Consider the following 144,179-nt stretch of genomic DNA (forward strand, 5'->3'; position numbering starts at 1 on the left):
GTCTATCAATGACCTCGGTGTAATTCTGGATGGCACGGCAAGGTCACGGATGCTGTCATTGATAGTGGTGTAATGGGCCCTCTGCGCCCTTAGTACCTGTCTGGTGTACCATTCCATATGTGCCTGTGCCTGCATTACAGCCCAGAACATACTGGAGGTTGTAATACCTCTGGGGGCACGTCTGCCAAGGGCAATACAACCAGTGGTGCTCCCCCGAGAACCCCTGGACATCCGCCTATGTGGTACCATTCCAGGAATCCGGCTATGGCTGCTGTGAGGGGATGCAAGTGCCATGGGTACCATGCTCTCCTGGTCAATGCCAACTGTATGCTGTCCCTCAGCTAAGGCCATTGGTGATGAGGGATGTATTGGCAGTATGAGTGTGCGCATAGATGGGGTTGAACGCTGTGTACTGTCAGCTGGTGGACCAATGACAGACCCTGTCAAACCTTCCTGTGCCAGAATACATGTCTCATCATCTCCACTGTTAGTGGCAGTGACTTCAGGTTCCCTGCTGCTTTCAGCTACCCCAAACTCAGCACCTGTGAGAGGAAGACAGGAAACACACTTTACAATCTGTACATGATGTTAGCACACATGCACACATGAACACATGCACACATGCACACAAATACACTCCTCACTACAGCACATACACACACACACACACACACACACACACCAGCAATCCAACACATACGCAATAGTGGGTGAAGGTGGGTGCCAGTATCACAAGGCAAACAGTCACCTCACACATGTCAGCAAGCAGAATATGTGTTACTCAAGACCATGCAGTGCAAGTGTAGATGGCCCTATTTAATGACATTATACATGGCTTTGATGCATGTGTGTAGTTGTTCAGTGATTGGCTACACCCTGGAACACAATGTGTACATGGACACAACATTGCTGTGCATGTATTATCAGCTCTGCAATGTCCTGTGCACCATCACTCACAGGTATACATACCATGGCTGCATGTGTTATCTGTGTGACACATAGATTGCCATGTGTGATTACAGTGTCTGTGTCCATAGCAGATAATAGAGGGCACAGGTATTGCACATGCATGCTATGTACACACATGGGATGAGTGGTGCATGTAGATGTGAAGGAATCCCAATGCTCAACATGGCACTTGTACAGTGGTTATGGTGAGTGTGGGACATATTGCAGATATGTCGGTACCAGCCATGACATGGCATGCTACATGACTGCAACATTAAACACCACACATACCCAATGCATGTCATGTGACCTATACACCCAATAGCATTCCAGGACATATATGTGACACTTTGTACAGATGGCGACTGCTGTGCATATTGTGTATACTGGCATATGTAAGCACACACACAACATGCTATGCATATTGTGTATAGGTGCATATGTTTGTACACACACAACATTGAGGTGCAAAGCAATGACTGCTATGTGTAGTACTGTGGTCACTGGAACTGGATGGGGTGTAGTACCATGTGCCATCATCATCATGCATCTTGTGGTCACTCATGGCTACTAATGTGTGACAGACCACCGCCTAGCATGCTGTACCTGAACTGCAGTGCCGTGGCTATGTTCACAATTACACAGCCACTTTGTACATGGGTGTGTGAGGTGCCCAATATGGAGCATTGCCTAACACGACTTTGTTATATGGTGAAGAGTGTTGCACAGCCCCATGATAGGCCTCTACCCCTGAGGTACATCATGTGTGTGTGGATGACATGTGGGATACTGAAGTGTGACCTTACAGCGGGTGTGTGGTAACGCCATATGTAGCATGTTTTTGTGTACTGCGTATGATAAACGTGTTATGTTGTGTACAGCTGTAGCAATTATGCATATCCAATGTGCAGTACGGTGTTGCCACAACTGTGTCTGATGCTCTGTGTATTGCATGTCATTGAGGCAGCTACTGACATTACTGAGCTGTGCAACGTCTTACAGCAAACATGCATGGCATGCATTATGTGTAGGTGTGTTACGTGTACATGGCCTACACCTCACCTATGACATGCACATTTCATTACTAACCCAACATTGTAGTTATACCACACTCACCAGCATGGATCGTCTGCCCTGCTGTCACACCAGAGGGACCTATGAGAATATGAGAGAGTTCATCAGTGGCCACAACTGTGGCATTGCTACAGTGGGTTTGCTAAACTACAGTGGAACAACAGTCAACAGTCACAGGTGTAGAGATAATATTCCAAATATCAGTATTGCATAACACTAGGCAGCACAACTGCTAAACACACAGTACACATCTCACTTAGAAATAATCTAACAATACAGTTAACTGTAGTCTACAGATAGGGTATGTTACCTGCTCGCTCCATGTGAACATGCTGGGTGGCTCCGGCCTCCATGACAACACATGTCACAGGTTGTTGCTGCTGTTGTCCAGGAGCCACCACGCTTAGGAGCAGCTCCTCCACTCTGGTGAGGGAGGGATGAATGGCCACCCCACCACCTGTGGCAAGCTATTGTCTTCGGATATCAGACGCACGCCGCCGGACATGTCTAATTAAATCACTGCAGTGATGGCGTACCTGCTCATATGTCCGGTTATGCATGCCTATGTCATTTACCCGACAAACAAGATCCTGCCATAGTGCAGTCCACTCCTGCTGGTGCTGGCTGCTTCGGGAAAACAGCATTGTGTACTGCTGCACCAGGCTTTGGACAATCTTATATTCCTCTGCTGCTGTGTATGATGGGTTGCATTGGTGGGCCATCTGGCTGAAAAAGATATGAACAATATTTGTGAGCGAGTCCTGTGGCACACTTTAAACCTTTAACCAAAGATATCACTTTACTGACATATATACCATCCATTTGTCTGTCAGAGGTTACACACGTTCACTACCACTTATTGGTTCTCAGGCCACAACTGACTAACAGTGCCTGGCACAGTCTATATATCACACCACTATACAACAGTACCCGGCACACTGTTTGTGACACAATGCACAACCTCGACACAGGGGTATATATCACGCCAATGCACAAACAGAGATGTCATCCATTGCAAAGAATGTAAAGTAGTTACAGTAGTACCAGTCAACCACCCTAGTCATTGATGCCATAGCCCTGCCTAACATATGTGTACAGTTGTTACTATAGGTAGCATACTGCTGTAACAGAGTACATATGTTGCTGGATACACATGTATACCCTGTAACACACATATGATTGCAGCCATGGTACACGTCAGACAAACATACAAAGCACCACTGTATGCCAACACAGATGAGCATTACCTGTGTACCATACAGTACTGTGTGCCACTACTTACAAACCCTTATGCCTGAGTTTTGTCTTCTGTGCAGATTACAGGAAACACACAAGACAATGTTTCCAAGCAATGTGAACACACAACCATACTGTGCTGTTTAGGCCTACAGCTTCAGGTAGTACTACAGTTCCTATGGGAGTTGGATTCACCAGCAGTACCACTCACTAAGCATACATGTATTGCTTTAGCCTACAATAAGACACCACGGTCATCAACAAGGAACTACGTCACATCATATGCCATACTACTATGTCTGCCTAACAGTACAATACACATCTTTTCCTGGCATCACAGCTAGGATAGACACTACCATGTCAGAGACAACTTCACACTAACCTATCACACCTTTACAGACCTTGCACACATTCAGCGTTACACTTATTCAGCCTCACATAGCAGGTATAGCATTGAGTACATGTGTGAGTGCATAGTGTCATAGGTAGGTAATATGCTATTGGCCCTAGGGCCTACAGCAGCCTAGCCATATGCTACCCTGGCCTTTGACACACATGTACTTTGATTTCACTTGCCCCTGCCAACCAGAACCACAGAGGGGGTTCCTGGGGTGTATTACCAATCTCCCAAACAATCAACAGGGGTATTTATGACAACTGCTAATGAGGAGCCATGTTTGCTATTGCTAGGTGGTCTATTCCAGTTGTATGGCATATCTCTGAGATAGGAACCTATCCCTCCAGCATGTGCTGTTTAGTGAGCTGACGAGGTTTAGGGCCCTAGAGCATGTATCCCGGAGGGATAGTGATATGTTGCCATGGTGGTTGTCACCCAGCTATGGGTGTGACATACCTATGTATGTCCGGCAGAGGTCACCTCTGTGTGGCCAGTATGCAATACAGTCTAGATGTGGTTTTGTGAGTCAGTCTGCATAGGGCATCTGTTTGTGGCCAGTATTACCCTTTGTGAGGTATGTCTGTGGCCTTTCCACCTGTTGTAGTTGTCATGTGAGGTACATACCACACAGGGCATTGTGATGAGTAGAGGGGAACACTGACCTATATTTCCCTAGATGACACACCTGTTGTCATGACACATACCACACAGACAGATTACAAGTCTAGTGTGGCACTGTCTTTATCAAAGAGGTGGCTACTGTCCACCTGTGTCCCATGTTCCCTTTTCACACCTTTGGTGTTGGGTAGATCTCTACCTATGTGGTAGTTAATGGGTACAGTATTTTGGAAAGGAGGAATGGCACTGCAGTATCAACACTTGTCTACAGTCCATGCCTTGGTCACCACACACCTGTTGCAGTACATATGGCCCCATGTCTCTCTCTCTATATATGTGTGTGTGTGTGTGTGTGTGTGTGTGTGTGTGTGTGTGTATATATATATATATATATATATATATATATATATATATATATATATATATATATATATATATATACATATCTATACACATACATGTACACATCCATTGCTGTACACATAGATGTACATATAGGCACATGTACAGTCCACCTTTCATGGTGGGGATGTCAGTTATGCAACAGTTGTGGGCTGTACAGTTATGTGATTATTTTGCACAGTGTTGTGCAGAATGCATGTGGGTGTCCTTGGCCCATGTAGCTTTAGCAGGCCTCACTGGCTGTAACACAGCAGATCTGACAAATCAGTCCCACAGCATTTAACCAGCACATGACATATATCAGCACTGCATGCTGTTTTCTATGCCACACACTACAACCTACATAGATATATGCACATAACAACCTTCAACGACAGATATCTGTCCACCCTTCACTAACAGTTGCAGTATGTCCCTTGCCCTATGCACATTTGCAGATACAGATAGATACATACTGCTGCCACACATGGATGATTTGCAGTGTGTAGAGTACTCTTCAGGAACATCTACTACATGCCAACACATACATATGAGTTACATACCTTACCTTTGTATTTCCCTGCTCCATCTGTTACAGTTTTGTAGGTTTTTTTTTTTTGGTTGGTTGTTTTGGGTTTTCTCCCTCTGTTTCTGTTTCTGTCTCTGTTTTTCTCTCTGTTGTCTGTGTCTCTGTCTGTGTCTCTCTCTCGCTGTCGATCTCTATCTCCCTGTACCTGCAATGATATTGCATGTGTGGACAGCAGGTACAGCCTGCTTTTCTAGGTATCTGCACTTGTGCATGTGACAGCCTCTGCACCAATTGCTGCCCACCATTCAGTAATTGCATGCAGCCTGCTGTGTGCTGATTGCATTACTCACTGTGATTGCAGCCCACTGCTATAAAATGCTAAGTTAGGTAGGCATAGCCCTTTCAGATTTTCAAGGTGGGGCCCATGCTTGTTTGCTCTGGACACCGTTGTGTCAATCAGAAGGTTGGTATATGTCTCTTATCTTAAGCTAGGGTTGTAGCCAGTGATATGCAAGTTGTACTCAAACCTGAATGTTGCTGCTTCCAGTACACACTTCTCAGTGTAGACATGTACTCATCCCTCCAAATGCTAACACAAGATACATGGGAGTATGTACTTTCTTTCTGAATTAGACATTTAACTGCCATACAAATGTGGTTAGTGCACTGTATTCCTGAGGCACATGCAGTGTTTGTGAACTGCTATACTGTAATTATTACGTTACTCACCTCTGAACAATTTGTGGTTTGTTTGTGTTAACATTAGCACAGGCTGCTCAACCCAACTGGAGATATTTCAGTACTGTGTATGCCTACCTACACCCTGGTTTTTGCCTGAATACACAGGTGTGTTGTACCTTTGGGTAGGGGTGCAGAACTGCAAAGAGCATTTTTTATTATCATGTGAGGTTTATCTTGCTGAACATATAGGATTGCTGTGTACCTGTTAGTCTATCAAGGCAAGTTGTCTGTCTGTGTAGCTCCCACCTGTTGACATATCCAGATGGTAGCTAGAGGTTAGCCTATTATACTTTGTCTGTGCACCACACCAGTCTTTTCAGCACTGGCACACTGACATTGTCACAGTTGGTTGCTAGCAGTACATGGCTACATCCTGTGATATTTCTGTGTTGTACTCTTACATAAGGGCATGCTTGTGGAACTCCTTCCAAAGCTATTTGCAGAGTGTGTAACAGCAGTAATGCTGATATGCCTGTGTGTTTCTGCCTCTGCCAGGCCACAGATATTCTCAGATATATATTTGAACGGCCTCAGTGAAAGGTACATATACGTTAGATACACCTGCAATATATTACAGACATATTGCAGTTGAGACTTTCTTGGGAATCAGAGCATATGTTACCTACACCTTTTCTGACGTGCAAGCAGTGTCTACTCTCACCTATTGAGATTATTCATTACGTGTGATTCCACACTTGTCTGCCTAAAGTTAGTACTTTCCAGAGTGATTCAGTGGGGCACAGCTAACATTTGTTTACAAATCAGGGACATCGCTGTAACAGTCACAGTTGGGGTGTCTGGCCTCTGCCCTAATCAACTTTGTCAGTATTTATCCTGGTCTGATACTGTGTGGTGTTTGTAAGGTGCTACTGTAACATTATTCCCTGCTTGGATGGCTGGTTCTCTTTTCACAGTCATGTCATGCAATTCCACAACAACTGCTGGTAAAGACCCACAGAACAGGATTTGTGTTATACCATTCCTAATTTCCATTTACATTCCCTCATTGTAATGCATGATATATTTACGTCAGCACCAAGTTATTTGTATATCTGCTGTGGCTTAGTGGTAATTCATGCAGTCTATTGTGTCAATGGTCTAGGGTTCGAGACTGGCAGAGGTCTTTTCTTTTGCTGCTGAGCAGAACAAGGGCCCTTCCATAGAGTGACTAAGGCTCTTTTAAGCGGGTTTGCACAGGTTTGTGTGATGCTTAGCGATGCTTTACTAAGCGCACACATGCGCACACTCGCTTAAACCCGCTTACTCCCGCTAACTCCCGTGCTAATTTCTTTTAAAGAAAAGAAAATGGGGAGATAGAAAAGTGGTGAAAAAGGGGGCACAAAGAGGAATAGACAGTAGGTAAACAAGCTTGGGATGTGCAGGACGGGTGTAGGGAAGGTCCATAGCTGCCCATTTCTTTACCAGCAACAGTTGTGCATATGCAATAAATTTGGAGTGAAATTTGAAACCTTTCACCCCTGGGAGAGGGGTGAGGACAACAAAGTATGTTGTACTGCCAATTATAATTATCAGTTTACATGTCCAGTGGACGTGTGCAAAATGGGCAGCTATGTATGGGGCATCATTTTTTGTGGGTACAGATTGCCCTTATTATTTTTTTTTTTTCAGGTGAGAGTGGAAAGTGAGGTAGAGGAAGTAGGTATGTTTGGGGAGGTAGGTTGGGGAGGTAAACAGACAAGACGCATACAAGGGCAGTGTATGACACATGGGGTGGGTGAACACAATTGACGGGGATGGATGTTTGGAAATTGCAAGCCCATGAGCCCACAGATGATAACAGTGGAACTGAGATCCCCACCCATGGGCAGTCACCACTGCACCTTCACAGCCCCGAGGGTGGCTGTGCTGGGGGCTGTGTAGGATGGGCAGGCTCACCCATGAGACGCCCCACTCTCGCCTCAAGCTGGCGTTGGGGATCAGTGACTGAATGCTGGATCTCCCTATGCACCACAGCCCGGACCCTTCGTAGGGTGACAGGTGGCCCTTCTCCACCCACGCTTACACGGGGGGACGAGCCCCATCCCCTGCAGCGCTTCCACCTGAAGGTGACACAGGACCAACGGAGGAGGGGAGCCCGGGCTGGGCACTGGACCTGTTGGTGCCAGGTGCACTCTTCAGCTGAGGAGGGACAGGTGGGTCCACTGGGACCGGCCTTCCCATACATTCTGTGATTAGGTGTGTTTAATTACAACATAAATAACAGCATTCCAGATTAGTTGTAACAGCATGCAGTAATATTCCCATTAACCTAACACACCAAGGTTCCAACAGTTGAACAGCAAGCATAACACATGCATATATTGAATGACAGTGGATATTCCAACAGCATGCAGGGATGTTTGGTAGCAACAGGCCACCATGATTGTGGTGTTTGAACAGGGCACATGCATCAACGTGAATGCAAATATTTATAGAACAATAGGACATATGTCCCAACAAATATTTAAGATTACACATACCCATTGAGGTGTGGAATTGCATGGTTTATGCACATACAGTAGGGTGTAGAAAAAAAACCTTGATTAACATCTTATAATTACTTTTAGTCTACACTACATTCCTACTGACTGCAAGTGTATATCCCCTACATGTATTATTACAATTGCCACCATGCATTAGGTTGTGTAATGGGTTTGGCTAGTTCAATATATGCCTGACCTATATCTGACATACTAACTGTCCAAGATGCAGATGTTACTGTTACATATTCCTTGATTGCATTTATATTTCTGTATTTATATATCTGGATGTTTTTACATGACATTTTCACTTCTATTTGTACAGAACCCTGCATTTCTTGACACACACTCACATTTCTGGGGAACAAATTAACATGCTACTCGTGTGCCAGATTTACTTATGCATGCAAGCCAGTAACTGACTGTTGAGGACTGTATATATGCTTCACAGCTACTAGCACTTCCATCACCCACTTTATATGGGACTGCACAACTCTGGGTTGCCAGCACTTTTTAAAACAGTACTATTTGTATAATGCAAGGGTACAACAACATTTCAGACTAAGTGACACAGACACACTCCGGGTTTTAGACCTTTATTAATGACATTACACACTTTTCCACAGGCTCACTCCTTTATTTGTTATAACGGTGCATATGGAAGACATATTCAAGACATATTATACCTTTATTAATAGGTTAGAACACTCTTTTTCAGGCTCACTCACTTATTTTATATGACAGTACCTGCAGAAATATTATTCCAGACATATGTTACCTTTCTTAATGGGTTACTACACTCTTTTTCTGGCTCTCTGACTTTTTTATCTGACAGTACATGCAGAGGACTTATTCAGGCCATTTATGGCTGTATTATTGAACTACAACTCTTCATTTCATGCTCTCTCCCCTATTTTATATAGCAATACATGCAGAATAATCACTAACCTGCCTGGTGGCGAAGCCTTAGCAGCCTATCTGCATAGGCTTGCTGATTCGCAGCACGGTCACCTGCAGCTGTAAAGTAAATAAAGGGATATTGAGACATACCTATCTGTTATACAGAATCAATTATCAATTCCTACATACTGCATTCCATGGCTACCTACTCAGTTGTGGGGCATCCTGCATCCCTTGGGCCTCCTGTATCCATTGGTTCAGGCGGTCCTGCTTCCATCTCTTCAGGTCTGCATGGTGGTGATGGACCTGCTCACCAGTCCGAGGAATGCCTGTGACACTGGTGAGGTCATGAGCTAAGCAGTTCCAAGCCTCTGCTTTGTACTCCATTCCTTGGAACTGGCCCTGCAGGAGTCTTGACTCATGACGGTGGACAAGGAGCCAAACCATGTATTTCGACTCCTCAATGCCCCAACGTTGTGCTCGGAAGAGTGTACCCTCTCCAGCACCAGCCATTCTAACTGCAGATGTGAGCTACAATCAGTTATGGCGAGTATTCCCGCCTATGGGGCTCAAATATGCCGCATTTCCCGCATTTTTTTGTGATTGGCCATTTTTGAAAATTCTCGGCTGACTGCAGACCTGCTTAGTAATGGTTAATCTACCATTACTAAGTATATGTATGTTAACAGTGGCTGTTTCTCCTAAGTTGTCATGGCTTAGTAGTTCTGTACTTTGATTATGATGTACAGAGTCCTGGGTTCAAACCTTGTCATTCATTTTATTTTCATACTGTCCAGACAGGCTAGGGGGTGTGGCTATGTGTAAGCAACTTTGCTCTACGTTGCTCCATGGTGCCTTACGGTGTCCTGGTTGGCGCGGCGCGCATGTCCATGCAAACACATTGTGCTGGTTAAAGTGCTATTTCGATATGAGCACCTCTATTGTGCTGGGTAAAGCACCCTTACACTTTGGGCAACTCTATTGTGCTGGGTAAAGTGCTATTATAGTATGGGCACCTCTATTGCACTGGGTAAAGCGCTCTTAAACTTTAAGCACCTCTATTGCACTGGGTAAAGCACTATTAAACTATGGGCAACTCTATTGCGCTGGGTAAAGCGCTGCTTAACTGCAAGCAATTATATATAAGGATCCTTGAAAAATATATTTTGTTCACTGATACATTGGCCATTTCACTGCTTTTTACTGATATTTTAATCATATTTGTCCGGTATTATTCCATGTACTGATTTAAAACATAAATAAGAAGGGGAGTGGTGAGACTCGAACCGTGAATGCCTCTTCTTTGTGTGAACGCTCTACCATTACGCTATTGCTATTTGGTGTGATTTGCATAAACATTCTTTCTTATGCTTTTCCATGTCAGAATTGCTAACTACAGCTAAGCAATGGGCAAACCCGTGCACACACACAAGGAAATGCGGTCAGCTATTTCGGGAATTAGAAAAAAATAAAATAAATTTTTTACTTTTTATAACTGTGATGGGGGTTTACAATGTCAGGGAGTGTGGTGTTGGGGGCAAGGACATTTGAGCAGACACGATCTTGTGTACTTTCATTTTACTTTTCCAAACCTTGCAGGGGCATGGACATTTAGACTGCTCGGCAGTCGGACACGCCCCCTGCTTTCCTACCCGGTCCGTGTAAGACTTACGGTTGAGTCAGTGTGCCCTCATGAATATTCATGGCATGTTGACATCATACCATTCAACTGCAGCCTCCGAGTAAGACTTATTAAGTCTTACATGGAGGATTCGTGAATCCGGGGGAATAACTTCAAATAATTAATCTTTTTTTTAACATCTTTAATAAATCACAGTATATACAGTGACAAGGGTGCACATGCATTAAGAGACAAAGAAGCAAACCACAGTGACATTTTCATTATTTTTATGCAGTATACATATGTTTCTTTTTAACAATTATCATTCACTTCAACATTACATAAAATGTTAATTTTTTACCTTCCTTTAAACTTCACTCCTCCTCCTGAACATTATTTTGTATGCATTGTTCCTACAAATTCTGTTTCTATGCAATTTGCTCCTTATCTTTTTTAAAGATCTTACTTTTTTCTCCTTTACAATATTCAAAACTTCAATTACAGTTGGTTTAGATTTTGATTTGGATTTTCAAGTAATTGATTTTTGGCAGTCAATAGAAATAAACTTAGTAAGGCCTTATTATATTTAGGCAATTCAGATATTATGTCCCAGCTCAAAAGAAAAAAATTCTGTAGATACAATCATTTGCTCACCTAACATTTCTGACAAAGTACTTTGTTGGAAATTTTTTAAAATCTGCCAACTCATTACACACCCAAAGACATGTGCCCAGTTGCCTCTTTCTTTCACCCTCACACCTCCACCACTTGCTAAGTACCTGAGCAAAATTTTTTGACGTCTACTTGGGCTTTTAAACAACTTGTGTAAACACTTCCAGATGAAAATCCTAAACCTTCTGTGCTATGATGCATTATACGGAGCCATACAGTTGTCCCCAAACTGTTCTTTTGGAAATTGTCTTTCCATTCCTGTTTCACAATATTTTCTAACTTCTTCTGATTAATTCTTATAGTTTTCATCTTTTCTAACTTCTTCTCATTGATTCTTAAAGTTATCCTGCAATATGTTATTCGCCCTAGAAATTATCCATTTTTTAACAGCACCTTCAACTCTAAACTCAACTAAAAATTCCACTAGAGCTGACCTTTCACTTAGCAATCCATTAGCCCTTTCTTTTTGCCTATACTTAGATATCAATCCTTGGTAGGGAAAGCAGTCCCTAACCTGCAGTCCAAACTTATGGTTAATCTCATCCCATTCTATTATCTTTCATTCTTAAGTTATTTGCTCCCAGTACATTGCTTCCTTTGCCAATTGTCTACAGTAAATTCCAGTCTCCTGTTACCTCTTTTCTATACCCCTACTTGCAGTCATCCCTGGTGGCAAAATATCCCTTCTCTATTCCCTTGTTCACTTAGGTCTTTCTGCTACTTTATAAATACTATATTCTGTATGATCGTTGCTGCTGTTATTGTTGTTATTCTCCTTAAGGACCTGCATCTGAAGTCCTACTCTGTCCTTATTTCTCAATCCAACCACCCCCAGTTTCATCATCATCATCATCTATTTCCACTTTAATTTCTTCTTTCTGTGTAATATATAGGAACCTTAATTGTGTGGCTCTAACAGTATCCATTCAAATCAGGTAATATCAAACCATCTTGTTCTATATGGAGGATCAATGTATCCCACTTACTGCTGGCCCTCTTCCAGTTTTAAATACATTATTTCAACTCTTTATTAATTATCTTCCACAATTTCCCTTGATAAAAAATATACTTGACCTGCATATATTTAATAAATTGATTAATTAGATAAATACATTTTGTTTACTGGGATAAACTATGAATCAAATTTGACCATTAGTAGCTCAGCCAAAAATAATTTCACTGTTTGCATCTTACTATCCATATCCATAATTAAGGGATTTCAGTTTTTCATGTTTTTTTATTATCTTTTGTTTAGTGCCCTTCTACATAGCCTTATTTGCCATAACAGAATCCTTTTTAAATCCATATTCCTAAATATTTAATCTTATTATGTCACTGTAAACAGGAGCATTCCTGGGTGGGTACATAGTGCTCTTTTATTTTCATTAATTTTATATCCCAAAAAGACTTGAAACAGTCTCAAAATGTTTTATAGCACTGAAGTGCACTTTTCTGGATTTTTCATGTACCAAATAATATCATCTGCAAATAAAGCTAGCTTATCTTGATTAAGGAGCTACAGCTAAAACCCAAACAGAGAACCGCATGATGTGAGCTGGCAGTGCAACTCATTGCATCACTATTACAGTGATTAATTGCTTTCAAACACAAATCCTGTCTAGACCAAACAGAAAAGCCACTTATTGTGCACAAAGTTGATGCTTCATTGGGATGGAAAGTGAAAGAAATTATAGTCAATTTCTTATTCTTAAGTTCACTGCAACCACACACACACACACACACACACACACACACACACACACACACACACACACACACACACACACCATAACATTTATCATTTAGTAAAATTCTGCAACAGAACTCTGACCATTTATCTATGAGCAAAGAACATCATGGATAAGTCACTTTTTTGCACAGACCACTTCTACACCCATCAGTTATTGACACTTTATTAACTGTGTATACCTGTAATGTTTGCTTATGATTACAAATGACCATGGTAAAATATTCCAGCTTGCTTCCCACAAAATTGTTTCATATCAGTTCACGAATGGGAATCGCAGTGTATGCAAGTATCATATTAATATCACTGAAAACTGCTTTCCCTGATAAAGATGCAAGTTTTTTTTTCAGATGCAACCCCTCTGAGCCCCACATGTGGGAGAAGACTACCCAGCATCCCTAAGTTAAATATACTAACCCCATTGACACACAACAATTGGGAAAAAAGCAACCTCAATGATTGCTTAAGCTGTTTTAATTGATATTGATTTACAGTTTCTACACTCACAGGGACTGCTATCAGTAAATAAGTGGCTTTATCAGTAAATAGAAATAGTCCCCACAAATGCAAAGACTGACTAACTTGATCAAACAACACCAGAGACAGTAATTTTCATCCATAAGCAGCCCCCATACACATTTATAACAATTTTCTTGATTGTGCATTCCTCAGATGTCTGTGCTAAAATAATAGTAGTCACACTAATGTATTTCAACTTTGTTTCATAAAAACACATGTTAACCTCAAGAAAGTATGCCAATTTGCTTCACACAAATGTATAGTTATCTGCAAAGTCAGATTAATGATGGTTTAATTTGTTCAAATAGCATGGTTAGTTAGTTACTTTCATCTAAACTGATAGCCCCTGTACCCAACAAGTATAACTACCTTATTGACTGTTGATTGTGATTTTAAAACATGGTCACAGTAATGTGTTTATTTACCTTTAGGTAAATACAACCATACAGTATCTCTGCCAACTCTAGCACCACTAATAATGTATTTCAACTTTGTTTTACACACATGTACAGTAGACCAAAGTTTGCCAAGCCTAGAACCACACAGAAACAAGCATAGTACATATCCATGTTTTAAAAATAATGTCTAATTATAATTTTCTTTTTTCATTCCAGTAACTTACTTTATCCTTTGCAGAATTGCAAGACAACCAGTTTTCATATCAGGAACTCCAGTGTGGAAATATATTCAAACTCTGGAAACCTTCATGCTAAAGCTTCTGAAGTAATCAAAAGCTCAGGCAGTTTTAAGAAAGTTGATTTACTGTAACTGGTCTTTGGTCTTTTCTGGCTACCCACTTTATTCTTAGAACTCTAAGAAGCCTGATTTGTATATGCTAATAATTTATTTATTTCTATTAAATTGGGGCTTAAACTATTTGAGCACTTACATAGCTGTATGGACCCAGCAATACCTGACAGGACCACATCATCTTCCTAAAGGAAGAGTACACCTGTCTGGTGGACAGCAGCAATAAACAAACTCTATAACAGAAGGAAAAAAATGCTGTCCAGGGCCAAGAAGGAGCAGGTGCCAAGTTGGAAGCAATCTCTCCTTTGTCTGAATAAGCAAATAAGGTCACTGGTGAAATCCTCTAAGGCTAACTTTGAGCCCAAATTGGCCACTTCCACCAAGGACAATCACAAGGCCTTCTACACATATGTTCGCAGTCTCAAAGGCAACATCCAAATCTGCTCTGAACTGGTGGTCAATAACATCACATACACAAATGCCACAGATATAGCCAACCTGCTGGCAGACATGTTCAGTGAAAACTTCACCTCCATGTCCCATCAGTAAACCAGGACATCCCCAGCACCTGCCCCACTCCCCTCATCACCAGGGAGAAGGTCCTTAATGCCCTCTTAAAGGCAAAAAATACAGTCTCCATGGGACCCGATAACATCCCTGACTGTATCCTATGTGTACTCAGGCATGAGCTCTCAGCTCCATTAGACACCCTATTCAACCAAAGCCTGAGTGCTAGCTTCATCCCAGCTGAATGGAGGAGAGCTACTGTCATCCCTCTACACAAAGGTGGTGTGTCCACTGACCCAGGAAATTATAGGCCCATCAGCCTAACTAGCCTGATCTGCAAGGCCATGGAATGTATTCTCATGCACCATATAAACAAAGACATTGGCAACCTCCAAACACTTAACCCCACACAGTTTGGTTTTGTCAAATGGAGATTATGCCTGTTAAACTTGGTTGACTTCTTTGAAACAGTCACCAAAGCCATGGATGAGGGGAAGATGGTGCACACCACTTACCCTGACCTAGTCAAAGCCTTTGACACTATTCCCCACTGGGGCATAACAGATAAACTCTCCCAGCTCGGCATCAACCTGTATGTTACCAGATCGGTAGCTTACCTTCTCACTGATAGAACCCACTCAGTCAAAGTAGGGGAAGCCACCTCTAGTAGTATACCCATAACGAGCGGTGTACCCCAAGGATTGGTCTTGGGGCCTCTACTGTTTGGGATATACTATTCTGAGGTGCAAGCCAAAACCAGAGGTCTGTGGCTGACCAAGTTTGCAGATGACTGCAGGTTGGGCACTATCTTAAATTACCCTAGTGATGTGAACATCCTCCAGTAGGGCCTTATCCAAACTAATAACTGTTGCCAGAAGCATGGCTTCAAACTGAATGCCAAGAAATGCATCATTACCCCCTTTGGGGAAAATGTCATCCCCACTAATTATCACATTAATAACAATGTACTGAGCATGCAGTCAGTTGTGAGGGACTTCTTCACCCAGGTTGATAACAACCTGTCTTTTGACCAGCACGTTGTCTCCATTGTACAGAAGGCTCACCTCATAAATAAGGGTATTTCATCGAAGAACAAGGAAGTCATAACATCCCTGTACTCCTCCCTTATCAGACCCATTATTGAGTACAATGCCCCCTTCAGCATGTACCTTGCCAAGCACATGCAGCAGTTGGAGAGACCACAGAGGTTCCTGACCTGGAAAATCCAGTGTCTCAAACAACTATCCTATATAGATAGGCTAAAAGCCCTGTCCTTCTACTTAGTCTCATACAGACTGCTCAGAGGTGACCTGTGACTGTCATACAAGGCCATTTCAGACCCAGCCTTGATGGAGTTGCTGCATATCCATAAGGGAAACTCCACAAGAACAACCCTCATGCAAGGCCTTAACCTGCTCTATGACATTAATAGAACTTCTTGGTGGGATAGATTTGTGTCCCAAAGACTCCCCCATCTGTGGAATAGACTCCATCTCCATGTCAAGCACAGTACCTCTCTAGCCACCTTTAAGAGGAACCTGGACAAATGGATGGAAAACAGAAAATATACCCCATGGGATCCCACCTGAGTCCCTGCTGGACAGGGGAAACAGGTTCTGACTTTGAGAGAACATGGGTGAAATTCTTGGCTAGGCTTATAAGGACCTACGGGCCAAAAGCCTAGTATCATCTTATGAACCTATAAGAATGCAGAAGCCCTGGATATTTGCCCAGTGTACTCACCAGTGCTACTTCTTCCTTTTCCAAGTATATCTGTTTTGTGCATTTATAAATACTCTTGATCCATAAGCAATTGATTAGTTTTCTTTTAGAATCACAGCTTCTATGCCATTCTGACTGGCATCTACTTACAACACAATTTGATTATTCATGTCACAGTAATGGAAATATTTGTAATTAGTTTCTTGAGCATTTTTCAACTTTTATGTTTTTCATGTCTCCATTACAAGGCTGTATGTTTCTGTATCATCTTTTATTATTGTTTTATTTATTTATTGACATTTGATTACCAGGAAAGTCCTACCAGGTAGGAGACAATTTTCACTGGAAGTTCAGAGAGAGAAAAGCTCCAAAGTATTATAAAACATTTTAAGAACAGTAATTTACAGTCTTTAAAAATAATACAAAAAGAAAAAAAACACAGTTTAAACAATTACACCAAATTCAGCATAAATCCAAAAGATAAAAACAATATCAAACATACAACACACCACGATTTCCAGATCTGAGGAAAGAATATCACAAATATGAGTATCAGATGAGTGCTTTTGTTCCCTTTATTATTTACAATGGAACTTTTTCAGATAAAGTAGATTTGTTAAGTAATTATGAGATTTAAAGTGTTTTTTTTTTTCAATAGTATTTTTTATTGTTTTACTTTCTCTATTACAAACATTCACAAAGGAAAACATAGGTGATGCTCATACAGTATTTGTAGCAGTGTTTTTTAAAACATATTTACACTATTTACATGAATGCTTCCATATTCTCTCTTAAAAGTAGAAGATGAGGTTGTTTTCTCCAGGGTTCATATCTTAAAGTAGTATAGTTCCAAAGAATGTTATGTTTTGTTGTGTATCTTGTTGATTTATTACAGATTCAGGGTTTTATGCCAGTATAATATTGAAAAAGTGTTCCCATAATTTCAGGTTATATGGATTCTTGTTTTGTTTATTTATTATGTACTTGTGGGCTAATATATGTTTTATCACTAAGATCTTAAAATTTCCCCATGAAGTTTTGGATGGGGTCAACCAGTTAGTAGCTATGTAAAGTTTCATTAGTAGAAAAATATTGATGAGGATGATTATTTGGGTTTTGGATAGATTATTTGGGGGGATATGTAATATTGTAAATTCCCAAGTAAGTGTTGATGTCTGATAACCCATTTTTTGTAGTTGTAGTTTCAGGGAGTTCCAAAGTTTAAATATACATTTGCAGCTCCAGAACATATGCAAAAGGTCAGCAATTTCATCTTTACAATGTGGGCATTTGGGAGAATTTTTAGGATTGAATTTATGCAAGCTAAGGCGAGTATAGTAAGCATTATTGTATATCATAAGTTGGGTAAATGTTAATTTTTGGAGGGAAATGGATTTTACCGTTAAGTTAAATGCTTGTGTTATTTTATTTTCCTCAATCAATGGTATTTTTTTTTCCAATAATTAGATAGGAGTAAATGGTTTTGATATTGCATGTCTTTTATCAATTTGTATGAGCATGTTATAAATTTGCTACTTTGTAGAAGGGCTTGAGTTAGTGAGGTACATTTCAATAAATCATCTTTATTAATGTATATATTTTGAAGGTAGCTTGTAGAGATTTCCTTAATTTGTTTTAAGATCAGTAGATATGATTTGGGAAGGCCCAGTTGATGTCTTATTTCATGAGCGGAGGAGTTTAGATATGGATATATATCTTGTATTGTTAAGTTAATTATAAGTGGGAATCTACTCAGGTCTATTAGCTGGTTATTAATTTTCAAGTTAGGATTTTTGTGGAAGGGTTGTAAGATCATCATGTGTTGGAAGAGATTTTACTGATCTAAAAAGATTTTGTGTTAGTGTTATCTGATTTCTGATGGATTCCATTAATGTTTTATAGTTGTCTCTATTTAAAAAGGGTAGTGATTTGGGATTTATATTCAGGCTTTCAATGTGTTTAAAGCCTAATCTTAACCAGTGTGGGGACCAATTATTACTTTGTGCATCATAATTTGCAATTCTTAGAGTTCTGTTGGCATTTATGATTAAGTAGTAGTTTTCAAAGTTAGGTAGATCTAACCCACCTTTGCTTTTCAGGTCATCAGTTTATCATATGATAGTCTACTTTTTTTGGTTTCCATATAAATTTTGCGAGTTCAGTGTGAATTTGTTTAAAAAAATTTGGGGGTATTAACACCTGTGAAGACATAAAAATGTATAATAATCTGGGCAAGATATTCATTTTAATGATCGACACTTTTGCTAGTGGTGGTAATTTCAGATTTACCCATCTCATTAGGTCACATACAATGTGTTCCCAATTTTGTTTAATATTATTAAGATAAAAGTTTTTGTTATCTGTAGAAAATATAATTCCTAAGTATTTGATTTTTTCCTCTGCTTTTAGATGTCCTATCAATGGTAAAAGTGAGAAAGATTTCGGAGTTCTCAGAGGAAAGATGTTGTTTTTTTAAGGTTTATTTTATAGTTTAATATTGCTGCAAAGTCTTCAATAGTAGATAGTATTTTTTTGGTGTCTGAGATTGGTGTAGTACAACATATGTTAAGGTCATCAGCAAAAGCTGACATAGATATTCTTGTGTCATAAATTTTTGGGGCATTATGATATATATTTTGCTTAATGTTTAAGAATAGGGGTTCTAGATATAGGTTAGATAATAGAGGAGATAGAGGACATCCTTTTCGGGTACCATTTCTGATTTGAATTCTGTTAGACCATGTTTTATTTATATATAATGTTGTATAAGGGTTTGTGTATAATGTTTTTAAAGTTAGGATAAATTCTTGAGGTATATTAAAGTAGGGTAAGATGTGAAATAAGAATTTTATATTGACTCTATCAAAGGCCTTCTGTGCATCTATAATGAGTGCATACATGTTTAGATTCTTTTGACTAGCATATGATATTAATGTGTGTATCACTGGATTGCCTAGATGTTAAAAAGCCAGCTTGTTCATTAGATATAATTATATTAGAAATTTTCTTCAGTCTGTTGGCCAAAATAGATGTCAGAATTTTTGTGTCAATATTTAGGAGTGATATAGGTCTATAGTTATCTGGGTTCAGAGGATCTGTCTTTTCTTTGGGTATGAAAATTGTTTTGGATGCATTAAAATGAACATCGTTAATTTTATTGTTTATTATATAATTTAATATGTGCGATAGAATTTGTGCAATAATGCTGTAGAACATTTTGTAAAACTCTGCGGTAAGACCATCTGGGCCAGGAGATTTGTGTGATTTCAGTTTTTTAATTGTTGATATTATTTCTTCAATGGATATAGGTTTTATTAGGTCTTTCTGTAATTTCTCATTCATTTTTGGAAAGTTAAGTTTTTGTAGGAAGTCATTAATATTTTCATTTGTGGGTGTTTTTTTTTTTTGTTCTCCATAAATTTGTGAGTATATCAATTCAAAGGTGTTGATAATATCTTCAGTTTTCGTATAAGTTTTATTCTTATAGGATATTTCGGGAATTTGAGAGGGTGTCTTCGACTGATTGATGATTCTTGCTAATGCCTGAGATGGCGTTTGTATATGATTAGCATATTTAGCAAGTAATTTAGTTTCATGGAATGATAATTTATTATTTTAAATCAAGAAAAAGGTCTTTTTGGCATTTCAATAGATCTGTTTCAGTTTGTGTGTTATGATTTTTTATTAAGTCCTGTTCTAATGATTTTAGCCTCTAGTAGCTGTTCTTCTCTGATTTGGATTTTTTTATAATAAGAAGCTTTCTGGAGAAAGATACCTCTTATTTGGGCTTTAGTTGCCACCCATTCAATATCAGGGGGGTGTTGCTGTTTTATTAACTTAACTAGTGAGGATTTAAGTATATCCTGTATTTCATGAACAATTTATTTTTTATTTAACAGGTTGGGGTTTAAGGACCAGTTATATCCCAAATAAGGTGTGTTGTTTCTTGTATCTTTAATGATGTTTAGGGTAATTTTAGAGTGGTCAGACAAGTAGCGGGCATGAAGTGTTTTTTTTTTTAATACAGCTTTAAGGGGTTTGATTAATTAATTGATCAATTAATTAATCAATCAATCAATTAATTAATTAATTACATTATGTGATTGGGTTGTTCTAGTATAAAAATGTAGGATGAGGTACACCATTTTATCTGAAGAAGATCTGTTGTAAATAATAAAGGGAACAAAAGTGCTCATCTGATATTTGTGTTCGTAGTATTCTTTCCACAGAGCTGGGAATCATAGTGTGCCAAATTAGACATAATATGAAAACACTGGTAAAGAATAGATACAAGTTGTATGACAATGATTTAATAGAGAAAATTCAGGTAGCTTATAGAGAAATTGAAGATAAGTTAATATAATACAAACAGGAACTGCAATGCAAAGTGAGAGAAAAGCAGGCTTATGGTATATTTAGAGAAAAAACAGAGGAGATAAATTGACAGGAGTAATGAAGTGAGTGAAGAACAGTTACAGTTTATCCTGGTGTTGAGCAAGAACAGAGACAGATTTTGGCTAGGAAGTCATTTGGAAAGTTTCTGAAGGATGGAAGGGAGGTTATTGACCTGATGGATAGAGATAAGGAGTGTCAGGGATTAACAACATGGTAGGAGTACAGACAATGCCCAGCAGATTTGATAGGTTTGTGGACAGACAAGAATTTTCGGTCATTAGATTGTAATGACTAACTAGGAACATAGCTGCGTGGAATGTTATTTAGTGTTTGACAGACAGATGGATTCTAAATTATTTTATAGGTGGTAAGAAGCTGTGTATATGTTAGTTGATGGGGGCAGTCTAACCAATCTAGGCTTTTTAGTGTTATGCATTGGTGGGTTCTGAAATGGGTATTTGCTGCAAATATGACATTGTTCAAGTTTTTTTTTTTTTTTTTTTTTGTGATGCCTGAAGTTCAGTAAGGATGAGAGCACCATAAAGAAGTGTGGGGAGGAGATAAGTAGTGGCAAGTGTATCTTTAGCTGTGTCAGTGAGAAAGTTGTTGGCTCTATAAAACATCCCTAGTTTTTGATAAGTTTTTCTTATGCAATTTTGTATATGCAGGCTGAATTTAATATTATCATCTACTATCATCCCTAATAATTTGCTAGGTCAAGTGACTTCAATGGTTGTATTAGCAATAGAGAGGGCTTTAAATTTAATTTTTTCATGGGAGAGGGATTTGGGGAAAAATGTAGCAATTTGTTTTTTTTTTTAGGGTTGAGCACAAGTTGCGAGTTACAAAGCCAAGTTCCACTTGCTGTTAAAGCTTCCAGAATAATTTTTTAGAGGTGGGCCACATTGTCAGATGTGCAAATGAGTGTGGAGTCATCTGCGTACTGTGTTAGGGGGGGCCTGTGTGTGGATGTTTGGAGGGTGTGGGTGAGAATGTTAAAGAGGAGGGGACCAAGGATAGGGCATTGTGGTACACCAGTAGTGACAGGGAGGTATGGAGTTAGGGTGGATTGCCATTTTACTGACTGATGCCTATTGGATAAGTAGCTTTTGAACCATAGAAGGGTGGTTGGACAAAGACCTAATGTGGACACTTGAAGAAGAAGTTTGCTGTGATAAATTGTGTTGAAAGCTTTAGACAAGTCTCGAAATAAGTAAGAGACTATTTTGCTATCTTTAGCTTTATTGACAGTATTTATATAGGTTAAAAATGCAGTGTTAATACTATAGGAAGAAGGGAAGCTATGTTGTGTGGTAGATAAGAATTCTTCCTGCAAGAGATAGTTTACAATTGTTTTTGAATAACATTTTTGAATTATTTTGGAGAGGATGGGGATAATGTTATAGGTCTAAAGTTATTAATGTCTGTTGAATGTCCTCCTTTGTGTAGAGGTATAATATGTGATGTTTTCCAGAGAGAGGGAATGTGGGATTCCTGGATTGACCTATTTATAAGGAGTGATACAGGGTAGGCAATGCTATCGGCTTCTATTGTAAGGTATTCGCTTGGAAATTCATTAGCTGAAGTGGAGCATGGTTTGAATTTTTTTAAGAGTAGTTTTATATAGTATGTGGGCAAAGGGCTGAAGGTGAAAATGGATGTGGCTGCTGAAAGGGTTAGGATTAGATGATGGGGAATTTTTGGTTAGAGATGCTATACTATATAAGAAATAGGAGTTGGAATTGTATTGCAGTTTCGAGTAATGAATTATTGAGAAAGGGGTTAGGGGTGAATTTACAGTCGGGATGCAAGATTTCTTTGATGGCTGTCCAGAGTTTTTTAGGGTTGTGTTTACTATTATTATGCAAGTTATTATAGTATAGCTTTTTGTCTTCATTAATTTGCTTTTTAGTATGATTCCAAAGCATTCTGAAGTTTTCAAGATACTGTGGTTTACATTTTAGCCACTTTTTCTATGCTTTTTCTCTATTCTGCTTTAGTATTATACTCTTTTTGGATAGCACATTGCATTATTTGCTTTTATTATCTTCCTTTTAAGAGGTGTAGTGCTATTTAGGATATTCAGAAAGGTTTTACAGAAATCGTTTACAGCATTATCTAAGAAGGGATTTTTAAGAAGTTCCATTTAATAGATGACAAGTTAGTAATGAACATTTCTGAGTTAAACTTGGAAATGTTGTGTGTTGTTTTATAAACCTGCAGTTTAAGTGGATGTGTTACATGTCTGGTTGTATAGAGTGGGAGATGATCTTAGAGACTGCTTTATCTCAGACATGTTAATTACAAGCTTTACAAGACAATGCAGTTCTCAGAAACTTCTGTAGTTACTGCTCGTTGTCTGGTATTGGCATTTGACTTAATCTTTTCCAGATCAAATTTCAACCTCTCTGATGCTGTTATATGCCCCACATATTGTTATCAAGCAGCACACCACCTCCAGCAAGAGTCACCATGAAGTGTTGAATTCTAACAGCACACCACCTCCAGCAAGAGTCACCATGAAGTGTTGAATTCTAACAGCACACCACCTCCAGCAAGAGTCACAATGAAGTGTTGAATTCTAACAGCACACTACCTCCAGCATGACAGCCACCATGAAGTGTTGAATTCTAACAGCACACTACCCCCAGCATGACAGTCACCATGAAGTGCTGAATTCTAACAGCACACTATCCTCAGCATGACAGTCACCATGAAGTGTTGAATTCTAACAGCACACTACCTCCAGCATGACAGTCACCATGAAGTGTTGAATTCTAACAGCACACTACCCCCAGCATGACAGTCACCATGAAGTGTTGAATTCTAACAGCACACTACCCCCAGCATGACAGTCACCATGAAGTGTTGAATTCTAACAGCACACTACCCCCAGCATGACAGTCACCATGAAGTGTTGAATTCTAACAGCACACTACCCCCAGCATGACAGTCACCATGAAGTGCTGAATTTGAACAGCACACTACCCCCAGCATGACAGTCACCATGAAGTGTTTAATTCTAACAGCACACTACCCCCAGCATGACAGTCACCATGAAGTGTTGAATTCTAACAGCACACTACCCCCAGCATGACAGTCACCATGAAGTGTTGAATTCTAACAGCACACTACCCCCAGCATGACAGTCACCATGAAGAGTTGAATTCTAACAGCACACTACCTCCAGCATGACAGCCACCATGAAGTGTTGAATTCTAACAGCACACTACCCCCAGCATGACAGTCACCATGAAGTGTTGAATTCTAACAGCACACTACCTCCAGCATGACAGTCACCATGAAGTGTTTAGTTCTAACAGCACACTACCTCCAGCATGACAGTCACCATGAAGTGTTGAATTCTAACAGCACACTACCCCCAGCATGACAGTCACCATGAAGTGTTGAATTCTAACAGAACACTACCCCCAGCATGACAGTCACCATGAAGTGTTTAATTCTAACAGCACACTACCCCCAGCATGACAGTCACCATGAAGTGTTGAATTCTAACAGCACACTACCCCCAGCATGACAGTCACCATGAAGTGTTGAATTCTAACAGCACACTACCCCCAGCATGACAGTCACCATGAAGTGCTGAATTCTAACAGCACACTACCCTCAGCATGACAGTCACCATGAAGTGTTGAATTCTAGCAGCACACTACCCCCAGCATGACAGTCACCATGAAGTGTTGAATTCTAACAGCACACTACCCCCAGCATGACAGTCACCATGAAGTGTTGAATTCTAACAGCACACTACCCCCAGCATGACAGTCACCATGAAGTGCTGAATTCTAACAGCACACTACCCTCAGCATGACAGTCACCATGAAGTGTTGAATTCTAACAGCACACTACCCCCAGCATGACAGTCACCATGAAGTGTTGAATTCTAACAGCACACTACCCCCAGCATGACAGTCACCATGAAGTGTTGAATTCTAACAGCACACTACCCCCAGCATGACAGTCACCATGAAGTGTTGAATTCTAACAGCACACTACCCCCAGCATGACAGTCACCATGAAGTGTTGAATTCTAACAGCACACTACCTCCAGCATGACTGTCACCATGAAGTGTTGAATTCTAACAGCACACTACCCCCAGCATGACAGTCACCATGAAGTGTTGAATTCTAACAGCACACTACCCCCAGCATGACAGTCACCATGAAGTGTTGAATTCTAACAGCACACTACCTCCAGCATGACAGTCACCATGAAGTGTTGAATTCTAACAGCACACTAGCCCCAGCATGACAGTCACCATGAAGTGTTGAATTCTAACAGCACACTACCTCCAGCATGACAGTCACCATGAAGTGTTTAATTCTAACAGCACACTACCCCCAGCATGACAGTCACCATGAAGTGTTGAATTCTAACAGCACACTACCTCCAGCATGACAGTCACCATGAAGTGTTGAATTCTAACAGCACACTACCCCAGCATGACAGTCACCATGAAGTGTTGAATTCTAACAGCACACTACCTCCAGCATGACAGTCACCATGAAGTGTTGAATTCTAACAGCACACTACCCCAGCATGACAGTCACCATGAAGTGTTGAATTCTAACAGCACACTACCCCAGCATGACAGTCACCATGAAGTGTTGAATTCTAACAGCACACTACCCCCAGCATGACAGTCACCATGAAGTGTTGAATTCTAACAGCACACTACCTCCAGCATGACAGTCACCATGAAGTGTTTAATTCTAACAGCACACTACCCCCAGCATGACAGTCACCATGAAGTGTTGAATTCTAACAGCACACTACCTCCAGCATGACAGTCACCATGAAGTGTTGAATTCTAACAGCACACTACCCCCAGCATGACAGTCACCATGAAGTGTTGAATTCTAACAGCACACTACCCCCAGCATGACAGTCACCATGAAGTGTTGAATTCTAACAGCACACTACCCCCAGCATGACAGTCGCCATAAAGTGTTGAATTCTAACAGCACACTACCCCCAGCATGACAGTCACCATGAAGTGTTTAATTCTAACTGCACACTACCCCCAGCATGACAGTCACCATGAAGTGTTGAATTCTAACAGCACACTACCCCCAGCATGACAGTCACCATGAAGTGTTTAATTCTAACAGCACACTACCCCCAGCATGACAGTCGCCATAAAGTGTTGAATTCTAACAGCACACTACCCCCAGCATGACAGTCACCATGAAGTGTTTAATTCTAACAGCACACTACCCCCAGCATGACAGTCACCATGAAGTGTTGAATTCTAACAGCACACTACCCCCAGCATGACAGTCACCATGAAGTGTTTAATTCTAACAGCACACTACCCCCAGCATGACAGTCACCATGAAGTGTTGAATTCTAACAGCACACTACCCCCAGCATGACAGTCACCATAAAGTGTTGAATTCTAACAGCACACTACCCCCAGCATGACAGTCACCATGAAGTGTTTAATTCTAACAGCACACTACCTCCAGCATGACAGTCACCATGAAGTGTTGAATTCTAACAGCACACTACCCCCAGCATGACAGTCACCATGAAGTGTTGAATTCTAACAGCACACTACCTCCAGCATGACAGTCACCATGAAGTGTTTAATTCTAACAGCACACTACCCCCAGCATGACAGTCACCATGAAGTGTTTAATTCTAACAGCACACTACCCCCAGCATGACAGTCACCATGAAGTGTTGAATTCTAACAGCACACTACCCCCAGCATGACAGTCACCATGAAGTGTTTAATTCTAACAGCACACTACCCCCAGCATGACAGTCACCATGAAGTGTTTAATTCTAACAGCACACTACCTCCAGCATGACAGTCACCATGAAGTGTTGAATTCTAACAGCACACTACCCCCAGCATGACAGTCACCATGAAGTGTTGAATTCTAACAGCACACTACCCCCAGCATGACAGTCACCATGAAGTGTTGAATTCTAACAGCACACTACCTCCAGCATGACAGTCACCATGAAGTGTTGAATTCTAACAGCACACTACCCCCAGCATGACAGTCACCATGAAGTGTTGAATTCTAACAGCACACTACCCTCAGCATGACAGTCACCATGAAGTGTTGAATTCTAACAGCACACTACCCCCAGCATGACAGTCACCATGAAGTGTTTAATTCTAACAGCACACTACCCCCAGCATGACAGTCACCATGAAGTGTTGAATTCTAACAGCACACTACCTCCAGCATGACAGTCACCATGAAGTGTTGAATTCTAACAGCACACTACCTCCAGCATGACAGTCACCATGAAGTGTTGAATTCTAACAGCACACTACCCTCAGCATGACAGTCACCATGAAGTGTTGAATTCTAACAGCACACTACCCCCAGCATGACAGTCACCATGAAGTGTTGAATTCTAACAGCACACTACCTCCAGCATGACAGTCACCATGAAGTGTTGAATTCTAACAGCACACTACCCCCAGCATGACAGTCACCATGAAGTGTTGAATTCTAACAGCACACTACCCCCAGCATGACAGTCACCATGAAGTGTTGAATTCTAACAGCACACTACCCCAGCATGACAGTCACCATGAAGTGTTGAATTCTAACAGCACACTACCCTCAGCATGACAGTCACCATGAAGTGTTGAATTCTAACAGCACACTACCCCCAGCATGACAGTCACCATGAAGTGTTGAATTCTAACAGCACACTACCTCCAGCATGACAGTCACCATGAAGTGTTGAATTCTAACAGCACACTACCCCCAGCATGACAGTCACCATGAAGTGTTGAATTCTAACAGCACACTACCCCCAGCATGACAGTCACCATGAAGTGTTTAATTCTAACAGCACACTACCCCCAGCATGACAGTCACCATGAAGTGTTGAATTCTAACAGCACACTACCTCCAGCATGACAGTCTTTCCCTGCTTGTTATCCTAAGTGTTATCCTGCTTTTCTTCTGAAATGTTGGATTTCAAAATGGACTGTATGTATATACTCTAAATACTGTATTATTGTAAATATTGTAAACAACTATGTTAGTCAATCTCTGCAAAGTTTCTCTGTACATAAGACTGTGTATCAGGCATAAGGATCTGCAATAGTCATATGTTTGTTCCAAGAACATTTACAAACTGATTTTACATTTGTTTTTATATATATCATATGCTTCTTGACTATTCATGTTGTTTGCTTTTGTTTCTGTACCTTTGGGTGAATGTTGAAGAGGATATTCAGACCAGCCTCTTGCCTGCTTACTTAACAGCAAATTAACTAGTTGGTTAATAATAAATATTTAGATATACCACTCTTAGTTTATAGTGTTGCCATCTAGCTTGAAATTATACTGTGTTGATCTAATTAGCAAGTCCTTTTCTTTCTCATTATGTTCTTCTCATGTCTGACTCCACACAAACAGATAATGATTTCAACCATTGTAAAAGTTGTTGACAGCATTCTTCAGCCCAAATAACATTTTGATGAACTCATGTAAAACAAAGTAAAAAAGGTTGAATACCTCTTACTGTGGGGGTCAAAAATACCTTCTTGAACACATTAAGTTAGCAGTAGCCAGGAGTTTAGCATTTGATCCGTCTCTGCAATTGGAGCTACTTGTGCTTTTGCTCTGATGTCCTCCTTTCTTCGTCTGTCCCACAGTGCGCAACCTACTACTCATCTCAGGCACTTCATCTCCATCACCTCTAGTTTCCACCACTGCTCTGCCTTAACTGTCCATGTTTCTGTACCATGCAGTAGTACTGGTCGCTCCACTGTTTTTTACACCTTACTTTACAGCTTCTTTGGCATTCTTCTGTAATACTCCCCCACTGACACTCTGTGCCAGTTGGCTGCAGCCCCTCTGATTCTAGCTTTGCCTTCCTCAATCAGACTTCCAGTCTCCTCAACCACCTCTCCCAGATACTTGAAGTTGTTAATTTGTTCCACTATATTCCCTTCTGTCTCAATTCTCAGCTCTTCTAATTCCCCCATTTGCAGTCATTACAACTGTCTTAGCTGTACTCAGTTTTATTTCATGTGCCTTAAGTTTTGCATTCCATTTGTCTATATTTTGCTGAAATTCTTGCTCAGATTCTGCCTGTAATGCCACATCGCCTGTTTACAGCAACTTTGTTGATCTGCCCCCCCACCACACACACACACACACACACACACACACACACACACACACACACACACAAACACATCTCTTTGCTGAATGTAGTCCATCATTAGTATGAACAGCTCAGAGCTGAACCCTGATGCACACCATACCTCTCAACCTGGAAACATCAAAAATATGTACAAAGGTCCATGAAAATAGGTACAAATCTGTATGCTGATTAACATAAAATTTGCATACATAATTATGTGACCCCGCCCACTCCAACAGAATTGTGGGATATCAACTTTCAAATGCAAACTGAAGAACAGATGACCAAAATATGGCCTCAGAGTCCCCTTACAGTCATTCCGATGTCCCATTTCCTGGCTATTTCGCCCCATTTACAATAAACACTGTAATGTGCATATTGCTTTACTTCCACAATGATTACTTGGATGGATTTCTTTAAAGCTTTTATTTTACATTTTATAGTATAAACACTAATAACCATCTGCTAAACAAAGCAACACAGCCTCACAATGAAAATAGACACCCTTAAAACTTCTCTGCCCTTGAAACTCACATTCATTGAAACAGCATTGAAACCTACATTCAAAGAAAATGCATCTGGCCAGTGGCGGATAAAGATTACCTGTGGGTTGTTTTCAAATCATAAGCCCCTTGCACATGAAGTATACATGTGTTCTTTCATACACCTTCCTGACTGTATTAAATTATGTTCCTTGTATAATGCAGCACACTTGTTAGAGCATGTTTTAAATTTATTGTTTTGAACATTGTTCTACTAAGCAGTGAAACAAAATGCATGAACCAATAATAACAAAACTGCCCAATTCAGAACATTTCCATCACAAAAGTCTGCTCAAACTTTTACAATCCACCAGTATCAGTAAATATGCACACTTTCTGCGGAAGTAAAAGTCATCTAAATAATTCCACATTAAAGAGATCTGTAACTAATGAAGAGGTTGCTGCTAGCAAACAACTTTATATTTTGTTGCTTCATCTACAGATAAAATGCCTGAGGAGTAAATTGCCTATGTTACACTAAAAATTATAAGCTAGGAATATTGCAATAGGGAATGGATGGCAAACTGATAACAGGTTCATAGTTACTAGGTATCTACACTAAAGAGGACATTCTCAGGACTGCAGCATCCACCCCCTTTAAAAATACAACACAGTACAGTATCAGCAATCTATCTACGTACTGTGGGAGTAGAACACACAGCCTTCTGCATCAAAAGCAAGAATTCAATTACCTGTTATGCCAAGTCTGTTTGTGTTGTTAGTAGCACAAGCAGTACTAAACTTCTCTTCCCCTGAAGAACTATGCAGCACAAGTAATCTGGAAAAGCCAAAATTTATTGGAGGAGGATGGGGCAAAGACCCAAAACTAGGGACACATTTTTAAACATTGCTTGTATAATCTTAGAAAAGTTGCTGGAATAAAATGTTTTGCATTACCATGCCTTTCCTGAAAGATAGAAAGACTGAAACTTAAATGGCTATCATTATTTAGTGAATTCAGTTCTCACTGATTTGCCAGAACATTTTAAGAGGAACAGACAAAAAGTACATTTCAGACATTCTGTAAAACAATCACAAGTGTTGGGTTATGGGTAGAGAAGTTAGGCTCTTGCTCCTTGTACTTAAGGCTCAGAGCTTGAGTTTCAGTAACCCTAACCATCCGTTACACCTAACTGGGGCATTACACACACACACACACACACGCACGCACGCGCGCGCGCACACACACACACACACACACACACACACACACACACACACACACACACACACACACACACACACACTCTCCATCAAATAAAATATGAAAGGAGCTGCCATCAAATAAACACACATAGCTGCCATCAAATAAAATATGAAAGGAGCTGCCATCAAATAAAATATGAAAGGAGCTGCCATCAAATAAAATATGAACCACACACACTGACAAGTGTAACATTTGAATTAGTAATCTGCTTAATACACAAACCACTCTGCTCAAATAAAATAATGAACCTTAGCACATTGCTTAATACACCGGAGTGGAGCTGGCTGCCAATAATGAACCCCTCATCTGTGAATAATAACCAGTCTGTTTAAAATAAAATAATAAACACACACCATGACACCAAAAATGCTTAGCAGTACATTGCTTAAATAAAATAGCTGCTGCCACCAATAACGAAAGACGCACATTTGAATTATCTTCTTAAATAACGAACCACTTTGCTGCCAATGACCACTCTGCGAGTCTGCTTAAAATAAAATAAACACACACAGTGCACAGTTCTATTCCGAATAATGTTCCTGCAAGCACATTTCAAATTTCAATAATGAGTGCTGTTAAAGTAAAAAAGATGGCACATTTCAATAACAAGCGCCATTAAAGTAAATAAGTTGAAGTTGGCCAGTCTGTTAACTTAATGCAGGATTATGTAGCACAGTTACACACCATTAAAGTAAAAGACAGCTCTTCTCAATTAACATAATGCAGCGGCAGCAGCGCTGATTTCTGAATAAAGTTCCTGCAAGGCAAGCACCATTAAAGTAAATAACACGTTTATGCAGCACAGTTTGCGTTAAAGTAAAAGACAGCACTTCTCATTAATTAACTTAATACAGCACCGTTGGTCTTACTGGGAATGCTGATTTCTCATTCTGAATAATTTTCCAAAATGTCGTTAAAGTAAAAAAGACAGCACTTTTCAATAAAAAGTTCCTGCAAGATGCTAACTTAATGCAACACAGTTTGTCTTACCGGGAAAGCTGATTTCTGCTGAGGCTGGCTGGCCGTTGCTTCTAAGTGCATTAAAATGTGCCCTGGCCCCCGTTAGAATAAAAGACAGCATAGTGCACACAGTTTGTCTTACCTGGAGTAGCCGAGCTGAGCAGTAACCGCGAAATTCTAATGTTGCTTTAGGGAACTGCACGCATGCTATGGCCCAGAATTACATAAACAAAGTTCAGTGAATCCCTCAATTCCGACAGGCTGATAGGCTGTTCATGGAGTTGATGTCACCACATACATCTCTGCATGTGATGACGTCAGCTGAAAAACAAAAACATTTAAAAAAAGCCCAGAAATTCAGAAATTAAGGGGTGCCACTTGGGAATCGTGGCACCCCATTATTTGGACCTCAAAACCGGTAAAAAACAAGAAATTTGGTACAGTTGAGAAGTATGATGCACACCCACTCACACTAGGGCCCCCTATGTGAGACCAAACAATGTTTGCATTTGAGTGATTGGGTCCTTGTACATAGTCTGTACTAATTCTACTAGTGTTTCTGGAACTTCAAATTATTGCAGGACTGCCCAAATCAGTTTTCTTGGGATTTTGTCACATGCTTTCTCCAAGTATAGGAATTCCCAGTTGGACTCTTTCATCATCTCTAGTTTCTTCTCAGCTATCTGTATTACTGCAAACATCAGGTTGGTTGTGCTGCATCTTGATCTGACATGAACTGCTCATCTCCTATCTTGCTTTCTACTACTCTTGTATACATTTATCAATCACCGTCTCCAAAACTTTTATGTAGCATGACAGGAGCTTGATATCTCTGTACTGCCCACAGTTGTGGAAGTCCCATTTGTTCTTGGCACTAGTATGTTTATTCTCCAATCATCTGGGATACATCTTTCTCTCCATACTGCTATGAGTACCCTCAGGAGCCATTTCTCCCGTGACTCATCCAACATATTCATCATATTTGCTGTGACATCATCTGAACCTGCTGCTTTCCCCAAATTCATTTTCTTTAGTGTTGTTCTTACTTCTTCAAGGTTGGGTTCCTCCTCTTCTTTCATTACAGGCTTTGTCTGGGGCAGTATAGCTTCTATGGGATTTTCTTCATTCAGAAGCTGCTGTGGATTGGTGAGCGGGTTGTTGCTGGCATCCCTTATGAAGGGTGACTGTTTTCTTTATCTTTCTGTCTTTGTCTTGCAACCTAATAGAGTTTCTTTGTGCCATCTACAGAGTCACTTTGCACAAACCAGTAGAGTGCCTCTAGTGCCTTGTTAACCAAAAATGTATTCCTCCTTAAAAGTGCAGCTTTGCAAATCATATTTCCAGTGTGGTAGTTATTTTTAGTACTTCCCTTCCCATCTTCTTGGAAAGAATATAGATATTTGTGGAGGTCTTTCTCTTGCTTTTCTGCGTTATTTCAAGCTCCAGTAACGTTTAGCTTCTTATCCATTTTTACTCACAATTTATTCTGATTGTCCTTGGCTTTTCTGACTGCAGAAAAAGAAGAAAAAACATTTTCTTACAACAAGTTGCTAATTTTTCTTGGGACCAGTAAATACCACTTTATCTTGGGCTGTCATTCACTAGTTGTCCTATAATCTTAGATATATGTGTGTACAATTGCTTTTATCCATATTGTGCACCTGTAGCCTGACAGTCATGTAAAGCTCAATCTTGGTTTCTAAGTTTTTAGCAGTACATTTCCTGCATACCAGACAGGCCCTAATAATGTTAGGCAGTGGTGGTGACAACTGGATTCCCTATTATAAGATCTGTTATAGAGTCACGTATGGAAGCTTGTAACTCACTTAACCAACTAATGCTCATTTTAACTACCAGACCAATGTAATTATCCTCTGACTTTGGTAGTTTTCATGAATATTTTTTTTTTTTTTTTTAACCACAGGTATCTGTTATGAGACTTTTAGATGACAATTTACTTTGTATGCTACTGCTACTATTTAATGATGATTTCACACTTATTGAAATGCCCAGAAAATTTGTCAAAATCATCTCTATCTTTTTGCCAAAGTAATACTTTGGTACAGACTTTGCATTTTCATCTAAATTACTCATAAATAAGCACCTCTTTTCTTATGCTCGTGATAAATTTTATGTTGACTTTTCCTCACCTTTTATGAAAACCTCATGCTTGTAGGATCTACTACAAGACTTTGCATGCTAGTAGCTCTCTACACATTTGCTAACTGCTAGTTTTTCAAAATGGCAAGTGCCCTAACTCCTAGTAACCTGATCCGACTTAAGTACCTAGAACTATATCTAGCTCAATTGGTGCACCCCCTGCAGATCCCTAAACCAGAATTCCCCTCAACACAAAGTTGAGGAACAAAAACAAAACCCCTCTCAAGGCTGAAAAAAAGCTATTATCTGCTCCTACAACTATAACAAGATTGATTGGTAAAAGTGTAAACAAGCAGCTTGCTATAGACACAGACACACACTCAACTCACATATTGAGTGCTTTAATGAGCTGCAGTAAATGAAGTATTGTCTTCATAAATCAGTACCAGTACTGCAATGCCACACCATTTGCACCTAACAATCATGCATCCTGGTAGCTTGTGTCTGTCCTTTTTGACCTGTCCTTGTTACAGCTCTATAATCACCCAGCCTTTCCAAAACCGGACCCTACTAAACTGTACAGCTTTTCAAGAGCCCTAACTCTATCCATAAAACTTCTGTCCAGTCCCCAATCCTTAGTCCACAACACTAAACGTAAAACTCTTCTCCCCTCCTAAACTAGAAGTCTCCGTTCCCTCTTTAAACCTAAAACTCCAGTCTGCCTCCCTAAAGTCCCATCCCACTCCCTAAACCTAAACAAACTCAAGTACCCCTCCCTAAAGTCTCCTACCACTACTAAACATTAAACTCCCCCACTCCTTTAACTAACCCTCCTTCCAATCACAGCCTGAAATCCTAAGCTGTGATTTCACTTCCTTCACTTCCTCTCCATTGCTGCAAGGGTGTAGCTAGGCATACTCAGTGTGCTGAAATGAGTAAACGTTTTCTGAGCATCTCTTGCAAATGTCAACACTCAAAGCACGGAATGTTTAGAACTGTGTAAATGAATATTTTCAGTATAGCGGTACACAAAGAATTCTTGTGCAAAAGAAATACACCTCCAAAACTAGCTTTTTATGGAAATAAATTGTAACAGTTGAAAGTAACATGCTTCTTCCCATGTATCTGGGGGTAGCATTTTGAGGGCTGAGTATATTTTTAAACTGACAAGTGGGTAGTGAGGGCAGCAACATTAGGTTTGAGTACAAAATGCAAATCTCTGGCTACACCCCTGCATGGCTGCTGCTCCAGACAGCTACCTCACTCTGTCCAAGTACATATTCCACCAGTAGCCCATGTGAGCCCAAAGACGCTCAGGTCCTTGGCTGTGAAATGGTGCTCGTTGACTTGTTGAAGTAGATCCAGGCTTGTACTGTCTTTTCTGTGTGTGCTTTTCTTATCTCATCTTGTTCAGGTTTATGGTTCCTCAGGCTATAACATTCTTTTCAATCTTTCTTCATGTTACTATAGTATGTAAAGTTCTATGCTCCAATGCAGTTATCCTCATCCTAAAGTCATTGATTCTTCCTACAGTATCAGTGGGTGTAGTTTACCAAGAAACCCTTCATTACATTCATTTCTTTGCTTTCATTTCCATTTTTCCTGAATACAAATCATGGGGGACCCACCATCTCTTTTTTCCCTGTTTATATATTATGCTCTGCAAGAGTGAAATGTGCCCCACCTTCCATGCCACAAAGGGGACAATATTATTCCTGTAGTTTTCACTATTACTCACCACACAAAATATTACATTGCAAGTCTGTGCCAGTAGAGTGCTATAAAGCACACATAAACCATTCTCCATAGAAACAGTCATTGAAGAAACCTTTATGTGAAGGACAGGAATCAGTTGCACAACATAAACAGACTGCTAAATACTCTCATTTTCTGGTCAGTGAAGTGCTACTGCTGTCTTTGTAAATGTATACAATTAAAAATACTATTACAGAATACTAAAAGCTGCCTGAATCTGCTTTAGCAGGTCTACGAAGTGTCAGCTGTTAGTCATGGATAACGGAGCAGAGATGCTCTTAACATATGGTTAAAACATTACTTACAATGTGTGCAATCTTGCTAGAACTACAGCTTTGATCACTTATAAAATGAAGTTTAGTTGTTTTGCATGCAATGCGAGGCAAAAGCACTATGAAATATCGGCAATGTACATGCAGCACAATTCAGATTAAGTCAGTAAACAAAAACAATACTGACAATGGGAAAGATCCAGAGATGTGGAAGATGGGTCTATATTATATTCTTGAAGAGGCGTTCCATCAAACGTCTCTTCACTGACACGTAAACAACAAAAGCAGAAAATGCCGAATGTTCACATCAACGATTTCTATCCTTGGGAAAGAAATCGCTTGCCTCAAAACAAAAACACATCACTACAGACGTAAAGTGGGAGGCTGTGCCCCCCCACACCCTCTAACTAAATATACCAACTCCAAGATCACACTACAGTGGGGAAAACAGAAAGCTAACAGGGGTGGCCAACCAATTTTTTTCCTAGGGGAAAGAAATCACTGATGTGAATGTTCAGCGTTTTCTGCTGTCACTGTTTAAGTTTCAATGAAGATTCATTCGATGGAACTCCTCTTTGAGGATATAATATAGACCCGTGGAAGACACTGTGCTGTGCCTGGAAGTAAGCAATGTAATTTTGTGCACAATGGCCAGTATGTTTCTGTGCAATAAAGTCTGCCTTGGCCTGATCAGATGATGTGCAAATGAGACTACAAAAATTAATATATCTCTATGTACAATACAAACACCAGTCTCTTACACATGCAAAAGCATGCTGAACTGGCAGCAATATTGTTCCAAAGATCAGGGCTATTATCCAAAACCATAGCTCTGATCAATGCCACATGAAGCCATTGAAAGGTGACTGTGACCAGTGTTGACACAGATTCCCAGGCAGTCTACATTGCTAAAGTGGTACACTCTACCAAGTTTGATGAACATTATTACACAATGTTAACATGCACATGTATGCAGATGCACTTCTATGCACACATAGATAACCATTTTAAGCCTTATATGAGTCCAGAATAAGATATAAATGACATATACTACAACAATGAAACATGAATCTTGCCCATGCCAGTGTACCACCAACCTTCATAAAACTGTCACTGCTATAAAATGCATTTGCACTGCAGAACATTGCTCTACACTTACGTCATTACTAGAGTATGGTAAATAATTATACTCAAAATTAATGTTCTACAGCAATAAAAATGAATACATGCAAATAAATATTCACTTCTGTAAGCAGTGAATGAAGCAACAGTGCAGTGACATGATTATAGTGCAGCATATATATATTTAGGGTGTGTGTGGGGGGCACAGCCCCCCACAATGGGGAGTGTGGGGGGCATAGGCCACCACATAGTTTATGTAAATATTGTTTTCTCCATACAGTTATTCATTGTAGTTATAAGTATCCATGTGTAGGGTTTAAAATGTATGAAGCATGTGAGGGGCTACGCCCCCCCCCCAACTATATATACTAACTCCAAGATCGCACTACCGTGGGGAAAAGGGCATATAGCATTTTCAGTGTTTTGAGTTTCAGTCAAATGAGTTTTCAATGTTTTGAGCTTTCTATGTTTTGGTTTCAGCTACATGATTTTCCATCAAATGAGTTTTCTATCATTTGATAGGGACCCGCAGAAACATTTGTACACATACAGAGTTTGCATGCATGTGTGAGACTCCCTTTGCCTGTACATATGTCTGAGTATATATGTAAGTGAAAGTGTGTGTGTGTGTAGATATTATTAATCATCTCTAAGGTCACCATTACTCCAACCTTGCTACACACAAAATAAAAAAGAAAGAAAGAAAAGGCAATTACTTTTTTTTTTCATAAAAAAAAAGCATGTACTTGCGTTTCTTCTTTCTTAGCAACTTCAAAACTGGAGAACACAATTTTCAAACTACTGTGCTTGAGAGTCTCTTATTCGTATGCTTGTGTTTTGGAAAAAGTAATGTGTCCCAGAGGACTGTTCATATTATTGTCCAATCTACATAACAGAAATGTGTTTTTCAAATTTCCCTCCATTATTTATTTTAACTATTTCTATCATATAAAATTAACAAAAATTAAAAAAAAATATTAAAGTCTTCTACCAAAATGCATTAACATCCAATCATTTCATTGTTTTTAATACTGTAATGCCTTCAACTATATTGTTTTCATCTTATATTCCCTGATGTAAACAACTGAAGTTTCAGATAAATGATTAAACAAGAGCTACCGTATTAAAATTCACAAACTGTGTGTTAAGTGTGTCCAGTAATGCAGGCTATATAAATTATTCTCTTTCCAAAAGTACTAAATACTAGTCTTTATAAGTATTTTATTATTATACTAATGCCTTCTGCCAATAAAAGCCACACTGGGTGTATTGTCCTTAATCTCTTCTGTCTCTAATAATTTGCCTTGCAGTTGTGAATATACAAGTGGTCTTACAGTGTTTATTATTGTCATTGGTTACCATACCGCCATAAAATATATATTTGTATGATAAAGGGACTGTATAATGTATTTACCCCTCTTGTATCCACTGTTAGCATTCATCCTTAGAAGTTGTCATTTCTGTTGTTGGCTCATACAGATGTTTCTTTTCATTACTGCTCTGTTGTTTTAATCATAGCTTTCAAACATGAACAGATCACTCATGGCTTTATGTACCAGGCAAACCTCTCCTCTCAGAAGTCTATAGGATTTTTAATTTTTTTATTAATTTAAATGGTTAAGCCCACACACGTGACTTGGAAGAATTGCCTTGTTAAGTGGCTTGTTCGGAATAATAAAGAGTAATACAGTGAGTAAAGGGAGGAAAAGGAATTAAATATTGTACCCCTTGGACTACATAAAGCAACTCCAACCGCTCAAAGTTTTAATCATTTGCACTACCGGACATACAGGATACAAAGTGTATATACAATTCTTGAAGTCTTTCTGAATATTTCATGCTTTCCAATCTTGTGGTTTTCTTGTTAAGGATTATATTTTTATAGCTGTCTCATTTAAAGATTATAGAATGCAGTATTACATTCAACAATGTGATAAATTAACAAGCTATACAAGGGAAAGCAGAACTGTCTGATCATAACCCTCAAAATAGTGAATGTTCACATACAAGATCATAGCTGCAGTATTATTTAGAATGCTTGGGAATTTACCTCAGGTAGTCAAATGTTCATTAGATCGGACTTCCAGAAGTTTGGATTTCTCCAGAGCAGAGCTGCCCCTCCCAAGCTAATGACATTAGGTGAACATTTAACAGAAAAGAAGCAGCAGCCATCATCCATTTTATTTGTGTGGTGCTTAATCACTAACATGTTTGCCTATCCACCCTGCCAAGTAGTGGTTCACTTAGTCAGATTAAGATACAATATACTTCCCTAAAGGGATGAGATCAGAAGAAAAAAAAATAGGAGGGTTCTCTTGTCTAAAAAATCTCTTTTGTATGACTTGCAGGCAAACAGAAGATGTCCTAAGGAGATATCATAGTTAGTGGTACCTAGTTTAAAAACTAAATTAGTGAATTCTAGAGTTGATTCTGTACAACATAGTGGCTGACTAGGTAATATTACAGGGAAAAAACCTTGTGGCACCTGCAAAGTATGCAATATGGTGGCTAGAGGGACTATTTGACATTTCCCTAAAGGGACCTTTCATGTTCATGGATGTTTTTTTTTTTTGTAAAACTGGCATGGTTATCTATGAGGTTACTTGATCTTGTAATTTGCTTTATATAGGAAAGGCATCCAGAATGGTGAAAGTCAGAATCATGGAACACCTAAAAGACTGTAGGAATAAAAATTTTGAGAATTCTATTGGTGACCATTTTTGGAGAAAACATAGTGGGGGTATTAAAGTTTTAATTTTTTTTGTCACGAGACAGGTATGAGTTGCTTCAGAATGTAGTCAGCAATATTTCCTAATTATGTTACACAAAATGGAAGTGATACTCATTTTACTATTTGACACACTACAGCCTATAGGAATTAATACTGAGCTTCGATGGAGAGTTGTATATCTTTAAATGAGAGTGGGATTTTTTTTTAATTTCCATATGTTGATGTGATTGGCTGATATGTCTTAATTGGTCTACTAGAGTTGTTATTTATATTTGACTGTTTCTTGGTTACTTTAACCTTGAAGCATATTTTCATCTGAGGAGCTAGTTCATTTTAATAAAGATTGCAGCATATTGTTTATTTTTGTTTATCTTATCGTTTATGGTATGGTTATTAAGAGGAGCCTGTACTGCAGAGATAATCCTTGTTTTCAAACATTTGCTATTGTGGTGGATATGCTCACATAACTGTCCTAACTTCATCATAAGGAATACTACTGTAATATAATTTATAATGCTTAGGAAAAGTACTAAAGCAGTGGGTAATCTGCCTACCAACCAAGCCCTGAAAGAGTATCGTAATAAACCCTGCTCTGCTTATAATACCTAGAAAAGATATGGATAAAAGTTGAAATGGCTTCCTCATAGATGCTCAGTGCTGACACATGTATGAAGAAGGCAACTGAGTTAGCTACAGCTCTAATAGTATTAATGTTAACTTCCTCTTCCATTTTTATTTTGTCATGAAAGTCATAACGGAAGGCAACAAAATCTGCCATTCAATTAAAGGGAATTTGTTTGAATATAGTCTCTCCCTGCTTTCCAGCATAAATGAAACAAAAAGCTGATCTGTATGCCTGAAGTCCTCTGTCCTTTCTAAACAATATGTCAATTGCATGTGTATACTCATTATATGCAGGTACTTTTGCACTTATTTTGAGCTTGTGGTTAGAATACTATTAAACTGATGGTTTTGTTCAAAGTCAGTTATAGCTCAACAACCCACCACAAGATGAACAATACCACCACAGGATCAACAAAACTTATTGGTGTGACAACTAGTGCATTGTCTGTTTTCATAATAAACTCACTTTACATGCCAGGAAAAGTAACACTCTATTTACTTTCAAAACTAGACTTGACAATTGGATGGAGGACAGTAAATTACTACCTAGGGTATGTGAAAATATCCTCTTATCAGGAATAACTAATACACTGTCAATACTAGGACATATTTCAGTTCAGCTAAGCTTCTTGATGGCCCCTCAGCCATATGCTTAGTATGAACTTATGAACCTGTCACCCTGTCTTTCTGGAAGTCTGTGTAGGTTTTCAACATATTAAGGTCTGCAGCTCTGAGATTGCTGTTACTAAATGCCACCAAAACAAGGTATGCCAGGACAGGAATTTAATTTAAGTGTGAGGTTCATTTACAAAGTTATGGTTCCAAGGAGTGAGCAATAGCTTCCTTGGGGACTGAAACAAAGAACCCCCTTTAAAACTGTCTGATTTTACGGTCAGAAGTCAATGGGAGCTCCAAGGGCAGGCAAGCTGAGACAGTTAAAAGGTGCAGTTTAACTGAGGCACATGCAAAGGGCTTTGACAGAAGCACTGTTGCAGCATGATGATCATAGGAAAGGTAGTTATCTACCCATGTTCCAAGGCCCCTCTTAACATCCTCATTTTGGAGTGGGGTGATGTCTGTACTGTAAGTTGGGTTTGGGGGATTGTTTACCAAATGTGACAATACTGCATTTTTTCACTCTTACTTTTAGACCAATTTCTGTGCATCATATATTAAGATGTGTAAGTTCAAATTGTAGCTTCTGCATGTCAGAAGATGATTTGATGATGACACACAATTTACAGTCATCTGTAAACTTGGATAACCAGAGATCCCCATTTCTGATTTGGAGATGAGAGAAATATATGCTGAATAGTGGAGGTCCTAGTACAGATCATAGAGGAACTCCACTGGTTACCTTCATGCTCTCTGTAGATGCACCTACTGCACTCAGTGTCATTGAATAAAAGTAAATGAGAGACAGATATTATATTCAAGAAGAAGAAGGGCAATTGAAACTAGACATAGTCTAATAATATCATAGGAATCATAAGAATGCTTGCAATATTTGTAATTTAAATACATAAGCTGGGAGACCTAGGGTCCTATTAGGATGTTTGCCCTCCCTTCTTTTTGCTTTAGAAGGCTCCCTGAGAGTAAGGGGAAGGAGGGGAACTTGTAAAAGAATCCTCTGTTTGTATTATTTGCCCCTGCTCCTCTGTATGAGTAGCTGGAGAAGAATTGGTTAACCTGGTGACTGAGATACCAAATGAACAACAGGTAAGGCCAGTATTTTAGAGTCAGCTTGCCAAAGAAATTGGAGTATACCTTTCATTTATGAAGACTGGTGGTAGACCTTTTTAGCTGGTTTGCCAACAAGTCATGGGTTGATGGCGTAATAAAGGCCTGCTGTTGTAGGCTCTGATGGACTGCTGAATCCATGGTTATCACTATTAGTCTACACAGTTGATAGCAATAAGTTTTTCCTTTGTATGTTAATGTATCACATAACCGTGGTGATGCCTGTGACTATTTTTCAGAGCACCTGGTTTCCAAGTCACACTGAATATTTACAGTCCATATGCTATGACTAGCAGGTCATTAACAGTGATGTATGTCTTACCTTCTCTGAACCCTCAGAGCTCCTGGCTCATTCTCTCATGTAAAGTCTGATGCATGTGTAGTCAGGATGTAGAACCAATAGAGGGTAATAAACAGCATGACTGATTGTCTTAAATCTGAGATACACACCAATTGATACTTCCTTTGGGCTCAAGGTATAAGTGGGCAAGACCATTTCTAGGTTTAGGAAGAATTGCTGCTATAAGTTCCTGGTGTAGCTCTTGGTAATTTGCAAGCTGGCTGGGAGGACCATGAGGATTGAGACTGACATGAATTCAAATGTTTTGATGAAGACCTTACTGTCATCTGAAAGAAAAAAAAAATCAACAGGGAGCTAATTTCTGATGAGATGAACAATCTGCTTGACTTAGTTCCAGCACTTCTCTCAAGAACATGTTCATGTGGGATAGCAAAAAATGGATTTTAAGTAACTTCAGCAGATCATACCAGCACTCTCCTGTTATCAGGAGAAATCTTGACCAATGGATGGGAGATCGCAGATATACCCCAGGGATTACCTCAGTGTCACTGCTCGACAGAGGCACAGCAAAATAATGGGTATAGTTCCCCATACTAAAGGGGTGGCGTAAGCCACAAAACTATGGGCTAGGCTTGTAAATGCCCTCGGGCAGATAGCCTAGTATGAACCTATGAACCTATGAACCTAATCAGTATTTTCTTCATCTAAAATGACAAGACTCAAGACTTAACATTTTTAAATACCCTGGAAGCAGTAGATAGTCAAAAAGGCAAGGAGAGGAATTGTAAATGTTCCATCCCTGCCAGAAGTTTTAAGAAACTTCTGTGTTTCCTGTCAGTGAGGATATGAAGATGGGCATCCTTTATGACCAAACTATCCATAAGTACATCAAAAAACAAAACAAATATGACTCCAAAAGTAAATGGTTCACTCAACAATTCAAAAGTAACAGAAAATGCAAAGAGTGAGACCAACACATGTTCCAGGGCTAAAAACTATTTAATAAACTAGAATAAAAAATAATAAAAGTTGGTGAGTGCTTTCACAACATAAACAGTTGCTTCATCAGATCGATTTAATATTATACTTTAGTGAAACATTTAAATAAGGCAGTGTCAACATCATAGGAGACATAAGAAAGCACTATAACTAATCATATTACACATTTACTATGGGTCTACATTAGATGAATGAAATGCCACTTACCTGAAACCCATTTCACTGAGAAGAGAAGACCAACATTACCACAACACAAATGTCCCGGAACACATACTATTCACTCTGGCTAAGTAACCGCTCGGCCATCCTGTTGAACTTTGCCCCATACCCCCATGGTAGTGTGATTTCAGAGTTGGTATATTTAGTAAGGGGGGGGGTGCAGCCCCCCACATGGGTGGGTGGGTTTGGTTTTCTTCCGTTTACATGTTTGTTTCGGATGGCCGAGCAGTTACTTAACTGGAGTGAATAGTTGGTGTTTCTGGACGTTGGTGTTGTGGTGCTGTCAGTGGCAGTTTTCACCAAACATTTATAAGATATTTAGAAGAGATACTTGGATGATTGCTAGTTGGTTTGGAGATCGGATGTTGAATATCTATTGGAGTTCATTAGTTATTTAAATGAGAATAAATGGGGAATAGAATTCACGGTTAATTATCACAAAGATAGGATCACCTTCTTGGATGTTCTAGTTATTAGGGCTCCGGATCATATTTTGACCACTGAAGTCTATTGTAAATTCCCCAAACACAACTCCCTTCTCCATGCCACCAGTTTTCATCCCTCCCATATCTGCAAGAACATTTCTAAGTCCCAATTTATGAGGATGAAGCACATCTATTCTGATGAAAGCACATATGGGCATTTTAGGGATGAGATGGTATCTAGATTCAGGGACAGGGGGTACAAAATGGGACAAGTTCTACATATTAAAAACAGTGTGGAAAATATGAAAAGGGAGAACCTCCTTCAATATAAAGAAAAACCCAAAAATGGGGGATTCCCCTTAAGATTTGTGACTACTTATGGTCATAATACTGGGGTATTGATGGACAGTGTCCAACACCACTGGAATATCTTGTTGGCTAACAACAGACTAAGAGAATTTTTGGGAAGTAAATGTTATTCTTACTTCAGGAAAGGAAAAAATTTGGTGGCACACTTTAATTATTATAAACACCATCATGACAGGGATAAACATTATTCCCAAGTCACACTCTCTGGAGATCTCTTAATTGATTGCTTCCCATGTGGACACTGTGTCCATTGTCCCAGAATTCTTAAGACAAAAAGTTTTAGTAGCAAAAACACTGCTCAGGTCTTTGACATTTCTTTTTTCGCAAACTGCCATACAGACTGGGTAATATATCTTGCTAGCTGTAGCTGTTCAGCTTTCTATATTGGACAAACATCAAGGCCATTGACATTTAGAATGTCCGAACACCTTAGTGATATCAAACACCATAAATTAACCAATGCCCTATATAAACATACCATACTGCATAAAAATGCTGTGTTCAGCTTAACAGTGATTTGACAGAATAGGGGGGTCCAGATCCCACAAATCTGGTTGGCATGAAATATTAAATGCAAAGCAGAAAAATGGATCATTTTGTTAGGGGTTTATTTAAACCTAGATTAAATGTGCACCTTTAATTGGTCACATGTTTAATTTTCAATTATATACAATGAGTAAAATGTAATGTATTCACATTGATGAAGGCTAAGTAACAATACAGCCGGAACCGGTCTGATTTTTACTCTATATGTGCTTTTGCACAATGAAATAAAAAGTTTGGTGAAAATTGCCACTGTTTGCTGGTTTTGTGCTTTTTGAACTGTCTATGTTTGGATTGAGACCTTGCAGCTGCCGTACATGTGGAGTTTACTTCACTTTGTGCTGTCAGTCTTCTCATCTCAGTGAAATGGGTTTAAGGTAAGTAGCATTTCGCTTATCTAAAGTAGATTCTTTACTATTCATCTGATGGCCATTCAAATTTCACGAGATGTAACAATAAGACCAATCAGAGAAAACTTAGAAGAAAACATTACCACCAATGATAGGTTGCTTAATGTAACATTGTAACTAATCACACTACACATTTTTTAACCATTCAGTGGTTTAGAGCATAGTAATATAGCCACTCAGATTCCACTTAGTGTAATACGATAACCGATTGTATAGATACCTTACAATGAATTTTCTACCAATCATAAATTCACGGGAAAAACAATATAACCAATCATACTGCAAAGATACTAACCAAAATATAGCCATTCAGGCTTTACTTAATATAGACTTGCAGCCAGTCAGGTTCCACAGTTAAAAACACATAATATAGTGGCCAAAATCAGACAATGCAAATTAAAATAATTTAGTTAATAACAATTGCAATTTAACTATGGAACATGACTGGCTATACATCAGCCCTGTGGTATTTACTTTACTAGTAAAATTTGAATGGCCATCAGATGGATAGTAAACGTGTAATATGATTTGTTATAGTGCTTTGTTATGCCTCCTATAATTGGTGACACTGCCTTATTTAAATGTTTCACTAAAGTGTAATATTAAATCAGTCTGATGAAGCAACTGTTTTTGTTGTGAAAGCACTCAGCAGCATTTATTATTTTTATATTTTAGTTTACTAAATAATTTTAGCCACGGACCATGTGTTAGTCTCACTCTTTGTATTTTTTGTTATCCGTAAGTACATACTGAAAGCAAATTGAAAGAATAAACATCAGTGTTAACAATTTTATTTTTTTTTTTTTACATTGAGAAATTTGTTTTGTTTTGTTTTGTTTTCCTAAGTTCAAAAAGGATCTCCAAGGATTATATTTCCTGCAACCTGGAAGAATCATAGAGATCTGTTCCCTACTATGAGGGACTCTCTTGACTGATTCTGAAGAAAAGAATTGGTCTCAGGTGGATTCCACTAAGGACACCAAGTCTAGGAGTAGAGGAGGCATCACCATGGAGAGTTGGAAAGTTCTAAATTAAATTTTGTAGCCCCAAAAAATAATTTCTCTTACCCATATGTATGTGGTCGGCCTGACCATCTCTCTGTGAAAAGAGACAGTCTTCCTCCTAGGAGGTAAGAGGGACCTGGGTCCAAAGGTTAGGGGCAGATTGTCATGGATGGAAGGAGGACTTTCTCCCTGTCTCTGCCTTGTTAACTAACTTGGTACTTCTTTATTTTTCACTATCCTTTTTCAAATTTAAGAGTGGAACAACTGCTTTACCACTTATAGTCTTGTCTGTTTCTTGGAATCATTTGAACATTTCCTGGGGTGGGGGAATAAACAAAACATCCTGACTAAAGAAACATTAAGAAGCTGTCCTTTTATGCCGTTTGTTATGAAATCAAAACTGCATTAACAATGTCCTTGCTGACTTTGATGACAATCTGAGACAGTTTGAGGAACATTTGTTTCAATGCTCCATCTTGGATCTCCTTTATCATCTTTCATTTGTCTGAGAATACCAGCTTCATATAGATCGATGCATATAGTTAATATACACATTTTGGTCCCAAAACTTGTACAGAATTTGACTGTTCTTGATGTTGAGAAGATAATTATTACCTAGCACCACTTTACAACCATCAGAGCATCCAGTGAAGTTACAAGACATCTTTATAAATATATTTAAATGTTATCTCAGTCCTGTAAAGACTGTCTGGCTTCTAGGGTGTGAGTGACAGTGAGTCCCGTTCCAGCAAAGGCATCCTGAATGCTTGAAACATTAGAAAAATGGATGTTGAGTTATGAAATTCTTTCACTACCCAAATTAAATGTTCTCACATTAGACTAAGGGTCTGCAAAGGAAATCTCAGGGTGAAAACCAGAAAAGAGGGAGTCTTCTTCATTTGTATAATATCGTAGGGAGGACTAGATTTAGTAATCCTCGGTGGATCATCAGTCCATCCCTAGTCTTACCAGTTCTCAGGGGCTATATACAGACACACACACACACACACACACACATACACAGGGAGATTAGCTTTACGCTGAGGATGTAAAAAACTTTGAAAGTCAAGCCGGAAGAATGGATATCTACCTGTAAGCATCTAATTCCCAATCACTGCAAATAATACAGCTGCAGAATTCCATAAGATGGAATATCAATAATTTCCTGGCAGCAGCTTGACATGCCCTTTATTGATAAATATACTAATGACAATGGTTTTCAGACAGTAGCCAAAACAATCAAGTCAAAGCTTGACGTGTCATTAACTGTAGTATTCTATTTAAATATGGTGTTAATTCTTAATGGCTTGTCCAGTCATTTTATTGTAAAACTTTACATTCATTCTTGAAATTTCACAATGCTACATTTGCTGACATAACATCAGATCAGTAGGTGTTATTATGTCCTGGAATCTAGGGTCAGAGAAAACAGCTGAGGATGGTGGGAGTAAAAGGTCAATGATAACACTCCCATTTGGGGGAGGCAGACTGGACAACTACAATACTGACACCTACAGAAGGATGAGCATTGCACAAAAACTTTATGAAGAGCCAAAGCCTTGCTCCAACCAAGCAGGACATATCTTTGCTATATGTAGCATTGTTGCATATGTGGAAGTGTACAGCTGATTTTGTGGGAACCTAGCTTGCCCAGGTTGCTGAAGAGCAGTGAAAGCTAGGTTAGATAAAAATTCCAAACTTACCAAGGATAACACTACAGTAAGAGCTGACTTTATAGTTTCTTAGTCTGTGGACAGTTAGGTACCATCACTCTTCCACTTGTGGAGGGTAGCCCCTGATCTTTGGGAAAGCGGGACCTCCAGAGTTAAGTGAGAAGGGGTCTCCATTTTGCTGGCTAATGGCCAGAGTAAGCTGATGGAGAAAAAGATTAATTAAAAAAAGAAGAGGAACTACTACATCTGTCATTCCCCTTTGGGGACCTTATCAAATGTCATATCAAGGTCCAGATATGCAGCTTGTATCACAGGTCACTCATCTTATGCTGATCTTACTTTCTTAAAAAACATCCAAAGGACTAAGAAGGCATGATGTCTCTTTTTCAAACCCATACTGATCTACGTCTATAAGTCTAGATCTCCCACACCCTTTCAAGTAAGTTCCATTATGGCTCTTTTCTAATAGACCTAAAATTCTTAGAATCAGAATAACCCTCCTTACATATAGGTAATATAATTGCTCATCAGCACAATTCAGGAACACATTTTGGTTATAAAAATGTATTTAGTATAATGGAAAATTATTTGGTTAAGTTATCATAAATCTTATGTATGATGTTGCTTTATATATTGTTGGGTTTCATTGGGCTATTTATTCATGCATTTATTCTTTTTCTAATACTTTTTTTCCATTTCAGGATCCTTACAAGCAATAAGCATTAAGCAGAGAAACAATCTTGGATGGGATGCCAGTCCATCACTGCATGTAGACCCCTGCGAGTGATTTAGATTATATACAGTTTTCCTATTAACATATTTTTGGAAGACCAGATGAAACTGGAGATACCAGTGAAAATTCACACAGACAAATGGAAGACATTGCAGACTCCATATAGAATGTACCTCAGCTGGGAACTGAAACAGAGAAAACAACTACTCTGAAGCCATAGTGCAAACCCTTAACCAAATGTGCTGCTTCAACAGGGCTAGTATTTCTAATTGAATTTGTTGTTGCTATGATAATGTAATTTCTAATATATGAAACTTCACTCTCCATGTTTAATAGGGTCTTACTTTTTTTTCTTTAAAAAAGCAGAGAGATTGATTGCTAATACGTCTGGTATGTGCTGTGACTGGGAAATCATGCCATTGTTTACTGATGGCATACTACACTTACTGTTTTGATCCTGAAGCTTTATAAAATTGTTAAATAATGCCATTTTATTTCTTTCTTGTTTAATGAAAAGGTCCTTTCATGGTTTGATCTTGAGGACTTAAACTTAGTAGCATTTTTGTTCTTCTTTAGTCTGGGTTTGGTTCTGGGGTAAGGATAATTTTTCTAATCTATGTAGTACCTTTGGACAAGATTCACTAATACTACAGAACTAATGTATAGTAAAATAATGCAAACAAACCCTGCTCATTTCATAAATAATGCTAGACTTAGGGATAAGACATTTTATGTGGTCTCATCCCACTGTTTAGCCACAGAATACAAAGCAACATCGTACATAAGATTTATGATAACAGTCCCCTTTAGAACTGCATACCTAGCAGCTGGCACAGAGGGTTAAGGCTGTAAGCTATAGTTCCTGTGGTACAGGGCTGAATTCCATCTGCCCTCATTCATGACTTTGAACACTTTGCTTAACCAGACATTGTTCCCGGGTTGCCCCTGAAAAAAGACAGTGGTCCTACCTGGTTAACAAATGGATATTATCATCATCTACAGTTGGTATAGTGCATCTGACTGCATTAATCTTGCTCCCTGCTAATGTAGCATGCATACAAATGATCCTCGTATGATCATATATAATTTAGAGATCATAGATAGCACACACATGCTGTATGGGCTGATACCAAATACACGAGTTATGGGGAAAGAAAGTACAGTTGTGTAAAACTTATGATGACAGTAAATGTTCTACTTATCACTGTTGCAGTATTCCTTACAATAGGGGCAGGATAGCCATACATCTGGCCAGCACTCCAAAGCCTTGGGCCCTTACAAGTGCTGTACATGAGATGTATGTCCTACATCTGAAGCATAAGGTACGTAAGTAATGTATGAGCACCAAATCTTTAGAAATGAATTGCCCCAGGAGAACAAGTGCAGCAAAAGAGGAAGAAAAGAAAGATGGTACATGTATATCCTGAATGGAGGAAAAAGAGACCCCCTCAGTTAGCAGGAGAAGAAAAACCCAGCATAGGGAAGGAGGACTGGAAAACTGCAGCAGTGATAAGTAGGCCATTTACTCTTATAAGTCCTTACACAACTGTACTGTGCCCTGACTGACACCACTGTTGCAGTATTCTTTGCAATAGGATGAGCACTAGAGCTACTGTAAATGATGAGAAAAGGAAGAGGGAATTGAAGAACCCTCAAAAAACCCAAGGATGGGCATTACAAAACCTGTTATGGCCCTAGAAATCACATCAAACTTATAGTCCTTAGTAAAACTATATGCAGAAGACAAAGTAGCAGCTTACAAAATAAACACTACAACCTGCGAGAGATGCACTTACATAGCCAAACTGGAAGCAAAGCTCTCTCCGGCCAAGATTGTGCTAGACAGTCAAGAGGAGAAGGTTAACACCTGCATCACACCTCAAGCAACTCATAGCCCTTCAAAACACACACCATCAACACCCACACAGAGCAACACTAAACCCACATATGCAGAGGCCCTTAACATTAACCTGCCCAAGCAACAAGGACATCCGAAGCCAAAACGCAAACAAACACCAGTCACAACCAAAGTGACACATAGCTCACAACACCAGTGTGCCACCCAACAACAGCTCCTAAAGCAAGACAATGTACCCAACACTTTAGTCATAGGTGACTCTATGGTCAGGCACACTGATGTCCCACTCACCAGACTGAACAAGGAGATAATTACAGTCAACTGCATGTCGGGTGCCAGGATCCACCACATAACGCATGCACTCAAGTCACTCCACAACAAGTACAAATACGGCTCTGTCATTGTCCATGCTGGAGTGAATGACTTAAGACGTACCTTCCTGGACTACATGAAAAGAGACATGGAAGAGCTCTTGGATCATGTGACCCAGGTAGGTATGACCCTAGCCCTGAGTAGCATCCTGCCTTCACCCAGAATGATACCACAGTATAAGGACAAAATGATTGACTTCAACAATTGGCTAAGCATCTGGTGTCATTCAAAGGGGATCCAGTATTTGTCTGCCTGGGAAGACATGATCAACAAACCACGATGCTTTGCCAGAGATGGTCTGCACCTGTCACCCCTGGGATTCAGGTTACTGGCTAAAGCTCTTGCCACCCCTATAGTGCCTTTTTTAGCAAGGTTCAAAGGATAAAACCACCACCATAACAGATAGAAGCATGCAAAATCTGAAAGTAATGCTACTCAATGCTAGAAGTCTAAACCTCAAAATGCACTCTCTCGAGGCACTCCTAAAAATGGAGAACATCGATATCTGTGCAGTAACTGAGACCTGGTTCAAGGCTCCAGAGATCACCCCTGCAATACCAGGCTACAATTCTTACCACACTTTTCAGCCACAAAACCAGGACCAAAACACTAAAGGTGGAGGAGTGTTCATATTCACCAAGGCTATTCACACCTCCAGGCTAGTTGCCCAACACAATGCATCTGAAATTCTCCAGGTGCAACTAACACTAGGTAAGACTGCAATCCAAATTGTAGCTTGCTACAGATCCCCCACCATGCCCCAAGATTCTCACTACACCTTTCTAAACATACTGGAAAATATTAAGATACAACCAAGCACCCTAATACTGGGTGATTTCAACTACCCTGCCATTAATTGGGAAAACTACTCAGGTACCAACTCCTTTTCCCAACGGTTCTTGGAATTCATAAATTCCAACGCCCTGGATCAACTAATCCATTGTCCCACCAGGGGCTCCAATATCCTAGACCTGGTCATTACCAACATGGGAGATAGATGCTCCACACCAGTGGTCACCCCCTCATTGGTCAGGTCTGATCATAAGCAAATCACCCCTGACATCCACATACCACCCCCACCCCACATTAAGGAAACCTCCTTAAAAAACTTCTCCAAAGCCAACTTCAAGCTACTGAAGTCAGAAGTGACAAACTTCATAACACCCACGCAGACAGGATCTGGAAGTTTGACTGCAGAATCCTACACTAAGGCACTGTACGAGCACATCCACTCGTACATGAATCGTGCCATCCCAAATAGAACCAAGATGCTCTTCTCCAAAAAAAGGAAGTCAATCTGGTGGTCCCCTGCTATAAACAAACTATACAACAGAAGGAAGAAACTGTTGCAAAAAAAGAGGAAAATCCCAGGATGCAAAAAACTCCCTCACCAGCCTCAGTAAGAAGCTGAGATCCCTCATAAAATCCTCAAAAGCTAGTTACGAAAATAAAATTGCCAAAGATTCCAAAGACAACCACAAGGAATTCTATAGTTATGTCAAGAATCTAAATGGCAATGCTCAGATCTGCTCTGAGTTGCAACAGAATGGCATTAAATATACTGATCCCAAGGATATTGCCAATATCCTGGCAGATCGATTTAGTGCCAACTTCACCCCCCTCTCACCCCCTAAAGGGCCCATCTCAATACCAAAAGATTGCCAAATTCTGATAATCACGGCCACACAGGTAGAATCTGCACTCTCCAAAGCAAAGAATACAGCATCCATGGGACCAGATGACATCCCAGGCTGTGTACTACATGAACTACAAAATGAACTGGCACTTTACCTAAGTGTCATGTTTAATCATAGCCTCACCTCAGGCTTTGTGCCCACTGAGTGGCGCATAGCTACAGTTATCCCGCTCCACAAGGGAGGATCCGCCTTGGATCCCAGGAACTACCGTCTCATCAGTCTGACAAGCCTGATCTGCAAGGGCATGGAACGCATTATCATGGAACTTATAAACAAAGACATTGGCAACCTTCAAACACTGGACCCCACCCAGTTTGGGTTTGTGAAGGGCCGATCTTGTCTTCTGAATCTGATTGACTTCTTCAAATCAGTCTCCAGAGCTGTGGACGAGGGTCAGGTGGTCCACACAGCCTATCTGGACCTCACCAAGTCCTTCAACACCATCCCCCACTCTGGAATCATAGATAAACTTACTAAGCTGGGCATAAATCCCTACGTCACTCAATGGGTTGCCAACTGGCTTACTGACAGAACCCAGACTGTAAAAGTAGCCGACTCCAAATCCAGCTCCAGACAAGTGACAAGTGGAGTACCTCAGGGTTCAGTCCTGGGACCACTCTTGTTTGGCATCTACTTCTCTGTAGTAAAGGCCAACATTAAGGGACTCTGGCTAAGAAAGTTTGCAGATGACTGCAAATTGGGAGCCATTACTGAATCCCCAAATGATGTGGATATTCTACAAAAGGGCCTTACAGTAACAGATGCCTGGTGCCAGAGCCATGGGCTCAAGATCAATGCCAAGAAATGTATAGTTATCCCCTTTGGAAAAAAACATGTACCCGTGAATTACCACATACGTGGCAGGACCCTAAACATCGAAAGTGTGATGAGAGATTTAGGGACACAGGTGGACAGTGGTCTCACATTCGATAACCACATCGCCACAACAGTCAGGAAATCCTTCTATGTGGCACACCTCATCACTAAAGGCTTTTCATCCAGAAAAAAGGAGGTCATTGTCCCACTGTACTCATCCCTCATTAGACCCATTATAGAGTATAATGACCTGTTTGGTATGTACCTCACAAGACATCTGCAACAGCTGGAAAGGCCACAGAAACACCTCACTAAAAGAATCACAGGCCTAAAGCAGATGCCATATGCTGACCATCTAAAAAAACTCCAGCTATACTCTGTGGCATATCGTCTACTCAGAGGCGATCTCTGCTTAACATACAAGACCATGTCAAACCCTGAGTTGTTGGACTTACTCCACTTAAAGAAATTCCAATCCCTCAGAGCCACACAGTCCAGGGATCTAAACCTTGTCATCACAATGAACAAAACATGCTGGAGGGATAGGTTCCTGACCCAGAGACTTCCCATACTCTGGAATAGACTGCCCATACATGTCAAGCAGAGCGCCTCATTGGCCCTCTTCAAAAGGAACCTTGATGATTGGATGGAGATAGGATATTCACCCTGGGGATCATGTCAGTCGCCCTGCTAGACAGGGGTCCAGAGAAGTAAATATTGTGTAAATATAGTGTTATACAAAGAGATTGTAACAATGTGAGTAAGCATACATTTTCTACCATAGCAGGGCAATAACTAGGAAAATAAAATAAAAATAAAAGGAGAAGAAGGATTAACTACTATCCTAAACACCTAGGGTTGCTATACCAAAACATAAACTTTAAGGAAAGATAGTAATAAAGAGGGCCCCCTTATAATAACTAATGTGAGATACAATAAGATATAATTATCCTTAATTAACCAGAGGATAAATAATGGTTAGAGGAAAATATATATGTCTGATTTATGAGTAAAATGAGAGGAAAGGGGGTATATTGGTAGAATAATAATATTTACAATGATTTAGAACTTGGATGCCTTGACAAGTGTATAAAGGGAATCTCACTAATGTGATTAACAATAGAGTATCATTAGTATTTATTTGTTATGAGACTAGAAAATTCACACACAAAGGTCTTCACAGATTATGTTTATAGTAATGAATGCTGTACGATTACATTGTTTGAACATCAAAGAGACTGCACCAGTAGTTTTGGAAATAGTCTTTTTTCTTTTTACTGCTAGAGCAAAGTTTATGTGCAGATATTTACTTAATTGCCATTGTTTTAACATTCTCCCAAGAGATTCCTGAGGGGTTTACCTAGTTCTTAGCTGAAAAGTATTTGAGAAGAGCACACAGAGTCATTAGGATGCATCTCTAGACTCCTGTTAAAGGTTTAGTAATTATATACATGATCGTGGTTTGCCAGGAGAAGGTAGTCTTCTCGTAGCCAATTTTTTCCAGTTAAGCTCTAAGGGAGCACCATAAGCAATGTATGTTTTTACAACTCCAGAAGATGTGGAGTATATCTGCATGCTGGAGGAAGAGAAAGGACATGCTAGATTTTTATTGTACCCAAATTTTCATAGGAGTGTAGTATGAGTTATTATTGATTATAAGATAAGTATAAATTAAATTATTAAAAAGGGGTTAGATTTAGGGTGTTCTGAATTGCTTCATATTTGGATAATAAATATTATTTATTTAATACTAATTGCTACTTTTGAAGCATGCAGGAATGCAATTGTTTTATGACTTCCAGCATCTGCCCAAGATCTAAGGAAAATCCCTGGTCTATAAATGTTTACAGGTAGATGCTAAATGCTGCCAGCTTCAAGCAGTTGGGGGTTTTGGCCTGGGAACTAGAAGTCAGATGTCCAGAAATTACGTCATTCTGCAAGTTATCCCAGCAGTAATAGTTTAGATATTAATTTGAGAAGTCTCTTAGTGAGACAGAGCATTCTGCATTCTGTCTTGGATCTGGCGACAACTAGAAGATCCATTTACCACATCTGCCTTGCTGTATTAGTAAGTTCTTAGGTTATAGTATAATTCTCTTAGATTCAGACAGGAATATAGTGAAGCTTAGTTTAGACATTTTTCTTTATTTATTTGAGACTGTCCTGCAATGTTGCTTTAAATATTTCCTGTTGTTTTGAACTCTGATGTCACTGTGAATATATATCTAGTATTGTCCTGTTCTTTTATTATTCAATATTAAATATATTTAAACATTTCATTGTGGCTGATCTGTGTAGCAATATTTAAGTTTTGAGAGTACTTGCATATTTATTTGATAACACTATGTAGGCTGCTCCTAATAGCCTTGCTCTTGGTCAAACTACCATTTGTATTATTATTAATCACAGTATGACATTGTCCTGTTCGATTCTCAGCTAAAGCGTCTTCTGCATGGAGACATGCGTGAATGGGCGTACCTTCATTGAAGGTTGTGCGTCAGAGCTGGCAACTCAGTATGTAAAAATCTACTGCCAATCATTAGTGGACCGGAGTTCCGCTGTGGCTACCCCTAACCAGGAAAAGCTGAAAGATACAACAACACAGTAAAATTGGACACCCTTTGTTAAGGGCCCTAAAGTAGCTGATAAGGAATGACTGGTGGCAGTGATAACTACCTTATAGTCTGGGCAGAAGGGGGCATAGCTAGTTAACCTGTACCAGCCTCTCCCAGGTGTGTGTGTGTGTGTGTGTGTGTGTGTGTGTGTGTGTGTGTGTGTGTGTGTGTGTGTGTGTGTGTGTAAATCAAACCTCAAAGAGTGTATGTGTGTCAGCTACTTGAGCAGAGACATGAAGCACTGGTTGGACAGAGAGGGTGCTGGAGGTCTTGGCTTGGTTACTCAGCTGAGTTCTCAACTCTATAGCTGTGCCACTGGGGAGTCTTATTTTGGATTTGGAGCAAGAGGGAAGAAACCAGCCTTGGAATGACTGTGGTCTCTGTGTGCCCTTAAGGGAAATTGTAATTGATGCAGAGAGCTGCATCTGGAAATACTGTGGGTGTATTTGTTATCCTCTCAGTGAATGTCCCCCACTGTTGCCAGTGGTGAGGATTGAGGCTCCGTGATTACTGGTCCAGTGGAGAGTCATCACATCATTAATGTTTGAAAAGTGCTATGGGAAGGGGAAGAGGAGGGAAAAAGTTAACTGTAAGTAAAGATTTTGTGGCATGTGGTTTTCTTTACATGCTATAAAGTAACATTTCCAGTTATTTTTAAGTGCAATGGGGACTGTAAACAAATACTGCTGTTCTTTTCTTTCTTTTTTTCTCCTTTCTCTCTCTCTCTCTCAGTTTTAGGGAATGTAGGCAGTACAATGTACAAAAAAAAAAAAAGCCTGGTTAAAAAGCATGATAAAAAAAGAAAATACTGCGCTTTTTCTTATTCTTGCATGAGGAAGTGACTGGATTAAAGGCCTTAGATTGATGTAATAACACATTTTAAGACTGAACAAGTAAATGAAAAAGAACACTGAATATTATGAGGCCTTTTTCAAGCAACTGCATGTATGCTAAGTAACAATTCTGCAGCTGATCTTCATGTTTCCATGGAAACAACCTGATAAAGAGAAACTGGATGCCTGGCTGTCATGTCTCCATGGTGACAATCTGATAAAGGGAAACTGGCTACAGTCTAGTGGAGAGTGATTGGCTGAGAAAAAAAGAGGAGAAATTGGCAAGGAGAGCATGTTCTCAGAGCATCTGAGGGCTTTCTCAAGTTAAATAATATTCTCTGAAAACATTCATGGGTTTTCACAGCTGGGAGAGCTATAAATATAAGACAAAACCAATCCACACTCAGTAGAGCACAGGCTGCACCGTGCATCTTAGCTTGGATAACCTTTCTTTTAGGTTAACTCAAGTCTACCAATCTGGCTGTTAGTTTGGGACTTTTGTTCCTATTAGGAGAGTAAAACTTCAATATTTGAAGGTGTACATAGTTTTGTGTGTTAGCATTAATTTAATAGGATTTAGTGGGGTATTGGGGGTGTGTTTGTTTTATTGTTTGAGGACTTTCAATAAAACAAAGTTTTATAAGATGTGGCATAGGTTCAAATGTATATGACAAGAAACAACTGTATAAAAGTTCAACCTGCCAAATAGTGTATGCATGTAACACAAAAGCTGGAACTAGACATTTAACAAAAAAGGTGTTATACATAAAAGATGGGAATAATAGCTTTTTAATACAATGAAGATTTATTTAATGTCTTTAAATGTAAATGTCCTCACTGTTAAATACAAAAGAAAAAGAATAGTGAACTCTATTAAAAACGTAGAGTGCAAATAGCTGTGCTACAGGAGACATACTTAGAAAGGACTTAACATGTGAATTTGATAAAGAAAGTTTTTCAGGATGGTTATTCAGTGGAATACCTGGGACAAAGGAAAAGATGAGTACTTATATTAATTGCAAGAGGAGCTCCAATAGTGATAGAAGATAAAAAGATAATAATGTCAGATTTGTAGTACAAAGGGGTTACTGGTAAGGGGAGGAAGATTACACTGGCATGTATTTGCATTCCATCTAAACTGCTATAATATAGCTTAAGAAAATTCTGGGAGAAATAATCAGTTTTCAGCAAGGAATATTACTTATAGGTGGGGACTGAAATTTGATTTACAGCAGTGAAGATGTATCTGGGGGGTCCAAAAGGGAAAATATAATAAATGAGGGTAGATTTTTGAAGAAATTTATAAAAATATTTGGTATGGAAGATGTGAATTCAGAAACAGGAGTTCAGAGTGAATTTACACATTATTCCCCAAGATATAAAAACTGGCTAGGCTAGACAGAATTTATATTTCGCAAGGATATGTGCATTTAATTGAAAGTCTTGATACCCAACCAATAACTATTTCAGATGATGTGCCAATAATAGCTAAAATAAAAAAACAGAGTTGGTGCTTTCCCACCTATCTGTTGAAAAGAGAGGAATTTAAGGAATGGGTAATTGAGATTATTCAGGAGCTATTAGAAATTATAGAAATTTCTTCTGAAAATATAGCTAGGGAGTGGAATAAAATTAAGGTGGAGTTTAAAAATAGGGTGGAAATAAAAGAAAGAGAGCTATGGTTAAGAAGTAACAAGAATTATTTAGCAGGACTGACAAATATTGCAGAATAGGGGAAATATCACAGAATAAGAAGATCATCAACTGCAGAATGCTAGGCAGAAAATAAGGGATTCGCTTGCTAATCTGCATGAGCTTAGAAAGATTGCTGTTAAGCAACTGTTTTTTTGATAACACTAGTGCACAAAAACTTTTACCACAATGAGTCAGGCAACAGAAGCCAAACTAAGGGAGACTATAACAAAGAAGGTAACAAGAAATCCTGTAGTGGTATTAGAAATACTTTGGAAATTCTATGAGTCTCTATAAAGCAGAGAAATATGAAAATCAAGAAAATATGCAAATGGAAATGTTTATGGAAGAATTAAATATGCCAAAGTTAGAGGTAGATGAGGCTCAATTACTAACAGGACAGGAGGAGATGAGATAAAAATTGTGATGTATAACCAATCTCCAGGAAAGCACCCAGGAATAGATGGTATTCCTATGGAAGTTTGGAAGCTAGGAAGAAAAAAAAACTGATAAAGATCATGAAAGTTTTGCTTAACAGTATCTTAAGAAGATGAGAAGTGCCACCATCCTGGAAGAAAGCAGTGGTAGCCGTAATACCTAAAGAGGGTAAAGATCCATCAGATCCAGCTTCATACAGGCCCATTTCAATATTAAACCATGATTATAAAGTGTTCATGTCTATAATGGCTAAAAGAATTGCAAAAGTAATTCCAAAACTGATGGATATGAATGAATGTGGTTTTGTGAAAGGAAGGCAAACATATGACAACATTAACAAAACACTGATGATCCAGGGGTAAGCAGAATGTAAGAAAATACCATTGTTGGTGGGTCTTGATACAGAGAAAGCATTTTACAGAGTAAGCTGGGACTTTATGAGCAGGAAAGATAAACTCCTGCAACACCAACACAGCTATATATCAAGCATTTTTAATAGACAAAAATAACAAATAAAAATAAGCAAATGGTAAGCACTTTCAAGGTTAACACAACTGCTTCATCAGACCATCATTGATGGTCTGATGAACTGATCATGTTAACTGCTAAAGCGCTTACCAATTAGCTGTTATTTTTAATTTATTTTGTCTGCTATTAAAAATACTTGATATACAGCCATGTTGGTCGCAGGAGTTTTTCTTTTCTGCTTAATTTTTTTGGTGTCTTTGCGACCTTTGCTCTGCAGGGTAGCATTTTATCTGTCTGTTACTTTATGAGCAGGGCAATGGAAGGATTTGCACTTCCTGAAAAAAATATAAGGTTGATTAGGAGAATATATGAGAGATCAGAGGCAAAAATTAAAGTGGGTGGGGTCCTCTCTGATAATTTCTGCTGGAGCAGTGGAACCAGGCAGGGGTGCCCTTTTTCCCCTTTATTATTTGCATTACATTTAGAAGCACTGGCAAAAAATAAGAGACTCAGAAATTCAAGGATATGATTGGTATGGTAGTCAAGAAAGGTTGGCTTTATTTGCAGATGATATTCTTTTGTACCTGACAAAACCAGAAGAAGACATTACAGTGTTCTGGAAGATTTTTACACTATCATATCTTTTCAGGATAAAAAATGAATGAGGTTAAATCAAAGGCAATAGTGGTAAGTTATGTACCTACTACACATTAACTGGTTCAGGAATACCCATATTTATGGGGGCATGATAAAATTAAATATTTAGGAGGATGGATTAAAATTGATTCTAGTGTGGCAGCTAAGGATATGTGGGAATAGACTAAACAAAAGATAATGCAAAAACTGAAAAAATGGAAGCTTTGTTATATGGATATGGGTAGTAAGATACAAGCAGTTAAAATGTTTTTAGTCCCTTTAGTCTTATACACAAGGCAAGCATATTTTTATCAATCAGAGGAGACGTTCTGGGTAGCAATTAATAAAGAGCTGAAGTACTTTATCTGGGAGGAGATGATAGCAAGAGCGAAGTGGGATAAGCTGATTCTTCCAGTAGATTAGGATGGCTTGGTATTACCCAATTTGCAGGGGTATTTCAGAGCTATAAAAATAGAACTCAAAGGCCAAGCAGGACAACAGAGCCAAATCTTTAATCCAAAATAAAGTTGTAGTACATCGGATAAATAATTCCACAACAAGACACAAGTAAAAGGATAGTTCCACAGCAATACACAGGTTAAGCGCTTTCACCGGGATCCACCAGACTTCATCAGAACTGATTATGATGAAGCCTGGTGGATCTGGGTGAAAGCACTTAACCTGTGGATTGCTGTGGAACTATCCTTTTAGTTGTGTCTTGTGGAATTATTTATCCGATGTACTACAAGTTCGTTTTGGATTAAAGATCTGGCTCTGTTGTCCTGCTTGGCCTTTGAGTACTATTTTTATTGCTTCATGGATTTGCCTGGTATTTCAGATCTAGACAGTTAAGACACCTATACATAGTACAAACAAAAACCTTTAATTCAAAGTGAAAAGGGATGATTAAGAAACAAGGAGAGACTGGAATTTTGGATGCAGGCCTTTAAGGAGAATAAAAATTATTTGGAATATTATATCCATAAAGTAGCAAAAAGTATTCTCAGAACTAAACCAACATAAGAATGGAGAAATGAGATTCTGCCAATAGGGATGACTGCCATTAGGGATACAGACAGTAGGCAAGAGGGGACCAGAATTTATTGGAGAAAACTGGCAAAATAACCAAGGTATTGAGAGCAAATAACTAGAGAGGGAAAGATGATAGAATGGGAAGACACCAAGAATTTAATTGGACTCCAGTTTAGAGACTGCCTTCCCTATCAGGGATTGATATCAGAGTATAGGAAAAGAGAAAGAAGTAGTGGGGTCCTAAATGAAAGATCAGCACTGGTAGAGTTTTTAACAGAATCTAGAACAGAAGCTGCCATTAAAAAAAGGGATAATTAGTACAGATATAAAATATTACATAATACTTATGTGTCAACCAGTGGAGGTTAGAAAGGACTGGGAAGAGAGACTGAATGAGCAATTCAAAAAGAAACAATGGGAGGATATATGTATGTCTCCCAAATATGCAACAAAATGTAGAAGATTTAGGATTTTTGCCTGGAAATGTTTACATAGATATTTTTGCACCTCAAGTAGACTCCAGAGAATTTTTCCTCAGGCAGACAGTAAGTGTTGGAGGTGTGAAGGGGAAGAAAGAGTAATTGGGGACATACTTTCTGGGAATGCGATGAGTTTGTGGACTTTAAGAATTCCCTGCGGAATGCACTGTCAGTGATGCTGGGTGGGCAGATTGGTCTGACGAGGGAGATGATTTTTCTGAGCTATGATACAGAATCAGAATTGCCTAGACGTGGTAAGGCCTTACTGTGTCTAATAATGGTGGCTGCCAAAAAGCAATTACTAGAAAATGGAAATCAAAATCTAAACCATCTATACTAGAAGTAGCGAATATAGTAACAGAGATAAAACAACTGGAATTGAGATCTTTAGAAAAGGGCAGGAGTAAACTACAAAGGAAAAACTGGAATTGTAGGAACAAAACATACAAGAGAGGAATGAGGTCTAAAAGTTGACACGACTTAAATAAGGTATGGAATGTCTGAGTGAGAAAGATTGGGTAGATTATAAGTGATGTATAATGTCTGCAACTGGGAGTGCGTCAGTATTGTTTGTGATGTAAAATGCTTGCAACTAGGATTGTGGCTGTGTGATTTATTTTCATTTATCAAAAACGAAAAAAGAAAAAAGACCAACTCCAGCTGAAGAGTCCTCAGTAAAAGATAAAATAAATAGTAAAACAAAACTTCGGACTCACCACGATAGTTAATTAAAATAGTGGACTTTAATAAACAAAAGGTAAGCGCTTTCGCGTATTTAAAAATACGCTTCTTCAGACCATAACATATGAGTAGGCCAGGGTCAAAATCAGTAATTGATTTGATAAAATAGTTTGTTCCTATGAGGGGCTAGAAAATAAACATTACAAATAAATCAGATGTTGGGCTATTAAGTAGATTATATCACTCTAAGAAAGGAGGTGGCAAACTAAAATATGCATAAAACTCAATATAATAGGGTATGTCTTCTGAAAATAAATGTGATTTTCAAAAAAATGAAGACAACTGGCAATTAGGGAAAAGATTTCTTAGGTATAATTACTGATCAAATTTGTTTTTTGTATAACTGGCACAAGGGGGCAAAAAATACTCAAGATGTATTGCTGGTAGAAGTTAAACTGGAGTTTAAACTTTTGGTGATAAGCCAGTTATTTACCACTCATCTTAAAAAATGCATTTCCTTGTAACTCGCTTTATAATTTACAGGGTAACACATATATCACAGCCTATCCAGGCAGCTAATGAACACAAAGCTTTGAAACATGTTATGGGCATGGCACAAGTCTATCACAGAATGCATACTCAAGTCATTCACAAACTACACACAACATGTATGTGCAGTTTGAAGAATTGCAAGTCACCTATTGCATGTTTTTGGGAGGTAGGAGAAAGCTAAAACTCCCAAAGAAATACCTAATGAACACAGGATGGCTGTGCAGACTCCACACAGAAGACACCCCATCTGGGAATTGAACCACACAACCTCTTGATGTAAGGTGGCAGTCCAAAATCATTTACTGTAAATTCAAGTGTTAGAATTATGAATGTTGCAGCAGTAACACACAATATCTCCTTAGTACAAATGAAAGGGTTTCTGATGCTCTGAAAATAAATAAAAATAAAAAAGCAGTTCACAAGGCAAATAGATTACCATGATATTTGCTTGGTTGAGGGAGAATTCAGTCACTACTTTTAGCAGAATGATAAGATTGGTTCTAAGTCTGATACTGCCCCTATTGACAACTGGAAAATTTTTCTTTGCATGAGAGCCTATAGTTCTGAAGGTCTACTAGCTGAAGTAAAATCAAGCAATATAACAGTTTTCCAAGTAAGATATTTGGAAGTCTGAGACAGCACGTTTAATAGCAGCCTATGTCAACCATTTCAGGATATAATTTAAGTCCTCTGGAGTAGCAATACTTTAGTAGGCAGACTCAAATGTAGGACTCCCATGAAAAAGTATTTCAGCAGGCTGTAGAGAAATAAGGGGACGATCTGTAGTCATGCAGATAGAAAAGGCAACAATGTATCTTTGCAGAGGCATATTCCAAGCTTGAGTTGAACAGTTCATTAAGTATTGCAGAATCAAGGACACCAGTGACATGACTGGGTCCTCATTCTTTTTATGGTACAAGAGACAGCCTCTTCCATTTGGTTAAGTACGATTTTCCTTATAGCAGGGTTCTTAGTCTTATTAATGATAGCATGCCCTCAGCGAGCTGGTGCTTAAAGGGCAAGAGATTCAAATCATCTAGGCAGTGATCAACAGAATCTTTAAGTGTGGGTGTATTAGGGACATTTGTAAAGGCAAAATATGAGTTTTTTTCTGGACATCTGAATGGAGGAGGAGAACCAGGGTTGTCTGGAGCAAAAGGGTGCTATTAGCAGCACCTTTGGTCTCTATTCCCTTATTTTTTTGGATCACCCCAGAGAGATGTAGGATCAGTGGAAAATATACAGAAAGTGACATCTCGGTTTGAAGGAGACAGTGTCCACTGTCCACATTTCTACATATGGAGCTTTGGAACACCTCATCCATGAGGAATCTGAAGGAAAACATTCCTGTATAAAAACACATTTGGGGCTCTGCAGCTGATCCTTTTAGTTGTTCCATCACTGAGTTCAAATGGGATGGGATACAGATTCCCTTTAGGATGCCTGGGACAAAAGAGCTCTCTTTCAGGTGGTCATGGCTAGCCTAAACAAGGGATTAGAATAAGTCCTTCTTATCTTGTTGGTATACCAAGCAAGACAGGCTTTGAGTGTCTGAATAAAAATCATCATCTCTTTTACATAGGTATGCTTATTTCTTTGAGCTGTACTCCAAATACTTCGTGACTTCCAGCCTCCTGAATGCTCCCCAATCTAGGTCTAAGCATCCATGGCTAGGTTGTGATTGTGGGGTTCCTGTATGAAGGATACCCCTTGATTCTGTCTGTTCTGGTTGGATCACCACTTCAGTTTCTCTGCACTACAACACTGCATAGGGATTGTCTCTTCCAGGAACTGTAAGTGCTAGTTCCAAGTACTTTTTAGATACTACTGAATCTTTCACATGTGCATCTTTCTTAGGAGGGACCATTAAAATTCGGGAAACCATGAATCCTAGTGTTATCAGGATTTTTCTGGCAGTGATCACCACTTTCTGATGATTTAAAAGCACTGTGCAAAACATTCTACTTTGTCTTGAGGGAGGTAGGACCTCTGGTTGTTGGAATCAAGTAAACACATAAGGTACATCACTCTTTTGGAAACAGTGATACTTGACTTATGGACTTGGAAGCAAAGTCCCAGATTTGGGAACAACCCATGGTGAATTGCAGACCCCTACTTATATTCTCCTGAGATAGTATCTGTATAAGGCAGTTGTCCAGACAGAGATACATGTGAATACTCTTGGTTCTGCAATCAGCAATGACTGGGGCTAGGCTCTTTGTAAAAATCCCAGAAGCAGTATCCAATTTAAAGGGCAAAGAGGTAAATGTAGAATGGGAGCCCTCTGCCTCAGATTTGAGAAACCATCTATGGTCCCAATGAATTGGTACATGAAGTTAAGTATTACTGATAACTATTGAATCAGTTTTCCTTGATGGTCATCTGGCCAGAACACTGTAAATAACTTAGGAATTTATGGTAACCATCAGAGCTTGAAGGAACAGCAGTGCTAGAAAAGCTTCCAGTGTCAGTATTTTGATTTCTGGAACCTTGAAATAGGTATTCTGCCTTAAGAGATCCTAGGTGGGTCTTCACAAAGCCACTTTTCTGGCCACTAGGAAGCTTCTTGAGTATAACCTTCTGCATTGGCACTGATTCCCTTAGAACAAGTACTGTACAATGGGGGTAGATGTACTTCGTCTCTTAGTACAAGGCCAATACCAGACATATTTGATTTTCTTTAGAAGTGAAGCTTGTAATCATGAAAAATGTGCAGTATCAATTAATCTTTTGTGATGTTTTCCCACTTTGATATACATGGGTTTACCATTCCTGCTACATTTGAGGTGGGTAGTATTGGTTATGGATGGAGGTGGATTTCTAGCACTGATATGACTTTGTGATGGTTTCCCAATTTCTTGGACATTTTAATAATCTTCCTGCTATTTTGGGAGTGATAGAATGGCTTGTGGACAAGAATGGTTGAAGATTTTGAGGACAGAGAAGTTCCACAAAGGCACAGCTGCTTCCTGAAGTCTCAGACATCCCCTTCTGGTCTCACTAATGATTCTTTTTGCCCTGGTCTTGCTTCTGATGGGTAGTTTTTGCTATACCTAAGCAGGGACAGTGAAAAAGCTGGTTCACTGAGGGCATACTCTACCCCATTCCTCCAATTTTTTTGAATTTACATCAATGAGGATTCCATCTATCAGATCCTTATCAAAAGGCACTTTTAGTAGCTGCACTTTGACATCCTCTGGAAAGGCTTGTAGCCCCTGATAGGCATGTCCCTGATAGGCATGTGTTCAGGTCAGACACCACTTACCTACTGATCTGGATGTTGCAGTCACAGCATCATAGCCACACCTGCTAGAATGCTTAACAATCGGACTGAAGATCTGGATGAACTTTAATAACTCTGCCCCTCAAGATTCATATTGGTCCTTCCCAAGTTTTCAATGACATCTAGTTAAGAATAAAAATTAGAAACATGGTCATATGTGTCTGGCTGTTAATTGCTTTGAAAACCAGAGTGGCAACTGTATAAACTTCTTTCCAAACTGGTCCATCATTTTGCTTTCTATATCACAGGAAGAGCATTAGGATCAGGATCCAGTTTTAACTCCTTAGCTTGGATTCAAAGACACCACTGCTGGACCTACTAGAGGATTTTTATAAATGAATTTATGGAACTCTCAGACATCTAAAATCTATTAGTTAAATTTAGGGGCAGAGGGCTGCATGTCTGGCTCCTAAGGGTCAGCCAATAAGGCATCCCCTAAGGCATCCAAGGCATGACAAATTGTCACAAGTTTAGGGATATCAAGATACAGCAGCTCAAGATACCATTTATGAACATTTATTATCTCGCTGTTTCCCCATTTGAGAGGGGTTGCCAGCATAGTAGGTATCAAAATGGGGGTTCCTCTGAGTGAAGCAAATAAAATGGTATCATCAGAGTTGATGTTTTACAATAAGAGGGAGGACATTTGGGAGAAATCATACCATTCTTCTCCTTCACTCATCATAGTATTCATCCTTCTCTGGGGAGACTTCCCATTTTCTCTTAGCAGAGGGGACTTCAGAAACTGAAAGCTAATCTTCACTTGGCTGCAAGGTCTTCAGAACATGAAGGAATTCTTGAACCAAGGAGATCCAGTTTGAGGGGACAGCCTGCAAAGGGTTTGCGATTCCACAAATTACCTGAGACCCAGTCAAACAGAGAGTATAGAGGCAGGTGTTAAATATTTCAACTTTCCTTTCTGCAGAGGTGGCCACCCCGAAGGCCAAAGCCTAAAGATGAGATTCTTACACTTCCACATTTTAACTCACAATGTCCTCCTTTACTAAAGCAGTGGTTTGACCATTCTCTCCTTTAAAAATAACTTTAAAATGTGATTTAGCTCCAGTCCAAACTCCGTGTTAGGGCCCTTCATCTTTTTACCAGAGTTGCCAGCTGAAATGATGGTGGATAACTCATACAAAGCATATAACTCTCCATGTTCAGCAAAACCTTTAGGATTCTGACACTCCTAAGACTTCCAATATAGATGTACACTGAGCAACATGTTGATTACAGCTCTGCCAGTGTTAAACTAAGACACTGTTTAAAAAAAAGCTAGTAAAATGAATCAGTTTGGGAAAAATTCAGTTGCTGGCTGGTAAGTACAATACCTGGATTGCAGTAAAGAATAAATGTGGAGAATGTAAGAGAAAATGAACCAGAAAATGAAATGAAACAGATGGGTCAGAGAAGATTGTTGCAGCTGTTCAGGAAAGAGCAGTTTGAGTTTCAGCTTTGGTGCAGGAGATCACTTTCAATAATGTAATGAAAAGCATAAATAAACTACACTCAGAGCTGTTTAAAATAAAGTCAGACACTGAAAGACTGCATAGTCAAGTAACAAAATGCTGGGAAAAAATAGAAAAAGCTTTGCATAGCTATTTGGATGAGTTGCTAAAACAGCAGAAATCAGGGGAAGGAAAGACTGGCTGAACATGAGGCTTCTCAAGAACAGTTTAAAAAAAGAGAAGACAGAGCATGCAGAGAAAACTTGAGTTTTTGCTACACCAGAGAAATTTGAAGGAAAAATAATTGCATTGATTTTACAAAAGTATGAACTAGGAACTTAGATTCCACAACAATATTTGTTAATTGTGAGTGCACATGTGTGCATGCTCCACATATAGCCAAGGAAAAGCAGCCAAGACCTGTATTAGTAAAGATGCAATTATACCAGCTGGAAGAGTTGCTCCTGACAAAACAGTGACAGAAGGAAATAGTATTAAAAATTGGAGATGCTAGATTTATGGACAATTATTCAGTGTACATCAGGCAGAAGAAAAGTAAATTTATCTAGACCATATGGGGATGTCAAGAAGCAGGTGTGAGATTCCACTTGCTATATCTAGCTGTCTTCCAAATATATTTTCCTGAAGGTTGAAGTACTTTTTTGATGCAGAATCAAAGAAATAAAAATAAAAGTTATCCAACAGTGTGAGGCATCAAGCTAAAGAAGATTCTGTTTCTCATTTCTTTGACAATATCTAAGCCCATACAGAGAGTTTGCCAATGAAACTTTTCCTACTGTTTCAAAGAAAAGTAAAGAAAATGTTTGAGTGCTTGAGTGACCGAAGAAAAATAAAAGTAGAGGGGAAATTAGTACATGAAAGAGCTGTAAAACAATAAAACTACATGCAATTTAAATGAATTAACTGGGTTCTGCAAGAAGTGGCTGAAAACTGAAAATGTATTCACTCTGTTAAACTGATGAGAAACTTTAAAGCATAACCCTCACTTTATGTCATTAACATTTAGAAGGACACTGCAATGATTGATGAAGTAATGACACATAAAGCAATTTTGTTCTTATTAGTATTTGTATAAAATGTCATGACACCAATTGCATGTTCTATTTTAAAGCAGTTCTGTACAGTACTTGGAGGTATTTTAAACATGAAGGGGGTATCAGTGACTACTGTATATGTGAAGTAAGAAAAGCATGACATGGCAGCACTTTCTTGTATTTGAAAATTATTAGCTCTTCATTTTTTTCAATAGCAACTGCTTTTAGTTGGAGACTAAAAGCAAATAGGTGTAAGTGATTAATCATAAGAGGTCTGACCAATGTGTTCTGAGGAATATTTTTATGTATTAAAATATACTTCTTCTTCTTTCAGCTTTTCCCGGTTAAAGGTTGCCACAGCGGATCATCTGTCCGCTCATGACTGGCAGTGGAGTTTTACAGTGTCAAGTTGCCAGCCCGGCACCCAACCTTCCACAGAAGGCAAGCACACAAGCACACACTCACACCTAGGGCCAATTTAGAGTGTCCAATCCACCTACTGCATGTCTAATAAAAATGATGTGCAGCTTGTGCATACATATATATATATATGCTTAGTTACTTTAACCTCAATTCTGCTTTGATTTTTCATGCTGGTATTACCGTGTAGTATTATTATAATTAGTCTATTTACCATACTGGTGGGCACTCATACACATACCTGCACACTTCTATACATTACTAGTTTACTTCATCCACTGTTTTCTGTAGTTTGTGTGTTTTTTCTACTTGTTTTCATTGTATAAACATGTTTTGGGGCATGTAAACATGAAAACTGTCATGACAGTTTTTTTTTTTTTTTTGCAATGCACTGGCATTTTTTCTGAGCGGTTAACTTAGTTTTTTATGCACACTAAAACACATGGATGGATATTTACTACATATTATTAGACAGATGTATTTATATTTAGATTGATTACGGTTAAATAGCCAAGTGTTTTTTTTTTCTTGATTTTAGTTCTTGTCACAGACCTGATGAAGGCTTCATTGCATTATTTAGCTGAAAACAATTTTAGTTAAAAGTCTTTTATGTATCTTTTTTATGTATATGTTATGCTTTTCTTAATACTGATCTTGGAATATGGTTTGCAATTAGATAGGCAGTGTTTTCCTTAACTAGGATTTAGTTTGATCTAATGAGTAGTAGTGTGTGGGGGTGGGTACTTGCTGTTCTAAAATCCACTACTACAGCCATGGTTATAATGTTTGCCATGAAGAGGCTGGTTTAAAATTAAACAATATGTATATTTTCCGCACCCACTTCTAAGTATTTAAAAGTTGATATGTTTGACACTGATAACAAATATTTCTGATTTTTTTGTTACGGAGGATCCCTCGTCTGTGATGAATAAAGGCCTGTTGCTTTGGAACACTACCTGGGTTTCATGATTTTTGGAAATTTTCATGACTGAGTTCATCAACAAAGTTTTAAGACCACAGCTTTCTCTATTTTTTTATCCCTCTCTTTTAACCACCATGCGACAACAGTTACCAAGAAATCTTTTTATTTAACACAGCTAATTGTCAAATTAATAAAATTAAGGCCTTAAGAGGCAATCTCTCTGTTATGCTCAGCATTGATTAGGCTATTTGAGTACAACTCCCCATTTAGGATGCATCTAACTAAACACGTCAACAGTTGGAGGATGGCATAATGGTTAAGGTGTTTACGTCACAGACAAGAGGTACAGGGTTTGATTTTTACTAACAGAAACTGACTACGCTTAAAACAGCCCAAAAGGGAAGCTAGCTAGCCTAGTACTTACCTATGAATTAGAAAGACCCTGAATGTTCCTAATCAAAAAGATAACAGCCCTAAATTCCTGAGCTTCTGAGAGAGACTGTAAGGTCTAACTCTATTCAGTGTTGTATAGACTTTTGAGGGAGATCTTTGTCTTGTTTACTGCCCTATTAAAGACCCAATTGTCCTGGACCTCCTATTTTTCCTCATCCAATATATCCACCAATACTCTTGACCAGAGATCTAAATCTTCACCAAAAGAAGATTAAAACAAGGTGAAGGACAGGTTTATAACCCAGCACCTCTCAAATCTTAAACTTTCTCTGCATGTTAGGCGGTGTGACTCACTGGGTTCTTTTAAACTAGATGACTGGATGGGTATCCAAATGATCCATCTAGACTGAGAAATTAGGTGCAGCCTGGGCTGGGGTACTGTCAATGTGTGACTAGTCCTAAGACTCGGTGGCCTTGGAATATATATGAATCTACTGAATCCAATAATCTCTGAACAGATGTGTTTTTAACTTAAAGTTTGAGACCCGTCTAAACTATATCAGATCATACATCAATGCAAACTAAGATAAAGATAACAAGTAATGATATACAAAATAAGGCATTAGCACTTAACTTATCTGTTAATATAGAGAAATTTAAGGAATAGGTAGTGGATATAATTTGAGAGTTATTAGGAAAGATAGAAATTACTTCAGAAGGGATAGCGAATCAGTTGAGTAAAATAAAAATTAAGTTTAAAAACATTGTAGAAATAAGAGAGAAAGATATGGGAAAAATTATTTAGAGGGACTGATAGAGGTTAAAGTATTGCAGAAGGGGAATCTAACAGAACAAGAGGATGACCAACTGTAGAGTGATAACCAGAAATTAAGGGAGTATTTGGAAAATATGGATGAGTTTAAAAAGTTGCTGTTAGGCAACTATTTTTGAAAACAACTCCAGAACACATACAGACTTTTAGCACAGTGACTTAAGCAACAGAAAGTAGAAAAAGTTATAGCCAAAATTAACCTATTACAAGAAAAAAAAAACAGAGATCCTTTAGAGGTATCAGGATATTTTAGAAATGTTATGAACATGTGTATAAAGAAGAGGAATTTGGAAAACAAGAAAAGACACAAACAGAAATATTTATGGAAGACTTAATTTTATCAAGGTTAGAGGAGGATGAGACTCAACAATTAATAGCCAAAATAGGAAGACACAACATAAAAAAATGATGATGTAAAATCAAATCAACAGGGAGGTCTGCAGAAATGAATGGTATTCCTGTGGAAATTCAGAAGTTAGGAGGGAATTGGTGATAAAGTTCTGGAAGGTTTTGCTTAATATTTTATAAGGTGGGGGTAGTGACATACTGGGAGCAAGCAATACTGGCTGTATTACTCAAAGAAGGTAAAGTCCCTTCAAATATGGCTTCATATAGACCCATTTCAATGCTGCACCATGATATAAAGTGTTTTATCTCTATAACAGAACGACAAATGTATTAAAGGTGATAGATATGGATCAATATGGTTGCGAAGGGAAGGCAAGCAGTTGATAACTTTAATAAAAGAAGGATGATCCACAAGGAAGCAGAATGTAGGGAAACACCACTACTGTTGGTTGGTCTAGATGCATAGAAAGCATTCAATAAGACTCAGTTGGGATTTTATGAGTAGAGCAATGGCATCATTTGCAATTCCTGACAGAACAGACTCGTTAAGGAGGACATACTAAGATGAAGATTCCTGTCTGAGAAGCTGCGTTTGAACAGGGGGACCAGGCAAGGATGCCCTCTTCTTCACCACAACTTGCTTTATATTTAGTGCTGTTGGCAAAGAATATAAGGGGGGAAAACAGTGATTTGGTATTTAAGAAAAGGATTGATGCAGACATTCATCTGAGGAAGTCTCTTTGTACGAGACGAAAGTGCTTATGATTTTTGGATGTGTGAATTGTTTTATTTTTTGGTAATAGCCTTCTCTCCGGGTGAGCTGTATCATTTATTTTTTTGTTAAAGAATATATGGGATTCAAAAATTCAAGGATAGAACTGAACTGGTATGGCACTCAAGAAAAGAGTGCTTTTTTTGCATGTGATACAATATTCTACTTGATAAATCTAGAAAACAACATTTCAGTGCAGTAAAACATTTCCAGACAGTCTCAAATCTCTCTGGATATAAAATAAATAATGATAAAACAAAGGCTATAGTGGTAAACTATGCACCCATCCACGAATTTCTTCAGCAACAGCCTTATTAATGGGGGCATAAGATGAAATATACAGGTGAATTAATTAAAAAGGACTCTGTCATGGTAGCAAAGAATATGTGGGAAGAAACTTAAAGAATAAAACAAAATATGACAAACTGGGGGGGGGTCATGATTATAAACACAGATAGATAAAAGCAATGAAATGTTTTTAGCCATCTTAGTCTTATCAGGCATATTTTTTATCCATTAGAGAAATTATGAAGACATGAAGTAGTTTGGGAGAAGAAAGCTGCAAGAGTTAAGTGAGTTAAGCTGTTTCTCCCCATAAACTAATGTGGTTAAGAGTTACTTATCTGAAAGTGTACAATGGAGCTACTCAGTTAAGGCACATACATATCAAGCAGAAGGTTATAAATCAATATGGGAAATGATGATTATATAATGAAGGGAAGGGGATTAGAGTGATAAAGTGAAACTAGGACTTTTTATGCAAATCCTTAAGGAAAATGACAACCACCACCCAGAATATATTCATAAAGTAGCAGAAAGTATTTTACGTAGTACACCAAGTGCAGGAAGGGAGAATCGAAGTTTTACCAAAAGGCATGTCTACAAGCAGGGGTAATGAAAACACACATGAGGGAGGATGAAATTTACTGGAGGAAATTAGCAAAGGATCCACTGTACTGGAAGCAAATAATCTGAGAGGGAAAGTTAGAGTGGAATGAAGTTAAAAGTTTGAGATGTAGGTTAGAGCAATGGATGAAGGAAATAGATAGGGGGGGTGTTATCTGAAAATTTATCTCTGGTAGAGGTTTTAGTTGAGTCTATAACACAAGCTATTGAAAAAAGGAGGATTAGTAGTGTTTATAAAATACTGCACGATAACAATAACAACTAGTCAGATGAGGTTAAAAAAATGGAGAAAAGAGATTGGACAAGCAACTTGCAAGGAAACAATGGGAAGAAAATTGAAAGGCTTCCAAGTATGTAACAACAAAATGTTAAGGATTTTTATTTGGAAGTGTTTGTATTTACAATCCAAATAAATTTCAGAAAATGTTTCTCAGGTAGTAAATGTTGAAGTTTGATGAGAATGACAACAGATAATTGAGAATATGTTTTGGTGAATGCAATGAGTTGGCAAATTTTAAAAATTCCCTAGAGAATACTTTGACAGAAATGGTGGTGGTATCAATGGTTGTAATGAAGGAAACTATTCCTTTGAAGTAGGATATTGGATCTGAATTGCCTAGACACAATAAGGTTTTGCAAAGTTAAATGCTATTGGCTGTGAAAACAGTTACTAGAAAAACAGAATCAGTCTTTTCCCAGCATAAAAGAAGTTCTTGATCCTGTAAAGGAGATGAAAGAACTGAAGTGGGACCTTTGCAAGGAGTACATTTAAAATAAATAAATAAATAAATGGAGTTTGTGGGAAGAATGCATGCAGAATAATGTTGGAAAGAAGTGGAATTTAAGGGAAGCCAGGAACTCAGCCACTTATGTTATGTTGCCGTGAATGAAAATTGTTAAAAGGAAAACATATGCACACTGCATGACAACAATAATGGAAACTATTACTTTTGTCTGTTGATGTATGTAAACCCATGGTACAGTTTCAAAGTGTAATGATTTAATGAAAATGTTCAAAAGAGAAAGGTTTCGGACACTCTCAGTAACAATTTTTTTTTGTTAAAAGTCACATAGTGTGTTTGTAGCATTCTACATTACACTTCTCCCCTAGCCAAAATATATTTAGATTAAGATGCTTAATCAAGATATCAAATGCTGTACATTCAGTACCGAGGTGACATTGTTTTGTCATTTAAGTGCACAGTAACATAGAAAATGCAATACTGATAAGCTGCCTGAACAGCTAGTGCTCTTGGCACACTGCAGGCAGTGCAGTGCCCTACACTTGGGCCATAAGATTCATACATATGTGCCAGCACAGACCAGCATGTTGTACATAATGTCTAGCATGCTGTCATGAACTAAAACAACTCATATACATGACTTGCAGTTGTTCACGGTAGTGTAGACCCAACTTTCAATTTTCTTGAATGGAGCACAGCAGTGCCTAATACAACACTGTATACTAGGTGCTTCTGTACTTGGGATAAAGAGAAATGCGGTGAAACACTGCTAACTAGCAGCTAGATGCTATACCTAAATAGCTACACAATGTATCACCATTTAGTATACTTTACTAAGTTGTCTGTCACTGCTATACTGTGGTCTTCCATCACGCTAGGGAGTGATTCATAAAAATTCTTTCAGCTTTAGGTGTGATGGTGGAGCAGGTCTCATTACCATAATAAGGTAATGAGGGGAGCTGCTGCATGACCCCCATTGGTTGCAGCTCAGTAGCATCACTGTAAGGCACAGCAACTTTGTGTGCACTATCAGGTTTGTCTGCATAGTAAGGAAACTCCATTGCAGGTAGGACATTTCTTGCAATGCAATAGAACTGTTGGAACTTTTTGCTTTGCACAGTGCTAGTATGTTGCTTAGCACTGCACACCACATAACATACTAACAAGGTTGCTGCTCTGACAAGTCTAGCACAGCTGTGCAGTATAAAATTACTATCCCATAAATTATCCTGTTAAATTACATCCAGTCAGGATGGGGTGGTATGTACATATACTCCATATATGGGGTCCATTGCTTATATGATCTGGCAAGGCCTTGTACTCAAGTCTTTTCCCATTATGAACTAATCAATATGAATAATTCAGGGCACTGGTTTACAGGTATTTTGCATACCAGCTCTACTCCACTGTACGATGACTATGAAAAGTAATCAAGTGTGGAAGAGTTACTGGCATTTCTGACACTGCTTTCAAGAAGAAATGGGTCAAGCAAAAAGAAAGATCAAAGCCTTCTGAAAAGCCAGATATAGTTCTTTACAATTATAGGTTTGATGCCCCATTACCTCCATTCTCAGATTTTTGGGCACCACTTAAAATTTTTCAAGATATAAACTTCATAACCACTTGGTATGAACAGCCAGTGGGTAAGCTTCTCTATTAGGAAGTGTACGTGCCAAGTAGAAGGGTTTAGATGCAAAACCCTTTTGAAGATCAGTTTAATTAGCAGGTTATGGGCCACAAGTTCTGTTCTCTACAAGGTAATGATGGAGTAGATCTGACAGAAGCATTCACACTGTGCAAGGATTAACTGAGGTCCAAGTCATGCAGGTGTCAGAGAGAGGCCAAGATTATTTGCAAGTTGGCTGATGCAAAGAATATGACAGAAGAGATCTCCATCCATAAGACACATGTACTTTGAAGCAAATTAAAGGCTTTCCAACAGCCTCAACAACCATCAAGAATCCTGCTAAAAGTTCCAGCCGATAGAGGTGAATTAATGAGTGTCAGGATCTATGGTAGTTCTTATTTATATCCAAATGAGGGGGATCTTCTTGACTAGCAGTGATGTTTCTTGTATTATCAGAGACCTGGCAAAAACACGCTTCTTGGCAATTATGAAGAAATAAGAATAAAGTAAGTCCTGGGTTTCATTATCTGAATTAATGGTTAAACTCAGAATCAAAAGGAAAGTGGAAAGGGATACAAGAGTCTTCCCTTCAAAAACAGAGAAAGACAGAGATGTAAAACACATCCATCAGCAAATTGGACCTACTAAACTGAACAATTTAGTGAAAGGATCACATTCTCCTAGGAACAAATCATTTTATGGGATGCCCACACCTATAAGGGCCTGACTAGACAAGATTCCTGAATCTACAGTTACAGTATAGAGCTGGAGCTTCAACTGGGCTGACTACCAGTGCATTCACTTTTATGATATAAATAGCTGTAATGGGGGCCAGCTGTTAAGCTGAGGTTTCTACGTTCACTGCCAGGCAATGCTTTCTCTCACCATATAGGAGATATGAGCACATGCCATCCTGTTTGTTCCAGACCATTAAAGGAGGAGCTCTGATCTCAGTTACTCTTCTAGAAGAATGAACACAAGACTGCTTGTCTTATCAGCTCAATAAGCCCTGTGGCTAGCCTTCATATAGTAATCCATGAACTAAAAGAACTGGTCAGGGAAGGTTAGAGTGAGCAGCTGATGCAAGCTCACACATCTTAGTAGAGGAATATGGTCAAAGTCTGTAGTTCTGACAAATAATAAAGGCCATGTGGAAATGAACATCAATGGACAATGATGTGTACTTCGTCTGCGAAACAGATTGACAGCTTGGGGTTGATTAAGTCCCATCGTGTTGCACCTAGATAGACCACCACCTGAGAATATAAAACAGACCCACAGGTAAACAGAATGAAGGTGGTATGTCAGTAGTTAAGGTTGTCATCAGAGACAAAATGTCTGCTCACAGTGCCAGCCAGTGTATGTGAAGCCCATTCTGCTGGGGTCCACTTCCCTAAGGCATGGATGAGCCAAGTTAAATTGCCTCCAGTGTATTAAAGTGCTCATCATCTGGACCCAAGAAGTTTTCTGTTGCTAGAAGGATAGACTTATTGTGAGTTTGGGTAGAATAGCCAACTATTCCTAAACTCAGTAACAAGGATTTGACAATGGAAGGTGCTTGAGTAAGTGATGGCTCTCTATCCAGTAATACTTCACTATTCACTGCTGCACTTGCCTCCTCAAACTTATAAGTGGAACTGTGGCTGCTCAGAAGATACAGGAAGGTCCAACCTGATAACTTCTATTATATCCTCACCTTGGATGGCACTCTGCAGGCAGGAGAGATCAACACAGAACAGTACCCAGCTCTACCACAACAAAAGCAAACTTTTAAAACTCAGAGATGGCTTCTCCAAGCTCTCAAGGCCTGCAACCACAGGAGTCACCATACCAGGGACACAGTCAGGGATTACGTCAATGGAACCATTGTCCAGGTAGTGGGAAGAGGATGCCATTCTCGTCCATAGCATTGGCTGTCCCTATGACAGTACACAGGTAAGTATCTGTGCATAGAGAAAAGGCAGACACCATTATAATCTGTAGAAAGTGGCACCCACCCAGAGCACATGGAACTTCTTTTCTGGACTGCAAAGAAGTATCTGCAAGAAGGCATTCATCATGTCTAGTGATACCATCTAAACATTCTAAAGTAGTAAAGACATGACTCCTGGAGACACAGTACTCAGATATTAGTTTATAGTATCTGCTCACCGAAGCTGTTTACATTCTACATAGGATGGAAATCTGCATTCTATCTAGTAAACAGAAAAGGTAGGAGTAGACCTCCTTATTTTACTAGAATGAAGGACCTCTACTGCACCACTGAGGAATAATATATAGGCCTGTTCTCAGAGCTTTATGTATAAATATAGATCCTTGAGCAAAGGTCTTTCTGAATGAAGCACCCTTTACTGCATTAAAAATTCAATGGGCCTTGGTGATGACACTTCAAGCAGGGGCAAACTTTGAGAAATTCTCCATAGGCAGTTCTGGACAGTAGTTTGGACTGTGTCTGCCAGGGTTGCAAGAATCACCATCCTGAGGACTCGGGTGTTACAGCTGAGGGTAAGATTGCCTGATGCTTAGGAGCTCCTCCTTGTTCCATTGGGTTTTTTTCTTTCAACAGAATTGGGAAGGCCTAGAAGAAACAAAAAGGCTGGTGCATCATACAGAACTACTTGCCTATTACCTCTATTGAAGTCCTCAATAAGACCTTAGGAAACATGATACTAGCTAGCAAGGGCCAGCCAGGATGTCCAACCTAGGACTTGCCACTGTAAACATCCTCCCTGATCTTATCCCCACTCACTGACCACACCCTGTCTGGCAAAACAGCACTCATGCCTACTTCATCACTCCTGACTACCAAATCTAAATCTTCTGACACTGGATATAACACACTTAAATTGTACCTTTTTTCTAAATGCTCTCAGCATACTTTATTCACTACCTACCTGCATATACCAATTCTCTAAATCTCTATTTCCGATGTGATTAATGTTACTATCTTGCAAATGTCTGAAACTAACTGCATTAATTGCTCATTCCAACCCACCCTGTACAAATCAATGCTTTTCCAGAACCCCTGTCTCAAAAAATTGTACATTTTTATTTTGTAATCTATGGATTTATGATTCTAGTTATTGTACTAATTTACCTTTTTTCTTTCATTATTATTATTATTTTTTTTTGTGTATAATTGTGGAGCTTTTCTCCTCGGGTCTCCGCTGAAAAAGGGCAATAGCTCAGATGGACTATCCCAGTCAACAAATGTTAAATAAAATTAAATGAATAAATAAAATAAAATCAACCAATCATCACTGAAAGAGGAGAACCTCAAGCTACTCCATCCCGTGCAGGCACATACAACAGCCTGCTATCCTAGTCAGAGAACTACAGCAATGAAATTGACAACAGGTGACATGGAAACTACTGTAGAGACTACAGCATGTCTTTTCAATTCCTTGATCCCAGAAATGGGAAAAGCTGTCACATTTTTAAAAAATCTAATTCACTCATGAGAACTGGGACCTAGATCAGTGATATCAGTGGTTGATGGATATAAGCCCCAATGTGCAGAGATAAGACTCTTGTCCATTCTGTCCTCTGCCATAGGCTCTTTATAGGCAGTAAGGTGGAAATGTAGTGCTATTGTTGTCTCTGGGACCCATTTCAGACTGAGGAGACCACAAAAGCAGTTTTCCTTAAAATGGCTAAGCAGGATCTCACTCCACTAAGCAGAGGGCTTCCTGGAAGTATTGTGTTCAGAATCTAGATACTCTCCAGTTGTAAAAATAGCATATTTTAAGATCATCTCCAAGGGTTGGAATAATAATTGCTCTTCATCCTTTACTCTTTACCTATATACCAATGTTTTATTTATTTATTTTTAACTGGGGAGACAGAAGAACCAAAGCTCAGTCTATGGAAGACTTCAGCAGTACAAGAGTCTCCAAAAGGGAGGGACATTTATAGTGAAATTGTATGGAAGAGATGCATTTCCTGTCAAATTCTGAGACAAGGGTCTATTGGTCTTCTCAGTCCCTTTTCCAGGAGAGAAGAGGAAACCCCCTAACTTTAACTTCTGGATGGGTACAAGTATGCCTACTTGACACATGGGGTCAAATGAGCAATTGGTGAGCATCAGGATCAATAAACAACTCTGAAACCTGTGTAAGAGCTTGATAGAGCACACAGTTTGAGAGATCTGCTTAGGGCCTAGTGATGTTATTAACAGTGCTCACAGAGGATGTTACCCTGATTCTGTAAAGACAAGTTGCACTCAATGCTTCTTAACTTAACATCGGACATCACAGTCTGTCCTATGATCTATATGGAAGCAGAAGGACCCAGAGGACCTCCTCAATCATGGACAGGTCTACAAGACACTGAGGCCTGAGATGTATCCTCAGTCTCTCATACAACAACTGAACACACAAAGGGGGTCTCAAGGATCTTGCCTTTATGGACACAGGCCAGGTGCACCCAAGCTCTAGCTACTTAACTATGGTACAGGCAGTGTGTCTAACCTAGGACATACCCCTCATGGTGGTTGCAGAGGGTGCACTCTTTGCAGACCTCCTGATATACATATATGATGGAGGATTGCTCCACCATTTATTTGTCAAAAGGGACCTGGAATCACAAAAGAACAGAGCACTTTGAGGGTGGACTAACCTCATGTAGAGTGAGACAGTGATCTAGGCTTTGATATATCTGGAAGAAGCCTGGGATCCTGCTATGAACAATGGAAACCCAAATCTACTAAAATATTATAAAGAGAGAGAAACCTCTTTTTTTCTTCTCTCTCTTCAGGCAGACAAGCAAAACCAATGACCAATGCAGTACTTGACATTGTGCTCTTTGTTCAGACTACATTAGGCTTGTTAGTTGAGCAATGTTCAGATGAACTGAGTAGCACAAAGGTTGGTCATCCTTTCCTAGTCTGATGCTTGATGCTGTAGTGTGTGCCAGAAGGAGGTGTACATGTCATCTAGTACTGAAGCAAAACAAAAAAATGGTGATGGCCTACAGATTGCAAAAAGAGGATAATTACAATTACCACAGTAGAAAGTCACCAAACTCCGTTTTATTGACTTTATTCTTAAACAAAGCAACACCTGATTCTTCATATGAATCTATTCCAGGACTGTAGTTTTGCTCATTCCAATTGTCCTTTTCCTTCCATCTCTTAATGTGAAACCTAGCAAAGTGCTTAATCCTTGATGGATCATAATTTCTGCATAACTTCATAGCTACCTTGTGTCATCTGAAACTGTAAACCAGTTAGGTGCTCCCTATTGCATCTGTAACAGTTTTATTAAAATACTCTTCAGAGGCCTTTGGTTGAAACTTAAAAAGCAAGAATGAGGCTCCTCAGCACTTTAACGGTTTTATGCTGCTGGAAACAAGCAGACTTAATTTCACAACATTAATTTCAAGGATTTCTCCTTCACCAGATATGATTTTCTAGCTTAACATCTTCCAGCCATCTTAAAATGTGGCCCATGTCTGGACAGAACTACCTATGAGCCATTAAAGTGGAATCTTTCATGCCTTGAAAGATTTTTGAAACTGGAGTGAGTCACATTTTTAGCTTGGGAGTTAGCATGGTGCAGTGAGAGGGCAGAGTTGGGGGATTCTTCTGGCTCATTTGAACTGAGAGGTCCACTTCTATCTTGACCAATGTGGATATATTAGAATGAGCTTCTTCTCAATTTCTTCTCGCATTTACTAGTCCCCCTGGAGTGGGAGGAATTGGCAGGAGTATATAAAGGAAAATCTGATTTCAGTGAATGGAAAGGTATTGTCTAGATATCTGTGTAGAAGAAATGAGAGCAGCTCTGCTATGGTTGATGACTGTCAGAAGATGTGAAGAGATCCACCTTTGGCATTCCTCATTTTCTTGTGATACCAAGGAAGACCCTGACGACAAGCTTCCATTCATGTAAACTTATAAAAGATATATTTAGACACTCCACCATTGAAATGTCATTGTTGAATGCCTAGATTGTTCAGACAGAATTAGTAAGACTGACTGCTAGCTCCCAATAAGAGGGCGAAGAATGACTACCATCTATTCATGTAACACATCACAGTTATACTGGTACTTATCACAAGAATTTCTTCTAGATGGAAAAATAATGTGAAGTTCCAGACAGCATGCAGGATGAAATTCTCTCCTTCACATCTAAAGGCATGTTCTAAACCTTTTTGGACCAAATGTCTTGCACTCTTGAGATGGACAGTGATGGCTACAAAGATTTCTGTTCAACATCTGATCTGGAGTTAGACTGAACACAGACACCTGAATTACAGTCCACCTGTGTTACACACCACCTTCTTTTTCCTTGATGAGGGGAATCTCAGCTATTTTTTAATGGCTGACTGTGTTTACTTCATAGGCAGTTGACATACCACTGAGTTTTCCAAATCTGGATCTTTGTGTATAGAACAACTTAAATGACTAATGATGTGTATGTTAGGGCATTCAGAATGGTTCTGGTTGTGAGACAAAGAACTGGATCATAAGAACAATCTTGCCCTGCAGAAGCAATATCATACAGGTTTACATTCCAGTAATACAGCTGTGTGGCACTGTGTTAAACTTTACTTCAGGACATTAGGGGAGATTCCCAGACTTAAAGAAATAAAGGGTGGTAAAACTGATGGCTTTATCTAGATCCTCTTAGTAGTTTAGGATAGACAATTAATCTAAGCATGGATAGATGTGAATATCCCTTCATCTTCAATTAGGTAAACATTGGGGTATAAGCATTTGTTGAAAACTCAGAGCTGTGTAAAGTAGTAAACTGATAAGGGGAGCTCATATGAAACTTATACGTAGAAATGAGAATGTAAAATGAGAAGACATTGTAGTTTGATTATTCTGAACTTTTCCTTTGCCACAATGATTAGTACAAACAAGTCTAAAATGGGTATCCAAAAGCTTGCTTTCTTGGGCATTAGTAATAGTACTGAGTAGAGTCCATCTTCAGACAGCATAATTTTGAAGGACCTGGCAATTGAATCAAGATGGGTACGATCAGATGCAACTGGTTGACAGGTACAGGTAGCATGCCTCTAGATGGAAGATGCTCTGCAACTTTTGGCTAAACCATGAAATTCCAATCACTCTCACTACTGGCTTGAGATCAGGAAGAACCAAGTCTCTCAGGTGCAGCATATTCTCCAACTCAAGAGACTTGAAGGATAAAAAAATAAGGTAGCCAGAACTGGGAAAAAGCAGCAGAGATGGAATGAGGATGTCCCTTTGTCTAATACTTTATTTGGTCTGGGTCCTTTTATCTCTTCATGCCTGTTTATTCTCATATCCTACAGATTTATATTGGTCTTCCCCTATAGATTCATAGATGATTACTAGGCTAATGATGTCCAGTGGCTTTTCTGAGAGAAGCAATGCTTCCCAAATGAATCTGACAAGTTTTAACACCATAGGTTTACTTTAAGGGGTATATATAGGCTTGGGTATGGATGGTCAAGTATTTAATGGCTGCCTCAGTAAACTAAAGGCATAGCTGCCAGATCAGGGGGTACATTTCTGGCTCCCTATCCACTGGTCAAAGTTACATCTGAATTGGGTTAGAGAAGAATTCTGCTTCATAAGGATGGGGACCCTCTTCCAGAGGAGAGGTGATCTCTTTCAACATGTCTTATTTATGTTGTAGACAAGGTTTAGGTCCCTAGATTGGGTAATTCTGACACCAGTTGTTTTGCAAATGTGCAACAGGCCCATGAGAGTGGGTTCAGAGGATGCTTTGTAGTAGGCCAAGCCTAGATCACCTCTTAGCAGTCTGTAGGAGATGGAGTACTGGGATATAGCTTTGAGGTGGCCCATATAGGACATGCTGTTTATACCCTGTATTCTTTTTGTGAAAAATCTCTGTGGACACTCCAGTTATTCCATATGCCTGGTCAGGTACATACTGAAGGGGGAACTGTAATCAATGAACAGCATGACAAAGGTTAAGTACAGAAGAAGAATTACATTCTTGGACCTAGATGCCATGCCCTTCCTTGTAAGTTGCACAACACATAATAATTACCTTACTAATGTAGACACTTGAGGGTCATAGGCCAGGTTACCATCTCCAAAATCCCTGACCACTGGGTTTACACTTTTATGTATGGGTGTATTATCAATGTGGTAGTTTCCATGTAAAAGATACAATTATGCATTTCTTTGCATGGAGTTTTAGACCATGGCTCTGGCACCAGTTATTATTCTGTATCAGGCCCTCTTGGAGGGTATTTATGTCTCTGGGAGATTCTATGACTGCGACAAGTTTGTAATCATCTGCAAACTTGGTCAGCCAGAGGTTGTTGATACTAGTCTTGACTTTGGAGAAATATATGCTAAAAGGAGCAGCCCCTCCACCAAACCTTGAGGGACTATGCTTGTGACCTGCCTCTGTGGAGGTAGAGTCCCATATCCTGACTTCCTGGGTCTTATCTGTAAGCCATCTGCCTATCCAGTGGGTGACAAAGGGGTTTAATCCTAATTTCATGAGTTTGTCTACAATGACTGAGTGGGGTACTCGGTCAAATGTTTTGGACAGGTCAAAATAGGCTGTATGCACTATTTTGCCCTTGTACATGGTTTTCATGGACTTTGCCATTTACGAGATCAAACTTGGCTGCATCCAGAGTTTGAACATTTTTTATGCCACTGTATCATTTCTATGATAATTATTTCCATGGCTTACCATATGAGGTTAGTCAGACTTATGGGTCAGCAGTTACCAGGTCCATAGATAACCCACCACATGCAGAGTGATGACAGTTGCAGTCCTCCATTTGCTTGTCATGAAGCCTGTCTGCAGGCCATGGTTAAACAGTGATTCTAGTGGTTCTAATTTGTCATGTTTCATGCTATTAAGGTAGCATCCTGGAATATTATTTGGGCCCACTGATGCAGTGTGTTCTTTGCCTTGGAGAGTGCACCAATGATCTGTTGCCCCAGCGCCAGTTTGGGGAGTTATAGTTGAGGATATTTCCTGTGGTGTGTCTGGGGGAAGGGGTAAAACTGTAGTGAAGTTTACTGGCCAGTAGATTTGCTCTATCTTTTGGCTCAGTATAAGTTCCTCCATTAGCATTTGGTTTGGCACATTGTCATGTGCAGCCTTTTATAGGGACATAGCTGAAGGCTACCTTGAAATTGTCCTTAACATGGGAAGCTATTTTTACCTCAAACTTGGTTTTGGTTGACTTGAATAGACTCTGAAATTGCTTGTTTAGATTGACGAAGAAGTTTTTTTAGCTTGCTAGGCACTGCATTTCTAATTTTCTTCATTATTTTCCTTTTGTTATACAACCTATTGATGCTGCGATTTCACCAGGGTGTCTTTATTTTATTTATTTATTTATTATCATCAGTTTGATTACCGGGGAGATCCACTGGGCCAAGAAGTGCCCATTTTCAGTGGAGGCCCGGGGAGAAAAGCTCCATGACCAATTTAATACAATATAGGATACAAAATGAAGAATAAAGGTTGCAAAGTGAAATACCATACAATATAGGTTTGCAAAATACGAATAAAGGTTACAAAGTGAAAATACAAGAGTTGGATTCATACATTCGAGGACATTATATACATACTGAGACAGTTAAACAAATTGAGAGAGTTTAACAACTTGCCTGCAATTTTTTTTTTTTTTATGAAACAATATTTACATGTTAGGAGTCAGTTAAAGTCTGCTGGTTCTAGATCTTTTGGGTCATAAGTATAAGAATGGGAGTATAGTGGAGAGGGGGTAAGGGGAGCTTAGTGGGGAGACCCTAGAAGTTATGTGGGGTGAAAGCAGGAGCATTTCCATTTGGAAGATAGGTGGAAAAAAAGTTGGCTCTTGATTTGCTTGACTTGTTGGGTCTTAATTTGAGTTTGTCCTGTGCTTATTCCAGGTAGGTATAGCTCTTTCTATGCAGCCATTAACATGATTTACAGGGTTTCTGTGAACAATTCCACATAGACATCAGTGTTATTGAGGTTGGGGGGGGGTTGAAATTGTGTCTGGATGTCATGCAATAGTAGGAAATTTGCCTTAGAATAATTCCTAAAAGTTCCAGGTTTAGTCAGCATCCCAAGTTTTCTTATCATTATTTTTATTTCAAAAAAGACAGCTTTATGGTCAAACTTGACCAGTGAAGGCATTACAGTGTGTGGGAGTGTAGATCAATGTATGTGTACGTATCTTTAAGAAGCTATCTAAGGGCTTGCACAAGTGTGGAAATACTGAGCATGTGCAAGTCTGACTGCCATTTTGTAGTAAGCTGTTGAGATGTAAGCATGTACAGTGGATATAAAAACTGTACACACCCCTGTTAAAATGCCAGTTTTTTTGTGATATAAAAAAATGAGACCACAATAAATCATTTCAAAACTTTTTGCACCTTTAATGTGACCTATAACCTGTACAATTCAATTGAAAAACAAATCTGTTAGGGGAAAAAATATAAAAGTTTAAAAAAGCACACTACACTGGTTGCATAAGTGTGCACACCCTTAAACTAATACTTTGTTGAAGCACCTTTTGATTTCATTACAGCATTCAGTCTTCTTGGGTAGGAGTCTATCAGCATGGCACATCTTCACTTGGCAATATTTGCCCACTCTTCCTTGCAAAAGCGCTCCAAATCTGTCAAGATTATGAGGGCATCTTTTGTGCACAGCCCTCTTCAGGTCATCCCACAGAATTATTATTGTATTTAGGTCTGTGCCCTAGCTGGGTCATTCCAAAACTTTAATTTTCTTCTGGTGAAGCCATTCTTTTGTTGATTTGGATGTATGCTTGGGGTCATTGTCGTGTTGAAAGATGAAATTCCTGTTTATCTTCAGCTTACTAGCAGACGCCTGAAGGTTTTGGACCAAAAGTGATTGGTATTTGAAACTGCTCATAATTCCCTCCACCTTGACTAAAGTCCCAGTTCCAGCTAAAGAAAAGCAATCCCAAAGCATGATACTGCCACCACCATGCTTCACTCTGGGGATAGTCTTCTTTTGGTGATGCGAAGTATGGTTTTTGCACCAAAAGTAGCTTGTGGAATTGTGGCCAAAAAGTTCAACCTTTGTCTCATCAGACCATAACACATTTTCTCACATGCTTTTGCGTGACGATATATTGTTTTGCAAATTTTAGTCAGGCCTGGATGTTTTTGTGTAAGAAAAGGCTTCAGTCTTGCAACCCTGCGCCATAGTCCAGACATATGGAAAATATGGGAGACTGTTGTCACATGTAGTACACAACCAGTACTAGCCAGAAATTCCTGCAGCTCCTTCAGTGTTGCTGTAGGTTGCTTGGCAGCCTCTCTGACCAGTTTTCATCTTCTCTTTTCATCATTTTTGGAGGGATGTCCAGTTCTTTGCAAAATTACTGTTGTCCCATATTTTCTCCACTTTTTGATGACTGTCTTCACTGTGTTCCATGGTATATCCAATGTTGTGGAAATTTTTCTTACCCGTTTCCTGACTGATACCTTTCAACAATGATATCCCCTTTGAGGCTTTGTAAGCTCTCTGCGAACTATGGCTTTTGCTGTGGCAGACAACTGAGTAAATGTCAGGAAAATCCTACTAGGACAGCTGAACTTTATTTGGGGTTTATCAGAGTCTCTTTAATTGATGGCAGGTGTGTACCCAAGAAGACTGACTGCTGTAATAAAATCAAAAGTTGCTTCAACAAAGTATTAGTTTAAGGGTGGGCACACTTAATGCAACCAGCTTATTGTATGTTTTTTATTTTTTATATTTTTTTCCTCTAACAGATTTGTTTTTCAATTGAATTGTATAGGATATAGGTCACATTAAAGGTGGGAAAAGTTTTGAAATGATTTATTGTGGTCTCTTTTTTTATATCTCAAAAACTTGGCATTTTAACAGGGGTATGTACACGTTTTATATCCACTGCATGTCTGTAAGGTCTGTCTGTTAATCAGTTTGTTTATATTTTATGTTGCTGATATCCATCCTGATGTGTTTCTATATAATAAACCATCTAAATGAACTACCCCACCTGTTCGTCATCTACATTAGAGAATGACAAGCGACATGGTGTCAGAAGAGGTATGGCTACAACGACTTCTTGCCAGAAAGAGTTCCAGTTTCTCTAATTTGAGTCCGAGAGGCATCCGGTTGGTACTGGAGGAATATATAGGAGTGGATCATCCCTACTGCACATAAAATTCACAAAACAGGTCAGCAACGAATCTCAGATGTTAAAACCTGCTCAAATAATTTCTTATTCACAAAATAGGAAACGAAGCATACAGACTGCTCTATATAGACTAAAATGTCCGATATTAATAAAAATATTCGTATTACTACGGAAGATGTTTGAAATAAAGTCTGAATTGCATAAAACGTATAAAATAAAAGGAAACAACTGCATTTTTGCAAAGCACTTATTTTGTGTATTAAAGATAGCCGAGTTATCAGAAGTGTATCAGGCATTTGCATGTTTTTGCAGTATACAGCCATTTCAGAGCATATTTTGCAAAGTACAGTATTTCAAAGAATTTATTGTGCATTTGAATGTTATTACAAGCTCTCACAGCACAGCTTGTTCGTATATAATTACAAGGGCTATATTTTCAGTTTGTGCATACTGAGTTGGCATGGCAGATGGATTTCGAAAACTCAGTGCACTTGTGTTTGACAATAATATTGCAGAGAACTGGACAGTGTTTGAGCAAGAGTACAATATTTTCATGCAGACTGCATTTTCTGATAAAGATGTCCCTGCAAAGGCATTTATTCTACTTAATTTAGCTGGGTCAGAAGCCATTGAAAATGAGCATTCATTTGTGTATGCATCTGCTATCTTTGCAGAAGAGGGGGAAAACTGTCATTGTTGTACTGGCTGAATCAAGGGAGGATCCTTAGTGCTTACAACATAAATTTAGACATATGCAACCCCGAGGCAAACATTACAATGGAAAGGCACTTATTCTACACAAGGGAGAAACCTGGTGAAACTTTTGCAGCATATATAACTAATTTGAGAAATAAAGCTAAGATGTGCAAATTTGGTGATTTAAGGGATGAGTTGATAAAAGACAGACGTATGTGGTAGGATGAATTGATACAAGACAGACTTGTGTGTCATATTAAGGATGATGCCGTGAGAAAGATTTTTTTCGTGATAGTGACTTAATTTTGAATAAGGTCATTGAGATTTGTCAGATATACAAGCTCACAGAATAGTACATAAACATGCTTACGACTGAGAAATGCATGCTTCCAGCAACTTCTAGAGCTCATGTTGATAGTATGGAGCACGTGGTTAAAAGAAACAGTCCCAAGCACACAGCAGCAACTGTAGCCCCTGCAGCACTCACTGGTAAACCCCAGAGCTTTTCAGCAAGTTCCAGAGTTCGCACAGTCTCAGTGAAGCACAACAGAGAGTTAGCAAACTCAAAGCAGGGGACCCAACTTAGTTTCATTGCCAACTGTCATAATTGTGGTGGAAATCCCATATCTAAAAAGGAAAAATGTTTAGTATTTGGTCAGCAATGCCACAAATGCAATAAGTGGAATCGTTTCAAGAGGTTTTATAAATCAAAAGGCACACATTCTTTTATTAAAAGGGAACATTTCAAGAAACAAACTGATCAATTAGAAAGCTGTGATGTGGGGTCACATACTTTTTACGTTGATGGTGTCAGTGCTTAGTGAACAGTCAATGCAGCAGATTTATGGGCAAAGAATGAAGTATTTTATACTGTTCAGATAAATGGAAAACCCACAGAGCTCAAAGTTGACAGGCTCCAAGTGCAATGTTATGTCAGCAGGAACATTTGCTAGAGTATATAATGGTGAGAGGCTTGATATGGCAAGGTGTGCAAAGCTTGTTGCTTATGGAGGTGAAGAAATTCAAACTGAAGGCTCAGTAGTGCTTTCATGTTACTCTGCTGGGAGACGTTATAACTTGCTATTTTATGTGGCCGAGAGGCATGTCCAGTCATTATTATTGCTCAGAGACAGTTTGAAAATGGGACTGCTTTCATTTAATAAGTCCATCATGTTAGCTTGAAAGCCCACTACTCAAATTTTATGCAACATATTTTTTTCTACCAATGCTGATATTTTCTAAGACAATCTAGGCAAGCTTCCAGTTGTGTACTCTATGACGTAGATCAAGATGTCAGTCCAGTTATCAGGCTAGCCAGGAAAGTTCCAACAGCTATGCAGAACAGAGTCAAAGCCAAGCTAGATAAAATGGTGCAACAAGGTGTGATTTCTCCAGTGGATGAACCAACTGAATGGATATCTTCCATGGTGATAGCTCATAAGGAAAGCTCAGATGACATCAGAATATGTACTGATCCACAAGATTTAAACATAGCACTATGTAAATAAATATAAATGCTTTTTTAAATTCTGTTGTATAACAACTTTTCTAATACATGAATGAATTTATAAATATTTATACATATCTATCTTTATACATTTATATGAATTTTATATTTCCATTTGTTTGAGTTGTTCAAGTTAACGAGCATTTAACAGTATTTAGATTAATTTATATACACAAGAAAATTAAGTAATAAAACTGATGTGATTTTAAAATTGTTGCTGATTTTTTTTTTTAAAAAAAAGCATTTATATTTATTTACATATACATTTTACCTTGTATAACACTGTCTCTTTAAATTTCTCAAGTTATGTTAATTGGTTTTATAATTAATTATCTCATCTTAATTGACAGTTTTATTTTAACTGAGGACTCTTGGGGTTTCTTTGTCTGAAGAAGTTCATGTATTTCCTGAACAAAAGGGGGACTCTATGCTCCAGACCAGAAGTGTATCCCTCACTGGTAAGATCAGACCATAAACTAATCTCACTGGATATTCACATCCCGACCCCACCCCCTGCCCAGAAAACCACAGTGAAAAACTTCTCTAAAGCAAATTTCACACTCCTCAAAACCGAGGTGGAATCCTTCAAAGCCCCCGAGCCTGTGGAAAATATGGCCCAGACCGCAGAATCCTTTATAAACGCATTCTATGAACACCTTCAGGAATGCATGGATCATGCAATCCCAAATAAAACCAAGACCCAATCCTCCAAAGGCAGACATCCTGTCTGGTGGATCCCAGCCATAAACAAACTATACAATAGAAGGGGGAAGCTACTACATGATAGAGCAAAATCCCAAAAAGGGAAGGCATCTCTGACCAGTATTAGCAAAAAACTACGGGCACTCATAAAATCGTCTAAGGCCAGCTTCGAGAGAAAAATTGCACAGGACACTAAGGATAATCACAAGGCTTTCTTTAGTTATGTTAGGAACCTGGGTGGGAATTCCCAGATATGCTCAGAATTAGTCCAAAATGACAAAAAATACATCGAACCCACAGACATTGCCAACATCCTAGCTGACAGGTTCAGCGCAAACTTCTCCCCCCTCCACTAAAAGGGCAAATATCTATCCTAGCAGAGTGCTGCCCCCCTGACATCTCAGATGCTCAGGTAAGAGCCGCCCTCTCCAAAGCAAAAAACACAGCATCAATGGGACCAGACGGTGTCCCGGGCTGCGTCCTACATGAAATCCAAGAAGAGCTAAACCCAAACATAAAACTACTGTTCAATCTCAGCCTTACTACAGGATATGTACCCAAAGAGTGGCATACAGCAACAGTGGTCCCTCTCCACAAAGGTGGTGCCTCAACGGATCCTGGAAACTATCGCCCCATAAGCCTGACTAGTTTGGTCTGCAAGGCTATGGAAAGGATCAACATGGACCTCATAAATAAAGATATTGGGGACCTACAGACACTGGATCCTACCCATTTTGGCTTTGTTAAGGGCAGATCCTGCCTCTTAAACCTGGTCGATTTCTTTGAAACAGTCACCAAAGCCATTGACGAGGGGAAGGTGGTCCACACAGCCTACCTGGACCTCGCAAAAGCCTTTGATAAAATGCCCCACTCGGGCATTATAGATAAGCTCACCAGCTTAAATATAAACCACTATGTCACTAGATGGGTTGCAAACTGGCTCAAGGAAAGAACCCACATGGTTAGAATTGCTGGAGCCATGTCAGACTCCAAACCAGTTACAAGTGGCATCCCACAAGGCTCAGTCCTGGGACCTCTCTCGTTCGGTATATATTTCTCGGAGGTACAGGCCAACATGGAAGGACTGTGGCTGACCAAGTTCGCAAATGACTGCAAGCTGGGTGCCATAATTGACTCTCCAGCCGACACAAGCATCCTCCAAAAGGGCCTCATAGAAACAGACAACTGGTGCCAGAGCCATGGCCTCAAGCTAAATGCCAAAAAGTGTATAGTCATCCCCTTTGGCAAAAACAAAGTGCCCACAAATTACCACATAGGTGGTAATCCATTAAGTACAGAAGAAGTAATTAGGGACCTGGGGACCCAAGTTGATAGCAATCTCTCATTTGACAACCACGTGGCCAAAGTGGTTAGAAAAACATTTTATATAGCCCACCTAATCATGAAGGGATTCACATCTAGATCAGGGGAGGTCATCGTGCCTCTTTACTCATCCCTCATCAGGCCCATAATTGAGTACAATGCCCCTTTTGGGATGTACCTTACCAGACACCTGCAGCAACTGGAAAGACCCCAAAAGTACCTCACCAAGAGGATCAAAGGGCTCAAACAGATGTCATATGCTGCCCGGGTAAAGAAACTCCAGCTCTACTCAGTGGCATACCGCCTGCTCAGAGGCGATCTGTGCCTGACGTATAAAGCCATGTCCAACCTGTAATTAATGGACATGCTGCACCTCAGAAAATCCAAATCCCATCGAGCTACGCGCTTGAGAGACCTGAACCTCAGCACTGAAATAAACAGGACATGCTGGAGGGACAGATTCATAACCCAGAGGGTCCCTTCACTCTGAAATAAAATCCCAGTCCAGGTTAGGGAGAGTCCCTCATTGACTCTCTTCAAGCGGAATCTTGATGAGTGGATGGGAGATTGTAGGTTTACCCCGGGTATCACTTCTGTGTCACTGTTAGACAGAGGTACAGTATACTAACCTCGAAAAAGGGCATAGCAAAATTAATTTAAAATGGGTGGCGAAAGCCAAACACACTCTGGCTAGGCTTATAAATGCCCTAGGGCAGATAGCCTAGTATGAGCCTATGAACCTATGAAAGCACCAACAATAAACTGGTTGGAATTCTACAGCTTGCTGCCTATCTTTGTTTTTGGTTACGTTTATTTTTTGTTTTGTGGTCATTCTTGAGATGTCAGCTCTTGACAATGTTCAAGCCCTGCAATGTTTTCTTGGCATGGTTAACTACATAGGCAAGTTCATTCCAGACTCGAGTCAAACATCAGCACCACTCAGAGAGCTGACATGTGAATATGAATCCTGGTCTTGGTTAGAACAGCACCAAAGAGCATTTGATATCCTGAAACACAGAATTGCCAGTCAACCAACTCTCAGATACTATGATGTTTACAAGTCAGTCACTCTGTCATGTGATGCTTTGAGATTTGGTCTAGGTGCAGTCATTCTACAAGAGGGTTAACCTGTTGCCTATGCATCGAGAACTCTTACCCAAACTAAAATGCAGTATGCTCAGATTGAGAAACAGATTGCAACATATGATGTTGACATTGCAAAAGTATAATTTCACTCTTGTCTACACGACAGGCAAACTTCTTTATCTTGCTGATACATTGTCCAGATCGCCCAGAAACACAACTGAACCACATGAGAATGAAAACATTGATTTTGAAGTGATGGAAGTGAGAAATTTTTCTTCCACACATCTTGATGAGCTGAGAGATCACACAGCCACAGATCCAGTTTTACAGAAGCTCAACTATTTTATTTAACAAGGATGGCCATCAAAGCAATCTAGTTTACCTCAAGAATTGCAACCATATTTTCCATACAGAGAGGAGATTTTGTCTGACAATGGTATCATTATGAAAGGTCCGAAAGTAAATGTTCCAAAGTCCTTGCAATAAGAGTACATTACTATCTTGCATTGTGGTCACTCGTGAACAGACTCTACCAAAGGAAGGGTGAGTGAGCTAGTATTTTGGCCCTCTATGTCACAAGGTATTGAGAGAGTGCTTAGGTTGTCTGCCAGAGTATTTTGTTTTCCTGGCAGGAATTGAGCTTGTAGGTGTATATGGTAAGTCAAGGCTGTGTTCCACAAGGCCATGGCTAGTCTGCAAAGGGGGTAGGAGTGGGTACCCCCCTGCTTGTTTATGTACCACATAACTGTGGTGTTGTCCGTCTTTATCAATAGTTGTCCTGGATGAAGGAAGTCCTTGAAGGCTGTCAGAGCATTTTGTACAGCTAGCATTTCTTTCTGATTGATATGTAGGCACATTTGATTTGGGCTCCATTCACCCTGCCAGATGGGCCCCCCCAAGCATAGTCTGCTGCGTCTGTAGTCAGGGTTTGGGTGGCAGGGGGTAGAATGAATGACAGCCCCTTGTTTTGGTGACAGGCCTCTGCCCACCAAAGGAACTCCTGTTGCAGGCAAGGAATGAGAGGAATCATTGTTTCCAGGCTGTGACAATGTTGACTCCATAAGCTTTTTAGGTACCACTGAAGTTTCCTCATACGCAGTCTTGCATATGAAATTAGTATAATGCAGGATGCCATGAACCCCAATGCCTGCAGAATTTGTCTTGCAGATAGCTGGGTTTCTGTGGCCACTTGTTTGAAGTATGTTATCAATTGAATTTGTTTATCTGGCGTGAGGTAAGCCATCTGTGCAGTTGTATTCAAGCTTGCACCCAGGATTGTAATTAGTTGAGAGGGTACCAGTTGTGATTTCTTTTTGTTTATGGTGTACCCTAGGCATGTTAGAAGCCTTTTTACAAACGCCAGATGTTGTAGAAGAGTGTCCTTGTCCTCTGCCTGAATTAGACAATCATCCAGATAAGGATAAAATTTAATGTTTCTTTGTCTGCAAAATGCAATCATTGGTGCCAGGCCCTTTGTGAAGACCCCGGGTGCAGTAGATAAGCCAAAGGGCAGTGCAGAGAACTGGTAATGCAAATAGCCTGCTTTGAAGTGAAGGTATCTTCTGCAAGATTCCCTGATTGGGATATTCAGGTAAGCCTCCTTTAAGTCTAGAGTTACCAACCAGGCATTCTTGCCTAGCATAGGCAGTAGCTGTTGTAAAGTCAGCATCTTGAATTTTGGAATGTCCAGGAAAGTATTTAGAATGGATAAGTCCAGAATCGGACGCCATTATTTGTCTTTTCTGGGTACCAGGAAAAGCCTTGAATAAGAACTTTGTCCTTTTTCCTTTTCTGGTACTGGTTGAATAGCCCCCGTATCCATGAGGGACATGACTTGTTTCTGGGCCTCTGCCCACTGATTTGGGGGCAGATCTGGCCATCCGTTTCCACTTGGCAACGTGTGGAAATGAAATCTGTACCCCTAGGATACGATATTTAAGACCCACTTGTCCTGGGTAACTAGATGCCAATTTTGAGCATGAAGTGCTAGTCCCCCCCCCCAAAGGGGCTGCCAAAAGATAAGTGCTTGGAAATGGCAGAGGAAAGTCATTGAGACTGTTTACCGTAGGGTGGTGCTTTGCTACTTCCTGACTTGGAAGTGGAGGCACCCCGTTGTTTTGTCCTGTAAGATCCTTGTGACTGAAACCTGGAGCCTTTAGAGTGTCTGGGTTTGACCTGAGTGGCTCTGTTGGGTACTGGAAAGGACCAATTCTTAGTAGGCCAGTGCCTACTGAACCTGGGTGGCTGCACCTGCAAGAAATCTTTTACAGTTTGCATAGATTTGGCTTTGTCTTCCATCTTTTTTAAAACTTCTTCTGCCTTATTAACAAGCAGACTGTCCCGCTGTAAAGGAGCATCCAACAATTTAGTTTTAACATGATCAGGCAGATTTTGCTCCTTGAGCCAAGCATGCCTTCTTATCACAGATCCAGTTACGGCGGCCCTGCAAGTCGCCTCCAAGGAATCAAAACCACATTGCAAAGTATGCTTTCCAACTTGTTCAGCTGAATGCAATAAGTCCTGTAACTTTATTTTCCACACAATCAGAAAACAACATAATTTTCTGTTTCAGTAAGCCCATGACATGCTGTTGATATTTAAGCTTATGAAATTGACAGTTTAAAGCCCTGATTAACAGGGTTGCAGACGTATAAACCTTCTTACCCCATCTAGCCAACGCCCTGGAGTCTCTATCAGAAGGGGTAGGATTTTTAGCAGTAGAAGCCTTAACACCCTTGGGACCCTGAGAAATAGTTTCAGGGTCAGCAGTAGGATTTTTGAAAAGAAACTTGTGGGAGTCAGGAACCCTGTAATATCCGTCTGGCTTACTAGGAGCCGGAGGCAGGTAATCAGGAGCCATGCTAGATTCTGAGAAAACATCATCAACAATGTCTAAAACAGGAGGTATAGCCAAAGGCTTATGTTGAGGAAGAAGAAGAAAATCCCTAAGCCTCTTTTTGGATTCTGAAAAGTCCTGACTCTCCCAATGGAAATGTTCCCTTAAGGTATGCAAAGTCTCTCCAAAAGAAAAATCCTCAGGAGGAGAAGCAGAAGGGATGGATTCTTCTGCATCAGAGTCCACATAAGGGGGGATAGAAAATTCCTGATCAGAAGAGGAATCAGAAGAAATGGAAACCTGATCTGAAGATTCATAATCAGTGCCTTGCCTATGTATCTTAGCAGGAGGGGGTTGGGAACCCCTGATCAAGGTAATTAAATCCTCAGCCATTCTGATCATTTGTTATTTAGTCATAGGGGCCTGGGCACGTGGCTCATGCATCTCTTTTTAGACATAGTAGTTGGTTTTGGCCTTGGTTTTGACGGCATTAGTTTAATATACAAATCTTTAGGCCTGAAAACACCCTCAGAAGCCGGTGCCTGCTCAGCGGCTCCAGACCTATCCAAGGGAGAGACATCCGCAAGTTCAATACTTGAAGAATCTCGCAGCATACCAGACTCCGAATGGGTCTCGGTAGAGGCCTGCAACTCAAAAGCAGTGGGCATAATAGGCTGCAAAAGCCCTCACTGAATAATGGCAAACCAGAGACTGGCTTAGGAGAAGCTTTGTTGTCTGTTTTGGACCTCAATGGTCTGTATCTTTTTTTTTGCGTTTTTTGTGAATTCTGGTAGTCGGATTGCTAACCGATGACATTTCAGGATAATTAAATCTTGAACCAAAGTATTTAGAAGCAAAAATATACAGACGCTTAATAGTGCATTGGTTAAATTTAGCACAAAACCGACAGCAAGGCACATTATGGTCAGGGCCTAGGCAAGGAATACAGTACAAATGAAAATCCTTATGAGGTATTTGCTTCCCACAAGTAATACAATTATTAACTTTTACTGACATCAGCAAGGAGCAAGAAAAAGTTTCCCCAATGGGGTACTTAGCTTTAGTTTGAAGAATTCGGTTCTGAAGCTCAAAAATGAAAATTTCAGGAGTCGGCCGACCGGCACTTGCGAACTGCTTTTAATTCGGGCACCACATGGCAAGAAAGACTTATTAAAATGCTGTCGGCTGCATGTTTTATACCCCTGACGACCTGATGTCATGGAAGAGGAGACAGCAACCAACGCAAGACCCAAGACTTTGTTATTCAGGCCGACTGAGGGCAATCTGCCAGCAGACTATCCAAATGTAATGACTGCAACAGTGAAACACGAAGAACATCATTTGATGCTGGCATCCGATCCTATACCACCACACATAGTCTGTGAGAAAGACCATCTCAGTGTGAGTTGTCCAGTGTTCCAGTTCCAGAAAATATTCCTGCTCCTGTGATGAATCCAGAAGTTCCTGATAGAAGTTGTTCACCAAAGACTGTCCCGTTGCTAAACCCAGATTATGTTACCAGATCCAGTCACATCTCCAGCCCATATTATAGATACATGCCAACTTGGACATGAACATTGTGTTTGTTTCTAATGTCCACAGTAATGCATGTCTAACTCAAATGTTATTTTCAACAAAGGGTAATCTTTTTAAGAGGAAGGATGTAGCTCAATGTGTGTGTATTTACCTTTAAGAAGCTATCTAAGGGCTTGCACAAGTGTATAAATACTGAGCAAATGCAAGCCTGACTGCCATTCTGTAGCAAGCTGTTGAGATGTAAGCATGTACGTTGGTTAATCAGTTTGTTTATATTTTATGATGCTGCTATACATCCTGATGTGTTTCTATGTAATAAAGTATCTAAATGAACTACTCCACCTGTTCATCATCTATGTTAGAGAGGGACAAGCAACAGAAGGTTTGCAACATTCTCCCATGTTTGTGAGGACCACGTAAAGGTTATTTCCCCTAGTGGGTGTACGGACTAGATGGTCCAGGGTGTTTGTGTTAAAGTCTTGGAATCTATGGGCCCACATGCTGGGGTCTTGTATGATTCCTAGTTTATAATAGGGGTAGTTAAAGTCACATGAACATGGTGTTGGGTTGAATGGGGAGTGTCTCCGGTATGTTTACGTATGTGTTACAGGTCCCCTCTATCATACGGGGGACCTATATATTGCGAGGACATGGTATGATACTTTGCCTATGGTAATCTGGATGCGTAGGTCAAGTGTATCATACTGCTTGATCAGCCTTGATGCGTGTTTTTGATGTAAATGGAGACACTTCCACCTTTTGTCCCTTCTTGTGCAGCAGCTGTTCTAAATATGAGGAAAGCAGTACAGCTCAGTACTGCCAGTTTGAAATGTTTTCTCATGATGTTCACTGTCTCCTCAAGACAGTCAGCACCTGATGAAGATCCTTAGGAAATCTCATCATCTGTACTATAACCTACTGTAGTGTTGATTTAGTCAGCACAGACAAAAATACCCCCATCCAAGGTCTAAATCTGACAATCATTCTGGGGAAGGATCTGCCTTCTCTTTTAAAATTACAGTGATTCGTAAAATGGAGGGGGTCAAGGGTTGCACTAGTAATGGTGTGACCATTCATCTTGCAATCGCACTGTTCTTAGAAAATTTCCTACAATCATATTACGCACAAGTAGAAAAAGTTTTTTTTGGGGGGGGGGGGTGGCAGGCATCCAGTTTTCAAGTGGTGGAATGGTAAGTCTCTGCTGAAGCAAAAGACTCAGAACTGCAACCTGAGAACCATTACAGGACAAATCCACTCAAACTGTTGGAATCCCTCCAAAAAAGCATGTCACATAGTGAAAGAATCTCCGAAAACTCTCAGAGAAAAACTAGTACTCTCAGTGGCTATTTGGGAAATGGCATCTGGCTGTGGTGCAGTAGATAAAATCACTGAGGTCTGACTTTCCTTCAGTTCAGTTACTCTGCTATCTTCTTAAATAGGGTCTACTACAAGTGAGGTAGCGATCTGCACAAGCATATCTACTGTGGTAGGATGTTTCTGGGCTAGTGTCCTCAGGCCTATTTGATAGCACTGTGTTCTGTTCAGCCAGTTGGTTTCTCTACATAAATCATTTAACCAGGACCTTCCTTGGGTACTTCATTCTTCACTGCTTAAAGTTCCTTTTATTCCTCTAGTTTTTGTCAATATTTGTAACTACTGTAATTTTTGACTGGTAGTGTAGGTATGGACCTTGTTTGAGCTCTTAAAGCTTCTTGTGCTCTAGAAATGCCTTGAAATTTTTCACGCTCTTAAATAACCTTGCTGATACCCCAAAATACCTAAAAAAGAGCAGCACACAAACTACAATTCAGTAGCAATGAAAACACAAGTGCAAAAGCTGGGCATTTATTACTCCTGAAGCTTTGCCTGGAAGAGATGAATTAACTCTGTAAATATTGTAAATAGCTTTTAACTCTGTGTGAATTTGTTAAAATGTATCTGCAAGATATTTTTCCGCTATGGGCAATATTGCGCAAGCTTTGTATTATTTGATATGTAGTTGTACTTTTACTTTTATTGGACAGCTATTTTTACTGTAATCTGTTTCATGGAGCTTTTCTCCCTGGGCCTCCACTGAAAACGGGCTCTCTGGGCCCAGTGGACTTCCCCGATAATCAAACTGTAAATAAATAAATAAACAACTCAAACCAGTGACTTACCTGTTCAGTTCAATTTCTCACAACTCCTACGCTTTTGCTCCTTCATGTGACAATTCACTACAAAACAGTAAAACTGATATTATTCCAGAAACCATCAAGACATCCGCAGCTCACAGTACTTACCTTTAAAAGCAAATTAAGAAATAGAACACATGATTTAGTGTATCTGGTCAGTATCATGTTATAATGACAAAAATGCATTGTGGGAGGGAGAGACAGACAGACTAAGGAGAAAGAACATTAGGGCCGCAGTATCCATCAGACCATTTCTAAAGTATAACAGATTAAATAATATTAAATACTCATGAGGGATACAGGCACCTTAACTCCATAAAGTTGATTAACATATAATTTGTGTTAGTAAAGAAACAGAGAAGGGAATGGTGACTCTCCTCTTTAGAGATGACACTTTTCTGGCTGACATCCTATGGAGGTAAACCTTGTACCACTCTGAGTCTGGCCAGAAGACATGCCCACTGGTGGATAAATCCTTTGCATTGCAAGTACACCAAAGTCATGATCCTTAAATCTTTTATGAATATACAGAATCTTTGACCTTTGTGATACCAATGTATCTGCTGGTCTCTAAAAAACAGCAATGTCTGTGTCAAAATGAAGACTAATGCAATCTCTGAAATGAGATATTTCTCTTTAGCAAAACAGTTAAGCTGGAAGATCATGCTATGTCAACATGACACACATTATCAGTACCAAAGAGGAGCACTAATGTAATCTTCAAAGGATAAAACACTTACTAGGTCTTGCATTCTGGTGTTTGTTATCATGGTCCCACCACAAATGGTCAGTACTTTTGATCAGTTCACAACTCAGACTTTTTCTTCCTCATTCATATGATAATGCAGTACAAAGCAGTAAAAAGTACAGTTTTGTACCTACCATAAATGTAGATGTTCGAGTGCTAATACAGCTGCAGTCATAACAGATAGGTTCTCCTGCCGTCAGGCGGGTCCTCGGTCGGCCGAATTCCAAAGTCTAGGTCTGGAGTCGGTTGTCGTCACCTCCTCCCTGACATCAGTGTGACAGGAGTATAAAAGAACCAGCCGACGCCATTTTCTTCAGTTTTTCTTGCCCCAGATGTCAGGTGCCCCCAGAAGGAAGGCAATACATAAATTAGTGTAATAAAGCAATGCCATATAAACAAAATACTGTAGTGCAAGCAAATACATCATGAATGAATACCCCAATCTGGTTGCATGAGGATATGTCAGCCAATAGGCCTGTCCCAAGAGGGGAAGGAGGGAGGGAAACCTGGACTGCAGCTGTATTAGCACTCGAACATCTACATTTATGGTAGGTACAAAACTGTACTATGTTCATCGTGAATACAGCTGCAGTCATAACAGATGGGTAGAATCCCAAAGCTAAGAAAGGGGTGGTAGGCACTAGGTGGAACTAGGAGGAGCCAGAATGCCCTGCAAGACTGCAGTGGCAAAGCCCGCTCTAGATTTGAAGTATAGTGGAAGGTGGTAGTGCTTGGAGAAGGTATGCACAGATCTCCAAGTGGCTGCTTCTAAAATATCTTTGGTAGGAACTCCTCTGAGAAAGGCTGCAGAGGTAGCCGTGGCCCTTGTGGAGTGAGATCTGATGCCTGTAGGTACAGTTTTGCCATGAAAAGAATAGCAAAAGCGTATGCAGTGGGCTATCCATTTTGAGATTGTCTGTCTGGAAATTGGCTTTCCTTGAGCTCCTATAGCATAGGACACAAAGAGCTGTTCTGATTTTTTCTGAAAGGCTTTGTTCTGTCCAAATAATAACGCAGTTGTCTGTGGATATCCAAGGAATGTAGTAATCTCTCCCCTTTGTTTTGAGGATTAGGATAAAAGGTAGGTAAGTGTATGGCCTGATTCAAAGCTACCCTGGATCTTTTGGCATAAAGGACGGGTTGGTTCGTAAGGAAACTCTGTCCTGATGGAAGATGATAAAAGGCTGCACTGCCATGAGAGCTTGTAGTTCTGACACTCTACGAGCTGAGGTAATAGCCAGAAGGAAAGCTGTTTTCCAGGACAAGTATTGCAAATCTGATGAGGCAGCTGGCTCAAAAGGAGGCAAGGTCAGTTTTTCCAGAATGAAATTGAGATCCCAAGCAGGTATTGGTTGTTTCCTTGGGGGTTTTAGATTCTTAGCCCCTCTGAGGAACTGTCTTAAAAGGGGGTGAGAGAATAAGGGTGGATCAGTGTTGTATTCTGCAGAAATGGCTGAGGCATGGATTTTGATGGAGGAGAATGAAAGTCCACTGCTTAGCAGCTCGGCTAGATACTGTAATATTTGAGGTAAATTCAGTTTTCCAGGATCCTGGCCCTTTTTCTCATTCCAGACACAAAACCGTTTCCATTTTGCGGAGTAAGCTTTCCTAGTAGACGGCCTTCTGGCCTCCAAAATGACATCCTGCATCTCCATGGAGAGTAGGGTCTGTTGTGATGCTAAGGAATCTTCCACGTGGCTAGATTGAGTGTTTTTAGCTGACTGTGAAGAGTTTTGAAGCTGTGCTGAGTCAGGAGAAGAGGCATTAGAGGCATGGTCCATGGTGGGGAATGCGTCAGGCTCCTCAGGAGTGGGTACCAGTGTTGTCTTGGCCAGTCTGGAGCAATAAGAATCATCTTTGGTCTGTCTGCTCTGGTTTTCAATAGAACTTTGGGCAGCAGAGGAAGAGGTGGGAAGGCATAAACTGTCATTGATGTCCAACTGAAAGAGAGAGCATCCACTCTCCAGGCCTTTGGATGGAAAATCCTTGAGCAGAATTTTGTCAATTGGTGATTTTTCTGGGAGGCAAAGAGATCTATGTCTGGCCTTCCCCATGCTTGGATTATCTCTGTAAAAACTTGAGGATGCAACTTCCATTCATGTGGATCTGTCATATTTCTGCTAAGGTTGTCTGCCAGCGTGTTTTCCTTGCCTGGCAAGTACTGTGCTTGTAGTTCAATTTGTAAGTCCATGGCCATGTTCCAAAGTGACATGGCCAGTTTGCATAGGGGGTATGAATGTGTTCCTCCCTGTTTGTTTATGTACCACATAACTGTGGTGTTGTCCGTTCTTATTAATAGTTGACCTGGTTGCAGAAGGTCTTTGAAAGCTATAATAGCATTTATTACTGCTAGCATTTCCTTTTGATTGATGTGAAGGTGCTTTTCTTTTTGGGACCATTTGCCCTGAATGCACCGATCTGTCATGTGCGCCCCCCATGCGTAGTCCGAGGCGTCTGTTGTGATGACTTGATTTGCTTGAGGCTTGCTGAATGGGAGACCTGTGTTTGCTTGGCATGCTTGAGCCCACCACAGAAATTCCTTTTGAAGACATGGAATCAGTGGTATTATTGTTTCCAAACTGTGGCTGTGTTGAGACCATAGGTTTTTCAGGTACCATTGAAGTTTCCTCATATGCAGCTTTGCACATGGGATTAGTAAGATGCAAGATGCCATGAATCCCAGAGCCTGCAGGATTTTCCTTGCAGTCAGCCTGGTGCAATTTGCTAGTGCTCTGAAGTATTGAGTTAGTTGCCCCTGCTTCTCTGGCATGAGGTAGGCCATCTGGGCATTTGTGTCCAAGTTGGCACCCAAGAAAATTATTTTCCGAGAGGGTATTAGCTTTGATTTCTTTTTGTTGACTGTGTATCCCAGAGTTCAACAACATTATTACATAAGCCAGATGTTTCAGAAGAATGTGCTTGCTGTCCGCTTGGATCAGGCAGTCATCCAAATAGGGGTATATTTCTATCCCTTGAAGTCTGCAGTAGGCAATTACTGATGCCAGGCATTTCGTGAATACTCTGGGCGCAGTAGATAAGCCAAAGGGCAATGCAGAGAATTGATAATGGGTTGAACCTGCAAGAAATCTGAGGTATCTTCTGCAATTTTGTCTGATTGGGACATGAAGGTATGCCTCCCTGAGGTCCAATGTTACCAGCCAAGACTCCTTGCCCAGCATGGGAAGAAGCTGCTGTAGAGTGAGCATCTTGAATTTTGGTACGAGTAGAAATGTGTTTAGGATGGATAGGTCCAAAATAGGTCTCCAATCTTTTCCCTTCCTTGGTACCAGGAATAGTCTGGAATAAAAACTTTGACCTTGTTCGTGCGTAGGTACCTCTTGAATAGCTTTCATGTCTATGAGATCTGTAATTTGCCTTTGTGCCTCTGCCCTTTGATTGTGTGGCAGGTTTGGCATGCCTCTCATTTTTGGAAGGGTGTGAAAATGGAATCTGTAGCCTCTGTTTATAATGTCCAGGATCCATTTGTCTTTTGTGACAATATGCCAATTTTTTGAAAATAATGCCAGTTTTCCGCCTAAGGGTGCTGCCATTTGAGTCTTGCTTGGCATGCAAAGGGGAAAGTCATTGTGCTTGCTTTCTGAATGGTTGCGAGTTATCCTCACCACCTCTTTGTGTAGGAGCTTGCCATTGTCTGCCTCTAAACGATCCTTGGGATTGTCCTCTGCCCCTCGGGTGCCTGTATCTACCTCTTTGTGGTCTGTCCGTGGCTGGAAAGGACCAATTTTTGGAAGGCCAATTTCTACTGAAGCGTGGGGGTTGTACCTGTAGAAAATCTTTCACAGTTTGCATTGATTTAGCCTTTTCCTCCATTTTCCTTAATGCCTCCTCAGCATTAGCACCAAATAATACATCCTTTTGTAGAGGGGCATCTAGTAATTTAGCTTTGACATGATCTGGCAAGGTTTGTTCCTTGAGCCAGGCATGTCTATGTATGACTGATCCTGTAACAGCAGCTCTACATGAGGCCTCTAGAGCATCAAAACCACATTGTATGGTATGTTTACCCACTTGTTCTGCACTATGCATCAAATCCTGCAACTCCTTCAAGTCTGGTTGTTCAGGTTGTGACATTTTACTTTTCAATTGTGATAACAAAAACTGTTGGTATTTTAGCATATGGAACTGACAGTTTAATGCCCTCATGGTTAAGGTAGCCAAGGTATATACCTTTTTACCCCACCTTTCTAAGGATCTGGAATCTCTCTCGGAAGGTAATGGATTTTTAGCAGTGGAGGCCTTAATTCCCTTGGGGCCCTGTGAGATAGTTTCTGGGTCAGCAGCATGGCTTTTGTATAGAAATTGGTGTGAGTCAGGAACCCTGAAGTATCTGTCAGGCTTGACTGGGGCTGGAGGTAGAGAATCCGGGTTAAGGCAGGCCTCCGAGTACACATCATCTAGTATGTCCAAGACAGGAGGTATAGCCAGAGGCCTGTGCTGAGGTAGCAAGAGAAATTCCCTAAGCCTTTTCTTGGAATCTGAATAATCTTGGCCTTCCCAGTGGAAGTGTTCCCTTAAGGTATGCAAAGTTTCCCCAAATGAGTAATCCTCTGGAGGGGATACAGAGGGAATGGACTCCTCTGCATCAGTCTTCAAAAGGGGAGTAAGAATGTTCCTGATCATCAGAGTGCTCTGAAATAATGGAGCCTGATCAGAGGAGGGGGATTCTTCCTCCACTCTGGGTCTCTTGTCCGGGGGGGGGGTTGAGAACCCCTCATAAGAGTAATTAAATCCTCGGCCATTTTAAGCATCTGTTTTTTAGGTATGGGGCCTGGAGATGGGCCCTGTGTAGCTTGTCTCTTAGAATGCATGGCTGCTTTAGACTTAGTGAAAGCCTTGATGGAAAAAGAAGAGGAAGGTCTGAAGACACCTTGAGTGGAGGTAGACCTATCCACATTTTGAGATTCACCGCCAAGAGTGGCTTCGGTATCTGTAGTCGGGGTGTGGGCCGAGGAGCCTGCGACCTCGGGCACAGGAGACACCGCCAATGAAGTGTCATCGGTAGTCAGGGGCTGCGTAGGTGCCTCACTAAGAACCGGACCACGTGTAGTCAGCTTTGGCGTGGTGTCGGTAGAGGCCGCGGACCTCGTGTGTCAGTCCTTATCTTTGCGCTTTTTAGACAAAACTGGAGTCGGAGTATCCAACGACATAATATAGTTAAATGTTTTGCCAAAATAATGCTGGGCGAACTCCGCCCGACACTTAATGGTGCGTTTGTTGAATGTAGCACAAAAGCGACAGACCGAGACGTCGTGGTCTGGGCCTAAACAAGGAATACAAAGGGAATGGAAATCCTTATGCGGTATTTGCTTCCCACATGAAATACAATTATTAACTTTGTCTGACATCGGTCTGAGGCAAGAAAAGATTCCCCAACAGGGTACTTAGCTTTCAAGAAGACTTCGGTTTCAAAATTTTCGTAATTTCAGGAGCTGGCCGACCGGCACTTGCAAACTGCTTCTGCTTCGGGCACCGCGCGGCAAGAAAGACTGAAGAAAATGGCATCAACTGGTTCTTTTATACCCCTGTCGCACTGACGTCAGGGAGGAGGAGACGACAACTGACGCCGGACCTAGACTTTGGAATTCGGCCGACCGAGGACCCGCCTGACGGCAGAAGAACCCATCTGTTATGACTGCAGCTGTATGCACGATGAACATCTGACACTATTCCAGAGACCACATCCGCAGCTCACAGCACTTATCTTTAAAACCAAATTCAGAAATGAAACACCTGATTTATTGTATTTGATCTGTGGCATATTATGTGGGCAAAAAATGCATTGTGGGAGAGCCTGACTACGGGAAAAGAAGAGTACATTAGTGCTGCTTTCCCCATAAGGCCATTTCTGAAGTAAAACAAATTAAATAATAACACAAAATACTCATACATGACACATACACCTTAACTCTGCAAAGATGATAACTATAGGATTAAAAATAATTCAGTTTCTTGTGGAGTTTCATTTCAAGTATATGGTTCCCAAAAGACTGCCCCCACCCCTCCTCCAGTGAATGAGGATCAACAATCTTGAGGTGGCAGTTTGGATGACATGGCAATGTCTATAGTTTCTTCTTATGAACAAAAAAAGAAGTTATGTTCTTACCATAACATTCCATGTGAGTTGTTCATCTCGCCTTTGTTCTTTACACATGGGTTCAGAGCCGCTCCATTGGCTCTGAGTCGGCCGCTTTCCAAGCTCAAGATTTTTGAGTTAGCTCGAGGCACAGTCCCTATCCCATGATGCTCTCCTACCAACCCCAGATCTGTTGGCTGAACCAGCAAGAAAAATACACAAAAAGCAACCAATTATAAACCATGTACAAAGTACATAACTGTTTACGATAGCTAAACAATAATCTGGTTGGAAAGAAGGACATTAACAAGACCAAACAGACCACCAGTGATACCTGTTCTTCCATAACCTGGAGGGGGAAGGTGGGAGGGAGTGTAAGAACAAAAGCAAGATGAACAACTCACATGGAACGTTATGGCAAGAACATAACTTCTTTATGTAAAGTTGTTCAATTTGTTCTTTACATGTGGTTAGCGTCCCAAGCACCTTAATCCTGGGCGGCTCACGGAAGTATATTTCTGAGAACAGTGGAACCAAAGGAAGCCCTGTCCCTGGAGGCCCTGTCCACTTTGGAATGAGTGATAAATGTATGAGGTTTGGACCAAGTAGCAGCTGAACAAATGGTGTCCAAAGGTAGACAGGCTGCGTGGGCTAAAGATGTAGAAACAGCCCTGGTAGAGTGAGCTTTCACCTCACGTTCTAAAGGTTGTTTAGCTGAAGAATATGCAAATTTTATACAATCAGCAATCCATTTGGACAATGTAACTTTGGATACTGACAAACCTTTCTTATTGTCTGCATAGGAAACGAATAGTTGATCAGATTTCCTAAATTCTTTTGTTCTAAGTAAAACCTCAATTGTCTGTGAACATCAAGCTTATGTAACATGTACTCCATTCTATTAGCATGATGTCTGAAAAAAGTAGGAAGGTCAATAGACTGGTTCAAATTTGCCTCAGAGCAGACCTTAGGAAGAAAGGTAGGATTGGAGGGAAGGCATATAGGAGACCCAAGGGCCAATTGTGTACAAGCGAGTCCCTTGGGCTGTCCCTCGGTGGGGGGTACAGGGCAAAGTAGCTTCTGCATTTTGCATTCATCGGGGATGCAAAAAGGTCACAGCAAGGCTGGCCTCATCTGCAGAATATCCTTTCCGCCATTCGTTCTTTGCGGGACCACTTGTGGGGCAACAGAATGGCTCTGCTCAGTTGGTCCTCTATCATGTTGGATGACCCAGGTATGTGCGTTGCTACCAGAAAGCGCGAGGTGGATACAGCCCACTGCCAAAGTCTCAGGGCCTCTCGGCATAAGGGGTAAGACTTGGTTCCCCCTTGCTTGTTGATGTACCAGACTACCGACATGTTGTCAGTCTGTATTGCAATCGTCTCTCGAGGTAGAGAGTTGTGAAAGTACTGCAACACTAGAAACACCACTCTCAACTCTAAGACATTGATGTGCAAATGAGATTCCATGTCTGACCAAGTGCCTTGGACAGTTCTTCCTTGAAATAGCCCCCCCACCCTATCAGGGAAGCATCCGTGGTCACTGTGGCTGTGGGAGGGGGAAGTATAAATGGGCGTCCTACAGTAACTTGGTGGCTGTTCAACCACCAAAGAAGGTCCTTTTTGTAAGCATTTGTCAGAATAATCTTGTGTGACAATGGAAGCTGTTGATAAGACCACTGTGTGAATAGTAGCCATTAGAGTATCCTCATGTGCATTCGTCCGAGAGGAACTGCTATGAGTGAAGCTGCCATGGTGCCTAACAGCTTCAAAACCTGGAAGACCAGAACTCTCCTTTCCATTAACAACTGGGACACTTGACTTCACAAAGATATTACTCTTTCTAGAAGCAATCTGAGCAGGGAGGTGGTGGTATCTAGATCTGCTCCTATACAGGAAATATGCTAGGATGGCAAAAAAGCAGATTTTTCAAAATTTAAGGTTATGCCCAACCTGGAACACAGGTTGATAGTGTAATCTCTGGTGCAAATTAGTTGATGCCTGGTGGTGGCGGTGAGGAGCCACTGGTTGAGATATGGAAACACCCGGAATCCTAAACATCTCAGGTGGGCCGTGACCACTGCCTTACATTTGGGGAACACTTTGGGGGCTGTGGTGAGACTAAAGGGCACAGCTCTGAATTGGTAGTGACTGGCCCCCAGCCGGAAACACAAATGATCTCTGGATGGCCTGGCCATTTTGATGTGGTAGTACGCATCCTTGAGATCTATAGATCACATCCAATTGGCCGTTTTGAGAAACGGAAGTATCGACTGAAGCGTGACCATCCGGAACTTTTCCTTTTTGACAAAGGTATTTAGTTTGTTGAGGTCTAAGATGGGCCTCTAGTCCTCTGTTTTCTTTGGAACTAAAAAGAACCTGGAGTAAGTTCCGGATCCTATCTGGTCCACCGGGACAGGCTGGATGACTCTTTTTCGAGCAGCCGTTGAATTTCTATGGTTGCTAGATTCCGCAGACTGGGTGGAATGTTTGGGATTCTTGTACGAATTCTTGTTCCGGCTGGGGGCCAGTCACTACCAATTCCGAGCTGTGCCCTTTAGTCTCACCACAGCCCCCAAAGTGTTCCCCAAATGTATAGTATTCTCATCCTAAGGGGTGGTGAAAGCCACACACACTCTGGCTAGGCTTATAAATGCCCTAGGGCAGATAGCCTAGTATGAACCTATGAACCTATGAACCTAAAAGGGAATGATGTAACCTCTGGTAATTATGCTTTTTACCCAAGAATCTGATGTAATTCCTAGTCCGGCATCTGGATATAAAGCTAAGTGACCCCCGATTGCCTCCAGAGCAGGACAGTCGGGCCTCCTGTCAGGAGCATTGATAGGGCTTGCCAAGGAACTGCTCCCTGTCACCCTGGTTCTGCGGACCCCCTCTGCCGCCTGGGTGGCGTCAACCATTATAGCCCCCTCCTCTGCCCCTGGAGGGGGGTTCACTATGTGTGTTCTGGAAAGCTCCTTGGGACTTTCAGAATCACATTTTCCCACCTTTCTGCCCTTTGGGGTATGGTCTTGTGGGGGTGGAAAAACGGACTCCTACAGCAGATAGTCTTTCCTTCCTGCTCACACCTAGTGAGTGTCTCCTTGACTTTAGGCCCAAACAAGGAAGAGCCATCAAATGGGGTATTAACAAAGGAAGACTTGAAGGCTTCCGCAAAGGAGCATAAGTGCATCCAGGATTGTCTCCACAAAGCTATCGCTGAACCTGCTGCCTGGCTCGATCCATCAGCTGCATAAGAAATAAGCCGCATGGACGAGTTCACAATAGAATTAAGGGTGTTAAGCTGTGCCGTTACTTTCTCTGAAACAGCATTATCTGTTTTGCCCTGTAGAGCATCTCCAAGCTCTTTGAGGAGATCTCGTTGAAGACGGGTAAAGTGGGTGAAATAGTTGAGCGATCTCATTGCACATGTCGCAGAACTAAAGATGCATTTCCCATATCTGTCTATAGTCCCAGAGTCTTTATTAGGAGGATGAAAAGAAGAAGAGGTTTCTGACATCTCTTTCTTGGTGGCTGCCGCCACCAGCACCATGGCATCATCGGGGACTCCCTTCGTAAGAAAAGACCTTTGAGGGGAGGTGATAAATTTGTTGGGCCTCCGAGGGACCGGTTGCATGGAATCAGGAGTCTCCCACACCCTTCGAGTGACCAAGTCCATTAATTCGTCAAAGGGTGGAGTAACCCAGGAGGTGGAAGGTTGAGACCCAAAGGCTGATAGAGCCGAGGGCACTGGAACAGGCCTCAGCTCCGAGGGTTCCACCACTATCAGATCCTCTCTTTCTGGCTCCATGGGCTCAACTAGCAGAATCGTGGTGGGGGGGTCGTAGAGTTCAAAGCCAACTGGGTCGAAGCTGAAAGCAATTTGGCCAGGGCCAGGTTCACCAAAAGTCTCTGCACCACGCGGTCCACATCGATGTCGGAAATAGTACTGGAAGAATGGGTTGAAGGAGCCAAAGAAGCCACCGACTTAAGGATCGGGGACTTTAAAACTTCTGACACCAGCTCCAACACAATAATTTAGCTCTGAGGTAAGATTTCGGTGCACGGCTCCGAAGGCTGTGGAGCCGGCAACTGGGTCTTTCCAGAGGTGCTCGGAACAGAAGACTTGTGCTCCGATGACACCTTAGAAGACTTCGACCCCTTTGGGGACTTGGAGGCCTGATCAGTCTTGTCTAATGCTTCTTGGAAATCTGGCTTCAACAGCCCTCTATCGACCAATTTCCTTCTTCTCTCTAATAAAACCCTGCCACTGAAGGAATGGCAGATAGAGCGATCTTCTTGTAAATGCAGTGGACCCAAGCAGTACACACAAGAAACATGGTTATTAGTGATGGACATCTTTTGTCCACAGTCACACCTTTTAAAACCAGACTTTTGTTTCTCCAACATTATAAACAATTACACACAAATATCAGATCCCTGATAACAATATCAAATAATCGAAACCACAGAACTCCTTAGAAAGTTCAGATCCCTGAACTGCATTGACTATATGAAAAATGTGACACAAAAATGTTCAAATACAATAATTCTAAAAAATATAAGGGGATAGGGAATTAAATTTGACAGAGCCCTGTCAAGTAAATGCAACTCAAGAAAGGCTAAAGGCCTAGGAGCAACCGCTCCGAATTAGAAGACAAAAATATAACTTTCAACCAACTCACTAACCAACAATTACAAGAAATATGAGAAGTCTCACAAATATCAGATCCCTGATAGTCTAATAAGAAATTTTTAAATTCTTAAATATAATAAAGAAGGTTACTGGCCCGAGCTTCCTCCGAGGATTGTGCGATCCGTTGCAGCGGTAAACTAGATCTGTGGTTGGTAGGAGAGCATCATGGAATAGGGACTGTGCCTTGAGCTAACTCAAAGATCTTGAGCTTGGAAAGCGGCAGACTTGGAGCCAATGGATCGGCTCCAAACCCACGTATAAACAACAAATGTCGAGATTGAACAACTTCACATCTAAAATTACAAAAGCATCTATAAAACTCAGCAGAGATCAAGTTAAACTGCTACGTGAGTTACATGCTTTTTGCTATTACATGTTTGTTCCATGACTTGGTAGTACAAAACAGCTGATCACAGCTCAGCTGTATTACCCATTTACAAGAAAACTGTTCAGTTCAGTGTACACTATCAGGTTACCAATATCATTAAATTATTTTTCATCACCCTTCCCTAAATGGTTTAAATGTGTTTCAAAGCTGCTTAGGAGATTCTCTATGTTGTATTGTGTGTATGAATGTTGTTTTGTACAATGTCTCAAACAAATATGTACATACATACAACACAGACCATTTCAGACATCCTTTACTTCCTGATATGTAGATGGTATTTCAGCCAAATAGCCACTAAGCAAAAATGGAAGAGGCATATCCTCAGCAGTTACATTAGCACAGCAACTTCTACAGACTAATACGTATTTCACACATAAAACAGCCATAGTATAATAGGAAGAATCCAAGCAGCACATGGTGTGTCATTGTGGGATTTAGTCACTCTTGGACAGTATTTGTTCTTCAGGGTTTCACTCTCTGGCCCAAACTATACTAGGTGTGACCAATTTCCACAGTAGCACACACACCCTTACTATGAATTATTCAGGCAAAATATAGGCAGTGTCTGTTTTCAGAGTTGTACTTTTATCTTTTCTAAGTGGGCAATCACAGTGAGATTATCCCCCATCACTTTTAGTGTTTGTTTTTGTGCTTTACAACTTTATTAAAATTGTAACATGATTTATGTTTTATGCAAATAAACTAACACTGCTATTTTTATTTACTCAAGCATTTCAGGCACTTTCACTTGTATATTTTGCTCTTGTGAATGATTTGCTAGCTATTTAACTACACAAACTAATTGATCTGAAGAGGTCTTACGCTACAGGGAGATGAAAATACTAAATGGATAAAGAGTCTGCTTCTGTGCTTTTGAGGACTCTGCTGGTTTTACTGGTTATGCCATTTTGATTCCTCATCACACTAAGCTTTTTCTACTGGTATTAATTCCAAGCAGAAAAGTCAGACATTAGTCTATATCTTTTGCATGTGTATTGAATTCCACACAAATTGCAAAGTCAACTTTACTTAAAACATACCTTTAAAAAATGCACTCCATGTGCCAGATCTTCTGTGGTCTTATCATGGCAATTCATAACACAGTGAAAAGACACACCAAAAATCCCTTCAGGTTATTATCATTTGATCAAAGTTTCAAAAGGGTGGAAATAGGACACTACATTCTACAAATGGATGTTACAAAGCAGATTTGGAAGTGATATACCATGTTACAGATTATAAGGAAGTGACTCTACTGGGATTAGTATTTTCTTTGTACCCAGTTCAGTAGTCCTGTATTAATGTAATTTGACCAAGATGGCTTACATTAATTTTTGGTTATCCACAGCTGATTAGCTGCTCACAGCTCCTCTTTTCATCCACTGTGTCTACCAGATCTGCCTTAGCCTTCCCCAAGCAAATCCCCAACCCTGTCTAGGGGCCAGAAGGATATCAAGGACGCTAGAGCAATGTCACACTGCTGCCAGAGAGCATTTTTCCTATTCCTGACTTTTACATTTACCCAATAACACCCCGAGGGTCATGCAGTGTGTGCTAGTACTGGACCTCACTTCTGCAAGGGGTGGAGGTCAGCAGGATGGTCCACCCATCCTCAGGTAGCACTCTGCAGTTTTTTCCCCAGTCTCTACCACTGAAATTTAACCGCAATAGTGTGCCTCAAGCATATTCACCTCCCCTCCCTCCTCCCTGCCAGTGTCTCATATGCCCCAGCCACTATCAAATGCCAGTCGCCTGGGCTACAATCAGGGCTTTATAATTCTAGTCATTGGTGCTGGCACCCACAACCATTTGAAATTCTTAATTTTGAAAAACAAATGAAATTAAATTACTCCAGCTCCTTAGACACATGTTGTTAATGTCATGCTATGGGCAAATGGTGCCTTTCTTTGGAAATCAGCAAAACATTCTACAAATTAAAAATATAGCTTCACAAAATACCAATGATCTTGTTTGCACAATTTTGTGCTGCATTACAGAAAAGATGTTTGCAGGTCAACACTGACGGGCTACACACTGGTATAATAGCAAATTTTGCCATTAGACTCAGAGTATGTGCTTGAAAAAGTACAGTTGTGTACACTTACCATAAATGTAGATGTTTGAGTGCATTCACTACTGCAGTCCTGACTTGTGGGATTCTCTGCCATGAAAGCCCTTGGCTCACCTGACTACCAAAGAAATTCTTTCCTCCTCCTAAGGCTGGAGGACTCCCTTACCAATGTCAGTATGCTATGGTATATAGAGAGACAGCCTATGTCATGAAATCAGTTTTTTCTCATCTCCTACCACTAGGAGCCCCAAGTGAGCAGTAGGGAACAAGGAAGAGGACCCCTACATGGAGAAGGACTAAAAGGGGTTCCCTTGGCTAAAAAGAAAATTACTACTTAGTAGGTTAAGGGGGAAGGAGGGAGGGAAAGAAGACTCCAAAAGTGAATACACTTGAACATCTACATTTATTAAGTGTACACAACTGTACTATGTTCTGTGTGTTTCACTGTTGCAGTCCTGACCTGGGGGAAGATTTCCAAAGCCGGAAATAGGGTGGAAGAAAGTTAGGGAGAGGAGAGGATGCCCTGCAAGATAGCGATGAATCCTGCTCTGGACCTAGAAAAGCCTACCAAGTGGCAATGTTTGGTGAAGGTATGCACAGATGACCAGGTGGCAGCTTCCAGGATGTCCTTAGTAGGGACTCCTTTCAAGAAGGTAGCAGTGCCATAGGGGGGTGTGACCTGACAATTTCAAGTGATTTCTTGCTATGATGTGCTATAACAAAAAGAGATACAGTGAGAGATGAATTTTGAGATAGTCTGCTTAGAAGCTGCCTTTCCCTCAGAGCCAGGGGCAAAGGTCACAAAGAGCTGGTCAGATTTTCTCAAGGCTCTTGTTTTGTCAAGACAGTAGCAGAGCCGCCTATGCACATCCAAAGAATGAAGTATTTTCCCCTATATTATGAGAAGAATGTGGGCAGGTGAATGGCTTAATTTAGAGACGTGTCAGTGACCACCCTGGGCACGAAGGAAGGGAAATTTCTGAGGGAAACCTTGTCTGGGTAGAAGATTAGGAATACTTCCACTGCTATGAGAGCCTACAGTTTAGAGATCCTCCTGGCTGAGGTGATTGCAAGCAGCAGGGTAGTTTTCCAAGTTGGAAACTGCAATGGGGCAGATGCTGTGGGTTCAAAAGGAGGCAATGCCAATTTCTCCAGAACTAAGTTAAGGTCCCATGGAGGGCTAGGCTGCCACCTGGGCAGTCTGATGTGAATGACTCCCCTAACAAATTGCCTTAACAGGGGATGCGAAAAGACAGGAGAAAGAGTAGGTATATGGGTAATGGAGGAGTACGAAAGGCCTTTATCAATCAGACTAGCCAGGTAATTTAAAATGGTAGTAAACTGGACTGAATCAGGATTGTGGTGTTGCTGCTGGCACCAGATGGAAACTCTTTTCCACTTAACTGAGTATAATTTATTTGTGCTAGGCCTTCTGGATTTCTTAAGAATGTCCTGGACTTGTTTGTTAGGTTAAGCTTGTTGCTGAAGGCTATGGGATTATCCAAGATAAAAGGCTTAGCATCTGCAGGTTGGGGTGCACCAACTTTCCTTTGTCCTGAGAGAGAAGGCTGACTCAGGCAGCAGCCATGAACTCTGGTAGGTCAGCTCGAGAAGCAGAGGGTGCCATTACTGCCTGGGTCAGTCTGGAGCTATCAGTATTGCCCTTGGGCCCTCCTCCCTTATCTTTAGCATTTGAGGTAGTAGTGGTAAAGGAAGGAAAGCATAAATGAAGAGATGAGTCCATGGGAAGGAGAAGGCATCTGTTTTCCAGGTCGATTTCTGTTTGATCCTGGAACAGAATCTTTTCAGTTCAGCATTGTCCTTGGTGTCCAAGAGGTCTATCTGTGGGAGTCCCATCTCTGGGTAATGCTGAAAGAAAACTCCCAAAGAAGATGCCATTCATGGGGGTCCATCAACTTTCTGTTGAGGTGATCTGCTAGAGTATTTTCAACCCCTGGAAGGTACTGTGCCAGTAGATGCAACCCCAGAGGGTGAGCATTTTCCCAGTTTTCATTGTTAGGCTGCACAGCAGGTAAGAGTTTGTTCCCCTTGTCTATATACCACATTACTGTGGTATAGTCTGTTCATACCAACAGGACCCTTGGTTCCTGTTTTTCTTTGAAAGCTTTCAGGCCTTTTTGCACTCCCATAAGCTCTTTCCAGTTTATGTGCCTGTCCTTGAAATGAGCCTCCCACTTCCCTTGGGATTGGAAGTGTTGAATATGAGAACCCCAGGGCTATCTCTGGGGCATCTGTGGTGAGAGTTTGACTCTGGGGAGTGAAAGTGAATAGAAAGCCCTGATTTTGGGCACAAGCCTGTACTCACCATGCAAATTATTTTCTGAGACAAGGGATCAACCGTATCTTGGTCTTTAGGGACTGAAAGTGCTGGCAACATATATTTCTGAGGTACCACTGTAGCTTTCTCATGCGTAGCCTGGCCAGGGGAGCCATGAGGTCACAAGATACCATGTATCCCAGTGCTCGGAGAAACTCTCTGCCTGAGATGGATCCTTTCTGCTGGATTCTTTGAAAGTAGTGGATTAGAAAGGAGACCTTGCCTGGGGGGAAGGAAGGCTTTTTGACGTGAGAAGTCCAGCAGTGCCCCCAAGGAGGACTATCCTGTTGGTTGGAATAGTGTTGGATTTTTGCAGATTTATCGTGAAGCCCAGGGAAGACAAGAGGTCTTAGGTAAACTTCAAATCCTTGTGAAACTGATAGATTTGTGGCCTGTATCAGGTAATCATCTAGGTAGGGGTATATATGGACCCCTCTGATCCTAAACAAGGCAACTGCAGGGGTTAAGCACTTGGTGAAAACCCTTCGAGCAGCAGTTAAGCCAAATAGCAGTGCTGAAAATTGAAAGTGACTCGAGCCTGCTCTGAAATGAAGAAAGTTTATGTGTGATTCTTTAATTAGGATGTGCTGGTAGGCATCCTTTAAATCCAGAGAAACCATAAAGGCCTATGGGACTACCATGGGTAACAGTTTTTGAAGTGTCAACATTTTGAATTTTGGTACCTGGAGAAACTTGATTGAGGTTGGACAGGTCTAAGATAGGCTGCCAAGAGCCTTCTTTTCTTGGAACCAGGAATAACCTGGAGTAGAACCCTTTGCCTTTTTGATGTTCTGGAACTGGTTCCACTGATCCTTGAGCACATAAATTCTGGATTTTTGATTCTGAGGAACATCTGGACAGCCTGAGTGTTTTAAAGCTCTTTGAAAGGGAGTCTGTAACCATTTGAAATAATGTCTAGAAAGTACAGTTTTGTACCCACCATAAATGTAGATGTTCGAGTGTATTCACTGCTGCAGTCATTACACTTGGGTTATCCTGCCATCAGGCACTCACACAGTCGGCCAGAGTTCCAAAGTCTTGGTCCGGCGTCGGTTGCTGTCGCTTCTTCCATGACGTCAGTGCACCAGGGGTATATAAAATGCAGCCGACGCCATTTTCTTCAGTTTTTCTTGCCCCAGATGTCAGGTGCTCCCAAATAGGTAGGCAATACACATTGCTAATAAAACATACAATAAAAGGTAAAACCAACACCTTCAATTACCAGCAAATACACCACATAGGTAGTATAGGGTTGAAAGGTATAGATAAGTCCCAGCTAAGAAAGAGGGGATAGTGGGAGGGTAACCTGGACTGCAGCAGTGAATACACTCGAAGATCTACATTTATGGTAGGTACAAAACTGTACTATGTTCATCGTGTTTCACTGCTGCAGTCATCTTGGGTTGAATCCCAAAGCTGAGGTAGGGTGGCTGGTTCTATAGAGGATTTGGGGTGGCTATGAGGCCCTGCAGCACTGCAGTGGCAAAGCCAGCTCTGGATCTAGAATAAAGAGGCAAGTGATAATGCTTGGTAAAGGTGTGCACTAAACTTCAAGTTGCAGCTTCCAAGATATCTTTGGTAGGTACTCCTCTAAGGTAGGCAGGTGAAGTGGCTGTTGCCCTGGTGGAATGTGGTCTAGTGTTACTAGGTACAGTTTTCCCATGCTGTGTGTAGCAGAAACGGATACAGTGTCCTATCCACTTTGAAATGGTCTGCTTTGAAATAGCCTTTTCCTGTGATCCTGCAGCATATGCTACAAACAATTGCTCGGTTTTTCTGAAAGCTTTTGTTTTGTCCAAGTAGAAACGTATCTGTCTGTGTATGTCCAATGAATGCAGAAGTCTCTCTCCTTTATTCTGGAAATTTGGATAAAAAGTTGGCAAGTGAATAGTTTGGTTAAGAGCCACACTGGCTACCACCTTTGGCATAAATGAAAGGTTTGTTCTTAAAGAAACCCTGTCTTGGTGAAAAATGATGAAAGGCTCCACTGCCATTAGTGCCTGTAACTCTGAGACTCTTCGTGCTGAGGTTATTGCCAGAAGCAGAGCAGTTTTCCATGACACATATTTTAATTCTGCTGAATTGGCTGGCTCAAAAGGAGGTAAAGTTTTTCCAAGACAAAATTGAGGTCCCAAGTTGGTGTTGGTGCTCTCCTGGGCGGTCTTATGTTTTTAGCCCCTCTGAGGTACTGTTTTAGCAATGGATGAGAGAAAATAGGAGGATCTGTGTTGTAATGAGTCGAGATGGCAGAGGCATGGATCTTAATGAATGAAAAGAATAGGCCTTTGTCCAGCATCTCAGTTAAGTATTGTAATATCTGAGGAATATTGGGGACATGAGGGTCAAAGCTTTGAGCCTGGTTCCAGGCACAGAATCTCTTCCACTTTTCTGAATAAGATTTCCTGGTGCTAGGCCTCCTGGCCTCCAAAATGACATCCATAACAGCTTTAGAGAGAAGTGTTGTGTGCTTGACTAAAGAATCTGCCATGCAGCCAGGTTTAAGGTTTTGAGCTGACTGTGCAGGATCTGATTGTTTTGTTGAGTCAGAAGATGCGGAGTTTGAGGTAAAATCCATGGTGGGCCTTGAGCTAAGTTCTTTAAGATTGGGTACCAGTGCTGGCGTGGCCAGTCTGGGGCAATCAGGATCATGTCTGGCTTTAGGAGTACCCTTGAAAGGAGAGGCAGTGGTGGGAAGGCATAAACTTTTAGGCTTTTCCAGCTGAACGAGAGAGCATCCACTTTCCATGCTTGTGTGTGGTAAGTCCTTGTGCAGAATTTCTGTAGTTGACAATTCATTGGGGAGGCAAAAAGATCTATGTCTGGGCTCCCCCATTTTTGTGCTATCATGCTGAAAACTTGTGGATTTAATTTCCACTCGTGAGGATCCATAATGTTTCTGCTTAAGTCGTCTGCCAGAGTATTTTTCTTTCCTGGCAGGAATTGTGCTTGCAGGTGAACTTGATAGGTTAGAGCTGTGTTCCACAAGTTCATGGTTTGTCTGCATAAGGGATAAGAATGAGTGCTCCCTTGCTTGTTTATGTACCACATAACTGTGGTGTTGTCTGTCTTTAATAATAGTCGTCCTGGATGCAGAAGGTCCTTGAAAGCTGTTAGGGCATTTTGTACAGCTAGCATCTCTTTTTGATTGATGTGAAGATGCATTTGGTCTGCGGCCCACTTGCCCTGAATACATTTTCCTGCCATGTGTGCTCTCCAGGCGTAATCCGAAGCATCTGTTGTTAGTGTCTGCCTGGCTGTGGGTAGAGTGAAAGGCTGTCCCTTGTTGAGGTGACATGCCTGTGCCCACCATCGAAACTCATGTTGTAGGCAGGGAATTAATGGTATTACTGCTTCCAAACTGTGACAGTGTTGAGTCCAAACACTTTTTAGGTACCATTGTAATTTCCTCATATGCAGTCTGGCATATGGTATTAGTAGTATGCAGGATGCCATGAATCCCAAGGCCTGCAGAATTTTTCTTGCAGGGAGTTGGGTTTTTGTTGCCATCAACTGAAAGTACTGAGTCAGTTGTCCTTGCTTGCCTGGCGTGAGATAAGCCATCTGGGCCATTGTATTTAAGCTGGCACCCAGGAATATTATCTCTTGTGAGGGCACTAGTTTTGACTTCTTTTCATTTACTGTGTACCCCAGGCAAATTAGCAACCTTTTTACAAACGCCAAATGCTTTAGAAGAATGTACTTGCTCTCTGCTTGAATAAGGCAGTCTTCCAAGTATGGATATATTTGAATTCCTTTTTGTCTGCAAAATATAATTACTGGTGCCAGGCACTTTGTGAAGACCCTGGGCACAGTAGATAAGCCAAAGGGCAGTGCAGAGAATTGGTAATGCATTGGACCAGCTATGAATCTGAGGTGTCTTCTGCAATTTTGTCTGATAGGGACATGCAGGTATGCCTCTTTGAGGTCCAAATTAACAAGCCAAGCCTTCTTGCCCAGCAAGGGAAGAAGCTGCTGTAGTGTCAACATTTAGAATTTCGGAACATCCAGGTAAGTATTTAGAGTAGAAAGGTCTAGTATGGGTCTCCAGGCTTTGTCCTTGCTGGGGACCAGAAAAAGTCTTGAGTAAAATCCTTGTCCTTGTTCCTATTGTGGCACTTTTTGAATAGCTCTCATGTCTATGAGGGCTGTAATTTGTTTTTGTGCCTCTGCCCATTGATTTTGTGGCAGGTCTGGCATTCCTTTTAGCCTTGGTAGAGTGTGAAAGTGGAACCTGTAACCTTGAGACAATATTCAGAACCCATTTGTCTTGGGTGATTATATGCCAATTTTGTGAAAAAAGTGCTAGTTTTCCCCCTAAGGGAGCTGCCAAAAGGTAAGTGCTTGGCATTTGAAGGGGGAAGTCATTGGGACGGTTTCCTATAAGGTTGTGACTTGTCTTCACCTCCTTTTGGGGTTGAAGCACCCCACTGTCGTGGTCTGTAAGAGCCTTGGGGCTGAGATCTGCCTCTTGGGCGTCTGTATCTGCCTCTTTGTGGTCTGTCTGACACTGGAAAGGACCAATTCTTTGAAGGCCAATTTCTGCTAAATCGAGGTGGCTGAACTTGTAAGAAATCCTTCACTGTTTGCATAGATTTTGCCTTATCCTCCATTTTCTTTAATACCTCTTCTGCCTTAACACCAAATAAAATATCCTGCTGTAAAGGAGCATCCAATAATTTTGCCTTAACATAATCAGGTAAACCTTGTTCTTTTAACCAAGCATGCCTTCGAATCACAGATCCTGTAACTGCTGCTCTACAAGAAGCCTCTAATGAATCAAAACCACATTGCAGAGTATGTTTTCCCACTTGTTCAGCTGCATGTAATAAATCCTGCATTTCCTTATAGTCAGGATGTTCTGAACTTGTAAGCATTTTCTGTTTTAACAGAGACATTAAATATTGTTGGTATTTAAGCATGTGAAACTGGCAATTTAAAGCTCTCACTGCTAAAGTTGCAGAAGTGTAAATTTTCTTCCCCCATCTGTCTAATGCTCTAGAATCCCTGTCAGAGGGAACTGGATTTTTAGCCGTGGAAACCTTTACCCCTTTGGGACCCTGGGAAATAGTTTACGGGTCAGCAACAGGGTTTTTATAAAGAAATTTGTGAGAGTCAGGGACTCTGTAGTACCTGTCTGGCTTCACTGGAGCAGGGGGCAAAGAATCAGGATTTAAACTGGATTCGGAGAACACATCATCCACAATATCTAACACTGGCGGAATAGCAAGGGGCCTGTGCTGAGGCAATAAAAGAAAGTCTCTGAGCCTTTTCTTGGATTCTGAGTAATCCTAGCCATCCCAACAGAAATGCTCCCTCATGGTATGTAAAGTTTCCCCAAAAGAGTAATCCTCAGGAGGAGAGGCTGAAGGAATTGATTCTTCAGCATCAGAGTCCTCATGGGGGGGGGGTAAAGAGTATCCCTGGTCTGAAGAGGAATCAGAAGAAATGGAAACCTGGTCAGAGGAATCATAGTCTGTATCCTGCCTAGGCCTTTCATAGCACAGTTTTGTACCTACCATAAATGTACATGTTCCAGTGTTCACACTGCTGCAGTCATTACACTTGGGTTATCCTGTCGTCAGGCGGTCCCGTAGTCGGCCAGAGTTCCAAAGTCTTGGTCCGGCGTCGGTTGCTGTCGCTTCTTCCCTGACGTCAGTGCGCCAGGGGTATATAAGATGCATCCAACGCCATTTTCTTCAGTTTTTCTTGCACCAGATGTCAGGTGCCCCCAAGTAGGTAGGCAATACATATTGCTAGTAAAAAAATATACATAGAAAATAAAAACAATACCTTCAGTTACAAGCAAATACACCTCAAAGGTTGTATAGGATAGAAAGGTATAGATAAGTCCAGCTAGTTCAGAGGGAATGGAGGGAGGGTAACCTGGACTGCATCAGTGTGAACACTCGAACATCTACATTTATGGTAAGTACAAAACTGTACTATGTTCATCGTGTTACACTGCTGCAGTCATTACACTTGGGTAGAATCCCAAAGCTAAGGTTGGGTGGCTGGTCTATAAAGAGTTAGGATTGGCTATGAGGCCCTGCTGAACTGCAGTGGCAAATCTTGCTCTGGATTTAGAGTAAAGAGGCAAGTGGCAATGCTTGGAAAAGGTGTGCACTGAACTCCAAGTTGCAGCCTCCAAAATTTCCTTGGTAGGTACTCCTCTGAGAAAGGCTGTTGAAGTGGCTGTTGCCCTGGTTGAATGTGGCCTGATGTTATTAGGGACTGATTTTCCATGTTGTGTGTAGCAGTAATGAATACAGTGTCCTATCCATTTGGATATAGTCTGCTTTGAGATAGCCTTGCCCTATGATCCTGCAGCATATGCTACAAACAGTTGCTCAGTTTTCCTGAAAGCTATTGTTTTGTCCAAGTAGAAGCGTAGCTGCCTGTATATGTCCAAAGAGTGCAGAAGTTTCTCCCCTTTATTCTGGGGGTTTGGATAAAATGTTAGCAAATGGATGGTTTGGTTAAGAGCCACACTAGATACCACCTTTGGCATAAAGGTAGGGTTTGTCCTTAAACCCTGTCCTGATGAAAAATTATAAAAGGTTCCACTGCCATTAATGCCTGTAGCTCTGAGAATCTTCATGCTGAAGTTACTGCCAGGAGCTTTAGATTGGCTGTATTGGCTGGCTCAAAAGGTGGCAGGGTCAGTTTTTCAAAAACGAAATTGAGGTTCCAAGTTGGTGTTGGTGCTCTCCGGGGTGGTCTTATGTTTTTAGCCCCTCTGAGGTACTGCTTTAGCAAGGGGTGAGAGAATAAAGGAGGATCCGTGTTGTAATGTGCTGAAATGGCAGAGGCGTGGATCTTAATTGATGAGAAGGATAGGCCTTTGTCCAGCATATCAGTTAAGTATTGTAAAATCTGAGGAATGTTTGGGACAAGAGGGTCAAGGCTTTGAGCCTGGTTCCAGGTGCAGAATCTCTTCCATTTTTAATGGAGTAAGCTTTCCTGGTGCTAGGCCTCCTGGCCTCCAAAATGACATCCATAACAGCTTTAGAGAGAGGTGTTGCCTGTTTGACTAATGAATCTGCCATGCAGCCAGGTTTAGGGTTTTGAGCTGACCGTGCAGGATCTGACTGTTTTGTTGAGTCAGAAGGTGTGGAATTTGAGGCAAAATCCATGGTGGGCCTTGAGCTAAGTTCTTTAGGATTGGGTACCAGTGCTGGCGTGACCAGTCTGGAGCAATCAAGATCATCTGTGGTTTTTCTTGTCTGACTTTTAGGAGTACCTTTGAGAGGAGAGGCAGTGGTGGGAAGGCATAAACTTTTAGGCTTTTCCAGCTGAAGGAGAGAGCATCCACTTTCCATGCTTGTGTGTGATAAGTCCTTGTGCAGAATTTTTGTAGTTGGCAATTCAGTGAGGAGGCAAAAAGATCTATGTCTGGGCATCCCCATTTTTGAGTTACCATGCTGAAGATTTGTGGATTAAATTTCCATTCGTGTGGGTCCATGATATTTCTGCTGAGATCGTCTGCCAGAGTATTTTTCTTTCCTGGCAGGAATTGTGCTTGCAGATGAACTTGATAAATTAGAGCTGTGTTCCACAAGGTCATGGCTTGCCTGCATAGAGGATAAGAATGAGTGCCCCCTTGCTTGTTTATGTACCACATTACTGTGATGTTGTCTGTCTTTAATAATAATTGTCCTGGATGCAGAAGGTCCTTGAAAACTGTTAGGGCATTTTGAACAGCCGACATCTCTTTTTGATTGATGTGAAGATGCATCTGGCCTGTGGTCCACTTGCCCTGAATGCATTTTCCTGCCATGTGTGCTCCCCAGGCGTAATCCGAAGCATCTGTTATAGTCTGCCTGGCTGTGGGTAGGGTAAAAGGGTGACCCTTGTTTAGGTGACATGCCTGTGCCCACCATCGAAACTCCTGTTGTAGGCAGGGAATCATTGGTATTACTGCTTCTAAACTGTGAGAGTGTTGAGTCCAAACACTTTTTAGGTACCACTGTAATTTCCTCATAAGCAAGTCTGGCATATGGTATTAGTAGTATGCAGGATGCCATGAATCCCAGGGCCTGCAGAATTTTTCTTGCAGGGAGATGGGACTTTTTTGCCAGTAATTGAAAATATTGAGTTAGTTGAACTTGTTTGTCTGGCGTGAGATAAGCCATCTGGGCCGTTGTATTTAAGCTGGCACCCAGGAATATAATCTGTTGTGAGGGCACTAGTTTTGACTTCTTTTCATTTACTGTGTACCCTAGAAAAATTAGCAACCTTTTTACAAATGCCAGATGCTGTAGAAGGATGTCCTTTGTCTCTGCTTGAATGAGGCAGTCGTCCAGGTATGGATATATTTGAATTCCTTTTTGTCTGCAAAATGCAATTACTGGTGCCAGGCACATTGTAAAGACCCTGGGCGCAGTAGATAAGCCAAAGGGCAGTGCAGAGAATTGGTAGTGCATTGTACCAGCTTTGAATCTGAGGTATCTTCTGCAACTTTGTCTGATAGGGACATGCAGGTATGCCTCTTTGAGGTCCAGAGTAACAAGCCAAGCCTTCTTGCCCAGCATGGGTAGAAGCTGCTGTAATGTCAACATTTTCAATTTCGGAATATCCAGGAAAGTATTTAGAATTGAAAGGTCTAGTATGGGCCTCCAGGCCTTGTCCTTTCTGGGGACCAGGAAGAGTCTTGAGTAAAATCCTTGTCCTTGTTCCTGTTGTGGCACTTTTTGAATAGCTCTCATGTCCATGAGGGCTGAAATTTGTTTTTGTGCCTCTGCCCATTGATTTTGTGGCAGGTCTGGCATTCCTTTTAGCCTTGGTAAAGTATGAAAGTGGAACCTGTAATCTTGAGACACAATATTCAGAACCCATTTGTCTTAGGTTATTGTTTGCCAGTTTTGAGAAAAAAGTGCTAATTTTCCCCCTAAAGGGGCTGCCAAAAGGGAAGTGCTTGGCGTACGAAGGGGGAAGTCATTGGGACTGTTTCCTGTAAGGTCGAGACTTGTCCTCACCTCCTTTTGGGGTTGAGGTGCCCTACTGTCGTTGTCTGTTAGAGCCTTGGGGTTGAGATCTGCCTCTTGGGTGTCTGTATCTGCCTCTCTGTGGCCTATCTGACACTGGAAAGGACCAATTCTTTGTTGGCCAATTTCTGCTAAATCGAGGTGGCTGTACCTGTAAGAAATCCTCGACTGGTTGCATAGATTTAGCTTTATCCTCCATTTCCTTTAACACCTCTTCTGCCTTAACATCAAACAAGGTATCATGCTGTAAAGGAGCATCCAATAATTTTGCCTTAACATGATCAGGTAAACTCTGTTCTTTTAACCAAGCATGTCTTCGAATCAAAGAACCTGTACCTGCGGCTCTACAAGAGGCCTCTAAAGAATCAAAACCACATTGCAGAGTATGTTTTCCCACCTGTTCAACTGCATGCAATAAATCCTGCATTTCATTACAGTCAGGAGCTTCTGAGCTTGCAAGCATTTTCTGTTTTAACGGAGCCATTAAATATTGTTGGTACTTTAGCATGTGAAACTGGCAATTTAATGCCCTTATTGCTGAAGTTGCAGAAGTGTAAACTTTCTTCCCCCATCTATCCAAAGCTCTCGAATCTCTGTCTGAGGGTTCTGGATTTTTTCCAATGGAAGCCTTAACCCCTTTTGGACCCTAGGAAATAGTTTCTGGATTAGCAGAAGGGTTTTTATAAAGAAACTTGTGAGAGTCAGGGACTCTATAATACCTATCTGGCTTAGCTGGTGCAGGGGGCAGAGACTCACTGGATAAACTGGATTCAGAGAACACAATATCTAGTACAGGTGAAATAGCCAGGGGCCTGTGCTGAGGCAATAAAAGGAAATCCATGAGCCTTTTCTTGGATTCTGAATAATCCTGACTTTCCCAATGGAAATGCTCCCTCATGGTATGTAAAGTTTCCCCAAAAGAATAATCCTCAGGAGGAGAGGCTGAAGGGATAGATTCTTCAGCATCAGAGTCCTCATAGGGCGGTAGAGAGTATCCCTGGTCTGAAGAGGAATCAGAGGAAATAGAAACCTGATCAGAGGAATCATAGTCAGTATCCTGCCTAGGCCTTTTCTCAGGAGGTGGGTGGGAACCCCTGATTAGAGTAATGAGGTCTTCGTCCATTTTAAGCATCTGTTTCTTAGGCGTGCAGGACTGTACAGGAGAATGCTGTACTTGCTTCTATGTCTTTAATGGTACTTTTGTCTTGGCTGTTGCTTTAATGGTAAGTTGTGAAGGTCTGAAAACACCCACAGAAGCCGATGCCTGCTCAGCAGCTCCGGATGCATCTGGGGGATTAGTTTCTGTAGGCCCAATATCTTGAGTTTCCAGAGGCCTAGTTGTCTCCACGTGGGAGTCGGAGGCGGCCTGTGGCTCTGAGGTAGCGGGTGTCAGGGGCTGCGAAAGCGCCTCACTGAGAACCGGCGACTGACTTAGAAGAGGTTTCATCATCGGTTTTGGACCTCGGATATTTGTCTTTATCCTTGTCTTTGCGTTTTTTCGGAATTGCGGTCGTCGGTTGATCCGACGGCATAGTATAATTGAACCTTCGGCCAAAGTAGTGTAAAGCAAAATCAAAACATCTTTTTATAGTGCGTTTGTTAAATCTAGCACAAAACCGACAACTAGTGACGTCGTGATCAGGGCCTAGGCATGGAATACAGTAAGAGTGGAAGTCCTTAAGAGGTATTTGCTTCCTACAATAAATACAATTATTAACTTTTTCTGACATCGGTCTGAGGCAAGAAAAAAGTTTCCCCAATGGGGTACTTAGCTTTATTGAAGACTTTGGATCTGAAATTTGACTTCGAAAACCTCAGGAGTCGGCCGACCGGCACTTGTGAACTGCTTCTGCTTCGGGCACTGCGCAACAAGAAAGATTGAAGAAAATGGCATCGGATGCATCTTATATACCCCTGGCGCACTGACGTCAGGGAAGAAGCGACAGCAACCGACGCCGGACCAAGACTTTGGAACTCTGGCTGACTATGGGACCGCCTGACGGCAGGATAACCCAAGTGTAATGACTGCAGCAGTGTAACACGATGAACATCAGGAGGGGGATGAGAACCCCTGATCAGAGTAATTAAGTCTTCGGCCATTTTGAGCATCTGTTTTTTTAGGCATGGAGGCCTGTCCAGGTGAATGCTGTACTTGCTTCTTTGTCTTCAATGGAGTTTTAGACTTGGCTGTAGTTTTGATGGTAAGCTGTGAAGGTCTGAAAACACCCTCAGAAGCGGATGCCTGCTCAGTGGCTCCGGTCCCATCTGAGGGGTTAGTTTCCGCAGGCCCAACACCTTGAGTTTCCAGAGGCCTAGACATCTCCACGTGGGAGTCGGAGGCGGCCTGTGGCTCTGAGGTAGCGGGTGTCAGGGGCTGCGAAAGCACCTCACTGAGAACCGGCGAACCTGCAACTGGCCTAGAAGAGGCTTCATTGTCAGTTTTGGACCTCGGATGCCTGTCCTTATCCTTGTCTTTGCGTTTTTTGTGTATTCCGGTCATCGGTTGTTCCGATGGCATGGTATAATTAAACCTTCGGCCAAAGTAATGGGGAGCAAAGTCAAACCGACGTTTAATAGTGCGCTTGTTAGATCTAGCACAAAACTGACAACTAGTGACATTGTGGTCTGGGCCTAGGCATGGAATACAGTAAGAATGAAAATCCTTATGGGGTATTTGCTTCCCACAAGAAATACAATTATTAACTTTTACTGACATCGGTCTGAGGCAAGAAAATGTTTCCCCAATGGGGTACTTAGCTTTAATGAAGACTTCGGTTCTGAAATTCGAATTGAAAATCTCAGGAGTCGGCCGACCGGCACTTGCGAGCTGCTTGTGCTTCGGACACCATGCGGCAAGAAAGACCGAAGAAAATGGTGTCAGCTGCATCTTATATACCCCTGGCGCACTGACGTCAGGGAAGAAGCGACAGCAACCGACGCCGGACCAAGACTTTGGAACTCTGGCCGACTGCGGGACCGCCTGACGGCAGGATAACCCAAGTGTAATGACTGCAGCAGTGAAACACGATGAACATCCCACTTGTCTAAAATGATGCGAGTCCAGTTTTGTTTCAACAGAGCCAGCTTTCCTCCTAGTCGTGTGTGTGTGTATGTGTGTGGGGGTCAATGAGTCATCATTGCTCTCTGGCAGAAGCCTGGGGCCTAGAATTTCTTTGAATGAAAGCTTCTGAAGACCACTGCCTGGATCTCTGCAGCTGCTGTCACAGCCTATGAGTCATTTCTCATTGGGTTTTTCCTCTGTTTGCCTCTATGTTGGGAAAGAAAGGACCAGTGTTTAGTGGCAAAGCTCCTGCTAAACCCAGGAGGCAGAACTTGGAGGAAGTCTTTCACAGTTTGCATAGACTTAACTTTGTCATACACTTTTTTAAGAACAGCCTCAGCTTTAGGTTCAGAGGAATTCTTTGTCAAGGGAAGCATCAAGGTTAGATATGACACGGTCAGGAAGAGATTGTTCCCTAAGTCACGCATGCCTTCTAATAACTGAGCCAGTGGCAGCTGCCTGGCTATAAGCCTCCATAGCGTCATAGCCACAGTGTAAGGAATGCCTAGCTACCTGAGAACTAGAGTGGCAGAGATCCAAAAGTTCTTTAGAAAGGTTTTTGTCCTCTAAAGAAGAGATCTTTTGTTTTAGCTGATCCATAATGGTTTGCTGATATTAACCATATGAAACCGACAGTTGACAGCCCGTATATTAAGGGTGGCTGAAGTATAAACTTTTTCCACCAAACCTATCAAGGGCTCTGCTCTCTTTATCCATAGGTAAATGGTTTCTACGGAAACTGGCTCTACCCTCTTTGGGTCCTGGTGTGACCACCTTTGGATCAGCAGATGGGTTTTTGAAAAGGTACTTATGTGAATCCTGCACTCTGTAGAACCTATCTGGCTTACAAGGGGCTGGGGAAAGACAGTCAGGATTCAAGGAGGAATCCTGGAAGACATCCTCAACCACCTCTAAAATGGATGGAATACCAAGAGGTTTATGCTCTGGCATTTCCAGGAACTCCCTTACTCTCTTTTTTGACTGAGGGTATTCCTGTGCTTCCCCCTGAAAATGTTCCCTCATAACACGGAGAGTCTCTTCAAAGGTGATATCATCGGGGGGGGGGGCTGAGGGCAGATTCTCCTCTGAATATGAATCCTAAAAAGATATGAGAGAGGGTCCTTCACCATAACCATTTCCCTCTAGGTCTGAATCCTCATCAGATTCAAAAGGGTCTGGGAAGGCTTCAGAAGTAGTGTCCCTTTTCTGGTATCCTCGGGTGCTTGTTGAGACCTGACTATGGAGAGCAGGTCTTCTGCTAGTATAATTAAGTCCTGCTGGTATACCTGAGAAAGGAATCTGGTAGGCCTAGGCGAAGGCCCTGCAGCAGTACTTCTCTCAGAAGTTGCTTTGGACTTGGGCCTAGGGACTTCAGATATTCTGATGCCTATCTCTCTGGAAGAAAGATGAACCAGTGTAGGCTGAAGTTGCAAAGAAGCATCACCGGGAAGAGAGTGCCGTTCGGAAGGTGACGGCTGCTGAGTTGTCCTGGACCTGACCGATAACCTGAAAGCAAAGGCCTGTAGAGAAGTAGAGGGACCCGATGGCATGTCGGATTCTGAATGGGTCTTGACAGAGGCCTGTGGTACCACCTCAGACAGAGAAGGGAGCTGCAAAAGCACCTCACCTTACTCAACAATCACAAGCCTAGACAGAGAGACAGACAGGGACTGGTTGTCATCCAAGGGCCTAAAGTTGGTTCTCTTTTCTCTTTCCTTTTTACTCTAGGCTGCTTAACCTCTGGATGACTGGCGGATGCCATCGGATGTTGATAAGTAGATTCAAGACTAAGGAATCTAGCTAAAATACTGGCCCTATGTCTGACTGTCCTAGAGTTAAAGCGGGCAAAAAAAAAAAAAAAAAAAAAACAACTAGGGATGTCATGATCCTGGCCTAAACAGGTGACATAAAGTGAGTGGAAGTCTCTGTGTGTGATTTGCTTACTGCAGCGGAGACAATTATTTACTTTATCTGACATGAGTTTAAAGCAAACGAAAGGAGTTCCCCAATGGGGTACTTATCTTTACAAAGATGTCTCTGGTGTGGACTGACCAATACACTGAAACACTGCTTCAGGCTCAGATGGCAAAAAAAGACTGACTATATGATGTAGGCTGACTCCCTATATACCCAAGCATACTGATGTCCATTAAGGTGTCCACCAGCCTTAAGAGGAGGAAAGAATTTCTCTGGTAGTTGGGCCAGCCAAGACTTTCATAGCAGGAAATCCCACAAGTCAGGATTGCAACACTGAAACATGAAGATCATCATCACATGCATTCCATTACTATGCACATGCAACATGCACGCCTACTTGTGTAAAAAATATCTGTGAAAGGTAACAACAGGCTTGTGATTGGATCACTGGAGAAATTACTTAACTCACTACAGAAATGGTTACCAATGAAACTTGTATCACACTGTTTACTTCTAAGATGGTAATTTGCCTTTAATAAAAACAGATAATGTTGTCAATGACTACATAGTCCAAACCTAGCTGTACATAGTCTCACTATAAATCCATATCAGAAACTGTAAGAAATGGAACTTTCAACCAATTTTGTGCAGGATAAGAATTTAAAAGGTCAGAAGACATTTCAGACCATTTATTAAGAACAGTTAGTTAATGAATATTACAGAACTAATAACTGCTACAGATCTTTGGAGTTCATACAAAGTGCTCCTTGTGGTGCTTGTCAGACAGTGTGTGTTAATTTCTACTGGTGTAAGGGATATATTATCCAGTATCAAGATATTTGATGCTTTCTAATAATTATGTTCCTACTAAGATGAACAGATAAATCAGAATTTAAATACACTGCATTAATGCTCTTCTGTTTTCTTTAAAAAAATGTGAGTTATAGACCTCAAAAAAGATGTTCAACACCCAAATATACGATAGGCAAGGCCTGCCAAAGCCCACTGTATTTTTTTCTGGAATGCATAAAACATGCAGTTTATTCATAAATTATATGTAACTAGAGAGACATAGGTAACTAATGTATGAAAAAAATACACTTCAAAACTTAGTTGCTGAATCTGTTAATTCAAAACCAGTCAGCAAGGAACATGACCTAGACTGTATCAATGTCTTGCAAATAACTGTACTCCAGGCCTTAGATGAATTTAAAAAAAAAGGGGGGGGGGGCTCCATAGATCTTGGCTTGCTCCTTTTTTTGTCTTCAGAAATGGAAATGTTGTTACAGTGAAAAAACAAAGCAGTCCTTTCCTGTCTTAGTTTTACTCAAGTCTGACAGACTGAACCTATAAAACTTGGATAAAACGTTGAAGCCAGGAATTCCTCACTGATGAACGACAAAACTTACTCTAGACAATCATAGGAGTTGTTAGCACTCATTACGTAAAGTCTCTGCAATTCCATTCTGCACTTACTACACTGCTGTGAAGGACTGTACCAAGACAGGTATATGAATTCACATGTTTGCCAGGAAGAGAATTTGTAATAACAGGACTGGTTTGACTGATATCCAAAGACCAAGGAAAGGGAACCAGCAGCATTTCGTAATCGTGAAAGAATCTAGCACTATACACAGCTAATATGAAAACATTAAAGAATCTAGCAATGACTACATAGTCCAAACTATGAAGATATTAAAAAGGACATTTGCTTTCAATAATCCTCAACGTCCTGAAACAGAAAGTGCTGTGGATTTCTGATAACCTAAGATACACTGACTGAAAGCTGGTGCAGAGGGTTAAGGCAGTTCCTGAGTTACAGGGTTTGACTCCTTCAGTCCTCATTTACCTACTGTGAGACACTGAGAAAGTCATTTAACCAAACAGTTCTTTGGGGCATCTAGAAATGTGGGCTAGGCTCCTAAATGGTCCTCTGGACTGAAGCCTAATGACTACCTCTGAAAAGACAGACACAAACATGTAAGGTCCTCCAAGTATGTAAAGATGCACATATTTACACACAGCAGCTGAAAAAAAGGTAAAATGCCTACCTACAGTTGACAATATGCAAGACAGATCACTAATAAAGTTTGTGCAGTAAAGATACTTATTTTATGATAATTTCTTTTGAAATCCTGTAGTGTCACTTACTTTCAAACTTTGTTTCAGTAGTCCACAACAAATGTGACATTCGCTGATTACCTACATAGCCAGGTTTAAAAAGGGGTGCAGTACAGTATCTTGGTTGAGCAACCTTAAATTCTCCTATATGTAGTGTGATAGCAGTATTAAATGAAAACCTCCTATATAATACTTTAAAATTTCCACTCCCTTTATAAACATTATTTCACATATCTCCATCTTCTCCCCCACTCAAACAAAAAAGCAACAACAAAAATCTTTGCATAAATCAAGTCAAAAGTCAGGAAAGGAAAGTAAACGATTGAGCTCATAGGAGTATTTTAAAAGCCATCACCATGCCGAAAAAAAATCCCACACAAAACTGTACCTTTCTATTGTAACAGCAGTGGACATACTGATACATGCCTTAAAACTTATTTTTTTAAGCTTATCAATTTCTCTTATTTTGGCTGAGAGGTAGACAAACATGACTTTGTACAACACTAAACACTTCCCTATATATAGCCAGAGAGCACATAATTATCTTGTGACATTTTATACTGGGGGTTTCATTACAAAACTAGGAGGGAGGAAAGAAGGAAGGAGAGGATTTGCCCATACAGACTCAAAGTATTTCTGCTCCAACTTCTATCAAGAATCACACAGGAAATGTCATGGTAATAAATGGAATCTGTGGAAAGTACAGTTGTGTACACTTACCATAAATGTAGATGTTGGAGTGCATTCACTGTTGCAGTTATCAACTGTGGGTTATCCCTGCTGAGGTAGCCCTCGGCCGGCCCAAACACCAGAGTCAATGTTTTTCTGCATCGGCTGCTGTTGCCTGTAGTCTGACATCAGGTCATCAGTGCTATAAAGCAAGGCAGCCAACGCCATTACATCAGTTTTCTTGCCCTAACCCATCAGAAGCACAAGGAAATATGGTAAAGTGGTCTGGGTAGCTAGAAGCCACCATGAGAAGCTTATGTCTTCCTAAGGAAAGAGGATATAAGGGGGAAGGAGGGAGGGAAACCAGGACTGAAACAGTGAATACACTCGAACATCTACATTTATGGTAAGTGTACACAACTGTACTATGTTCTTTGTGTTTCACTGTTGCAGTCAACACCTGTGGGAGGATTCCCAAAGCTGAGGAGAGGGGTGGAAGGATTTGTCTGAGTCCTAGGCATGGGTCAGCAAGATCTGCAGAACTGCAGAGGCAAACCCTGCCCTAATCTTAGAGAAAAGAGGTAGATGGTAATGCTTTATAAAGGTATGGACAGACATCTCGGTGGCAGCTTCCAAGATGCCCCTGGTGGGAACTCCTCTGAGGAATGCTGTGGAAGTGGAGGCTGCCTTAGTGGAATGGGTACGAACAGACTTAGGAGGTGGTTTCCCATGTAGTCTGTAGCAGAAATGGATACAATGTGATATCCATTTGGAAATGGTTTGCTTGGAAATGGGCTTCCCCTCTGCCCCATGGGGCAAAGCTGACAAGAAGCTGGTCTGTTTTTCTGAAGGGTTTATGACAAGAAGCTGGTCTGTTTCGCTGAAGGGTTTAGTATGGTCCAGGTGGTATCCGAGCTGTCTGTGCATGTCTAGTGAGTGCAGAATTCTTCCCCCCCTTGTTTTGAGGGTTAGGAAAGAAGGTGGGTAGATGTATGGCCTGGTTGAGGGTCACATCAGATACCACCTTGGGCATAAAGGAGGGGTTAGTCCTCAGGGATACCCTGTCTGCATGGAAAATGATGAAATGCTCAATGGCCACGAGCACCTGAAGTTCTTAAACCCATCTTGGCTGAGGTGATAGCTAGTAGGAAAGCAGTCTTCCAGGAGAAGTATCTCAATTCTGCTGAAGCAGCAGGTTTGAATGGTGGTAAGGTTAGTTTTTCTAAAACATAATTCAGGTCCCAAGCTGGCATGGGTGGCCTTCTGGGAGATCTGACATTTGAAGCCCCTCTGAGGAATTCTTTAATCAAAGGATGTGAGAAGAGGGGCTGGTCTGTATCGAAATGTGCTGAAATGGCTGAGGTATGGACTTTAATAGAACAGAAGGAGTGGCCACTATTGAGTAACTCGGTTAGGGAGTCCAGGATGAGAGGGATGGAGGGTAGTGAGGTACTGACTCTCTGGACTGGCTCCAGGAGCAGAATATTTTCCATTTCCCTGCATAAGATTTTCTGGTGCTGGGCCTTCTGGCCTCTGTGATAATGTCTAGGACCCATTTGCTTAACAGGGGTCCCTTGTTTGCTTTAAAAGTATTAGCCATGCTGACAGTTTGAGAGTCTGCAAGTCTGGGTGCAGCACCCCTCCCCCCACTTGGGTCAAGAGATCTGAGATCAGGTGAAGCTGCCTGGGAGGTTGTAATGTCAGGCTGCACAGTAAGGGGTACCAATGCTGTCTGGGCCAATCTGGAGCAATTAGGATGGTCTTTGGTCTCTCCTCCCTTATCTTGATCAGTAACTTGGGTATAAGAGGCAGAGGAGGGAATGAGTACACAAAGAGGGAGTTCCAGGGGAAAGTCAATGCATCCACCTTCCACGCTAGGTGAGGATACTCCCTGGTATAGAACTGTTTCAGCTGGTGGTTGAGGTGCGAAGCAAAGAGATCCACCTCCGGAGTTCCCCACTCCTGAATGACTTGCAAAAAGATTTTTCTGTGGAGCTGCCATTCATGGGGTACAGTAAGTTTCTGCTTAGGTGGTCTGCCAGGGTGTTGTTGATCCCTGGTAGGTACTGGGCTATTAGGTGTAATCCCATGGAGGAGGCCGTCAGCCAGAGGTTCATGGCTAGTCTGCACAGAGGGTAAGACTGGGTCCCTCCCTGTTTGTTGATGTACCACACAACTGTGCTGTTGTCTGTTTTGATAAGTAGAACCCCTGGCCTGAGATGGGGTTTGAAGGATGTCAGAGCCTTTTGTACTGCCATCATTTCCTTCTGACTGACGTTTAAGGGAAAGTGCTGGGCATCCCAAAGACCTTGGGTGCACCTGCCTGCTAGGTGAGTGCCCCAAGCAATGTCTGAGGTATCGGTGGTGATGGTCTGCTTGGTAGGGCGAAGGATGAAGGAAAGACCCTTGTTCTTGGCACAGGTCTCTGCCCATACCTCCCAACCATACCGAATTGCTCAGTTTTTACCGAGTTTTGGGATCCAAATGAAGGGGTGCCATGATTTCCAAGTGGCACCCCATTTCTGATTTTTTTCTTTCATTTATTTAATCTTTCAATTTTTTGCACTATTTTGGCTGTCGTCATCACGAGCGATGATGTCAGCGCCGTCAGGGCTGCCAGCCAGTCGGAATTGAGCTCAAAGAACTCACGCCGTGCACACATTTCCAGCTGGTCCTGGCTGCTTGGATTATCAGCAGCACTTTCAAATGTGCGAGCGTGGGAACCTCTTGTAGTGGATTGCCTGTCGGTTTTTATACTGAACCACCTGTAGCATTATATTTCAGCGTTCCAGCCCTCATCTTGGGGCCACCTGAAGTCGATTTCTCTCCCCTCTCCCTCTGCAATCACCACCGTGAAATAAATGTACTTGCCCTTTCTTTCTACGCAGTCCACGGTCTTCCTACTGGAGAAATGAAGCTCTTTAATACGAGTCGGTTTGCTAATGGGGATTGGAAGTGGAGGTGGCAGATCTTCCTGCTGTTTAGGAGGTAAAAGCAAAAGTCCTTCATCCGGCAGCTGTTTTTGGGAGCTATTTTACATTATTTATGGCAGCCTTTGTTTCAACAAACATTATGGTAGTGGTCCGTTACAACATTTGTCCAGCACATTCAGGACTTTGGTGTCATCACCTGAATAAGCAGGTTTCTTTTTTCTACGGCTTAGTCTTTGATTGGTGTTCATCTCATTGACTGTCTGATGTAGAAGCAGTTGCTTTTACTCTTGGTTGACTTTTCCCTGCTCCTCACTGGGCCTTCATCATGAATTGCCTTGACTTCTGTTGGTGTGATGATTTTTTTTTTCATGCCCTGTAGTTAAATGTATTTTATTTGTAGCTTGTTTGTATATTCCAAAATTCTAGTATTTTTTTTTTCAAACTTGACTCTGTCAATGTATGAAGAAGTTCAATGACTGGATGGTAATGTTTAATGATTTCACAGTTAGTAAAGAGACGTACATACGTGTGTGTGTATGTGAAAATGCCCCCATGTAATACACCTGGTAAAAAGAGCCTAAAGTCCCTAGCCACCACCACTTATGAGCTTTGTCCACATCTTTTGTGCCAACAGTTGAGAGCTATGCTGAGAACAAAAAAAGAAGTTATGTTCTTACCATAACGTTCCATCTGAGTAGTAGACTTCATTCTTCTGCACATATGGGTATACGGATCCGATTCGGATCCGAGCCGGCAAAACTTTTCAAGCATCAGCTCCGAGCTCCAAGCTCCTCCCTTACCTATATTACATCACTTCCTCCTATCTAGCCCCAGATTGAGTTTGCGGACACTAAATGGCAACATAACCACAATCCTAAACAGGAAAAACCCGAAAAGTGAGGGGATGGAGGGAGGGAAGGTGCAGAAGAATGAAGTCTACTACTCAAACGGAACGTTATGGTAAGAACATAACTTCTTTATCTGAAGTAGTTGACTTCATTCATTCTGCACATATGGGACAGAGTCCTCAGCTACTAATATTCCTGGGAGGCCCCTATGGAAGGATATTTCTGTGCACCGCAGAGCCAAAGGATGCTCTCCCTCTAGAAATAAGATCCAATTTATAATGAGAGATGAATGTGTGCAAACTGGCCCAAGTCGCTGCCACACAGATATCATCTAACTGAACACTTGACCAGAAAGCTGGAGAAGCGGCCATTGCTCTAGTGGAATGAGCCTTCAAAACACCAGGAGGAGATAAACCTTTGTCCTTATTTTTTTTTTATTTTTTTTTTTTATTATTTATCATTTGTTGACCGGGAAAGTCCGTCTAGGTTCCACAGAGCCTGTTTTCAGCGGAGGCCCGGGGAGAAATGCTCCAGATGCATGTCTTTGGAATGTGGGAGGAAACCGGAGTACCCGGAGGAAACCCACGCGAACACAGGGAGAACATGCAAACTTCACACAGAAGGCACCCCAGCCGAGAATCGAACCGGAGAACCTCTTGCTGTGAGGCGACAACGTTAACTGCTGCACCACTGTGCTGCCCATAACCTGTGCAATACAAAGAGTGCGCCACCTTGCTAAGGACACTTTCGAAACTGCTTTGCAAAAAAATGGTTTAGAAAAAGAGACAAACAATTGATCCGACTTCCGGAAGGGTTTAGTCCTATGGAGGTAAAAATGAAGCTGTCTATGGACATCCAATAAATGAAGCTTACATTCACCTCTATTTTGGAAATTTGGGAAGAAGACTGGCAAATTTATAGACTGTTTAATATTGGCTGCTGAGGACACTTTGGGAAGAAAGGAAGGATTTGTATGGAGCGAAACCCTATCCGTGTGAAAAAACAAATAGGGAGGCAAGGAGGATAAAGCCTGCAACTCTGAAACTCTCTTGGCTGAAGTGATGGCGACCAAGAGGACTGTCTTCCACGACAAAAACTTCATCGGAACCGATCTGGCTGGCTCGAAAGGGGGAGAGGTCAAAGCCTGAAGGACTAAAGTCAGATCCTAGGGGGGCACTATTTCTTTAACTGGAGGTCGCAATAAAAAAATTCCCTTCAGGAAAGCTTTACACAATTTAGCAGAAGCCAGAGCAACCTTATTTTCACCCACATGAAAATTAGAGATGGCAGCCAGCTGAACCTTGATGGTGGAAGCACTTGCGCCTAAACGAAAAAGATCGGCCAGAAAATCCAGTATGACCGGGACGGGGGCTGTAAACGGGTTCAGATTGCACTGAGAGGCCCAAACGCAAAAACGTCTCCACTTGCTAATGTAAAGTTTCCTAGTGGAGGCTTTAAGAGAAGCTACCAGAATATTCTTAACGGGATGAAAGACCGGGAGTCCTGATGATCATGGGAACTGGAGCAGCCATGCCGTCAGCTTGAGACTGTCCAGGTTGGGCAGGGGCAAGCCCGATGGGTGAGAAATCAGATCCGGGCATGGATCTAGAGTCCATGGAGGAGCCAACAGGTGAGACCATAGGAAGGGAAACCACATTTGACGCGGCCAGAAGGGAGCTATGAGAATGGCTTTGCACTGCAGCTGGCAAGCTCTCTGAAGGAACTTCGGAATAAGAGGTAACAGGGATAAGCATACAGTAGCCCGGGAGGCCAGGCATGGACCAGAGCGTCCCTGGGGACATCCCCCGGAGGGGAGTCAGAGCGAAGAAGTTGCTGCACTTCGCGTTGGAAGGAGATGAGAAGAGATTGCAGCAAGGTTGACCCCAAACATGGAAGATCTTCTCCGCCACTGAATGTTTCAGAGACCACTCGTAAAGGCAGAAGTATTGCCCTGCTGAGACTGTCTGCTAGAATGTTGGAGCATCCTGGATATGCGTTGCTATGAGAAACTGGCTGGTGGATATGGCCCACTCTCAAACCCTCATGGCCTCGCAACAAAGGGGGTAGGATCGGGTCCCTCCCTGTATATACCAGACTACAGACATGTTGTCTGACTGAATGGCTACCATCCCCAGAGGTAGGACAGGATGGAAGGCTCTCAACACTAAAAGCACTGCCCTCATCTCCAGGACATTGATGTGTAGCTTGGTCTCTGGAGGGGACTACGTGCCTTGGACCGTTCTTCCCAGGAAGTGCCCCCCCCCCCCAAGCTGGGCAGCATCCGTGGTCACCGTGGCTTGAGCCGGAAGGGCTAGAAAGCTGCGCCCCGCGAAAATGTCCGCTGATTGAAGCCACCACTGGAGTGACTTTCTGCATGCCCGATTGATTCGGATGTGGAAATTCAACAGAAGGTCTAGCCAGGACCATCGAACTGCTAGATTCCACTGAAGGACTCTCATGTGAAGACGTGCAAGAGGGAGGATAGAGATTGCAGCTGCCATCGAACCCAGGGCCCTGAGAACATCGACTGCTGTGACTATCGAGTGATCCAAGATCGCCGATACATGGAGTCTGAGATTTTCTATCCTTTCCGGGGTGAGAAAAACCTTTGACTGAATCGAATCCAACCATGCCCCGATGAAGTTTATGATCTGAACCGGAGCCAGATGGGACTTGTTGATATTGATCGTGATGACTAACTTGTGAGCCAGACCGAGGAAGTAGTGTAGGGCCTGACACAAGAGACGTTTGATGGATGCAGCAAAGAGCCAGTCGTCTAGGTAGGGAAATACCTGAATGCCCTGAAGTCTCAGGTGAGCAGCTACGACTTCCATAACCTTGGTGAACACCCTGGGGGCTGTGGTGAGACCAAAGGGTAGGGCTCTGAATTGAAAGTGACTGGCCTCTAGCCGGAAGCGTAGAAACCTCCTGGAGCTCCTGTGGACCTTGATGTGATAGTAAGCATCCTGGAGGTCTAACGAGCACATCCAGTCGCATTCTCTCAGAAATGGTAGACTGGACTGTAGGGTGACCATCCGGAATTTTTGTTTCTCTACTGACAGGTTGAGGATAGACAGGTCCAGAATGGGCCTGAGGTTCCCCGTCTTCTTTGGCACTAAAAAGAACCTGGAGTAGATGCCTGATCTGGGGGGACCGGCTTGATGGCTTATTTTTGTAGCAGCTTCGAAATCTCTAAAGCTGCAGCCTCCCTGTGAGCAGGTGGAACATCTGGAAAGTGTGCTGGAGTTATGGGGCATGAAATGAAGGAGATAGAATATCCTCTGGATATGATGTCTAACACCCAGCAGTCTGCAGTGATGGGCTCCCATGCCGCTGGATGCAAGGAAAATCTTCCCCCGACTGCCTCCAGAGTAGAGCAGCTGGGCAACCCCTCAGGGTTGCTGAGCGGGTCTGTCGGAAAACGGCTCCCTAGACCCAAAGTTTCTGGGACCCCCTCTGCCCCTGGGGTGGCGTCGGTCTTGTTCCCCTCAGCCTCTGGGGGACGAATACTCCTAAGTGTCACGAAAGGACTGTGATTTCCGGAACCACATCTTCTTTTGCCCCTTTTTGTTCCTGGAATAGGACCTCTGGGGGTTAGAGAAGTGGATTCCGACGGCCGACAAAGTCTTTCCGTCCTTCTCACTCTGGGTAAGTTTGTCACGTATGGTCTTCCCAAAGAGGGATGATCCATCGAATAGGGCGTTGATGAAAGATGCCTTAAAAGGGTCCGCAAATTGACACAGCCTTATCCAGGCGTGTCTCCTCAAAGCAACGCCTGTACCTGCAGCTCTAGCGACACCCTCCGTGGAATGAGAGAGGAGACGCATAGAGGTATTAGTCACTGATTTCAGCATAGTCATCTTGGCAGTAAAGGACTGCTTGTCCTGCTGCAACAGACATTCCGGGGGCAACTCTGTTAGCTCCGATATAAGGTCTCGCTGTAGTCGAATGACATTTGCCAAATAATTCAGCGCACAAATAGAAAATGTCGCTGACGAGTACATGCGCTTCCCAAAATGATCCATCGACCTGGACTCCTTGTCCGGTGGATGAACCAAGGAACTCTCCTGCGCTAGTTCCTTCTTTGTGGCAGCTGCAACCACCAACGCATCTACTGGGGCTCCCTTGGACCATGCCTGCCTGTCCGACGGTGGAGAAAGAATTTTGTCTGGCCTTTTGGGGATAGGCTCTGCGGTGTCAGGATCCTTCCATGCCCTAGTGGGGATGAGGTTCACCAAAGGGTCAGCTGGTGGGGAGACCCAGGAAGTAAATGGGCCCACGCCAAAGGCATCCAGGAATACGGACTCATCCGCAGAGGGTATGGGAGCTGACCAACCTCCTCTTTGGCGGAGGATCTCCATGATGTCTCCAAATGAGACGTCCTCGGGAGGTGATCTGGGGGAACCCTCTCCTTCATCCAAGTCTGTATCAGTGGTAATGGACTCAGGGGAGTCCAAGTGCCTCCTCTTGCACTTACGCTTACGAGGTTCCTCTCCAGTGTGACTCTCTGGAGAGGATTCGTAAGCCTCTGGGGGTTCCCTGATGGGAATGGCCTGGGGTTGCCTTGGCACGGGCTGTCCCTGAGACAGGGCAATGGGAGTAGAATCCAAAATCAGGGGAGTCTGGGCCGGATCCGAGGATGTGAGCTGTGGTCTCAACCCCTGGGAGAGGACTCTTTCCACTGCCCCGAATGCCGATGGACAGCACACCTCTGTGGAACGTAAGGAAGAGGCTCTCCACGGCACCGAAGCCAGAAATGGAGCCGACTGCAGGGTAGTCCGGGCGACGAGGGTGGGATCTGAAAGAACGAGATCCCGACTCTCCGGTCTGATTCCCCAACCATGGCTCTGAGAGTCCCCTGGATCCGAGATCAGATCCGAGGAACTCAAGATGACGGCTGGCGTCAAGGAAATGAAAACCATTGGCACCGACCACACGGCTCCGAAAGGTCTCGGACCCGAAAACCCCGAAGCATTGGGTCGGATCGGGGAAGGAGCAATAGGGTGGAACAGAGTAGCAGAAGAAGAACCCTCACCAATGGGACAGGGTCCTGGTAAGACCCCCATCTGAATCTGGTTCTGGATGAACCTCCTCATCAGCCTGTCCATATCAAGTTCGGATACACTCCTGAGTCGATCTGGAGGAAGCGACCGACTTGGGTCTTGGTCAGATCAGAGGGGAGTGCCTTGGCTCTGATGGCTCCGTCGGCTCTGGCGAGAAAAGGGGAGAGCGGAGTCGAGGAGAACGAGACCTAGACACCTTAGCAGAGGGACTGGGAAAAGACTCCCTGTCCGAAGACCTTTTCCTGGGCCTGTCTCTCTCTTTGTGGTGCCTTTCTTTCTCCCTTTTGTCCCTACCTCTCTGGGACGACTCCAAGGAAGCAGGCCTGGCGAGAGGTTGAGTCCCTGCCTGCACCGAATCACTGGCTGGAGAGGAACCCGAGGCAGACTCCAGGGCAGAAGCAGGTAGCAAGCCTTTGGCCACAAGCTTAGCCCGACGATCCTTCAACGCCCTTGGGTTAAACCCCGAACAAATATCACAGGATACTGACAGATGGGCGACCCCTAAACACAGAACACCCCGAGTGTGGCCATCAGCTGGAGAAAGCTTATGACCACACTCTGTGCACTTTTTGAAGAGAACCTTAGTTTGTTCAGCCATAACAATGACAGAAAAAAACTACCACAAGAGAATACAACTAAAAACTTTTTTTTTTTAACACGACGACCAAACGCGATGCAAGGGAGGAAAAAGGGAAGGAATTCACACTCAACAAGTAGCAAAAAGTACCAAAAACCTTACCACCTAGCTAAGAGCACAGAGACCACGATACTGTCTCATAGAGTGACAAATGAGATCTGGGGCTAGATAGGAGGAAGTGATGTAATATTGGTAAGGGAGGAGCTTGGAACTCGGAGCTGATGATTGAAAAGTTTTGCCGGCTCAGATCCGAATCGGATCCGTATACCCATATGTGCAGAATGAATGAAGTCAACTACTTCCGATTTTGTGTTCCCCCATTATTGGCTTTTTGTCCAGGTTTTCTTGTGCTAAGAGGTTGAGAGGTATGGTGAGAAGTGAGAACTGAATTCACTAAATGCTAGCCATTAAGTTTCAGTCTTCCTATTTTCAGGAAACTGCTGATTTGGCATAGTGGTGAGACTTGCCAGTGAAATACATGGTGGTAACACATTCTATTCTTGAAACATTCCAAAATTATATAAGCAATGTTTAAAATGTGTCCCTGGTTTTTAACCCCCCCCCCCAAAAAAAAAAAATGAAATTGAAAATAAGTGCGAGAAGCTGTGCAAGATGCCTATGGTTTACACTACTGTCATTCTATTTATAGTGTGGGTGTGGAAGTAGACTTTTATGATGGAAATGTTCTGAATTGAGCAGTTTTGTCATTATTGGTTCATGTATTTTGTTTCATTGCCTACAGTACAGCCTACTGGAAAAAATGTTCAACCAATAAATTTAAAATGCGCTCTAACAAGTGTGCTGTATTATACAAGGAATATAACTTAATAAAGTCAGGAAGGTGTATCAAAGAAAAGAACACATGTATGTTTCTTGTTTTGTGTGCAAGGGGCCAATGATATGAAAACAGCCTAAAGGTAATCTTTATCCACCACTGGCCAGATGCATTTTCTTTGGATGTGGTGTGGTGTGGGTTTCAATGCTGTTTCAATTAATGTGAGTTTCAAGGGCAGAGAAGTTTTAATGCCAAGTCTATTTTCATTGTGAGACAGTATTGCTTTGTTTAGTTTAGTAGAGGTCTTGTCAGTGTTTGTGCATTGTTGTGCTGCAAAATGTAAAAATAAAATCCAAATAATCATTGTAGAAGTAAAGCAGTATGCATGCATTAGTTTTTATGGTAAATGGGGCAAAATAGCCAGGTAATGGGACATTGGAATAGCTGCAGGGGGACTCTGGTGTCATATTTTCATTGTCTGTTCTTCGGTATGCATTTGAAAGTTGGTATTCCACAATTTTATTGGAGTGGGTGGGGTTACATAATTATGTATGCAAATTAGATGTTAATCAACATAGAGATTTGTACCTATTTTTCATGGGCCTTGTCCAGATTTTTGATGTTTCCAGGTTGAGAGGTATGCCCCTGCCCACCAGAGAAATTCGGCCTTTATAATGGGATCAGAGGGAAAGAGGTCTTTAGAGGCTGAGAGTGCTGACACCAAAGGTTCTTTAGGTACCACTGAAGTTTCCTCATCTGGAGACTGGCCAGAGGAATTAGAAGGAAGCAAGATGTCATGTACACCAAGGCTTGCAGGAACTTCCTCGCAG

This window comes from Protopterus annectens, chromosome 3.part0 (assembly GCF_019279795.1).
Source record: "Protopterus annectens isolate FY-2018-M chromosome 3.part0, PAN1.0, whole genome shotgun sequence".
Classification (NCBI taxonomy): domain Eukaryota; kingdom Metazoa; phylum Chordata; order Ceratodontiformes; family Protopteridae; genus Protopterus; species Protopterus annectens.